Source organism: Mercenaria mercenaria, chromosome 13, assembly GCF_021730395.1.
Source record: "Mercenaria mercenaria strain notata chromosome 13, MADL_Memer_1, whole genome shotgun sequence".
Taxonomy (NCBI): domain Eukaryota; kingdom Metazoa; phylum Mollusca; class Bivalvia; order Venerida; family Veneridae; genus Mercenaria; species Mercenaria mercenaria.
The window spans coordinates 70,287,055-70,431,233 of record NC_069373.1 but is presented as its reverse complement, the minus strand read 5'-3'; the positions used below and the strand labels follow the sequence as shown (position 1 = coordinate 70,431,233).

The 144,179-nt window shown below is 36.6% G+C and overlaps 4 protein-coding genes across 5 annotated transcripts in view; all 4 read right to left on the bottom strand.

Annotated features, from left to right (window-relative positions):
- The window catches only part of LOC123528725 (integumentary mucin A.1-like), a 21,558-nt gene extending 15,793 nt beyond the window's left edge, over positions 1-5,765 (bottom strand). Inside the window, exon 1 of the mRNA XM_045308675.2 lies at positions 5,609-5,765. Within this exon, the coding sequence (XP_045164610.2) occupies positions 5,609-5,723 (115 nt within the window). The 5' untranslated portion in view covers positions 5,724-5,765. The remainder of the gene's footprint in view (positions 1-5,608) is intronic.
- A 12,572-nt stretch (positions 5,766-18,337) lies between these two features.
- On the bottom strand, positions 18,338-50,795 carry LOC123528548 (uncharacterized). 2 transcript variants are annotated; one of them, XM_045308340.2, is made up of 8 exons: positions 50,439-50,795; positions 47,644-47,814; positions 41,116-41,883; positions 40,693-40,809; positions 31,453-31,596; positions 29,517-29,648; positions 27,657-27,732; positions 18,338-24,435 (listed from the first exon to the last, which is right to left on the bottom strand). In XM_045308340.2, exons 2-8 carry the CDS (start codon positions 47,752-47,754, stop codon positions 21,893-21,895), a joined length of 3,891 nt encoding a protein of 1,296 aa, XP_045164275.2. In that variant the 5' UTR covers positions 47,755-47,814; positions 50,439-50,795; the 3' UTR covers positions 18,338-21,892. The 2 variants fall into 2 exon arrangements, with proteins under 2 accessions (XP_045164275.2, XP_045164276.2); XM_045308341.2 differs by having other exon boundaries at positions 47,653-47,814; positions 50,439-50,794.
- Positions 50,796-55,829: 5,034 nt separating this feature from the next.
- Positions 55,830-56,135, bottom strand: LOC128547784 (uncharacterized). The gene has a single exon (XM_053520968.1). It carries the CDS (start codon positions 56,133-56,135, stop codon positions 55,830-55,832), a length of 306 nt encoding a protein of 101 aa, XP_053376943.1.
- A 5,817-nt stretch (positions 56,136-61,952) lies between these two features.
- On the bottom strand, positions 61,953-130,105 carry LOC123529236 (scm-like with four MBT domains protein 1). Its single transcript, XM_053522203.1, is given in 20 exon segments — positions 61,953-70,994; positions 75,436-75,597; positions 78,497-78,651; positions 80,728-80,937; positions 82,798-82,973; positions 84,377-84,486; positions 87,238-87,362; positions 94,431-94,803; positions 98,363-98,445; positions 98,802-99,048; positions 99,890-99,987; positions 106,986-107,229; positions 111,156-111,244; positions 111,364-111,604; positions 113,374-113,459; positions 113,926-114,532; positions 121,509-121,582; positions 122,473-123,984; positions 125,923-126,118; positions 130,010-130,105. Coding segments are annotated over 19 exon segments (4,869 nt in total). The 5' UTR covers positions 126,062-126,118; positions 130,010-130,105; the 3' UTR covers positions 61,953-70,856.
- Positions 130,106-144,179: the final 14,074 nt, after the last annotated feature.

Genomic DNA, 144,179 nt, shown 5'->3' with positions numbered 1-144,179 from the left:
CTTGATGCAAACGCCGTCTTGTGTTTATCTTCATTCGCCATCTCCACTTGCCAGTATCCAGAAGCTAGATCTAGGCACGAAAACCACGAGGATCCAGCAAGCTGATCAAGGGACTCATCAATTCAGGGAGTGGATACGCATCCTTGATCGTGGCTTCATTTAAACGACGATAATCAATACAAAAACCTTCTAGATCCGTCCTTCTTCTTTACAAGAACTATCCCACTGGCCCATGGACTAGTTGAAGGTTGTATCACATCATCTTTTAGCATTTGGTCAATTTGTTTTTCAACCTCATCCTGCAAATGTACTGGTATCCTCCGATTGGTTGTTTGATGGGCTGGGCATTGGCTGTTGGATGTGATGCTTTATAATTCCTGTCCTACCTAAATCACTGTCAGATTTCGAAAAGATATGTGAATACCTTGTTAAAAGTTCCTTGACCTTTTGTTTATTTTCGGTGGCCATCCCAGAAGTTGAACGTTCATATAGATTTTGAAGGTGCTCAGGAAGAATGTTGTTTTTATTTTGTGTGTCCCTTCTCCTCTACCCTATCAATTTTGCATATAGTTGCGACATTAGTCCCAGGATAGAAGGTTTGTGGCTGCTTCGAAAATTAGCAATTCTTACAGGAACAATTTTATCTGCTCGAACTAGAGTTCTTGCGACCATCCCCTGTCCTAGCTCCATGAATGTATCACTGGCTTCAATAAGACCCCATCCTATCCTTTTAATACCTAATTCAGTCACCATCCCTTTGGTTATCATCTCAGTTTCAGCAGGTATCACAACTTGTTCTGATAAGACTATCCTAAAACATCCTATCTTGCCAGAACAGAATATGTTAAATGTTTGATCATGAAGTTTCATGGTATTGCTAACAACGTCTATGCTTACATCGTGATTCTGCATGAAATCGAGGCCAAGTACTACATCTATATCGATTTCTGCAATGATAACATCAACTTTGCAATATTTATCACCAAACAAAATGGAAATCTCCGTTTTTCCTTTGATATTCAAGTAGTTTCCACTGGCGGATACAATCCGGGAGTCAAATGGTTGAACTGGACATTGTTGATCAATGACACTCCACAACTTCTCAGAAATGATTGTCAACGTGGCCCCTGTATCGATCAGACAATCAACTGACATCCCATTAATACTAGCTGTTACGTATAAACCAGAAGCTCGCACGCTCGTCCTCTTACAACTGTGTTCGGTATTCTTATCCTTCTTTTTATCTGTCTCAGATCTTGTTTCTGAGATGCCTGACTTAGATTGATTATATAGGTCATGTCTCATATCCTTTGGAGGAGGGTTTCTAACTGTTGGATTCGAAGGATAGTATCTTCTTGATCTATCATCATATCTGTATGGCCGAGGAGGTGGATGTCGGTATTGTCCTCTTGAGCATTTCGTCGATCATAACCTAAGGTCTATGCATAGGCCTATTTTCAGGCTTATTATATTGTCCTGGCGTTTCAGACTATCTACACTATCTTTCAGATTTGAAACTACCTGTTTGAGATTTTCAGTATCTTTTGACTGTCCCTCATTTACTGCAGTCTAAGATTCCTGTTGCTTCTTTTCTGCACGATAGAAGGCTTCCAGCTCCACTGCATGTCTGACGGCATCGTTTAGATCCGTAGGCCTGGCCTGTTTAATCTTGAGACGCATTTCTGAACTCACAAGAGCGTCGATGAATTGTTCCTTAGCCAGGGTCTCACGAACGTCGGTTGGGGCATTAGGATATGCCAAGTTAGCTAGACGTCGGATATCCTGTCCCAGTTCGGCCATAGACTCTGTAGCTTTCTGTTGTCTGTCTCTCAACTGAACCCTATACAACTCAGTTTGATTTCTCGGTGAAAACCTATCTTCTAAAGCTCTTTTTAATTCATGATAATCGGTAGTCTTTGAATTAAGGTTGCCAAAAACTCCCTGGGCTTGTCCGCGTAGCGATACGGATAGATATAAGCCTTTCTTGTTATCATCCCAGCCATTTAAAGTAGCACATGCATCAAAGTGTGCCTTATAATCCGTTCATGCATTGTTCCGTCATATATGGCTGGTTTCACCAAAGTCGTTTTACTGGAGCTTATCTTCTATTTTTGGTGGATGGGCAACCTTTTTTATGCGCTCCGTCACAAATCGATCTGATTTTAATGACTCTTCTTTACCTTCTGATGTAGGTGTTTCTGGTAACAGACGTCTAGGTTTTTAAGGGTCCTTTATGTATTGTAGATAACCCTTCATCAGTCTACCTGGTGGTATCATTTCAAGACATACTTTTTATCACTCTGTATTGGGGTTGAGGTACCAATATCACTCAAGGTCTTATCTATTTCTTGTTGTAACTTTGAAATCTCTCGTTCAAGTATCAAATCCTATTTTGTCTTCTCAACCTCTCAACCTCTTCAACCATGGTTTCGTCGTGATGAGGTAACCCAAAAGTGTGCTCAGCCATCTTTAGCGTGGATAAGATAGCCTATATGAAGCTATGAATATGCCCCACGTTGGGCGCCAAATTTGTAGCGGCACGGTCTAGCTCAGTATATTAAATATAATATAATTTTCCTATGGGCTTCCTTGCCGAATGATTGGAAAACAAATGATTCTTAAAATGATTGGTGAAATATAAAATAATTAATGCTAATCATCTATCTCAATTTAACGATGACGAGCACTCAAAATTAGTGGATGGGATCTCTTGTAGTATGGCGATTCACAACAAACTATGCCTGAGGTGAATACCATACATTAAGATTTTACCTAAATACCACCAGATGTCGAGTTCTATCGTCGTGGAACTTAAACGAACGCAATGTTTGAGTAAGAACTCGACTATGATAGGAGGTCAAGAACCCAATAGTATTTAGTAATATTTTATAATATTTATTTTTCGACGAAGTTATTCTCTCGGTAGCTTGGCAGAACCTGATCACTTCGTGATGCTGCCCTGGTATTTATAACCTTTTCTCAACTGTAATTAATGACGCTCAATGATAATGACAAAATCAAGCTCCTTAGTACAATGATCATCTAAGTGCGTAATTTGACTAATCTTTGTATTCCATTATTAACGCCTTAATATATTGGTTTTATCGTAGTAGTAGATAGAACTTTCTCTCTTCTATGTATTCATGAAAGATTAATGTTTACTTAATTAAGTCTACTGAATTATGACGGCTCATCGGTGGGTCGAAAACGTGGTGCGAATATTTTAGGTACGAATCTTAAGGTATGTGACTACTAAATCAAATCAACATAGGTATCTCGCCACAGAAGGTATCCCAATCTATAAATGTTTGATTTTTTGCTTTAAGTTTTTTCGGCGACGCCGTCTAAATTCGTTTTCGTTACTTATGCCACGTGACTTCAGTTTGCAAATCAAAGTACTTGATAACGCATTATAGATAATTTATCAAAATGGAAGATTTATGCAACACGCTGCCTGATTGGATGAGAGTGTCAATTTCTTTCACTCTGTTGATTGTGCTACGCTGAGTGAAATGTAGACAAAGCGTTTATCCTAAACGACGCTGTTCACAGTTTTAAAGCTAACTTTGGCTTAGTATATTTAGCAAGAATATTGATATATCTCAAAATGATAAGTAAGTTTAATAAATATGATAAAAACCTGTTCAAATACCAACATATATCAAATTTAAGAAAGAGCTGAATACGGTCTGCGTATCACATGCATAAGGGTGTGATAAGAGTCTTTTATGTAGAGAAGTGCTATTTAAAAGATTTTCCTTGTTACAATTGTCGTCTGTATATGAAAAGCTTTCTTGCTTTTGTGACTTATTCAAATTGCATATTAAAATGAGTATTTGTTTGCTTTGATATATTTGTTATAAATTATCTAACTGATTTATTATATATGAATATTTTTCTTTAGTTTGGTATGCAAATATTGAACTCAGTTGAAATCTGTTTTATTATATATATGCTATATAATGACTGAATCTCATTACTCTGAAATGTGAATCTCATAACTCTGAAATGAAGGTACGCTGCATAAGTTTATCCATGTGATATGACTACGGTCAAACTTTGCTTATGAAACAGAAATATTGAAATAATTACAATTGTATGTTTTGCTTGACCTTCACTTTTTTATAGGTGTGACGTCATTGTCCAAAGATTCATGAATAGCGAATATGCATTTGTTAAAGCGGGATCAGTTGACCTATTTTAGAAATAAATAAAAATAATAAATAAAAAAATCCTTTGATTTTTTCTCATGTATTCTAATCAAACTTAATTTGTAGCATCTTTATTAGGCCCGCAGCCAACTTTGTTCAACTGGGACATTTGACCCCTTTTAGGGGCTGCTAGAGCTAAAACTAGAAATGCCTTTATACAGCGTCTCATGAACAGCTTGGTGGATCTTTGTCATACTTGGTCTGGAGCATCATTATAAGGTCCTCTTCCAAATTTATTTATACAGGAACTTGGGTCCTATTAGGGACCACTATAGCTAAAAGTAGATATGCCTTTCTTCGCATTAACCACTAAAATGTAATGGATTTTTATCAAACTCGATGTGTAACAATATCGTAAGGTCTCCTGCTATTTTGTTACAAATGGGGATAGGGACCGCTTCATGAATCTTCATCAAACTACTGCTGTTATTATTCGTCTAAGGATAAACGAAACAAAATTGCAATCCTACGAAACCTTTGCGAAAAATTAAAAGAGAACCATTTAAATTGTTAAAGTGCGGTATTTAGTTTTGCAATTTGAAAAATGTTAGATGAAAGATGAATGTTAGATGAAAAATTCATAAACTTCTTTCCTTGTTACAATTCGCCGACCATCATTTTTAATGATATTTCTTGTTTAAACTGAGATTAGAGTTATGGGGTTCACTAGTGTTTTAAAAGCTAGGGTTTTATTTGCATGTCAACTGCTTTAGCCTTTTCCAGTCCAACTAATTGTACGCTGGTCGACAAATTGTGCTAGTGGGTTACTTATGGGGGATTCTGACCCAACACGATCAGCCCAGGACGTCAAATTATTTTGACCTTCTATCACTGAAAGGATACCTCTTGATCATTTAAATTTGCCACTTAGTTGGAATATTTGTAAATGAATAATGTGTTCGTATATGCATATCCAAATATTTTCTGTCTGTACATCCTGTTTTATTCTGAATTTTTCATGCGCCAAACATTATTACCTCTACGCCGTTTGTCTTTTTAAAGACATTTCTTGTTCACTTTCCGCGTAGTATTTTCACTAACAAAGAAACTGCTTAATCCTGGAGGATAAAAGATCATATCTGCCCATGCAGTCTATCCGACAGTATTCAAAGAGGCCGGGCACTTTTTGGTACACATGCATAAATTAATTTATGTATTTAATTTTCCTCTTTACGATTTTATCAGACAGCATTCAAACTAAATTCGTTTATATATACCACGAAATTTTCCGATGCATTTTACAAGTACGTAATTATGTATCTTAAAATCAGGACAAGAAAATCACTCAAAAAGCATTGTCACGATCTGACTCTGTTTAACTTTTTTTATAAATACGACGTTTATATATTGATAACAATGCATTGGCATTCAGTAGTGTTTTAAATAAATCAACTTACTTGAAAATGATATTGTGATCATTAGAATAAGAGTAAATTTGAATTTAATCCATAACATATCCATGATGGAAAAACTGGAATATTTCAAATATAAAACGCAATAAGAACTGATCATATAATGTACCCGGAAGAAATCAAGTTTCGAATTACTTCAGATTTTATAAGTATAATATACTGACGCATTCAAAACAGGAAGTTTTGTAAACTGTTTATTCAACCACAACTTGCCTTTTTTTCGGTCCTCTTCAAAGAAACTTCAAGTCGAATTGAAATGTACGAATAAAAAAATGCAATTTATAAGAGCTGGTAATGAATTAACTACCCGGACTGTACATATCTGTTCATTGTGTGTATCCGACTTGGTAGATTTAGATAGATTTATTTCAACATAAAATGTACAATTTACATGGCGACTTATAATTAAAACATACAATCAAACAATAAACAAACATGTATGAATTAATATAGCCATGTCAATCAACATTATGTGTTAAGGATAACACAAAAAAAAGAGTTAAAATAAAACTCTTATTTCCATTGTGGTCCTTAAGATATAATATTGTATGACATAGTATGACATTGGTGTTTTCCCTACTCCTGAATATGTCCGTCTCTCTACACGTTGAAACGGGATAGTTTAGGTTATTCACTTAGAAAATTGATTGAAACAGTAGAAAAAAAAACGTGAATTTTCCATGACCCATTTTACAAAAAAACGCAATTACCACGAAAGACTTCGGTATGCCTGATGTATCCTAAGAACCGTCAACTATCCAAAACATCAAAGCAACAGCCTTTTATACGACATGTTTCCGCAATGTGCACTGCAGTTTATATCACTATAAATGATTAATACCCCTGCAGTCCGGCTTTGTTTTAGGAAATGAGACAAAAGTAAGTGTATGCATTTTGTTTGATTCCAAAGGCGCGTAATTCAGGATTGCCTCAACTGTTCCTACTCGTATGTCCAACACATCTATACTTCATGGTGATAACATGTATGATTTGATTTTTTTGTAATCCTTCTAAAATAGTGGAAGTAGCAGTTTACATTTTAAGAATGCAATTCCTCAATTGACCTAGAAATATGCCACCTTCATCTCGATGCGGGAATAGTTCGCGCCAACAATAGTGCAGTGAGCGAATAAATTTGTCCAAGTATTGGAGATAAATGTTCTGACATTAAGATTGGACCAAAAAAAAAAACGTGGCCTCTTGAGTGTAAACAAGCATTTTCTTTGATTTAACCTAGTGACCTAGTTTTTTACCCTACATGAATACGTGGATACATTCGGTTCTGTGACCTCAGATGACGTCTACTGAACTTAGGGGATGCTGGTGACCTCTGACCCAGATTAAAATCTGTCCAAAATGTGATGAAAACAACCATTCTGACAAAATTTCGGGAAGATTGGAGCAAAAAGGTTGCCTCTAGAGTGTGTGCAAGCTTTTCCTTTAATTTGGCCTAGTGACCTAGTTTTTGATCCCACATGACCCAGATTTGAATCGTTCAAGACTTCATGATAACAAACACTCTGACCAAGTTTTATGAAGAGAGAATAAAAAATGTGCCCCCTAGGGTGTAAACAAGCTTATTCTTTGATTTGACCTGGTGACCTAGGTTTTGATTCCACATGACCCAGATAAAAATTCATGCGACATTTCATGCAGAAAAACATTCTGACCAAGTTTCATGCACATCAAATGAACAAGTGTTCACAAGCTTTTCCTTTGATTTGACCGGGTGACCTAGTTTTTGACCCCATATGACCCAGTTTCGAACTTAGTCCAGGAATCATCAAGATAAACATTCTGACCAAGTTTCATGAAAGTAGGGTCATAAATGTGGCCTCAAGAGTGTTTAACAAGCTTTTCCTTTGATTTGACCGGGTGACCTAGTTTTTGACCCCATATGACCCAGTTTCGAACTTAGGCCAGGAATTATCAAGATAAACATTCTGACCAAGTTTCATGAAAGTAGGGTCATAAATGTGGCCTCAAGAGTGTTAAAAAAGCTTTTCCTTTGATTTGACCGGGTGACCTAGTTTTTGACCCCATATGACCCAGTTTCGAACTTGGCCTAGAAATTATCAAGATAAACATTCTGACCAAGTTTCATGAAGATAGGATCATAAATGTAGCCTATAGGTTGTTAACAAGCTTTTCCTTTGATTTGACCTGATGACCTAGTTTTTGACCCAACATGACCTAGTTTCAATCCAGGCCTAGAGATCATCAACATAATCATTCTGTGCAAGTTTGTTTCAAATCAAATCATAAATGAAGCCTCTGTATGGCTGAAAGGGCCAAAATAGAAAATTTTCTAGTAACTTTAGAACCCATGAAGGCATCTTGCCGGTTTTCGAAAGGAACCGAGATCTTATTGTGACTTGTGTGTAAGTGTGGTTAAAATCAAATATAAAATGTCACTACTATCGTGTTCACAAGGTAAAAATTAACCAATTTTGACTCTTTCAGGGGTCAATCAGGGGCCGTAACTCCACAACCTATGATTGGATCTGGCAGATTCATGATGGAATCCAAGATTTATTGTTGTTGAAGATATTTTGCAAGTTTCTATCAAATCAAACTATAAATGAAGTCTCTATATGGCTGCAAATGCCAAACTAGAACTGTCACAGGAGTGACTTATAAAAAATGTCTTACCGACATATGTTACCACAGAATAATGTAGTTACTTTTTACATAGGACTAATAATAAACAAGAGCTGTCCGTAAGACAGCCAAGCTCGACTATTCGAAATATTGTCACAGAAGCAGGAAATTATTACCCAAAATGTTAAATATCAAAAGAGTTTTAAGTTCGAAAGGGGACATAATTTGACCAAAATACATATCAGAGTTATGGGACTTGATGTTATCAACTAGTTTTATAACCCCGAAGAAACATGTTAAGTTTCAATTCAATATCTGCATTAGTTTTGGGGATAGTAATTTGCATGTTAAACTTTAACCAGAATTTTTTAAGTCCAAAAGGGGGCATTATTTGCTCAAAATACATGTTAAGAGTTATGGAACTTGACCCAGTGAGGTTGGTAATTGACCTTGAAAAAGAATAAATAAGTTTCAAAGTTATATGCCTTTTGGTAATAGCTGTATGTAGTTGCACGCAAAACTTTAACCAGGATTTTCTAAGTCCAAAAGGGGGCATAATTTGCCCAAAATACATGTCAGAGTTATGGGGCTTGACCCAGTGAGGTAGGTAATTGATCTAGAAAAAGAAAAAATAAGTTTCAAATCTATATGCCTTTTAGTAATAGCTGTATGTACTTGCACGCAAAACTTTAACCAGAATTTTCTAAGTCCAAAAGGGGGCATAATTTGGCCAAAATGAAGGTCAGAGTTATGGGACTTGGTGCTATCAACTAGTTTTATAATCCCGAAGACACATGTGAAGTTTCAATTCAATATCTGCATTAGTTTTGGAGATAGTAACTTGCATGTAAAACTTTAACCAAAATTTTCTTAGTCCAAAAGGGGGCATAATTTGCTCAAAATACATGTCAGAGTTATGGGACTTGACCCAGAGAGGCTGGTAATTGACCTAGAAAAAGAATAAATAAGTTTCAAAGCTATATGCCTTTAAATGATAGCTGTATGTACTTGCATGCAAAAACTTAACCAAGGTGTGACGCCGACGCCGACGCCGACGCCAGGGTGAGTAGAATAGCTAGACTATTCTTCGAATAGTCGAGCTAAAAAGTTAGAGAAATACCTAAAATATTGAAAATCTTAAAACAGAATTTCTAAAAATAGACTAATTCTTGGAACTTAAGGGGAAGTAACTCAGTACAAAAGTAAAAAAGAAAAAGAAAGGTTACTTCCCTTTGGCTCTAAGCCAATCAGAGTGATATATAGTAAAAAAGCATGAATATTAACCTTAAATTCTAAGTAAAAGGGGGCATAATTCATGAAAATATGATGTCAGAGTCATGCACATTGTGTCACATGATGTGGGTGATAAGGTGGAATATCTATTTTAAGTTTGAATCAAATCCATTTAGTTATAACTGAGATATAGCGAAAATGCATCAAAATTAACCATAAATTCGAAGTAAAAGGGGGCATAATTCATAAAAAATTGGTGTCAGAGTTATGCACCTTGTGTCACATGATGCGGGTGATAAGATGGAACATCTATTTTAAGTTTGAAACAAATCCATTTAGTTATAACTGAGATAATAGATTTCGGGACGCGACGCGACGGGACTCAACGAGACAAAACTGACTCCTATGTAGCCCCCCACAAACATGTTTGGTGGGAGTAAAACTAGCAAATGTTATGCCAATACAAGTTGTGTGCAAGTTTGATTAAAGTTGATTGCAAAATGTGGCCTCTATCATGTTCACAAGCCAAAAATAGCAAATTTGGCCCTTTAAGGGGTCATAACTCTGGAACCCATGGGATCTGGCCAGTTTTTGAAAGGTACCGAGCTATTATGCCAATACAAGTTGTGTGCAAGTTCTGTTAAAGTTGATTGCAAAATGTGGTTTCTATCGTGTTCGCAAGCCAAAAATAGCAAATTTTGGCCCTTTAAGGGGCTATAACTCTGGAACCCATGATGAGATCTGGCCAGTTTTCGAAAGGAACCGAGATATTATGCCAATACAAGTTGGATTAAAATTGATTGCAAAATGTGGTCTCTATCGTGTTCACAAGAAATTGTGGACGGACGGACGATCACAAAAGCTCACCCTGTCACTAGACTACAGGTGAGCTAATAATGCTACCCTATGCATCTGTATGACACCAATTAAAAGGAAAAATGAACTAGCTGTATGGTTAAAAAATTTCATTTAATTGACAAGTTTCAGGGTAAATATTGAAGAGTTTTTATCTTGTTTTCATATATGATTGTGATATGGTACAAATAACATTATACCTCAATTTCAGCTTTAATAGTGGATCTGAAATTACTTTTTTTAAGACTTAAAACATGTTCTTGTATCATACAATAAGCAAATATTTGATAACTTTTTCAGTCAGATAAGTTCTTCCCGCAATTATCCATAATTGTAATTGTGGGTCAATGACTTTATAGGTAGTGTTAAGGACTATCTGAAAGAGGGGCTACATGGGAATAAAATAAAATAACGTAAACAACACTTAAACAGGATCAGTTTAATACTTTAGTATTATACTTGATCTTAAGTATTCTATTTAAGCGCTCAATTGTTTTTCATAATTTAACATTTGAGGTATTCAGTAATGCTCGTGTACACGTTTCGTCTCAGTACTAGGACCGACCCTAGTAACTGCGATGCTTGGACCAAACAAGAGGGCCATGAAGGCCCTGTATCGCTCACCTGACCTACTGACCTAAAGATCATCAAGATTAACATTCTGACCAAGTTTCATTAAGATATGGTCATAAATGTGGCCTCTAAAGTGTTAACTAGCTTTTCCTTTGATTTGACCTAGTGACCTAGTTTTTGACCCCACCTGATCCAGATTTGAGCTTGACCTATATATCATCAAGATTAACATTCTGACAAGTTTCATTAAGATAAGGTCATAAATGTGGCCTCTACAATGTTAACTAGCTTTTCCTTTGATTTGACCTGGTGACCTAGTTTTTGATCCTACATGACCCAAATTCAAACTGGACCTTGAGATCATTACGATTTACATTCTGACTAAGTTTCATGAAAATAAAGTCATAAATGTGACCTCTAGAGTGTTAACAAGCTTTTCCTTTGATTTGACCTGGTGACCTAGTTTTTGACCCCAGATGACCCAGCATCAACCTCGTCCAAGATTTTATTGAGGGTAACATTCTGACCAAGTTTCATTAAGATTGGGCGAAAATTGTGACCTCTAGAGTGTTAACAAGTTTTTCCTTTGATTTAACCTGGTGACCTAGTTTTTGACCCCAGATGACCCAATATCGAACTCATCCAAGATTTTACTGAGGGTAACATTCTGACATAGTTTCATTAAGATTGGGCCAAAATTTTGACCTCTGGAGTGTTAACAAGCTTCTCCTTTGACTTGACTTGGTGACCTAGTTTTTGACCCCAGATGACCCAATATCGAACTCATCCTAGATTTTATTGAGGGTAACATGCTGACCAAGTTTCATTAAGATTATGCCAAAATTGTGACCTCTTAGAGTGTTAACAGTCAAATTGTTGACGACGGACACAGGGCGATCACAAAAGGTCACCTTGAGCACCTGGAGTCTCGTTCAACCCTTGGGGGGTAATTCGCTCATTTTGGCAACAGATCAACAACACGTATAACGACAGCTATATTATACGCCTCTACCAAACTTCGTTTGCGGGTTAGAAAATAAAACAGCGGTAAATGGGGTCGTTTTTCATGATGGGTGAAGGTCAAGTTAACGATGAACGTAGCAATATCATGTAGCTACTTAAGGGTGGGTTGGCCTAAAAGATGGATCAACAGCATGATTTAGCTACATCTATCCTGATTGTTGACATGAGCACACATTCCTTCCATCTTTCCTGAATGTTTGAAAGATTGACAGCACCGCAAGTATAGGAATATAATTTTTTCAGTGTACGCGGATCAAGATGCTGCTGGCAACTTTCTCATGGTTTTGTGACAGGATGGGGACATATGCTTGTTATTCACACTGGATTAAATGTTACAAAACTCAAGAAAGACAAAAAAAGACACACAGAATGATAGAACATTTTAATGCAACATTCTTCTATTCAAAATTAAACAGGTGCTCATTTTGGCAAAAATGATTGATTTGTTATATGACTCATTGGCATATATCACTTCTAAGGTTACAGTATAAACAAAACTCACATTTCAAACAAAGTTAGTACATGTACATTTTACATACAGCATGCCAGCCAAGTGATATAAGATGATAATAATTATATTTAATGTACTCCCCAGAATCTAATAATATATTTATTGTCTGCTAATCTATCTATACATAAACAAATAACGCTGCAATACTTCTTGTCTAAATGTCAAACAATTTTGTGAGTTTTTACATCCTACTTTTCAATCCTTTTTTCAGATAATTGCAAATTTGATATGAAAGTCATGGATTTACAAATTGAAATATAATTAGCATAAAACCCTATCAAAAAGTGAATTGTGAATGAAATTTTAACTGTATCTGTTAGTTACTTAGATCTTTCACAAAACCAAGAAGGCCATGATGACCATAGATCACTCACCTGAGCTACACCACAATTGATTTGGTAGATGGTTATGCAAGAAAATGTCTGTAAATTACTTTAAACTTGTGCCAGTGTTTTCTGACTACAATATTGCAATAGTTTCTAGTATATAAATACGGCCAGGTAATGTGTGTTTGCAGGGTGGGGGTGTTAAAGGTTCAGGGGGAATGATGACATAGGATGCTGAGAGACAATATTTAACAAGAACTTTTTTTAAGTTTCCACTAAGTACATATAGGGAAAAGTGACCATGCCCTCTGGCGGCCATGTCTTTTTGACAAATCTAAATAATTTGAAAAAAAAAAAATTTGGTCGAGTGCACAAGGACCATTTGTATGAAATTATTTTAAAATCAGCAGTTTCATATGAGAAGATTTTTTAAGTTTCCCCTCTGTAAATATAGGGAAAAGTGACCATGTCCCCCTGGCAGCCATGTTTTTTGAAAAATTAGAATAAACCAGGCCAAGTTTCATCAAGGTCCGCCACATTTTCTTCAGAGATGTAATTTGAAGAAAAATGTGGATGGACGGACAAAGAATGATCACAATAACTTCACGCAGAGCACTTTGTGCTTAGGTGAGCTAAAAACTCAGTTCAAATTCCTAAATGTAGACTTTAAAAAGGACACATTTTCTGTTTGCTCTATCACTGTCAAGTTATCACTCATTATAATGAAACTTTGTTTGCATGATCATTCTACTGCTAAAAATAGCTCAGCAAAAATATTCATCTGCTGTTAAGAAATTACATTAAAATGAATATTTAGTGTTCTCTGGTCTAAGACCAAAATTTAATATTAGATTTTCAGTCATGGTATTCAATTAAAACTGAGAAGCCTAAAAATCTATTTTTAAAAGCCTGAAATGTCTTTCTGCAATAGAGTTATGTAAGTAAATTCTGGCAATCAAAAGCCTGAAATCAAAAACCATGTCCTGAAAAGGCCCTGGCCTGGAATTTAAACATTGATAAAAAAAATTAACATGCTTTAAATTTTTTGTCATTTCCACCCATGAAAGCAATGTCAATTTTATCTACTGTGGCTGGGTAAGTTGTACTGAAATCATTTCAACTGTGTTCCATGCTGTTTTCTCCCATACAATTCAAGTATTTATATATATTATACACAACTATTCTGGAACCTTTCTCAAAACAATACAATACTTGACTTATAACTGAAACTAATCAGTAGATTTAATCACAAAATGTACATTTTGAATCTCAAAATTACGAAAAACAACTTCTCTATCAAAAATTATTTAAAACTAACAGTAACACTTGTCAAAAACACTATAAATTTCGGCCGATTTTCCTTTAAAAAGGCCAATTTTGCTATAAAATTACCTCAACACAATCACTGCCAATACATCTCTGACACTAACATGCTATTATTCTATATAAATTAATTTTAAGTCCAAGACCCTGCATATACTACCAGGACATGACACAAATACAGTGCATAATGTAAACTGACACAATTATCAACTGCAAGCCTCCAAGAATATAGGACTGCTTATGACCCAAAAACATGTTATTTCATTCAGGGGAAATATTAAGCTATTTTACTTGACTCCTTTTATAAACTGCCAGTCAACAGTTTATGCTATTAATTGGTCTATAGTTCAACTAAGGTTTGCTAAACTTCAAGAAATGAAATCTGTAAAGATGAATTTATGATATCATGTAAAAGAACACTTGTTGAATGACTTGCTGGTCAATGTTCAAAACTATCTGCCCCAGGTCCTAAGAACTGAGGTAAAATAGTTTCCTAAAATAGTTTAGACCGGCAAGCCCTTCAGTAAGTGTATGCTATAGTATATTAACAAGTTTATTAAAAAAAAAAAAAAAAAAAGTGTTGAAAATATTTTTAAATCTATTCAACCGAACTCTTTCACATTTCCTGCAACAAGCCAGTGTGAAAGTCTACGTAATGACCAACTGAAAGATTTGCCAAACCTCTCCTTATAAACCAGAATTTCATACCTCAACCAGAGCTCCCCTCACATCACAATTTGAACAAATTCCATGAATTTTGTCATCTTCATTAATTTTTTGTCTCTTTAATCCAGGCTAAAACTGAATGGAGTATGTATGTCCTCAAGGTTACAAGGGAAGTCTATTTAGTTCAACAAATAATTGAAGATTTAAATCCTGACCTTGAAATTTTGACCTTAAACGTCATGAAACACATCATTACATGAACAATTTCGAGTTGTTTGAAAAAACATTCATCCCAAAATATGATAGAAATGACCCTGGCAAGAAAGGAAGTCAAGCAGAACCATTTGCACAAGCTCAAGAGATTGCTTTTCACAAAGTTTGACAAAGATTCATCAAGGTGTTCATGAGAACAAGTTGCTGACAGTATCTAGGAGTCAAGCCCGACCATATGACTTAACTTGAGAGAGGTCCACATGAGCATGCTAGAGACTAAGGTTAGTGAATATCTATCATGTGGTTCACGAGAAGAAACTGTTTAAAAGCTTTTCTTTTTCAGCTCTGGCCACCCATAAAAAGAAGTCATGTGGAATCATAATAACAAACTTGAGAAGGGTCCATATCTGGATGCTACAGATAAAAGTTTGGTGTTAAACTGACAGTAAGTACCAGAGGTTAAACTGTTGAAGTAAACATGTTGATGTAGGATGATGGAGGACGGTCTCTGGACCATCCACCCAAACTAAAAGCTCACCATGAACAGCTAAAAAGAATGTATTCAAGACTTCAAAATTGGCTAGAACATCTAACTTTATCTCAGTTTCAATCAATACAATACTTACTGTCCGTAAAAACTGCAACCATGAAGTACACTTAAAACAATATACCTTTAATCAACAGTTTCTTGTTCAGTTAAACATGTACTCTTTTTTTGAAAAAATAAAATGAAACAATAATCTCATATGATTAACAATTTTTATACATGAAAAAAAGAGTCGTGCCATGGGAAAACCAACATAGTGGCTTTGCGACCAGCATGGATCCAGACCAGCCTGCGCATCCGCATAGTCTGGTCAGGATCCATGCTGTTCGCTTTCAAAGCCTATTACAATTAGAGAAATGGTTAGTGAACAGCATGGATCCTGACCAGACTGCACGGATGCGCAGGCTGGTCTGGATCCATGCTGGTCACAAAGCCACTATGTTGGTTTTCTCATGGCGTGGCTCAAATCATAGGAACATATTACACTTTTTGTTCAGAAAAAAACTTTAACAAAAATAAAATGAACTGCAATATCACTAAGTCCGTTTTTATTGTTCACAACTGAGAATAATGACAGAAAATGTTATATGGGTAACTTTCTTTCTGCCCCACCTCGGTTGCATTTTCTGCCATTATTTTTGGCTATGAAAATAAATTTAGCAAAAGGTAATCAATTATAGTATTCGAAACAACAGAGTCAAACGACATGAAATACAGTACAAAAATTTTGATTTTAAATCCCGTTTTGATAGCAAATAGAAAACACAGTAACTTATCAAGCTGGACAGGACTGATTTTGCCTTTGTGTCAAAAGATTTTTAAGAAGCAAGTGGCATTTATTAAATAACGTAAGTGCGTAGATAGGTATTTCAACAAAGAAGTTTCATTCTATATTACTGCTACTGCAAAATCAGACACAATCACAAGGCTCATGGTTATTTCATTTAAAACTGAAACTGATTCAGGTTGTAGAATATTCGTGATATATCATTAACTTGTATGACATATAGAGCCATTTACATGATAACGTTTTCCCCTAGTTTCAATTTGTGAATACAGACTCTGAAAAGAGCTAAAACTGATCCTTCATGGTACTTTCTTAGAACACTTCTTTTATTTTCATATAATCTGACCTGTCACCATCATACAGTTACCAGGCTAAGCGTTTCATTTATATATAAAATTTCACTGGATTTGAGCACTGTTTATTGATGTACCCTTATTGTATATACCCTATAGAGTTTGGGTTTGTATTCATAAATGTTCTAGATATCAAAATTTCTAACTTTGACTTAAAAGTGCTTATTTTTGTATTTCCTATAACATTATTCAGTAACATGTATCAGATCTGTAGCTACAAAAAAAAACTGTTTTTTGAAGCACAGTGCCTACATTCATTGAGAGTTACATTTAAATATTCGGTAAAAGAACACAAAACAAATTAAATAGTAGATACAGAACATTGATGAATACACACCCCGAGCTACACTGTCAATACTGCAGAGTAGTACCAAGAAATACACGGCATGACTGTTGCTATAGTTAAGCATAAAAATATTCTAGTGAACTACATGTTTTTAAAGTTCAAAGAATCATGTATACCGAACAATAAAATAACATCCTAATTATAACATAACTAACATACCGAACAATCAGAAAATTACATACATCTGCACAGTAGGTCCATTAACAGATTATCTTGACACAGTTTACTTGTAGTGGGGCTGAACCATTAAGTTTTTGAGTACTTTTGAGGTTTATTTTCACAAAAACACAGTATCACATTTTATAAAAAAAATTCTACATGAAACAAATACTTACACACCTTATTTTGTACCTAATTAAAGAATGCACAATCAGCATTTTATTTCATTTCTTTTTGGAGAAAATAGTTTACAATACTGCTTATTTTTTATCACCAGGTCATGCAAAGTTCTAGAATGTCTTTCCCGACTTTTTCCATTATAAAATTCAAAGATTACCGGTATGTTTTCCATGATCTTTCCAGGTCTGTTCCGACACTTTGCAGACTAAATGGTCTAATAAAACAGAGTGGAGAACAGTTTGGAGCTTTCAGATCTGTTTATATTTTACAAAACCAAGACTAATTATTAACATAAATATAACTGGTCTGAAGCAAAAGAAATCAAAGAATGAGAGAATAAACTGAATCAATACAAAAGCAACTGAAATTATATGTGTAACATTTACCTCAAGCTAGCATTTTTCTTCAAATTTTGTTGCTTATACAGTCACACAGAAAACTTTTTAAGGTCACCACAGCAACTTTACAGCAATGATGGCTGCAGACAAAGGTGCCCCTTTGGCCATTATTTCAGGAACTTGTGGGCACCTGGACTGAGCAACTGACCTTCAACAATCCAGCTGGATGCCTTCCTGACAAGGAGACTCACTGCAGGGCTCAAATGCTGAGGTGATTGTGCAAAAGATTATAAGCCAGAGGCATTCTTGGTGATCACGTGTATGATGTTTCATTGGAATTGCTTAAAAACTGTGAAGAAGTTTTAAACACAAACTTTAATACGCAAAGAAGTATACAAATTTTTCTTCTGTCGCCAAAAACGAAACTCTGACAACACAAGTGCCATGATGGTCCTGCATCACTCATCTGACTGAATTGACCTAGCTTTCCAAAATGCAAAAATTCTGAAAAACTTTTGACCTCTGGATTAGTAAGTATGGTTTATCTGACAAAACAACCTTTTTTTTTTACATCAGATAATCCAGTTTTGAACTTGACTCAGACTTCATAAAAGCAAACATTCTGACAAAGTTTCATCAACAGGGCCTCTAGTGTTAATAGTCTTTCTTTGGAAAACCAGTGTACCACAATAGTCCATCTTGAACACTTAGTGCTCAGGTGAGCTAAAATGACTCACTACCTTTACCTTACCTGTTAAGTGCTGTACCAGTATTGTTTCATAAAGAAGACCTGTAGTACAACAGTTCTGCATTTAACTGAAGACAACAAATAATGACTGTTAGAAATCTAATAAGGTCAAGAATAGTAGGAAAGAGGTTTTAACAGGAAAGGGGCCAACACATTCTTGTAGCTTCATCCTGTGTCCTTAACCTATGCTTGTACATAACAAATATTTGGAAATAAATATTGTTTAAACCAAAGAGTAGCACTTCAACAGAGATTCTTGAAAAGAAAATAACAGAAAAAAATATGAAACTAAACTAGATACTTCATGATTGGTTTTCATAACACATATATTTGAATATTTAACTTTATACACTAAATGTTTTTCAAATGTTACAATAAAACACATTCGAGTTTAAAATTTTGATGTATCAAGTAAGGAAGTACACACATACTATGTTAGAAGAAATAAAGAAAAATCAATTCCAAAGAAAAAAGTTTTTTATTCTTTTTTTATTTCAGAAATCATGAAAAATGAATTATTTTGAAAACTTAAAAAAAGTCTGTATTAATATTTGACCCGAGAATGCTTCCTAACATGGGTTCTGAACAATCCCAAATTGAAAATGAATAACAAAATTTGCTCACTTTTACAAAATTGTCCCCAAATCTAGACTTTCATATCAATTTAATCTGGACTCTTCAAACTATTCTTACTATTAAGCATCAGTCAATGCATCCATAACAATAGAAGCATCATTTACTTCAGTTAAACACTTCTTATCAATCAATTATTTTCTCGCTATTCTAGGTATTTTCTTCTCATACGCATTTACAAGACAATCAGAAAACCATCAGTAAATCAATACATTGTTACAACTTACTACTACAGTCACCCTAGGCTGTATTATATATCATCTTAAAACTTCATATTAATACAAAAGGAATCACAGATATTTTCATATGTACAACGAGCTACAACCTAACTTATACTTATACCAATCTTGCACAGATCTGTTTGTGTATTTACATTAAATTCAGGTTTAAAGGGGCATACCTCCAAAGGCATCTCGACAAAATATCAGAATTCCTAAATTCTAACACTATGTTTTGTTTTCGGTTTAAAAAAAATAAGAATGCTTACAGAGTGACACTATAAAATCATTGTTTGTATGTCACAGTAAAATCCTCAAAGTACCAAACATGGCAGTGGTGCTCTAAAAAAGTATAGATTGCAAACTGGCAAATCTCTGGTACATGTCATGCTAGAATTTACATACGGTATTTGAAACTATGTCAAATAAAATCACAGTATGGGATATATCATTTCTTTAACCATATCATAATCAAGTTAAAATATTGCAAGTACATACAGAACAGTTAAATTCATTATATTTTAAAACAAATTTTGATCAAGTGAATTACAGATATCTAAATGTTTTACAAACTTTCCAGTATTTTTGATGGGAAATACAATCTAGAACTTGCAATGAATCACTTTAATATTTCTTACTTGCTTTTATTAACTAATGAAAGTACCTTCTAAAATCTTGACATAAATGTGGTTGAATGCCCCTTTAAAAGCAAAAGCAAAGGAAATATATCGGTGTAACAGTAACCAGTAGCTTGTTTAAGGCCATCATTTCTAATTTAAACACAGATAATAACGAAGGGCCTAATTGATTTATCATACCACACATGCAACAGATAGAAAGTACATTTGAGCCGCACCATGAGAACCAACATAGTGCATTTGCGACCAGCATGAATCCAGACCAGCCTGCGCAGTCTGGTCAGGTTCCTTACTATTCGCTTTCAAACACCTATTGCAATTAGAGAAACCGTTAGCGAACAGCATGAATCCTGACCAGACTGTGCGGATGCGCAGGCTGGTCTGGATCCATGCTGGTCGCAAATGTACTATGTTGGTTTTCTCATGGTGCAGCTCATTTCATAACAGCAGAAGGTAGAAAAATGGGCAATTATTAAACTGTGTATTTTATTACTTATGAATAAATTATAACTTAGGATGGCTTAATCAACATCTTCTATAACAGATGAGCCATACAAGAGGTTTTTAACATACTAACTATATGCAAATGACTTAATCATAACATGATGAGCATTTTCCATAATACTGTGAAATCATTTTATTTAATGGTTTTTGCTCAAAATGGCAATTTCGTGAAAATACAAATTCTAGAACATGAAATGAATAGAGGTTTACTTGTTTGTTTCAATTATATTTTGTGGAGCGACTCATCCACAAAACTTTTTTGCCCATGAATATGAATGATTTCACAATAAAAACTGTATTTTGGGTAATATTCACAAGTGTCTAACTCACACCAACATGCAAATTTTAAAAACTCCAGTAAAAAATTTCTAATATTATAATTAATGCATGGCATGAATTCTAACTAACACCAATATGTCTGCTGCCCATTTAACCCTTATCATGCTGGACACAACTGATTCTGCCTTTGCGACCAGTGTACATCATGATCAGCCTGCACGTCCATGCAGTCTGATCAAGATCTGCACTGTTCACCATTCAGTCAGTATCTTTTGGTAAGCACCCCTTTTAACAGTTAATGGAACTATCAAATTGAAAGATGAAGTTCATTACAGAAATTTAGCAGGGTAAGGGTTAACTGCAAAATATAAGCAAGACAAAAATCGCCCAATCTATAGGAAATTAATCAAAAACAAAATTTATGGCACTAATGCTGGAAAAGGGACTTTCAGGTATGCTATCTTAAAATCTTGAATCTTCTCCTTGGATAAACAAAATAATAGAGTTAAACAGTAGCTCCTAAATCTATTACTGTCATAACATAATAAATTCCATTCAAATACTTTCAGATCTACAAACAAGAAAGGTAAATGTCATCTTCTGCTTGTGTTTCTGTGCGAAAACCAACATTAGGACTTAGCAAACAGCACGGATCCAGATCTGCTTCGACATCCGTTAAGTCTGATCTGGATCCATACTGTTTGCTTGTCAATTGCATACGAGTGCTAAACTGATAAACTGCATGGATGTGCACTAATCTGGAACCTTGCTGGTTGCAAAGCCCAATCATTGGTTTTCACAAAGCGGCGCTCAAATTTCAATAATCGTTGTTTAAAATTATCAACAGAGTTTGTGAACTGCCATCGTCTATAGCAGCATGAAATCCCTGCTATAAATTTACAAAAGTAAACAAAAACATCTGATATAAGGTTTAATTAACATTCAGTTTCAGAGAAAAGTTTCCACCTAATACTTGCAAGTAGATAGCATACATAATTTACCATAGGATACAATATTAACTTGTATCTTTCAAACCAATAAAAACAGACAAAATATCTTAATATTGAATATAAGTACTATTTTTCTAGAAGTCTTTGCTAACCACTTTCAAACCTGTACAATTTTCCTTGAACAAAAGAAAAGATAACCTCATGCATAAAGCACAATTATTTTTACTTTTTTTTTTTGTTTTGCCTAAAAATCTGCTGGAAACCTTTATCGTGTGTTCACTGCCATATCAGAATATACCTTGCGCAGTTTAGTGGGCTGGACACTTTCAAGAAGAAAAGAAGACCTGCGTTTGGACCGTCTTAACGAACCGTCGCTTACTTGAGACTCAATACCTTCACAGTTTTTACTTCCTGAGTTTTGTCTGTTGGCTGCCGTAGCATGAAATTGTGGAGAAGAACTTGAACACTTGGGTTTCAGAGTAGAATCATACTTTCCTAATTTACTCACAGAGCCTCCTGACCGAAGTTTGAATTTTATATCTGCATTTGAATTCTGAAATGAAGTTGGGCTTTCCAGATTCTTTGAGACCGGTTTAATATCCAAAGGCAACTTAATCTGTTTTGTCACTTTGGATGGGGATGTTGGAGCAGAACTGCCATAACGAGTCAACCGTTTTACTGGACTGTCACTTGGAGTTCCAGAACACGATCGCGTTTGAATTCCTTCCGTTTGAATTCGTCGCATGGAATTTTTCATCAACGAATCTGAGACACTCGCTAGGTTGATTTTGTCATGCGACTTGGAGCTTGTCAATGAAAATACAGGACGTTCATTACCTTCAGTTTCTACACTGACTGGAGAGGAAAGTCCTAAAGATCGAGTAGACCTCGTTTCTCTCCTCATCACAGGCGAATTATCTACAGAATCACCAGCTTTCATATGCAGCTGGCTTGGATGATCCAATGAACTAGAACTAGACTTGCTAGGTGTTGGTGGAAAGGGCGACTCACTTGATATTGACATTGGTGATGGAATACCATACTCATCAATTTTTGATGTACTGAGATCTACATCCACGTGTAACGGCTGAATAAATGGAGTTGAATTGTTTGAATCTTGAATACTACTGTTTAGATCTGCACTACCGGAAGTTTGTTGACCAAGATGGTGTTTCTTGTCGCAACATCCCTGACAACAGCTAGAATGAAACGATTCTCCTTCTGAAGATCCCGACATAATTGAAATACTATCATCATTTGGTGACCTCCTCTCTGTTTTAACACCATGAATGTCTTTGGACAATGGGGTTGTTTTTACCGGACCACTCTTTACTAAAAATTTAACATTGTCAGGGGTTCTAGGAGCTGTTAATAGTGCTTTCAAAGTCTGATATTCATCTTTTCTCTCTCTTTCTTCAGCTTCAGCCATTAACCTCTCTTCCCTACTCCTACGAAGCATATCTCTAAAGACACTTCTTGGTTTCACATCTTTTTCTTCAGTTTTCTCCAAATTACAAATCGCAACTTTTCTGCTTCCACTCTGGCTCTTGTCCTGATTGTCTCCCTTGACAGATTTCACCTGTCCCCCAATATCCTCCATTACAACTTCCGGTTTTAAAACAGACATCTCGTACAATAAACTCCTATACAAGGTCAGCTTCTGCTTCGATACTTCAGCCTCCATCTCTTCCGAGATGAAGTTACTTAGAGACAGAGAGTTCTTCATTGACATTTTTGAGTTCTCTTGACTTGATCGTTTCTTCAGTCCAAGCAGTTTGTCTATGTTCTTTGCCAACAAAGTAGGTCCTGATGGAAATTCACATACAGTGTCATCAAACTCACTGTATGGATTATACTTCAGTCCCTTGAAGGCACCTCTCAGCTGTTTATCTAAGGTACGCCTAGGAATCCAGTTGAGCAACCTTCTTCTGGATAATCTTGGTACTCGAATACTGAACCTTTTCATAGTCTTTAACTTTTCTATACTAGACAGATTCAATCCAGTATTCATCCTACTCATAAATTCTTTCACTTCAGCATTTCTGAATCTGTATATATGGTTCTGTTTATGCATGTTTGCAATACGTCTTGGTCGATACAGAATCGGATATATCAACGGCTTCTTTCTCAGTTTCTCGAGGAAAGTGTTTTTCACAGGAGTTCGACAAAAGGAACTGGTATCTTCAACAATACTCAATGGCGTGTCAACATGTACATAATTCTTGATCCTTTGTCCTAACAAAGAGCTAACAGGGATATCCAGTAAATTCATTTCATGAACTTGTTTGTGATCCTGTCCAGTTTCAGTTTCACTATCAGAATCTGATTCTGTTTCTACAGTAACTGCATCTTTGTGACTTTCCATAGACAAGGAGTAAGAAAGCCTTTTCCTAGATGCATGACTGGAATCATCTCGACTCAACTGTGAGATTAAAGACTTGGGTGTCTTTGGTGTAACTGGAGAGACAGGTTCAATGTCGTCTATTATTTCACAGTTGACTTCTTCCAAACTCAGTCTCTGTTCCCGTAGCTTAACAGCCGTAAGTTTGGGAACTAGTCCAACATATCCTGTGAACTTGTCAAGTGATAATTTTGACCAGTTTTTATCGACAGATTTTTTTTCGCTCACTTTCTCGCTTTGGACAGAAGATACAGAATGAAGAGAAGAGTCACTGGAGTACATTTTCTGTAGATCAGGTGGGCGCTCTTTACAATCTTTCTGGTGTGTGCGCATCTTCTCCTTGCTCAAGAACTCTTTCTCACAGAAAAAACAGATGTAGATTTCAGCAGAAAATGGCAGGAATAGATCTGAAATGTAACAGACACATGATCTCATGATACAAGCTAAAATATTATGAAAGTTTCATAGGGTCTCACGAACAAATGCTATCAAAACTACAAAGTTTTCATAAAAATAGGACAGAAATTTGCAACAAACAAGCTGTCACAGCAAATCACTTCCAATTTTTAAAATTACTCTGCTTACTGACTGCCTAGTTGTCAATTTTCTGAATTTCGACTAATTCAAGGGCCATCACTCCTGAGCAACAAAGACTTCCCAGGTGGTTACTGAACATGGCCAAGGTGTTATGCCCATAAACATTTTGAATAAGTTTGGTGAAAATTGGGTAAGAACTACTTAAGTTACACAGCTGACACATTATTTCAAGGGTGATAACTGTAGAATGACTTCAGACGATTTAGCTGGTTTTTACACTTGGCAAAGATATTATGCCCAAAAACATTGTGACAAAGCTTGATGAACACCGGATAAAACTACTGAGCTAAAACCAGAACTAGGTTTTTAAAAAAAATTGCAAATGCAAAAAATATTTCAGTTTGCAAAATTTCAATTTTACTCGCACCTTTTATCAATAGTAACTGTTTGTCTTGAAAGATACTAATGTCCATGAAAACCTATAGGAAACTAATCATGAAAACTGCCATACATTTCCAGCAGCAGGTTTGTACTGCTTCTAAAGGGAAAGACTGCACTGACCTACAATACATCTGAAATGTTTGTTTATGCTAACCAAATATATTGTTTCTTACAGTTGCTTTTTATAAAAAAAATTCCATCATCAAGCTGTCTATAGGCTTTATATGATGATATGTACTGCTTACAAAGAAGTATTTTTCTACCTCTAACTGTGCCCAATACCATCTTGTTCTCATTCTGTTATGTTAAATTTATAACGGCTGTTTCAAACATGTATTAATGCATATCATCGTTTATTGATATCTCTTATTGAAGGTAAAAAACATAGATCCATCTCATTTTCAGCACTTGCAAGAATTTGAAGCAACTGGAACAAGAGCTGTCCGTAAGACAGCCAAGCTCGACTATTCGAAATATTGTCCCAGAGGCAGGAAAATATTACCTAAAAAGGTTAAATATCAAAAGAGTTTTAAGTTCAAACGGGGGAATAATTTGACCAAAATGCATATCAGTTATGGGACTTGCTGCTATCAACTAGTTTTATAACCCCTAAGGCACATGTGAAGTTTCAAATCAATATCTGCATTAGTTTTGGAGATAATAACTTGCATGTAAAACTTGAACCAAAATTGTTATGTCTAAAAGGGGGCATAATTTGCTCAAAATACATGTCAGAGTTATAGGCCTTGACCAAGTGAGGTTGGTAATTGATCTAGAAAAAGAAAAAAAAAGTTTCAAATCTATATGCCTTTTAGAAATAGCTGTATGTACTTGCACGTAAAACTTTAACCAGAATTTTCTAAGTCCAAAAGGGGGCATAATTTGGCCAAAATGAAGGTCAGAGTTATGGGACTTGCTGCTATCAACTAGTTTTATAACCCCGAAGACACATGTGAAGTTTCAAATCAATATCTGCATTAGTTTTGGAGATAGTAACTTGCATGTAAAACTTTAACCAAAATTTTCTAAGTCCAAAAGGGGGCATAATTTGCTCAAAATACATGTCAGAGTTATGGGACTTGACCTAGAGAGGTTGGTAATTGACCTAGAAAAAGAAAAAATAAGTTTCAAAGCTATATGCCTTTAATTGATGGCTGTATGTACTTGCATGCAAAAACTTAACCAAGGTGTGACGCCGACGCCGACGCCAGGGTGAGTAGAATAGCTAGACTATTCTTCGAATAGTCGAGCTAAAAACTACTTGCATTTTTCATTTCCAATAACCTTTGAAGTTTTGAAGGGCTGAATTCAAGCCATGGGACACCATCACTTTTTGTAAATTCGAGTAATTCCATGGCCAAAACTCTACAGCCAGTCTGGCAATCCAGCTGGTTATCAAACTTTGCCAAGACAATATGCCCATAAATATTGTGAACAAGTTTGGTGAACACTGGATAATATCTGCTATTAAAGGTAAATGAATGGAAAACTTCAGTGGACTCCCACCTGGGTGAATGAGCATTCAAAAAACATTATCAAAATAAGCTTTTTTTTTATATAAATTCAGAAGATCATTTAAAACCAATTAAAAACTTCCAAATATCAACTTTACAGTTCTTAAGAATGATGCATAAAATCAATGGTTTTTCATTAATACTTAAATCGGAATTGATAAAAATCTTTGTAACAGAGCGGAACAGGTGATTCAAACAGCACCTTTAATTTCAAACTACCCTGCCCAAACTGACCATGTATTATTTATACTAGATTAACGTGCCATTGAAATATAAATTACCACATTATTAAAACTAAGCAGTTTTTTTCAAATTCAGATGTGTGTGTGTGGCGGTGTGCATGTAGCATCTTTTCTCAACAATTTTTCAGTCATATTAACGTTAACACAATGCCCAACTTTATTGTGCTGTAGATACACCCCATGCTACCCACCCAGTCACATTATACCAATTAGGGCTGTCACTGATTGGGTCTTTGTCATATCGACGATACCGATATATCGGAAGACAGATATCGACAATACATCGATATATCGATTTTTAAGTTAGAGTAACAACCTATTTGTTCATGAACATGCTATATACCTTTTTGTTAATGTTATTTTTAGTTGAACTGCCTGCTTTTCATGTGTTTTATTCGTATTTATGTATTTCCCCATACAGGTAGTGCCGACTAGTTGGAAAAGACTGCTACGGTACAAGTTTACACATGACCTTTATTGACAATTTCCGTTACTAAGGGCTTGCAGGCAGAAAAGTTGTTTTAGAGGGTCTGATTATTTATCTGGATAGCTTTTTTTCTCTGTGTAAAATATCGATTTTTAAAAATGGGAATTGATAATCGATCGACCAAAAAATATCGTTGATATATCAATATCGTTTCTATCGATGACAGCCGTAATACCAATACTGTGCTACCAAAGTCCTAGTACTATCCTCTTTAAAGTTTAACTAAGCAAAGAAGCTACTAGTACCATTTTTCAGGTCTTTAGAATGCTGCTGCCGAGGAACGAACCAAAAACCGCCCTCACTCAAAGCAGGCACTCTACCATTAGGCTACAGAGTTGTTGTCACATTCCGGGGATAAAAACCTTCCAATTATAGGTCAACAAACATTTCAGTTATAAAGATCTTACCTTGTGGAAACATTCTAATCTTAACTGGTGATGATGGATAGGATCCTGTCTTCACTGAATCTTCACAGTGCATATCCTGAAACATGTTTACTTTGGTAAGTTGACGCCATTTTAACTTAAAAGCTTGTGTTTCATTCAAATAACTACAATCTGGGAAACCATTATCAATAAGGGAAACAATTTCTTGTAGATATACTTTTTGTGCCGAATGACAAAAAAAATCCCAACAAATAAGTAAAATTCCTGTTTATATCCAAGGTGGTATCCAAAACAAAAATTCACTAATGATGTAGCTTTCTGGCAACAAAATTCTTTACTATGAAAATTGAAACAATTTCGGTGTCTAATCTGGAGTCATTTAAGATGCCCTCATGACATTTTTAATGACTTAACATTCATCTGACCTCAATTCCACTACTGTAGAATTATTAACATTCAATGGGAAGTAATTTTCATGGATTTTGTTGTTCAACTGACCAACAAAGTTAAATCCCAACAAAAAAATTGAATTTCCTTTCATTTCATCTTCAAAACTTGAAATCCACAAATTCCTATCCAAATGAAAAAGTATTTGGCTGAAACTACAAAACTTTATGCTCACAAATGGAATTATGCTTAAGGTATAGGTCCATGCTTTGGAGAATAAAAGTTCTAACATCATCAAATCATGAAAGAAAGCATTGTTTTACATGAAAATATAACAGCTTATAAAACATTTATATTATTGTACAAAACCATTGTCAATTTATTCATATATGTATTGAATTCCGGAAAGGGACTACTTGAAGGGGCCACACTTCTGGACAGTCCAGCGCCTTTAAAAACTCACCATTTTTAAAAAGCTGTTACATGTCTTCGTTTTGATGCATTTGCAACATCGTGCGATTGTTTAAACTTTACATTACTAGGTAAAGCATCGTTTTGACAACTGTTTACATTTATTTCTATACAAATGGCATTCTAATTTAAAGGGGGACAACTCATTTAGAATATTTTAAGTATCCAACTCCATGGGACAGAACAGTAAAACATGTATTGGACAGATAAGTTGTGTGTCAAGATAATGTTCATTCGCTAAAAAAAATCTTTTGTTTTGTGATATACTGCTAAACCTTAAAATTTTACTCTTGTCTGAATCAAAACAATCTATTTTCTGGATATTTTTCAAACTTTGTTTTAGTTGTTCTTAGTTTATACATAATTTATTTTAGGTCGATTGTGAAGGAAGTTCTACAACTTATATTAATCACTCTCATTCCTGATGGAATCCATTGCCACGAGGGTATGAGAGAAGGGGCCAGTTTCCCTTTAAATGCTGAACGCCAAGCAAGGGAGCTAACTGGTACCATTTTCACTGCTTTGGTATGACGCAGCCGGGGATCGAACCCACGACCTCCCTCTACCACTAGGCTATCGAGGCGGTAGTTGTACTTGTTGTTTTTTAGAGTCACATAGACAATTTAGGTCAACTTTTGCAGCGAACACCTCAAGCTTCAGGTATGAATGGGCACCTTGGTAGAACAATCAACCTTGCATATAGCAGCAGGATAACTTCTTCACATAAACAATTCTGAACCCAAGCATTGTTTTGAAGCAACCTCTCTGAGGGGGGAAAGTGATTCAAAGTAAGCGACTTTCTAAATTTTGAACAAAACTAATTTCAGCAAGTGAGCAGAAAAGCAAGTGAGCAGAAAAATAGCAAACTTGGCCACTGTACAGTAGTTTTAAAATAACAGACTTCACCACTGCAAGGTTAACTGCAGCATCTTGAGCTTAAAATATTTATCTCGATATGTGACAAGGCATCTGTTAAGATATAACCATATATTACACAACTTTATATAATTACTAAATATTTACCTCTGAACCCAAAGATTCTGAAGATCTGGAGTCAATATGAGAGTCAGCCACAAAGCTTTGCAGAAGATCCTCTTTGCCCACATGCTTATAACAATTCTTAACAACAGACTTCAAATTGTCAGTCCAGTACTTCTGCAAGATATGGTTCACATACATCTGTTATATTTATTAACTATGGAAAGTACTTCAAATCAAATGGAAACTAGAGCTGCTTATGAGAAAAGCGAATGTCTCCCACAACTGCCTAATCATCTAAATAGCAAGTCAGTCTTTATATACAGTTTACTCAATACAATTCAAAGGCCAGAACTACAATATGTCTAGACCGATTTGGCTCATTATCGAACTTGTCCAAGGTCTTATGGTCAAACACATTCTGTTCAAATTTGGTGAAGATCGGATGAGAAATGTTCGACTTAGAATGCGGACAAGAGCAAAAAGGCAGATTTTTCGGTAATTCAAGGGCCTTAACTCCAAAATGCCTGAACCGATTTGGCTAGTTATTGAACTTGGCCAAGGTCTTATGGTCAAACACATTTTGTTCAAGTTTGGTGAAGATTGGATGAGAAATTATCGGCTTAAGAGTGCAGACAAGAGTAAAAAGGCAGATTTTTCGTTAATTCAAGGGTCGTAACTCCAAAATGCCTGGACTGATTTGGCTAGTTATCAAACTTGGCTGAGGTCTCATGGTCAAACACATTTTGTTCAAGATCGGATGAGAAATGTTTCACTTAGTGTGCGGACAAGAGTAAAAAGGCCGATTTTTGGTAATTCAAGAGCCGTAACTCCAATATGCCTGGACCGATTTGGCTAGTTATTGAATTTGGCCGAGGTCTTATGATCAAACACATTTTGTTCAAGTTTGGTAAAGATCGGATGAGAAATGTTCGACTAAAAGAGTGCGGACAAGCTTTGTGACAGACAGACACACACACAGACTGGAGTAAATCAATATGTCTCCCACACCACTAAGTTACAAAGAACTAAAGACTAAAACAAGTTATAATTGTTTCGGGTTATGCACCTTTTTCAACAGTATTTCAATTGTGCACATTAAGGGATTCAACTGAAACCAGATAGATTTGATCCAAAGGTACATGAAGTTTCTCAAATCAATGAATTCTTTACCAGTACTAACCTGCTATTCATAAGTAACTGCCAACTTCTCCTAAATCAATGCTTTTAGACACAAGTCCTTCTATCAAATTGCAACAAGAAAAAATACCTTGCAATCGGATCAAACTCGCAACCCACTATTTGCCAATCTGCACTCCTTCTATTGAGGTAAGTGGGCAGGCTTAGCAACTAATGAATACTGATTATGTTTCACAATAAACAGCTCTACAACCCTTTTAGATTCTTTGGAAATACTATAAAAGCAGAAATTTTCACGAGGGTTTAATTTTCTATGTATTCGCGAGGTCACTTATCTTGAGAAAAATTTAATCCTCATGTAAATATTTACCATTAATTAGTAAATGACAGTCAAGAAAATCTCGTTACGTTATTAAACAAAATTTTCTCAACATATCACATGGAAACAGTCATGATTACAAATATCGTTAAGGACAGTATAATTTGAAGATAAATAGAACAAAACGCATATATATATTTGATTAAAAACCCATTTAATACTTGTCTATAATAGGTAAAGCATTACAAATTTATTGTATAAATTTTACAGACACCAACACTTATTGGAAAGATGAAACAAGCTGGATAACCTTTTTTCACAGTCTCGCAAATGCAAAACCTTGCAAAAAGACTCAATATTTCAATTTTGCTAAATTCTGACCCAGCGAAAATATCTGCTTTTACAGTACAGATTTTTACTGCAAGTTATCACTTGTTAAACTTAACTGACCACAATAACATAAGTGAAACACTGCTGACAAAGTGGCATAAAAAACACATCAAGCAAACTAGACTTTCTTACCTCAGAAAACCAGGCAGATCGGCTTGCAGCCCAGGCAACATCATCAGGCCACCACTCTGGCTTGGCTGACCTACGACTGTAGAACACCTCTTCTTTACCCGTTACCAGTTTGAGCAACTTCGGGATAAACTCCTTTAGTTCAGTCTAGAAAAAACATATATAATCACTGAAAACACTTAACTTCCTTTTCTTCCTTTTATCAAAAGATAAAACAATTCAAAACATATTTACAGTGTGTATAGGTATTGTCCATACTTCCTAGTTATGAAATGTTCAAACACGTGTTGTTTACTGCATCAACTGCTGTGAAATCTAATATCTAAATCTGAGTAAAAAGGTTTGATAGGTATCTTTTCACCTGCCATTCCTACTTACTAGTCTTTACTGGTGATCTTGACCTATGTTTCAGGAAATCAATAAAAAGAGGGACAGGAAATCAATACAAGACGGACATGTTATCCCTACAAAAGGGACATGATATCCCTAAGTTGCTCAACTGACCTCGACCCTTTCACACTGCTTCTTAACAAATTTCGAGAACATCGATCAAATGATCTGTGAGACTTTAAAATATTTTTCTTTTTTTACTTCTGGTGGGCCCCAAAGTGCAGTCTGGCTGAATCATTTCAACAAATTTGAAAAAGGTCAAAACAAGGATGCTTAGATAAATTTGATAAACATTTTTAGCTCAGGTGCTCCCTTTGTGACATCATTTAAGCAAACATTTTGTACAAACCTCAGCTATCCATACAAGGATGTAAACTAAAATTCTGATCATAAGAACTTGCTTTTCAGTTCAGATTGTTAAAACATTCCTATGTCTATCAAATTCAAATGTAAAACTAGAAATTATTATGAAATTAAAAGAAGACTGTACTCAGTTTTTAAACAACTGTCATATTAACAAGAGCTGTCTATAAGACAGCACACTCAGCTTTTCTCAGAGCTTGACTCTGAATTAGAGCTTTGCCAATAAAAACTTTATAAAACTTTAACCAAAAAATTCTAAGTTAAAAAGGGGCATAACTCTATCAAAATTCCAACCAGAGTTATGGGGATTGTTTCTCCTGGTGTAGACTTTGATAGTAAATAACTATTTTAAGTTTCAAGTCAAAAGCTTTGATAGTAACAGAGATATTTGACTTATCAAAAACCCCCCCCCAAAAAAAAAAAAAAAAAATTCAAAGTTATGCAGCTTGTTTCTCCTGCTGTAGACTTTGGTAGTAAATAACTATTTTAAGTTTCAAGTTAAAAGCTTTGATAGTAACAGAGATATTTGACTTTATCAAAAACTTTAACCAAAAAATTTAACAAGAGGGCCATGAAGGCCCTGTATCGCTCACCTGACCTATTGACCTAAAGATCATCAAGATTAACATTCTGACCAAGTTTCATTAAGATATGGTCATAAATGTGGCCTCTAAAGTGTCAACTAGCTATTCCTTTGATTTGACCCCGTGACCTAGTTTTTGACCTGACATGACCCAGATTTGAACTTGAGCTATAGATCATCAATATTTACATTTTGACCAAGCTTCATTAAAATAAGGTCATAAATGTGGCCTCTACAGTGTAAACTAGCTTTTCCTTTGATTTGACCGGGTGACCTAGTTTTTGATCCTACATGACCCAGATTCAAACTGGACCTTAAGATCATCAATATTAACATTTTGACCAAGTTTCATTAAGATATGGTCATAAATGCAGCCTCTACAGTGTTAACAAGCTTTTCCTTTGATTTGACCTGGTGACCTAGTTTTTGACCCAAGATGACCCAATATTGAACTTGTCCAAGTCTTTATTGAGGATAACACTCTGATCATGTTTCATTAAGATTGGGCCAAAATTGTGACCTCTAGAGTGTTAACAAGCTTTTCCTTTGATTTGACCTGGTGACCTAGTTTTTGACCCAGATGACCCAATTCAAACTTGTCCAGATATTATTAAGGGTAACATTCTGACCAAGTTTCATTAAGATTGGGCCAAAAATGTGACCTCTAGAGTGTTAACAAGCTTTTCCTTTGATTTGACCTGGTGACCTAATTTTTGACCCCAGATGACCCAATTACAAACTTGCCCAAAATTTTATTAAGGGTAACATTCCGACCAAGTTTCATTAAGATTGGGCCAAAATTGTGACCTCTAGAGTGTTAACAAGCTTTTCCTTTGATTTGACCTGGTGACCTAGTTTTTGACCCCAGATGACCCAATATCAAACTTGTCCAAGATTTTATTAAGGGTAACATTCTGACCAAGTTTCATTAAGATTGGGCCAAAAATGTGACTTCTAGAGTGTTAACAAGCTTTTCCTTTGATTTGACCTGGTGACCTAGTTTTTGACCCCAGATGACCCAATTACAAACTTGCCCAAAATTTTATTAAGGGTAACATTCTGACCAAGTTTCATTAAGATTGGGCCAAAATTGAGACCTCTAGAGTGTTAACAAGCTTTTCCTTTGATTTGACCTGGTGACCTAGTTTTTGACCCAGATGACCCAATATCGAACTCGTCCAAGATTTTATTGAGGGTAACATTCTGACCAAGTTTCATTAAGATTAGGCCAAAAATGTGACCTCTAGAGTGTTAACAGTCAAATTGTTGACGACGGACACAGGGCGATCACTAAAGCTCACCTTTGAGCACTTTGTGCTCAGGTGAGCTAAAAAGGGGCATAACTTATTCAAAATTCAAATCAGAGTTATGTGGATTGTTTCTCCTGGTGCAGACTTTGAGGGTAAAGAAGAGCTCGTAGAACACGAAATGCCCCCCTTGATGCATTCAGCAACTGCAAAAAGGACAGAAATTATTTTGTCACTGTAAACAAAAGTTCTATTGTTCTGGGTCAATGTGACCTTGACCTTTAACCTACTGACCTCAAAATCATTAGGGGTCATCTGCTAGTCATGATCAACCTCCCTATTAAGTTTCGTGATCCTATGCCCAAGCATTCTTGAGTTATCACCCGGAAACCATTTAACTGTTCTTGGTCACTGTGACCTTAACCTTTGACCTACCAATCTCAAAATAGATAGGGGTCATCTGCTGATCATGATCAACCTCCCTATTAAGTTTCGTGATCCTAAGAAAGGGTTTAACTGTTCTGGGTCACTGTGATCTTGACCTTTGGCCTACTGACCTCAATATCAATAGGGGTCATCTGCTGGCCATGACCAACCTCCCTATGATCCTAGGCCCAAGCGTTCTTGAGTTATCACCCGGAAACCATTTAACTGTTCTTGGTCACTGTGACCTTGACCTTTGACCTACCAATCTCAAAATAGATAGGGGTCATCTGCTGATCATGGTCAACCTCTCTATTAAGTTTTGTGATCCTAGGTCCGAACATTCTCAAGTTATCATCTGGAAACGGGGTTCCTGGTCACTATGACCTTGACCTTTGAACTACTAACCTCAAAATCAATAGGGGTCACCTGCTGGCCATGAACAACCTCCCTATCACCTTTCCTGATCCTAGGCCAAAGCATTCTTGAGCTATCGCCTGGAAACGGTTTAACTCTTCCTGGTCACTGTGACTTTGACCTTTGACCTACTAATCTCAAAATCAATAGGGTCATCTGCTGGTCATGACCAACAAGCTTATCAACTTTCATGATCCTTGGCCAAAGCATTCTTGAGTTATCATCTGGAAACCGTTTAAATGTTCTGGGTCACTGTGACCCTGACCTTTGCCCTACTGATCTCAAAATCAATAGGGGTCATCTGCTGGTCATGATCAACCTCCCTATCAACTTTTATTACCATAGGCCCAAGCGATCTTTAGCTGTCATCCAGAAACCGTTTTACTGTTCTGGATCACTGTGACCTTGACCTACTGACCTCAAAATCAATAGGGGTCATCTGCTTGTCATGATCAACCTGCCTATCAACTTTCATGATCCTAGGCCCAAGCGTTCTTGAGTCATCATCCGGAAACGGATTGGTCTACATACCAACCGACCGAACAACCGACTGACATCTGCAGAACAATATACGCCTACTTCTTTGAAGAGGGGCATAACAACTATTTTAAGTTTCAAGTCAAAAGCTTTGATAGTAACAGACAAAGTTTGGTATATATCCATAGTACTTAATGCAAACAGGTAAATTATTGTTAGAAAAAAAATATCACTCTACCATTTAAAAATGACATCGCGGTAAATTCTAAGATGCAGTGTTCCCCAGTATAAACAACTTATTTGAAGTAAAAACAACCTCTGTACACAGATTTTGATAATTTTATCCTTTTTTTGTAATTCCAAGAACATGCCATTCAACAAACTTGTTTTTATAATGTTCTACACCCTAGAAATTTTTTGAAAGTTCATCTGCGAACACTAATCTCCCAACCTAGCCGCCACATGATTATCATTCAGTAAAAGTATGGAATCCCACTGAACCTTACCTAAACAACAAAGAGGGCAGAACTACATATAAAGGTGAGGTTTTTTCCTAAATATTGTGTTTATAAGAAAATGCTGGAGAAAAACACCTGGCTATAAACCTGCTACACACTTTTTGGAACATACCAGTCTTTGTGGCTATGCAAAAGCTTTTGTTTTCCTGGAATGCTGGTGATGGGATTTGAATCGAGGAAAAAGGTATCAGAAATTATAGGATAAGGTTCAGTACCTTTTCCTTAAAAAGTATGTTTCTTGAAATATTCATGACTATATTCACTTTAACCATAAACTATAGGTTTCTTTTTTTATATGATTATACTCCCAAAGCTATCTGTCTGATGCTAATGAACTTGTAAATGTCGTCAGAACTCAATTTTAATTTTCATGGTAAGATTCAGCGCCTAAAATCAATGGGTAAGGTTCAGTGCTATACAAACATATCATTGTAGGAATGCAGAATTTCTTGTTTCGTGAGATAACTGGTTGAATAATTAATAAAGTATATCACAGCAGAAAGACAACAGGTATTCAATTTTCTTTTATTCTGATACCAGTTCAAGTGTAACCAATGGCATAGTTATCTCCTGAAACAAGAAATTCTGCATTCCTACAATGATATGTTTATTTAGCACAGAATCTTACCCATTGATTTTAGGCACTGAACCTTACCATGAAAATTAAAATTTATTTCTGTTGAAATTCAAAAGTTCATTAGACTCAGACAGATAGCTATAGTATTTACATATAAACAAGAGGGCCAAGATGGCCCTAGGTAGCTCACCTGAGAAACACACCATAACAGTGTAAACATGTTTGACCTAGTGATTTCGTGGAAACAAATATTCTGGCCAATTTTCATTAGGATTGGACCTAAAATGTGGTATCTTGAGTTAAAACAAGTATTTTCTTTGATTTGACCTAGTGACCTAGTTTTTGACCCCATATGACCCATATTCCAACTTGACCTAAATTTCATCATGGCAATCATTCTGACCAAAATTCATGAGGATCAATTGAAAAATACAGCCTCTATCGCATACACAAGGTTTTTCTTAGATTTGACCTATGACCTAGTTTTTGACCCGAGATGACCCATTTTTGAACTTGGCCTAGATACATGTATCATCAAGGTAAACATTCTGACAAAATTTCATGAAGATCAGTTGAAAAATACAGCCCCTATCGCATACACAAGCTTTTTCTTTGATTTGACCTAGTGACCTAGTTTTTGACCCCACATGACCCATTTTCGAACTTGGCCCATATTTTATCAAGGTAATCATTCTGACCAAAATTTATGAAGATCAAGTGAAAAATACTGCCTCTATCGCATACACAAGGTTTTTCTTTGATCTGACCTAGTGACCTAGTTTTTGACCCCAGATGACCCATTTTCAAACTTGGCCTAAATTTCATCAAGGTTATCATTCTGACCAAATTTCATAAGATCAGTTGAACAAGAGGGCCAAGATGGCCCTAGGTCGCTCACCTAAGAAACACTCCATAACAGTGTAAAACATGTTTGACCTAGTGATTTCAAGGAAACAAATATTCTGAACAATTTTCATTAAGATTGGACCAAAAAATTGGTCTCTTGCGATAAAACAAGCATTTTCTTAGATATGACCTAGTTTTTGACCCTAGATGACCCATGTTCAAACTCGACCTAGATTTTATCAAGGCAATCATTCTGACCAAAATTCATGAAGATCAACTGAAAAATACAGCCTCTATCACATACAGAAGTTTTTTCTTTGATTTGACCAAGTGATCTAGTTTTTGACCTCAGATGACCCATATTCAAATTCGACCTAGATTTCATTAAGGCAATCAACCTGACCAAATTTCATAAAAATCAATTGAAAAAAACAGTCTCTATCGCATACACAAGATTTTTCTTTAATTTGACCTAGTGACCTAGTTTTTGACCTCAGATAACCCATATTCAAAATCTACCTAGATTTTATCAAGACAATCATTCTGACCAAATTTCATACAGATCAATTGAAAAATACATCCTCTATTGCATACACAATGTTTTTCTTCGATTTGACCTAGTGACCTAGTTTTTGACCCGAGATGACCCATTTTCGAACACGGCCTAGATTTTATCAAGGTAATCATTCTGGCTAAATTTCATGAAGATCAGTTGAAAAATACAGCCTCTACTGCATACACAAGGTTTTTCTTTGATTTAACCTAGTGACCTAGTTTTTGACCCCAGATGACCTATTTTCGAACTTGGTCTAAATTTCATCAAGGTAATCATTCTGACCAAAATTCATGAAGATCAGTTGAAAAATACAGCCTCTATCGCATACACAAGGTTTTTACGTGATATGACCTAGTGACCTAGTTTTTGACCCCAGATGACCCATTTTCGAACTCGGCCTAGATTTCATCAAGGTAATCATTCTGACCAAAATTCATGAAGATCAATTGAAAAATACCGCCTCTATCGCATACACAAGGTTTTTCTTTGATTTGACCTAGTGACCCAGTTTTTGACCCTAGATGACCCATTTTCGAACTCGGCCTAGATTTCATCAAGGCAATCATTCTGACCAAAATTCATGAAGATCAATTGAAAAATACAGCCTCTATCGCATACACAAGGTTTTTCTTTGATTTGACCTAGTGACCTAGTTTTTGACCCGAGATGACCCATTTTCGAACTCGGCCTAGATTTCATCAAGGTTATCATTCTGACCAATATTCATGAAGAAGAATTGAAAAATACAGCCTCTATCGCATACACAAGGTTTTTCTCTGATTTGACCTAGTGACCTAGTTTTTGACCCGAGATGACCCATTTTCGAACTCGGCTTAGATTTCATCAAGGTTATCATTCTGACCAATATTCATGAAGATTAATTGAAAAATACCGCCTCTATCTCATACACAAGGTTTTTCTTTGATTTGACCTAGTGACCTAGTTTTTGACCCGAGATGACCCATTTTCGAACTCGGCCTAGATTTCATCAAAGTTATCATTCTGACCAACATTCATGAAGATTAATTGAAAAATACAGCCTCTATCGCATACACAAGGTTTTTCTTTGATTTGACCTAGTGACCTAGTTTTTGACCCGAGATGACCCATTTTCGAACTCGGCCTAGATTTCATCAAGGTTATCATTCTGACCAATATTCATGAAGATTAATTGAAAAATACAGCCTCTATCGCATACACAAGCTAAATGTTGACAGACGACGGACGACAGACGACGGACATCGAGCGATCAGAAAAACTCACCTGAGCATTGCTCAGGTGAGCTAAAAATACAGCCTCTATCGCATACACAAGCTGAATGTTGACTGACGCCGACGACAGACATCGAGCGATCACAACTCACCTGAGCATTGCTCAGGTGAGCTAAAAAGAAACCTATATGATGAAAGTGTATATATAGTCATGACTATTTCAAGAAAAATACTATTTAAGTAAAATGCACTGTACCTTATCCTACGATTTCATCTAAATTTTTCCTCGATTCAAATCCCATGACCAGCATTCCTGGAAAACTACAAAGCTTTTGCAGAAAGACTTGTATGTTCCAAAAAGTGTGAAGCAAGTTTATAGCCAGGTGTTTTCTCCAACATTTTCTTAAAATCAATATTTAGGAAAAACTCACCTTTTCATGTAGTGCCGCCATCTCTGTTGTTTAGGTAAGGTTCAGTGTGATTCCCCCCGTTGAAAAAATTAAGAAGTCCATACCAGACAAAATATTTATCAGAACATACATGAATTGTTACAGATGATTACATAGTTTGTGGTCAGTACCATCCAAAGGACAAGAAATATCTCCCATATCAAACTATAATAAATTGGAGATGATGTGCCGAAAGTGATAGGGAGTCTACCTATTCTTACTCATACTTGTGCCCTACATCTATGTGCAAGAATGATTTTTGGCAATTTGTGGGGGGAAAAAACATCTCTTGTAAATAAGTAACTGTTTTAACTAGAGTTTAAACATTTGTGAAGTTCTAGTTTTTAAAATGATGACACGTATCTTTCTATGTATGATCTACACTGTGACCGCTGATTGCCCCATTTGAACATGCGCAGCAAGTATCTGTCATTTTGTTTCAATGTTAACATGTACAGCTAGGTCAAGTACCTATTTGTGATACATGTGGATGATTTAAGGTTGAAATTTTGCTTTGTTTTGCCAGAAATGGGAATTTTAAATACTGTTTGATATGGTTGGAATTACAACCGAAACAGGATCTGGACATTTGCCCTCAATGACATTTGACCCCAGTTGAAATGGAAGTTAAAGCACTAAGGTCTTAAATGACAGTGTCATCTTACATGGAGTGAGACCATTCCTTTCCAGTTGACCTTTTATGTTTATTTTACTCACTCTTGTTTGCAATTTTCTTGACATTGGGAGGCAGTGCTCAGGACAAAATGTGCACAACAGCTCATGTATGATAGTGTTCTGCATCTTCACTCTCTACATATCAAGTGCTGAGTTGATTGCGAAACCAATGGTGTTATCAAACTTTGACAAAAATGGATAGTAATCATCTAAATTCCCATAATTTGATAAAACTGTGCTACTCCTGAACCATTTTTGTAATACTGTCAGTAAAAGAAATGCTCCAAATGGTTTGTCAGTATATTTTGGCCAGTGTACTGGGCTTTTTAGATCAAAGAAAAATCTCCCTGGTAGAAAAAAAGACTGATACTCATGTACCTGTGTATAAAACGTATTCTTGCAGTCCACCCAAGAGTCAAATCATGGTCCAACATGAAATGACCTCTGGGGCTTATGTAGTAGGGAAGTTAAACGGTATTTTGACTAAGACACAATTACCAAACTAGCATACCTTTGTCATAGAATCTAATTTTACAGTTGGTAGCTCAATGTTTTTCTGTGATGAAATGGTTGTGGCATTCTCCGATGAAGAACTTCCGCTTTCCTTTGTCACCTGAGTTAGCACTTCCTAAAATTTTTATGTAGATATAAGTTTAAGTTAATTTAAATTTTTAAATATGACTGATAAAATTAATGTAGTACACAAAGCAAAACCTTTATTAATACAGGCTTCATATGCAAAGCGGCTTCGAACAAAAAAGTGCAAGACACACTGAATTTATTTATTGCGCATTTACATGACACCGAAAAATATAGTTTAAAGAACTTTTTAATGTCATAAACTGCTAATTTGTAACCTACTATATGAACATCTGCTGCATAAATCTATCTATCTACAGAAATAAAATTACTATAAGGTACAAAACTTTCTGACCTTTGCCTGTTTAGTTGTCTTTACATCTTCAGCACTTTTCTGTTTTGCCACTGTCTCCTGTTGCCCTACGACTTTAATCTCTTGAGGTTTAGGATAAAAGTGTTTGGTAGGTAAGTTTGTAACTGTTGTTTTTGTCTCAAGAATATTATCACCCTTTTCTTCTGTTTGCTGTTGGTTGACTTTTGGTATATTTTGGACAACTGCCGGCTTTATTCTAGGGCTGCTTCTAATTGCCTTGTTTTCTGTTTTGTTACTAGAAATTTCCTGTGGTGTCTTCATATTTTCCGCTCTAATTTTTTCACTTGGTGGAGCTCTGTTTTCAGATTTTACCTTTGGACTAGTCTGTGCCTGGATACTACTTTGAGCTTTAGTCCTAGGACTTTGCTGAGGTGTTTTGGGATAATCAGAAGCTTTCTTAGGACTTTTCTCAATTAGCACAGCTCTATTGGCTCCTACACTTGTTGCCGCTGATTTCACCTTTTGACTAACCATGGGTGTTTTAGCATCATCTGGTTTGACCTTCTTCATCGCCTGAACAGGTTTTGAAGTTTCCAGTGTAGTCTTTGCACCATCTTTTTTGGGTGTTTCTAGCTTCCCTTTTGCTGAAGCAGCTGACTGTTCTTGTGCAGTTTTTGGCCCTTGTATATAAACGGTCTGCATGTTTTTGCAGACACGCTTCATACATTTGGCCTTCCTCTGTCCAGTGCCACCAAACTGAACCATATCTTTGCAACTTACACATTTTCCACAATTTTCTGTCTTACAGCCCTGAAAAATAGCCATCAAATAATTAATTTTTTTATTCCCATAATGTGACAAGAGAAGTGTTGGAGAAATTTATATAAGTGCTATCTAAATGCATTACAATGACATGACTAAGGGGCATAAAACTACAAACATGCTGAATGTAAGATGTAGCATATGCCTTTCTCAGTACCAAAAACATGACCAACTTTCTAAACAAGAATTCAGTTAATAGTAAAACCCACTCACAACCTAGATTACAAAACATATAAAATATTGTGTACTACAACATAAACAAGAGCCGGCGACAGCGCGCTCTACTATTTCAATGGTGGACAGTGAAATAGGGCATATCTGAGAAAGCTAATGCAAACATTGGATTGTTTTATGACTCCAACATGGATGACAATCTTAGATAATAGTTTTAGTCTGAGTCAAATGTATTTTAAGTAATATGAGAGATAGAACGAATGTGTATCAAAACGTTAATTAAGTATAAAAAGGACAAATACACAAAATATTTCTGCAAGAGTATTGCGTGATGCGTAATGGTGATGAGGAAAAACTATTTTAACTTTGAATTAAATCCATTAAAGCGGCATGCCTCCAGACCGTTAGACAACATTTTTTTTTTTTAGATACCTTGAAATAAATGCTGTATTTCTTCAGAAGGCTTTAAAACTTAAATACTGACAAACTTTATGTTACGGAAACACATGAGAATTTGCTGTTTTTACTACTTTTTACGATGAAAATTGAAAAGGGTTTGTCATGTTTTACTCAAGGTAAACTGTCTCGATTATAAATATCTATATTTTGAAGTCATTATTCACTACTTCAGCTATAGCACTACTGGTTATGATGACGGGAAAATGTCTTTATTGCTGCGGCGGTCCGGGGTTCGATTCCCGACGCGGTCATCTTTTTTTCTTGATTTGGAATTTTAAAAATATTTTAGAAACAAAAATTCATATTCTAATATTCATAGACCAAACTTCAATTTGAAAGAAAGATTATTTTTTAGCCAAATCTGGAGGTCAGTGCCTTTGAGCAATAAGAGATACAAGAGATCACAGAGTGATCTTGGCGCCCACCACTGAGCCATTTTTGAATGTTCCAAATTTCAAGACAGATCAAGGTCAAAATCAAGGTCAAAGTTCATTTCGGTACACAAAACTGTGCATGTGGTCCATGCATGTGGTCCAAATTTTAAGCTGTATCTTGAGGAATGTGAAAGTAGGTCCCTAGATCAATTTCAAGGTCGAAGTTCATTTCTGTACACAAAACTATGCATGTGCTTCAAACTTGAAGGCTGTAGCTTGAGAAATGTGAAAGTAGTTACTAGGTAAAATCAAGGTCAAATTTCAGTTCAGAACACAAAACTATGCATGTGTTCCAAATTTGAAGCCTGTAGCTTGAGAAATGTGAAAGTAGGTCACTAGGTCAAAATCAATTTGTTTATTTATTTATTTGGGTTTTACGGCGCACCAACACAGTATAGGTTATATGGCGCCAAACAGGACTACAAATTTTGGTTTCACATCTCATTTACATCGAAATAAAAACATGAGGTATGGAATCAAAATTTGCATACCTGCTGGAATCACAGAGTTACAGCAAAACCAAGTGTTAAGACCCTATTAGTCGCCTCTTAAGATCATGCATAGGTAAGGCAGTGGTTCCAATTCTTTTCATACACAGATCGTCCCAACACCACATGGGGCTAGGTCAAAATCATGGTCAAGGTCAAATTTCATTTCGGAAAACAAAACTACGCATGTGGTCCAAATTAAATGTGAAAGTAGGTCACTAGGTCAATGTCAAGGTCAAAGTTTATTTCGGTACAAAAACCTATGTATGTGGTCCAATTTGAAGGCTGTAGCTACAGAAATGTGAAAGTACGTCACTAGGTCAAGATCATGGTCAACACATGACACAGTTCATCTAGCCACTCAAAACTATACATAAGGTCCAAATCTGAATGTTGTAGGTTATGACAAGAAGATTTTCAAAGTTTTTCCCTATATAAGTCTATATAAACCATGTGACCCCCGGGACAGGGCCATATTTGACCCTAGGGAAATAATTTGGACAATCTTGGTAGAGGACCACTAGATGATGCTACATACCAAATATTAAAGTCCTAGGCTCTGTGGTTTTGGGCAAGAAGATTTTCAAAGTTTTTCCCTATATAAATCTATGTAAATTATAAAAATAAACAAAGGGCCATAACTCACTCAAAAATTGTTGAACCAGTCTGATTTTCAGAGGGACACAACTAAGGTACCAATACATCATTCTGACAAAGTTTGGTCAAAATCCCCCCAGTAGTTTCTGAGGAGATGCGATAACAAGAAATTGTTAACGAAAGGACGGACAGAAGGATGGAGGACCATAGACACAGCGTGATTTGAATAGCCCACCATCTGATGATGGTGGGCTATTAAAGTGAAAGGACATCAAAACTTTAACAAAGGTATGGATGCGCAAGCGGACTCTAGGGTGAGTAGGAAAACTCTCCATATACTTTGTAAAATCGAGCACAAAAGCACAATACTAAAAATTATTTCTTTAAAGCTGGTCTAACTTTTAAAACTATGCTTAGGGTTTGGTAGAAATCATGCTGGCTGTTCTGACTCTTGTTCATTTCGATAAGAAACCTCACTGTCTAATCATGATCACAAAATTAATGTCAATTAAAAACATTATTGTTAAAACAGATAACCAAACGTTACCCTTTCTGTGCACTTGCCATTTGTTTGTTGTTGTTTTTTTGTTTGGATTTAACGTCGCACCGACACATGATAGGTCATATGGCGACTTTCCAACTTTAATGGTGGAGGAAGACCCCAGGTACCCCTCCGTGCATTATTTCCTCACGAGCTGGCACCTGGGTAGAACCACCGACCTTCCGTAAGCCAGCTGGATGGCTTCCTCACATGAAGAATTCAACGCCCCGAGTAAGGCTCGAACACATCGATGAGGGACAAGTGATTTGAAGTCAGCGACCTTAACCACTCGGCCACGGAGGCCCCACTTGCCGTTTGACGTACTGACCTCAAATCAATAATTATGGGTCATTTACCAGTCGTAAGTGACCTCCGTATCAAATGTGATCTTAGACTAGAGCTGCAACGATTCACTTAAAGCTCGATTCGATTTCGATATCAAATATGTCGATTCGATTCATTTTTTACTTATTGCTGCTATTTGCTATTTAAAGGATGTTTAATCAATGCAATATATATGAAAAACTAGGACAGTAATTCATCAAGAACAAATTTTAATTTAAACTTCCTGCTGACATATTTTAAATAACAACAAGAGCTGTCTCCATAGGATGACATATGCCCCCGATGGCACTTTGAATGAGTAGTTATGGCCGATGTTAAGAATTTAGGACCTTTGACCTACGGAGCTGGGTCTTGCGCGCGACACGTCGTCTTACTGTGCCACACATTCATGCGTAGTTATTTTAAAATCCATGCATGAATGACAAAGATATGGACCGGACACGCCCATCAATGCACTATCATGAAAAATGACCTTTAACGTCTAAGTGTGACCTTGACCTTTGAGCTACGGACCTGGGTCTTGCGCGTGACACGTCGTCTTACTGTGGTACACATTCATGCCAAGTTATTTGAAAATCCATCCATGGTTGACAAAGATATGGACCGGACACGCCCATCAATGCACTATCCTTTAATGTCTAAGTGTGACCTTGACCTTTGAGCTAAGGACCTGGGTCTTGCGCGCGACACGTCGTCTTACTGTGGTACACATTCATGCCAAGTTATTTGAAAATCCATCCATCGATGACAAAGATATGGACCGGACACGCCCATCAATGCACTATCCTTTAATGTCTAAGTGTGACCTTGACCTTTGAGCTACGGACCTGGGTCTTGCGCGCGACACGTCGTCTTACTGTGGTACACATTCATGCCAAGTTATTTGAAAATCCATCCATCGATGACAAAGATATGGACCGGACACGAAAATTGCGGACAGACTGACAGACCGACAGACGGTTCAAAAACTATATGCCTCCCTTCGGGGGCATAAAAAAACAAGAGCTGTCTCCATAGGATGACATATGCCCCCGATGGCACTTTGAATGAGTAGTTATGGCCGATGTTAGAGTTTAGGACCTTTGACCTACGGAGCTGGGTCTTGTGCGCGACACGTCGTCTTACTGTGTCACACATTCATGCGTAGTTATTTTAAAATCCATGCATGAATGACAAAGATATGGACCAGACACGCCCATCAATGCACTATCATGACAAATGACCTTTAACGTCTAAGTGTGACCTTGACCTTTGAGCTACGGACCTGGGTCTTGCGCGCGACACGTCGTCTTACTGTGGTACACATTCACGCCAACTTATTTGAAAATCCATCCATGGTTGACAAAGATATGGACCGGACACGCCCATCAATGCACTATCCTTTAAAGTCTAAGTGTGACCTTGACCTTTGAGCTATGGACCTGGGTCTTGCGCGCGACACGTCGTCTTACTGTGGTTCACATTCATGCCAAGTTATTTGAAAATCCATTCATCGATGACAAAGATATGGACCGGACACACCCATCAATGCACTATCCTTTAATGTCTAAGTGTGACCTTGACCTTTGAGCTACGGACCTGGGTCTTGCGCGCGACACGTCGTCTTACTGTGGTACACATTCATGCCAAGTGATTTGAAAATCCATACATCGATGACAAAGATATGGACCAGACACGAAAATTGCGGACAGACTGACAGACCGACAGAAGGTTCAAAAACTATATGCCTTCCTTCGGGGGCATAAAAAAAACATCACAAATTCATATATACTACAGAAACTTGTCTTGCCGACTTAAAATAAAATTTATCTTACTATCTGTTGATAAAATTTATCATAACGATTTGTAGGATATCGATGGAGTGTTTCCTTTTATATGCTGCATAAGATTGGTCGTACTGCCGGTCATGGTGTAACTTACATACATGTGGCTTTTAGTTCTGATCCCCCGCGGAAACCAAAATGTTCCCACACCCTTGATTTGATTTTCTTCGGAGCGTCTTTCAGTATGGGAGACGCCATGTTACTTGTATAGTCTAGTAAGAATGCAATTCTATTATTGATTGGATGCCAGATTTACTACTGACCAATCGTACGCCACGTAACAAAAGTCGACATGTGTAGAATGCGGATACAACGGGGCATTTGCGGCATGCATATTTAAAATGCGGATCGAATCAAACTTCGAGGTGTCTGTATCGAATCGAATCGGCGAGTTTAAAACTGGATTTTCGATGCATCGGAGCGAATCGTTGCACCTCTATCTTAGACCAAAGCATAAAACGTGTTGCTTACAGGTTTTCATTCAAGATGATCAGCTTTGAAAAAATCTAATGCAAGCCAACATGTTTGGAACTATGAGTGCAAGTTATCTAAATTATATTCAAAATTACATTCAAATGACACTACAGTATACAGCTATAAAATAAATAGGAAAGATTGAATTTCTCAGATGCAGTGTGAATATAGTATGAAAAATGACGCTGGTAAGCACGTTTGGAGGAATGCCCTTTCAATGCCAAAGTGCAGGCTTAAAGTGCCCTTTTTCAGAAGCACCATGCCCCTTTTATAGCCTGCAGAAAACACTAGAAAGGATATGGGACACATTTTTTTGGTTCTAACAAGGCCTAATCATCTTCAGGTCTCCAATTATCTGTAATATTAATTGTTAAAAACTAAAATAAATAACAACAAACATGCACCAAACTCACTGTGCTGACCTTGCACACACGACAACTCTGCTGCCTCGTACACAAAGGAAAGTTCTTTGCTGGACTTGACTGTGGTCTTTTTGCACTTCCTGGAGACTGAGATTTGCCCATGTTGCCAATCTTGTTGGTGCCTTAAAAAATACCCATTTCTAGTTCTATATCTTGAGAAACCTGTGAATATGAAGATTAAAAATAAGTTTTAATTATCATTATATTTATAGCTAGTCAAATACTTACATTTGTGCCATCAAAAGAACATAATCTGACATTAAACAGTCAGGGGTGTAACTATTTTAAGTTATGTAACCTATTTCAGTTACTTTTTCAAGCATTTTATAACCTGTATAAGTTATAAAATTCAAGTTAACTCAGGTAAGTTATTCAAAAAAAAAGTCTTTTTGCTGTTCTCACAAAGTGACCTATACAGTGAAATAAGTAGCAATCTGTGGTTAATCAAATTCTCTTTTAGTCTGATCATGACCTGATAAGCATAATGGGATGCTAAGAGTTTTATAGTTTTAAACCTTTTGCCTAAAACTTTATCACCCTTGCGTAAAAACATTTACTGCATAGCTGGAAAGATAAGTGTTCAAGGATTCGGTAAATAATAGCATTAGTCACATTCAAAATGAGGAATTGGCACAGGAGGGCTTTGTAATATTTTATGATAACTGAAACAAGTTATGAAAATATAAGCAATAACTCGAATTTATGGGTTATAAACTGCGATAACTTGGAACAGTTACACCCCTGACTGTTAAATGATTCAAAATAACATGTATTTTCAAAACCGTTTGAATGTGGTCATCTATAAATATTCCGTCTTGATTTAGTCACAGTTTTGGGCTCTATTCACAAACTGGGTATAGAAAGGTGGAAGTCCCAGCAGCTCACCTGATAGAGCATCAGAATGATGTTCATGAGCCCAAAGGTTCTGAGTCCGTGTTCTGATGCACATTTTCCGTACATTGTGGCTTGAGACATTTATAGTCCATCTTGAGGCCATGATAACATTACTTGGTTAATGTTACAACATCTGAACTGATAGTATTCACAGAAATATAAAGAAAAATTTCAATAGTGTTTGGAAACGCGTCACCATTACAGACTTGATTCAAATTTTGGGCATAAAATGTGTAAGTAGACTAGAGGGTTGAGCATCGTATTGATATTTTGAGACCCAGCCCTCCACCAGTCCCACTCCATTTTACCCCGTCAACACCAACTTAAATAAAATAATCAGTTGAAAAATAATTATTTTTTCAGTTAATATAATATTCAATCAAGTTGTAAAATTTATGACTTATTTGCTTTTTAGTGACATAGATATGTTGAGAAAAGCCTGCATATGCTTGAATCCCTGCCTACGCTTGAAAGTATGCCAACATACATGCAATTAGTTGTAGCAAAGTGCGTTTTTAACCTGATTTTACTACTCTTGTCTGTATATCTAACACTTTTAACTGTTTTCAGTCTCACTTTCTCACTGTCAATACTTTTGTAAAAATCTTTCCCTTGCAGTGACTGCACTGCAGCACATCTGCTAAAAATACCAGAAAGGGGAGTTAAGCAGTAAACCAAGATAGAATAAGATAGACAGACAAAGCGCAGCTTTTAAGGATGATATCAGCTTTCTAGAGTTGATAAATCCTCTAATAAATTTAGGTAATAATTGGTTTTTTATAGATCTGCTCTAAAAGCTATTACTCAGGGTTTAAAAGTGAAAAAACATTTTCATATCCAAACAGATCATGCAGACGTTGGTAGATTCATTTCTCATAATTTGTCCAGGCATCATGATCTTAAGTTAACTGGTGTATAAAACATCAAGCTGAGGTGATGTCAAAGATGACACATACCCTAATCATCATCTTTCGTGATCCCCTCACTGTAAAAACATAGTATATACTTGTGAACAGTTACCTTTTTGTTATAGGTACATGTATTTTCACACATGTCAACACATTAATGTTTTATATTATACCCAATGAGCAAAATCAATAAATAATATTATCATCAATCATGCGATTGTCTTTATCAACAGACTGAGAAGGGACATGTATGTTTAATTCAGCCTAGATCAAAATATCATCAATCATGCGATTGTCTTTATCAACAGATTGAGAAGGGACATGTATGTTTAATTCAGCCTAGATCGAAAAAATGAAATCCTGAAGACAAACTCTCTTACAAATGCTAACAATATTTTTTTTAAAATCTGACCCACTTTCAGCAACAATTGTGACAGATAAAAGTTTCTGACAAGCACCAAGCACTGAATCTAGTTAATAAACAGTCTAATAAAAACAGAAACTGTTGCTGATTTAAAAACAATTATTCATAATTCATTATCTATGCTAAAGCCTCTTTACACAGGAATATGTATTTACCATTCTACGAGAATCCTCATTGCTATTTCAAGTAAAGTTTCCAATAAGCTGTAGTCTAAATATAACCCTTTACACCAGAAACTTTTCAGATAAAACAACAGGAGAGTACAATACTCGGACTCATGCACGAATAGTTTTAAAGTTTACATTAAAATTATTTAATCGCTTTGTAAATTATTTCGGAATCATTTAATACACAGAAAGATGTTTAATCATTTCCACGAGACACCTCAACACGTGAAATTAAGAACATCGATCATATAAATCGGATATTGGCAATAATCGGGACACCGAAGTAGCGACGGCCTTTGTTGACAGCGGGCCGCCGAGTTTACACAACAGGCTTAAATCACTAAAATCATAAAATAATTGATTGAAAGTTATGAAGTAATCTATTCTTGATACCTGCTAACTACGTACACCTTTCTGTCTTATATACGGAATCTTTTAAACCCAAATTGCTTGTTTATTGACCAAAATAAAGCAACTCTGATTGCGCAAAATGGCGGATTTTCCAGAGAAGCTAACATCCGGGCGTTTAAGGTCAATTATTACCTCCCTTGGCAGCGCGCCCAAGACTGTTTGACGTCGCAAGACCGGTGATTGTGAGCCCGATAGCACCACTCATTTGGGTCAAAATATTGTAATAATATCACAATACCACGGAATCGTGACAATTATATTATTATTTCATTTTCAAAACACTTTAAATGACATAATGTTATAAAAATCAGAGCGCTCTCATGTCCTTTGACACGTCTTGGGCCATATCATATGATATGAGTCATATATACAAGTATGTCACACCATTTACAATTATTAACTTTATATTGTGCAATACATTGGCCTGTCCGTGTATTGTTTTACCGGCATTGTTTTGTATTCATTATCGTTTTTTTCCTGTATATTGCTTTGAACCAATATATCTACTACAATAATATTTTAACACACCTAACATTGAATCCAAGGTCAAGGATGCGGCATCGGCCCGGGGCCAATACGACACACTGAGGGTCTATCACATGACAGTTGTGCACAGCGTTTGTATAAAAATATATAATAAAGATCAAAATAAGTAATGAAAGGTCTTATTATATACCTCATTATAAATAATAACAAAAGTGCATTTGGTCAGAATCCTGTTACCCAGGCCAATTAACTGAAGCAGGCACAATAACCGGTTATTGGACCGCCATAGACGTTTGACGTCATGTAAGACGTCATACTCTGTGTCGTCGCATTTAAATCTTCGTTCATGTCGATATTTGATATGATAAACGAATAAGTGATCGAATACTCGTTTAATATTGAGTTTTGGTATAGCAAAACCTAGTTGGAACACTGTTTATACACGATGGGCGGTTATACGTCGGGCGTAATAATTTCACGAGGGCGCAGCAGATATATTTTATTATCTTGCCTCCTAAAGTTTCTTGCATTTCTATTGGTCAATAGACGTCACGTGGAGACAGGATATATTCCATATCCTGCTAGTACATTTCAGATATGAATTTTGATTTTAAAAAAATGCTGCCGCTTTGTTACTTTACAAAATATTAGATTATAGCATGTAAATAAAGGGTAGTCGGCAAGATAAATCGTTACACAGCTTGTTGGTGACAGGATACGGGATATACGCCGTCGAGGAAATCCATATCAGGCTCGAGCTTCGCTCTCCCCTGATATGGATTTCCTCGACAGCTTATATCCCGTATCCTGTCACCAACAAGCAGTGTAACTAATAATATGTCTTTTATTGTAAAATTTAGATATTAAGATATGATAGAACTGTTTACTGGCGCATGTATAGCACCAAATGGTAGGTCATCACGCTCCTTTAATTGTTTATACACGCTAGGACCGGAAATGGTAATACGTCTTGCGGAGTGGTTCCATTAGGCACAAATGATGGCGAATTATCGTGCACAGCTGAAAACCAATTCCGTGTGTGTGTAATTAAATTAAGACAGTTTTGCTATGTGACCTTTTCAACATGTTTTTAAGTAAAATATTTGATCAAATTTGAAAGCGCTCGATGCGTACATACATAGTACGACGGGAACCAGACTAACATGGCGCTAAATATCACGTCGACGTAGCGTCAGTATGATATTGTTGTGATGATTAAAGCATTATTAGAATAAATGTTAATGACGTGCATTACGTGGTTATTAGCACTCCTAAGACATTCAGACAATGCCCTCGTGCAAATACAGGTTTAGTCGTGCTAATAAAAGCTTCACGACCGTCATTGCCGTTTAATAAGTGTATAGTGCTGGGCCTGGCATTACGAGAAAAAAACATTACATCTCCAATAAAACAATGTGCTTGCTGGTGAGGTAATATAATGCATATAAATATTGTTTGTATGGCCGTAATCAAGAGTAATAGTATGACAACACGACATGTTGAAAGTCTTCTCATTAATGGAAAATCTTATGATGTTATTTTAGGTGTATGACAGGTCAGTAATTATATATGGGACCTTTAATCTTTTTTTATATATATAAAACGACTAGATAAAAATGATTCACCAATATTGTATCACTTAGTATTCAACATGAGCTTTGGTGTCTAAACTATCTTAAAAATGCTAAATCAAGAGAGAAAAAACATGCCCGAGTGGGGAATCCAACCCGAATCGCCACGACAATAAAAATTTTCCGGCGGTCTTGACCAAATTCGTACATATAATAAAGCTTTGTAGTTAAGGCAGTTTACCTCAGGTACAAACGCTTTTCAATTTTGAATGGAAAAAATAGTAAAAGCAACTAATTCTTATGTGTTTCCGTAACATATAATCTGTCAGTAACTAAGGTTAAAAGGCTTCTTAAGAAATATAGCAATAATTTTCTGATATATATAAAATCAAAGCCTTGAGATGTCTGGTGGTTGCGGGTTTTGCTAGAATTATTTTCATTTTAAATGCCAATCTCTAAATATACATGTATAAGAAACAAATACTAATGTGCCTCATATCTAAGATAAACTCTGCCTGACCTTACATGAACAGCTGGAAGTCAGTGATGTAACCATGGGCTGGAATACCTGATCTTTGACAGTCTTATATAATCTAAATGGCCAGTGTGAATGGACAGAGGATGAATAAGAACTGCTTGATCATTGATAATTCATCCGCATTGTTCATGAATGGGACTACTTTGTGTAGCAAATGAACATATCCTTTGGATGTGATTTGGAATCAAATAAAAATGCTACATGATTGTCAGAAATACACTTAACTTTGGTAGCGGGATAAACCCGCAACCAAAAATCTTTCTTTTTTGTTGTCGTCGTTCGATCTGGAGGTCAGAGCCCTTAACAATATTAACATAGTTTATAGATTGAATCAATGATAAAGAAATTACACAATACTAATAAAAAGAAATTCTGACCCAACTCATGCAGCTAGTAATTTTTAGGTTTGACAAAAGTTATCATATTTTATATGTAGAAGTTAATCTCCACTTAAATGGTTTTTAAGTGGTATACTACTTTTATAAGCACACCATTAAAATATCAGAATACATTTCGTCGTCATTTACTCTTGGTAACAACTAAATTGCTTTATCTTCAGGACTTGCACTACGGTAATATATTGTTTTTGGTTGGGTTTAACGTCACACCGACACAATTACGGGTCATAAGGCGACTTTCAAGCTTTTCTTGGTTGATGAAGATCCCAGGTATTCCTCCAGGAATTACTTCATCCTTGGCGAGTTCCTGTAACGGCCTTCAGTGAGCCAGCTGTATGACTTCCCACATGAAATGATTTCACAATCAAAGCAAAGTTACGAACCCACAGCGATGAAGGGCAAGTGCAAGTGACATTAACAATATTATTTATAATTTCTTTAACGTTACCGACTGTGCATGCGTGAGGATTTCGTCAGAGCAGGTGCGTAGCGGCCATTTTTGATTCTATTTTTAGAATGACACCATTGTTCTTTATTTAAGAGTTATATCAAAGGTTTATTTTTAGAAACAGTCGTAATGATTTATTTATAGAATATTATAATAATCTATTTTTAGAATGACGTACTTTGTTAGATATTTTTGCGTAAAACTTCTAGCTATGAAGTTTAAGCAGTAAACATGTATAAAAGAAAGAGATTTAACTTTCCTTTAAGGTATACTTCAGTTAATTTAAAATGGTAAAAAAATAAGCAAATAATAATTTATTGATTTTAAATGTAGTTATTATTTTAAATCATAAACAGAAAATAAAAGTGTTACTATTGACGATGTTCTTACCTCAACCTACTGTGATTCAATGACGCAACTTTAAGTATATTAATCCAAAATGCGCATGCTCGAATCTATTTTTAGCAATCAATGAAGGTATGAAGGTATTAAATACCTCCGCTACTATTTTCTATATAAAATTAATAATTTATAACATATTTTTATCAAGATATCTAGCCTTTCACTTCCTGCGAGACTACCCTTGTCTTGAAGGTCTGTCTTTAGGCAATCAAAATATACCCAAAAAATATGGGGTTGACCATAATGCAGTGAAACCATGGTCACGTGACTGAGACACGTGATGAAAACGCTAATATTGCGTAGGTAGACATCAGGAAATACCTACTTTCACTTTCATTTTACAAGGCAGCTTCCAATCAACTTTTGAAGCATCATCTGCGGAAATTCCTTTTTAAAATCAAGCATCAATAAAGCCTATATCTGGCATGAAAATGGCCTTAACTAGGCGGAAAATTGCACTATATATTGATATGGACTACATTCGAGTGGACCACGGAGGCATATCCGGCTAATTGCCCCCTTCATGCCTATAAATGGACATATTGACTTAAGACCGGACGTTCAACACTAGCGTGTAAACGTGTCAAAATTAATCCATTTAAAAGTTTCCAAATGGTCTAGTTAGTGTTGATTTTAGAAAGAATGGACAAACAACAAATGAATAGATCTATATTAATTTTTGCAAACAAAAGGTATTGTGCATAGAGTAAATTAAAAAGATGAGTTTCAGTGTGGGCAAAATTTGATATTTTGGTCATTGGGTAGTTTTAGAAAGGGATTTTTCAAATGGTGTACATTATCACAGTCAGTAGGGCGATCTGAGCTGAAGACATCCAAATTTCTAAGTCCTTCTAGAGCTTTAGGGGCAATACCATTGGAAAGATTTCTTTAAGTTGAGAAAATGTATACTTTTCAACAGTTTATCTCTTGTTGGTTGTTGAGACATTGGAGTTAAAAATATTCCAACGGAAATCACTTGTGCGTCAAATACTGCCATACCCCCTCATTATAGGACTAAACATAGGCATGTAGCGTATAAAAAGGTCTCGAGGAACGATAACGAGTGCTGCAGCCAAAAATGGACGTAAAATCAATCATGCGTGAAATACAAATTTCTCCCGTATGGCTCAACTGATCGTACTCGTGTTTGGTATCAAACGTAAGTAGTTGATAAGTACTATTGACTTGTTTGGTCATTTATGCGCAAAATGCGTTAAAATAAGCTTACCCGATCCTTACACTTTGCCAGCCCGACTATTGTACTTGTAAGCGACATCCTAATTGGTCACCCATACTCTCATACGTCTAAAGTAACTTTTAAACGATTGGCTTACACTTTCTATTAGTTATAAATCTTAATAATAACATCACCACCAACTCTTTCTCCAACACCACTCCTACTACCACCAGAACCACCTCCACCACCACCAAACTCCTCAAATAACACAACCTCAACCACCAGAACCTCCACGACCACTACATCAACCACAACCTCTACCACCATCACCACCTCCAACACAACTTACACTATCACAACCATTCCTCATCACTACCAACACTTCCACCTCCATCACCACCACCACCACCACAACTACCACTACCACCTTCACCTCCAGCACTGACACTACAACCACCATCAACCACCAGTACAACCTCCACCACCTGAAACACACCATCTCCCTCACCGCCACCATCATCACAAAAACTTACACTTTCACCATCATTCCCATCACCACTAACACTTCCCCCAACACCACATTCACCACCAGCACTGTCATTGACTTCACCATCGCCTTCAACCACCACGATCACCATCAGCTCCACCACCACCACCATCAACAACAACAACGACTAATGCAACCACAATATCCACCATCACCACCATCATCGCCACCACCAGCATCTCCGCCACCGCCTCCACCTCCATCACCACCATCACACTTGCTCCTAACACCACCACGTCTGCCACAATCACCAACATCACTTCCAACAGCATTATATGTCTTGAAAGAGTAAGCATGGCTAGCAAAACTTGTAAGAACACATAGCAGTGCGTTTTGTATAAAATTTTATTCATGTCACACAAATGAATCAGTGTCCTATTTGCCATCAGTAATTCTCTAGGCGCGACGCAATGCTGAGACATCAACGTTATGTGCACGGGAGCGACGAAGTCACTGGGAGTTATTCACCATCATTACAGATATCGTGCACTTCAAGAGACATAACGTTTCAACATCTACTTTCTATTGTCGTTTCTTGATCCAGCGTTATTGGAAAAACTGAATGGACTAGAAAACTACTTTTAGGCTTAAAAAAAAATGTTCGTTTCCGGTATCCCGACCTACCCTAAATTTTTGGCCCGACCCTAAATGTTTTTATTGCCTTGGAGAAAAAAAAATTCAACTTTTTGACAAAGAGTTGCAAAACTGCACTTTTTCTGCTTTAAACATTGTCAGTGATGTTAGAAATCAACTTACTGATGCTCTAAAGGTATAACCCCCTTATTTGTATTAATTTTTTGACACAAAAATAATTTCCGAAAAGTCTCTTAATAAAAATAATTCCAAAAAAAAAAATCCGACCTACCTACTCTAATTTTTTTAGCATGTCACCGGAAACAAGGAATTTTTTTAGGCCTTATCAAATCTTGTTAGTCCTCTGCTTCAGCATATCATATGGTGTTATGGACAATGGAAATCTCTTAATGATGATATATCAAAATATCAAAATTTGGATCAAATTTGTATATGGTATTCCGGACTACTTAAACGATTCCTAATATACAAACGTCATTAAAAGGTACCTGCCGGTCTTTGACGACTTGATGACCGAAGGTAAATGCAACCAAAGAATTGCCGATCTCCTTACTAAGGGCAGTCATCACAGGAACATATCTCTCACCCAGAATTTGTTTCCTCCCTATTGACAGACAGCAAGTAGCCACACTGGCAAGGAGAATTTACCCCTCGCCCAGTAGCATCTTTATGAAATGTTCAGAACAAGCGACGTCAAGTTTATATGGCTATTTGGCTGAAATCGAGCACACCAGAACAGCATCGTTTACGTGATAACATTTCGAGGTGAACAGTCCGAAAAAGAGAAACGTAACAGATGATGAATTTAAACCAGAAAACTACTTTAGCGGCGTAGGAAACCTGTCTGACAAAAATGACAATAATAAAAAAAAGATGATGATGATGAAAATGTTGATGACGATGATTCAATAGAAATTCTGAATAAAGTAATGACAGTCCCTCTATAAAAAAACGAGAGCTCACAGAAGAGCGATCAAGTCATGAAATTTGGGATAAGCATTTTCAGGAACCTCTCAGACAATCTATTATGGCACATTTTAAAACTAAAGTATACAACTATACAGATGAAAGGCACTCTTTTGAAAAATCTTATCGTCGTACTGAAAGAAAGTGAGATAGAATTACGCCCGATTTCTATTTGACTTTTCTGAGTTGCAAGAAAATCCTACTCTGCAGCAGATTCTCCTGTCGGCTAAGAAACGCAGACGCCAACACGACATGACTGTCAAAGAAAATACTTGAAAAGCCGTGACACTTTGAAAAGACCTATTTGATGCGTTTCAGTCCGATCATAAAGCCCCCCACTCCCCCACCCCACCACAATAAAAAAAATTGACCAGTTAGCACAGCAAAATGATCGAACCATATCAAAATGATAATGTACCACATCATAATGTAAAGTGACAACATCAGAATGACAAGTTAATACTGTCGAACGACAAGTTAGCACTGCCAGATGACAAGTTAGCACTGCCGAATGCAAACCTACCACAGCCGAATGACAGTCAATGTCTTTGTTTGGCGTTCCGTACGTACTTAAGGTAGGAAAGAATTTTAAAACGCTGAATAGTCAAACATCAGCTAAGGTGATAATGTGAAACAAAACAAAGATAATCGCGGGTTATTATGTTAGTAGTCAAAATGTGAAGAGAAAGGAAAGGTTTAAAAGATAAAAACATCGCTTTGTGGCCTAATCCTGGATGGTTGCCACAACCATAATGAAAACATCAAGGCCAGCAGGAGAATTTATGGTAATCAGAGGTGACTTATACTTGGATGAAGTATAGTGGACGCATTTGCCTGATTAAACTTACTGGGAAATTGATAGCATCTAACTGATGCTAGATTCTGTAAAACAGTATCAGACTTAAACCTTAGCGTCTCGTTCAAGGGAGTGCCATCCTAGTCTTTCTTGTGAGAAGATACTGGCGTTTAGTACCATTTTTACTTTTTGCAATTTGCAGTACCTAACATTTTAAGGGATTAACGGGATTAAACTCTCATTTTCCCAAATTTAAAATTTACTGATATCAGGATTTTGCTGTTTTCAGAAGAGATTATTGTAAGTTAGACAGACTACCGCATCATCGGCAAATAGTCGGTCTTGTGGGTTAATTTATATAAATAAGAAACTAGAGATGACAAAGGACAGAGCCTTTTGGAACTCCAGCTGTTCAGGACCTCATGGGAATGGTCACCCTCTTAAACTACAAACTGACTTCTATTGAGTAAAAATGTCTCTGACCATTTGAGAACCTGTTGGTAAATACCATAATCTTGAAGTTTAAAATGGATTCGGTCTGTGGTGATTTACCTTGTCAAAAGTTGTAAAGAAGTCTATCAGAATTAAATCAGTTTTTGGTTAGAAATGTTGTTGTTGATCAGTTCATGTTAATTCAGTCAGACGGGCTTTAAGATCTTTTGTCAGTACGGCATTGCTGAATGTTATAAAGAATGTTCCATTTCTTAAGTTGAAAGGAAACACTGGAAGCAACTATGTATTCCAGGGTTTTGCATAATGTACAGGTTATATAGGGATATACGCCGATAATTTGCAGGGTACTAGTGTTATCTTTTTTTAAAGAGTCTACTGGAACGGCACCCGAGGAGATAAAAATATTTGAATAAGTACTACATGTACCAGGATGTCAACAATTTCACCCATGACTTCCTTGAGGACAATTAATCGAATACGGTCTGGCCCTGCTGCTTAATCCGGTTTCCAGCAGTTTAAGAACACCAATTCGGTTATTGACATTTCGGGGTACTCGCATACCAGTACATAAAAGGGCAAAAGAGATTTTTAAGTTTTTGGAGACAGCTTACTTTGAGAGTACGTGGTGAATATTTGGTGAATATCGATTGTAATACGTCTGCTTTATCTGTATTATTTGGTTTAAAAATCCCTTGTAATGTGATCATTAAAACTTCTTTGTGGTAGCACTATCGTCGGGATCTTTATTGAGAATGTTTTCTGCATAAGATACGTGTTGTTTTAAAATTTAATGAGTGCTTTAGTGTTTTAAATTTTTGATGGCAAGAGTTCGATTGTTTTCCTTCCAGTTTTTTGTATAGTATTCCCTTTCTTTGGTTATTCATGGTACAGCTCTTTTACATTCAACCTTCTAAATAGGAATTAACTTTGAAATGTCACTTTTAAACTATGTTAACTTGGTCCAGACATCATCAACTGAACGAGAATCTGCATCCTGCAAAGTACCATGTTTGGATTGGGTCATAACGTTTTGAATTCTGGCCAGCTGAATGTTCTGTAGAGGAGAATATTTCTGGACTGTTTGTTCTTACGTCTACAAAGTTGATATTATGTCAGGGTCACCAATTCCATGAAGGATAGGTATCAGGTTGATAAATATGTGTTTACTTGTAAGAAATAGATCTAGATGTTGTTCTTTCTAGTGTTTTTATAAACCATTTGAGTCATGATTTGATTATTTATTATATCCAGAGGTTTGTCGTAAACTGTAGCCTGTTTTGATAGGTAGTGAAAGATCAGTATCCCAGTTAAATTTGGGAGATATATTTTTTGTTTGTTTGTTTTGGGTTTAACGCCGTTTTTCAACAGTATTTCAGTCATGTAACGGCGGGCAGTTAACCTAACCAGTGTTCCTGGGTTCTGTACCAGTACAAACCTGTTCTCCGCAAGTAACTGCCAACTTCCCCACATGAATTATCAGAGGTGGAGGACTAATGATTTCAGACACAATGTCGTTTATCAAATAGTCACGGAGAACATACGCCCCGCCCGAGGATCGAACTCGCGACCCCGCGATCCGTAGACCAACACTCTTACCTACTGAGCTAAGCGGGCGGGCTTGGGAGATATAAGTCAACTCAAAGTAAACAACTTCATTGCCTATGGGGGTTTACATGCCCAGTATTTTTAAACACTATAACGGCTCATTTGAAAAGTAACAAACACAACTGGGCATTTTCAAATTTTCTGAATCATTCACAAAACTCTATTTGTGCATTAAGTTCGAAACAGTTGGTTGTTCGGAGTGCTCTTTATCTGATGATATGGGATTTTTTTGACTTTTCAGCGAAATTTTACATAGAAATCATTCATTTCTGGTGTTAGCAGTAGAATTGTGGGTAAGATTTCCTTTTGCGATGAAAGATTGACAGGAGCTTTCTATCCGCTGGTATTTACATGGATACTTTGTTTTGATCAGGTATGTCTTAGAATTTCATCCTGCAGTAGGATGTTAAATTTAAAGGGGATTTTTGGGCTAAATACAGACAGAAATTAATGCTTTTAAAGTTTCTTTAGAGTGGAGTTTGGTTTTTGGTATTTAAAAGGTGTAGAGTGGTGCTGAATCTGCTTGTAATGATCGAGCAACGAGTCTTACTCTTCTGTTTTGGGGAGGCAAAAGACTGGTACGTTAAAAGTATCTTCAAGGTATTTTTGACATGCCTTTTTATTTTCTTTCGGACTATATGTTAGTCCAAAGATTTGAGTTCTATATTACACACCTTCTGATTAACTCTCAGACTTTTTACCAGTGAAGGTGTTTCTAATGGAGACTTTTGCAATTTACTTCTGTTGTTTTTTTTTAAACTTGAAACGAAATTTACCTATCTCCATCCTCCAACATACTTGTAAAAGGCGGGTTTAAATAATACCCATTTTTTTCGCATCTGGAATTTTCGAGGTTTTTGGTAACGAATTTTGGCGGAAGTGTATACTTTGACCTCAACAATGTTATGGTCACTGATGCCAGGTAAGATGTTAACTTCATGATAGGTAAAGCGGCTTTCATTCACGATCAGTTTTGGTGTACATGCTCAGTATTTTTAAATCACTATAACTTGGCTCATTTGAACAAGTACCAAACACAAACTGGGGGCATTTTCAGAATTTTCGCTGCAATCATCTCACAAAAATTCTATTTATGTGCAGAGAAGTTTGAAACCAGTTGGTTGTCAGGGTTGACGTTCTTTATTCTTATTACTAGTATTTTTTATTTTTTTTGCAAATATGGAGCACTTAATAGCAAGTTTGGATCTTCAATGCTGTATACCAATCTAACTTTAATGTCACACCCTCCTACCACCATCCCACGTTTACAACACTTTATAATTTCAAACAAATACAATTTAAGTATGCTTCCCATCTAATGTGCTTGAAAATGACCTTCACAGTAAAGTTGTTACAACAGACCCTGTTCCAAGGTATTAAAACTGAGTTTAGATTTGAAACTGATCTCCAATCTGCCAGCCCCCATACGTTTATGCAAATGTTCAGCACAAAGTGCTTAGTGATTCAGATGCACTGAACATTGTCACAAGGGCAAAGGATAAAGTGACTCTTAAATAAATTGCACCAATTTTATTGGACGTCTTCCAGCAATATTATGTTAACAACATCACCATAATTTATATGGACCATCTTTGATAATACCAAAATAAGATTTAATGTGTGACCACCTCTTCTTTCAGCATCATAAGTAATCTCTTTCACAGAGTTGTCATTGCTTTTCTCAATTTCACCTATGTCAACGTCTGCAAAATAGTATATACACTTCGAAACGTGTTCGGCGGTTCTGAAAATCTTGTAAAGTACACTGAAAGAAAGCAAAATTACAGGAAGCGCCTATCCTTTAACTCATAAGTTGAAGGACAAAGTCCAAGGGGACCATGATGGCACTAGATAACTCACCTGAGATACACTGCTTGCTTTAACAGTTTTGGTACATGGTTATGCAAGCAAATGTCTGTGAAATTATTTTGTAATAGTATCAGTGTTTTCTGACAAGAATATTTTAAAAGTTTTCTTCTGAATAAGTATGTGCAGGTCTAAAAAGGCCCCTTGATAAGAAAAATGTACACGAAGTTTTAGTTTTGTTGGCAAAAATAATTGTTGAAACTTTAAAGAGGCCCAAATAGGCCCAAGTTGCTCACCTGAAGACAACCTTAACCATCTGACTTTTCTTCTACCTAGGTTTGGGGAAAATATTTTAAGCTGTTCATTAAAACAGAAGTTATTTAAAGTTTTTTTCCATATTTTGCTGTCACACACCAGAAACACATAACCCTCAGAAGAAATCATTTAAAGGTATTTCTATTCTAACTCTAGTGGCCCCTAAAAGGGCCCAAATGCCCCCATTTGAACAATTTGGCATTACACCTTATAATGATGTTACAGACCAAGTTTGATGAAGATCCATCAAGCGGTTCATGAGAAGAAGTACTTTAAACGTATTTCTATTTTAAGATCTAGTGACCCCTAAAAGGGACCAAGTGCCCCTAATTGAACAAAAATGGTAAAGGGCCTTATAATGATTACAAGGTCTGATGAAGACCCATCCAGGAGTTAATAAAAAGAAGTTAGTTAAAGGTATTTCTATTTTTAACTTTTAACTCTAGTGACCCTTAAAAGGGGCCAACTGCGCACCCCCCCTCACCCACATTGAACAAATTTTTGAGAGGACCTTATAATAATGCTACTGACCCAAGTTCGATAAAGATCCAACTAGCGTTTCATGAGAAGAAATCATTAAACAAGAGCTGTCGGAGGACAGCAACGCTCGACTATTCAATAGCCTTGTCGATTGAATGAATACGAGTCGAAAAAGGGGCATAATTTAGTAAAAAAGCAAAATAGGGTTATGGAACCTGCATAGTGCTTATCAGCTCATGACAGTTGACAAGTGTGTGAAGTTTCAATCCATTCCCATTAGTGGGTACTGAAATACCAGCTTACATATAAGAATTTAACCCCAAACTCGTAAGTTAAACAAGAGGACCATGATGGTCCTGAATCGCTCACCTCTTCCCACATGACCAAGTTTTGATTATGACGTCGTTTTTCCTATTATTTGACATAGTGACCTAGTTTTTGAGCTCATGTGACCCAGTTTTGAACTTGACCTAGATATTATCAAGATAAAAACTCTGATTCATTGAAAAATATGGTCTCTAGAGAGGTCACAAGGTTTTTCTATTATTTGACCTATTGACCTAGTTTTCGAAGGAACGTGACCCTGTTTTGAATTTTACCTAGATATCATCAGGGTGAACATTCTCACTAATTTTCATGAAGATCTCATGAAAAATATGGCCTCTAGAGAGGTCACAAGGTTTTTCTATTTTTATACCTACTGGCCTAGTTTTTGACCGCATGTGACCCAGTTTCGAAACAGACCTAGATATCATCAAGGTGAACATTCAGATCAATTTTCATGAAGATCCATTGAAAAATATGGCCTCTAGAGAGGTCAAAAGATTTTAATAATTTTAGACCTACTGACCTAGTTTTTGACCGCAGTTGACCCAGTTTCAAACTTGACCTAGATATCATCAAGATGAACACTCAGACTCTTTCATACAGATCCCATGAAAAGTATGGCCTCTAGAGAGGTCACAAGGTTTTTTTATTATTTGACCTACTGACCTAGTTGTTTAAGGTATGTGACCCAGTTTCCAACTTGACCTAGATATTATCAAGGTGAACATTCTGACCAACTTTTATGGAGATCCATTCACAAGTATGGCCTCTAGAGAGGTCACAAGGTTTTTCTATTTTTAGACCTACTGACCTAGTTTTTGACCGCACTTGACCCAGTTTCGAACTTGACCTAGATATCATCAAGATGAACATTCAGACCAACTTTCATACAGATCCCATGAAAAATATGGCCTTTAGAGAGGTCACAAGGTTTTTCTATTATTTGAACTACTGACCTAGTTTTTGAAGGCACGTGACCCACTTTCGAAATTGACCTAGATATCATCAAGATGAACATTCAGACCAACTTTCATACAGATCCCATGAAAAATATGGCCTCTAGAGAGGTCACAAGGTTTTTCTATTATTTGACCTACTGACCTAGTTTTTGATCGCACGTGACCCACTTTCGAACTTGACCTAGATATCATCAAGGTGAACATTCTGACCAATTTTCATGAAGATCTCATGAAATATATGGCCTCTAGAGAGGTCACTATGTTTTTCTATTTTTAGACCTTCTGACCTAGTTTTTGAACGAACGTGACCCAGTTTCGAACTTGACCTAGATATCATCAAGATGAACATTCAGACCAACTTTCATACAGATCCCATGAAAAATGTGGCCTTTAGAGAGGTCACAAGGTTTTTCTATTATTTGACCTACTGACCTAGTTTTTTGAAGGCACATGACCCAGTTTCGAACTTGACCTAGATATCATCAAGATGAACGTTCTGACCAATTTTCATGAAGATCTTGTGAAATATATGGCCTCTAGAGAGGTCACAAGGTTTTTCTAGTTTTAGACCTACTAACCTAGCTTTTGACGGCACGTGACCCAGTTTCAAACTTGACCTAGATATCATCAAGGTGAACATTCTGACCAATTTTCATGAAGATCTTGTGAAATATATGGCCTCTAGAGAGATCACAAGGGTTTTCTATTTTTAGACCGACTGACCTAGTTTTTGAAGGCACGTGACCCAGTTTCGAACTTGACCTAGATATCATCAAGATGAACATTCTGACCAACTTTCATAAAGATCCCATGAAAAATGTGACCTCTAGAGTGGTCACAAGCAAAAGTTTACGGACGGACGGTCGGACACACGGACGGACTATGGACGACGGACACCGCGCGATCACAAAAGCACACCTTGTCACTGTGTGACAGATGAGCTTAAAAGGGGCATAATTTTATAAAATGCAAAATTGAGTTATTGACCCTTTGCACAGCATGTCATATCATGACAGTGAACAAGTGTGTGAAGTTTCAATCCTTTCCCATTAGTGGATACTGAGATACCAGCTTACATACAAAAACTTAACCAAAAATTCTATGTTGAAAAAGGGGCATAATTTTGTAAAAAAGCAAAATAAGGTTATGGGACCTGCTTTGTGCATGTCAGATTATGACAGTGAACAAACGTGTGAAGTTTCAATCCATTCCAATTAGTCAGTACTGAGATACCAGCTTATATACAGAACCTTAACCAAAAATTTCTAAGTCAAAAAAAGGGGCATAATTTTGTAAAAAAGCAAAATAGAGTTATGTAACCTGTGCAATGTAAGTCAGTTTATCACAGTGAATAAGTGTGTGAAGTTTCAATCCATTCCCACAAGTAGTTGCTGAGATACCAGCTTACATACAATAACTTAACCAAATCGGGACGCGGACGCGGACGCATGGGCGAGTCCAAAAGCTCTACTATTCTATGAATAGTCGAGCTTAAAATATATTTCTAATGTCAGCTCCTGTGGTCTTGAAAAGGGGCAAGTGCCTCCATTTGAACAAAATTCGGTGAGGACCTTACAATGATTCTACAGACCAAGTTTGCTAGAGACCAATCAAGCATTTCATGAGAAGAAGTCTTTTAAAGGTATTTCTATTTTTCGCTCTAATGGCCCCAAAAAGGGGCCAAGTGCCCCCATTTGAACAAACATGGGAGGGAACCTTATAATAATGCTACATACCAAGTTTGATGAAGATTCATCAAGTGGTTCATAAGAAGTCATTTCAAGGTTTTTCTAATTTTAGCTCTAGAAGCCCCTAAAAAGGGCCGAGTGCCCCAATTTGTATAAAATTGGGAGAAGACCTCTAAATGATGCTACAGACCAAGGCTGATGAAGACCATTCAATAGGTTCTTGAGAATTCTTTAAAGGTTTTTCTATTTTTAGCTGGAGGGGGTGGGGGCTAAAAGAGCCAAGGTGAACCATTTGAACAAACTTCATAGACGTCCATGCCAAGATGCTACTGACCAAGTTTGGTGTAATTCTGACCAGCAGATCCAGAGGTGATGTTTAAGTAAAAAATGCAGGACGATGGACTGCTGACTATCCACATATACTAATAGCTCACCCTGAACAAAGTTCAGGTGAGCTAAAAATGGCATATTTACTAGATGGCGTCTTAAAGATGTTTACATTTGTTTGAGTATAGAAGTGGAGCAGAACAACAACAACTCTGCACCTGAGATTACATAAAAACACAAAGCAAAATGATGGACAAGGGGTTACTGGGAATGTGTAGAATAAATTTTCAAGCACCAAATTTAAATTTGGAGAAAAAATGACAGCAAATTTTTCTGACATGTATCACAGTAGAACTATAGTCTTAAGTCTTCTATTAAATTAAATATTTTTCTTATAGCCAATTGTGCAAAACACATTAAAAAGAAACCCAAATGAAAAGACCATGTACTTGCCTGCCTATAAATCATTGACAGGACTCCAGACACTTTGATTTGCAATGAATTACATAAAAATCATACTAATTAAATTAAATAGGTGCCACTCCTTTTATTTCATTGTCATAACATTTCAAGGCTTCGGCAAAAATGACTATTTTATAAGGACAAGAATATGTGTAAGATTTCCCTTTGAATAAAAAAGTTTCTTACTGACCAGGATTAAGTTTCATGGATTGATGAAAACATGAAAACTAATCCCCCACAAATATTCATGACTTCATGGTAAATACTTAAAATGATGCTTTTTTTCTGAAATCGCAAACAAGTAGTAAGGTGAACAAGTGACTGAGTATTGTAGTCGCAATACAGAAATCCCCTACTGGTACAGAACTTTGTTAGTGTTCGTTGGACTTGTAGTTGTTGGCAATAGTGATAAGACTAAAATTGCTTCAAGGCATTTAGGAGCTAACAAACAAAAACTACTTTTATTTAAATTTCAGTAGTAACCTTGACCTAAATGCAGATCATATACGCAACACACTGTCTCATCATCAAAAGTTATGGAGCAGAAATAATTTAACTTGACCTTCAATAGTGAACTTGACCTTTGACCAACAAACATGGGTCATGTGATCTACACATAGTCTAATCATGGGGATCATTCATATGAAGTAATAAAAAAATCCTTCTATGCAATTAAAGTTCATGGGGCATAAAAAAATTTTCACTTGACCTAAAACAGTGACCTTGACCTTTAACCAACAAGCATACATCATGTGTTGACACAGTGTCACATCATGGGGAACGTTTGTGTGTACCACTAAGATAATCCATCAATGAACATAAAAGTTGTGGAGCTGAAACAATTTTTACTTGACCTTCAATAGTGACCTTGACCTTTGATCTACAAGCATAAGTCATGTATGTACATAATCTACATACTGCCCTCTATTCACGTACCAAGTTTTATGAACCTAGCTTTATTTTTTTTGAGTAATTGCAGGATCCGGATTTGTAGATGGACAGACGGATAGACGGAGGGCATTCCTATAGTCCCCTCCAGTGTTCCACCAGTAGGGGACTAAAAATCACTGCTTAGCTCCATTTAATATGACAAGAGAGCCAAGATGGCCCTAGGTCGCTCACCTAAGAAACACACCATAACAGTGTAAAACATGTTTGACCTAGTGATTTCATGGAAACAAATATTCTGACCAATTTTCATTAAGATTGGACAAAAAAATTGGTCTCTTGCAATAAAACAAGCATTTTCTTAGATATGACCTAGTTTTTGACCCTAGATGACCCATGTTCAAACTCAACCTATATTTTATCAAGGCAATCATTCTGACCAAAATTCATGAAGATCAATTGAAAAATACAGCCTCTATCACATACACAAGTTTTTTCTTTGATCTGACCAAGTGACCTTGTTTTTGACCTCAGATGACCCATATTCAAATTTGATCTAGATTTCATTAAGGCAATCATCCTGACCAAATTTCATAAAAATCAATTGAAAAAAAAAACAGTCTCTATCGCATACACAAGATTTTTCTTTAATATGACCTTGTGACCTAGGTTTTGACCTCAGATAACCCATATTCACCCTCGACCTAGATTTCATCAAGGCAATCATTCTGACCAAATTTCATGAAGATCAATTGAAAAATACATCCTCTATTGCATACAAAATGTTTTTCTTCGATTTGACCTAGTGAGCTAGTTTTTGACCCCAGATGACCCATTTTCGAACTCGGCCTAGATTTTATCAAGGTAATCATTCTGGCTAAATTTCATGAAGATCAGTTGAAAAATACAGCCTGTATTGCATACACAAGGTTTTTCTTTGATTTGACCTAGTTTTTGACCCCAGATGACCCATTTTCGAACTTGGTCTAAAATTCATCAAGATAATCATTCTGACCAAAATTCATGAAGATCAATTGAAAAATACTGCCTCTATCGCATACACAAGGTTTTTCTTTGATTTGACCTAGTGACCTAGTTTTACTGCCTCTATCGCATACACAAGGTTTTTCTTTGATTTGACCTAGTGACCTAGTTTTTGACCTGAGATGACCAATTTTCCAACTCGGCCTAGATTTCATCAAGGTTAACTTTCTGACCAAAATTCATGAAGATTAATTGAAAAATACAGCCTCTATCGCATACACAAGGTTTTTCTTTGATTTGACCTAGTGACCTAGTTTTTGACCCAAGATGACCCATTTTCGAACTCGGCCTAGATTTCATCAAGGTTATCATTCTGACCAATATTCATGAAGTATAATTGAAAAATACAGCCTCTATCACATACACAAACTAAATGTTGACAGACGACAGACGCCGGACATCGAGCGATCAGAAAAACTCACCTGAGCATTGCTCAGGTGAGCTAAAAAGACAACTGAATGGTAGTGTGAGTGAATAAACAAAAATAAAGAAACAATGAAAAACAAACTGTTCAAATGTGCAACCTAAATTTCATCCAATACATGATAATCCACACTGAAACCATAAACTAAAATTTCATTTCTTTTATGGCACATACATTCCTTATGTTTAATCACAAAAACTGAATTTTGGTAGAAAAGAAAAGGAAAGCAACATGAAAGTATCGCTAAAAAAACTCTTGTACCAAAAACATATACAAAGATTCATTCTATAACTGTCATAACAAATGACATAACATTCTAATGCCATGTTCTTGAATTTTTTTCCTAAAACACTCATAACATCATAATGACACAAGTATGATGGTTGTCCCACTAAATCGTAGATATTGGGTATAACATGAAAAAGAACTGACATCAAATTGAAAGGTTTCACAGTAATTCAACATGGCATTTAGGAATACCCTCAATATATAACAATGAAATGTTTCAGAATTTTGATTCTACAAGAAATTAAATTACAGCACATAGCGGCAACCGGCTCATGTAGGTGATGTAAATCCTTTCTCAAAATACTCCTGTTTGCTAAATACACTTTCTATGAGGAACCCATCACAAAAGAACACGCATATTTATGAATGGCTGGTTCATTTAAAATAGTTGCTGAACAGCTGTATTACAGTTTTTGTTTTTTGGTTTAACGCCGTTTTTCAACAGTATTTCAGTCATGTAACAGCGGGCAGTTAACCTAAGCAGTGTTCCTGGATTCTGTACCAGTACAAACCTGTTCTCCGCAAGTAACTGCCAACTTCCTCACATGAATCAGAGGTGGAGGACTAATGATTTCAGACACATGTCGTTTATCAAATAGTCACGGAGAACATACGCCTTGCCCGAGGATTGAACTCACGACCCCGCGATCCGTAGACCAACGCTCTACCTACTGAGCTAAGCGGGCGGGTGTGTATTACAGTTTTTGCATCTTTTATTCTATATTGTTGTGCCTTACATGTGTATCAGACCTAAATAAAAACTCAAAAATATTTTCTGCAAAATCATTTTTTGATAAAAATCAATTACAGTTTATTGGAAATAGACAACTTATATATGTGTGTAAAATAATTGCAATCAGACGTCAATAAAAATGATTTATTCCAAGAGTCTATAATTTATTGGGACAACACTTGTAATTTTATTTAACCTTATATCTATATGCCATTTATTTCATGAACTAACATTCATACTAAAAGGATTTCTTTATATCTATAATCTCGGATGGACTTATTGTATCAAACATTTAAGGTAGTGCATCCATACTGACACTCGTTAATTTCCGTGTACGGTCAAACTTTGTCTGCTCAACTAAGCATGAGTTAAGTTACCAGCATACTTTATAAAGGGATCTTGCCAGGACCTAATGGTGAGTTCAAGTGAACGGTAGTAATCCAATTACCTGAGTTCGAGCTAACAAAGTTTGACTGTAATTTCAAATTCTTTGTATGCTACATTGAAATTTTTCAGAGGTTACAACCACATAGATTTCCAAACTTTCTGAAAAATCCCTAAATCCCATACAGAGAAATCGTAATCAAACTGAAATTGCCAATTATTAGCCACTACCTTAAAAAGATTTAAACATATTAATAACAGATCACAATATACAGTACATATGACAAGCAAGACTTAGGCATAGTTTTCATAGAAAGCAAGTTTGAGTCTCTCTATTTGGTGGCAAAGCTTCACAGCTGGTCCCAGTTTGAGCTCCAGGTGTTCCTGTATGGCCGACAGATTCATCAGCAGAAATGCCTGCCCATCCACATCCTTAAAATATAAAGTGGCAATGTAAAGGTTAAATAGTGAGACTGCTTTCAGTAACATAAAGTTTTGTGCTACGTCTGACTGCACTAAAACCACCAGTTGTTGATAATTTTTATAAACACAGAAAAGACAGATAGAAATAACAAAGTCTAACATACAGAATTACAGAAGCCTGTAACCCTGTAACCATGCCATCAAATCTCAATAAATTGCTTGTCTCAAGTGTTAACTGGCATTCCTTAATGTCAATCTATACACCTGACTTCCAGCAATAACACGTGCCAGCTGATCAAGACCATGAGATATGGAGGAAATATTCAAACAAGGTAAATTTTGCTCACTGTCTGTCACGGTCTGGAATTACTATCTGGGCCGAGTTGTTCAAAACTTAACTTGTGATTAAGTTAACGATCGATTAACTTTTAGGGTTTTATTTCAACATTTTGAAATACTTAACAAGAGGGCCAAGATGGCCCTAGGTCGTTCACCTGAGAAACACACCATAACAGTGTAAACATGTTTGACCTTGTGATTTCATGGAAACAAATATTCTGACCAATCTTCATTAGGATTGGACCAAAAATGTGGTCTCTTAAGTTTAAACAAGTATTTTTTTATATGACCTAGTGACCTAGATTTTGACCCCAGATGAAACATTTTCGAACTCCACCTAGATTTCATCAAGGCAGTCATTCTGACCAAATTTCATGAAGATCAATTGAAAAATACAGCCTCTATTGCATACACAAGGTTTTTCTTTGATTTGACCTAGTGACCTAGTTTTTGACCCAAGATGACCCATATTCGAAATCGACCTAGATTTCATCAAGGCAATCATTCTGACCGAATTTCATGAAGTTCAACTGAAAAATACAGCCTCTTATCGCATACACATTGTTTTTCTTTGATTTGAAATGTGACCCAGTTTTAGATCCCAGATGATCCACATTCAAACACGACCTAGATTTTATCAAGGCAATCGTTCCAACCAAATTTCATGAAGATCAATTGAAAAATACAGCCTCTATCCCATACATAAGGCTTTTCTTTGATTTGACCTAGTGACCTAGTTTTTGAACCCAGATGATCCATATTAGAACCTGACCTAGATTTCATCATGGCAATCATTCTGACCATAACTCATGAAGATCAGATGAACAAGAGCTGTCCGTAAGACAGCCAAGCTTGACTATTCGAAATATTGTCCCAGAAGCAGGAAAATATTACCCAAAAAGGTGAAATATCAAGAGTTTTAATTTCAAAAGGGGACACAATTTGACCAAAATGAAGGTCAGAGTTATGGGACTTGCTGCTATCAACTAGTTTTATAACCCCAAAGGCACATGTGATTTGTTTGTTTGTTTTGGGTTTAACGCCGTTTTTCAACAGTATTTCAGTCATGTAACGGCGGGCAGTTAACCTAACCAGTGTTCCTGGGTTCTGTACCAGTACAAACCTGTTCTCCGCAAGTAACTGCCAACTTCCTCACATGAATTATCAGAGGTGGAGGACTAATGATTTCAGACACAATGTCGTTTATCAAATAGTCACGGAGAACATACGCCCCGCCCGAGGATCGAACTCGCGACCCCGCGATCCATAGACCAACGGCACATGAAGTTTCAATTCAATATCTGCATTAGTTTTGGATATAGTCCAAAAGGGGGCATAATTTGCTCAAAATACATGTCAGAGTTATAGGACTTGACCCAGTGAGGTTGATAATTGATCTAGAAAAAGAAAAAATAAGTTTCAAATCTATATGCCTTTTAGTAATAGCTGTATGTACTTGCTCGCAAAACTTTAACCAGGATTTTCTAAGTCCAAAAGGGGGCATAATTTGCTCAAAATACATGTCAGTTACGGGACTTGACCCAGTGAGGTTGGTAATTGATCTAGAAAAAGAACAAATAAGTTTCAAATCTATATGCCTTTTAGTATTAGCTGTATGTACTTGCACGCAAAACTTTAACCAGAATTTTCTAAGTCCAAAAGGGGGCATAATTTGGCCAAAATGAAGGTCAGAGTTATGGGACTTGCTGCTATCAACTAGTTTTATAATCCCGAAGACACACGTGAAGTTTCAATTCAATATCTGCATTAGTTTTGGAGATAGTAACTTGCATGTAAAACTTTAACCAGAATTTTCTAAGTCCAAAAGGGGGCATAATTTGCTCAAAATACATGTCAGAGTTATGGGACTTGACCCAGTGAGGTTGATAATTGACCTAGAAAAAGAAAAAAGTTTCAAAGCTATATGCCTTTAAATGATAGCTGTATGTACTTGTATGCAAAAACTTAACCAAGGTGTGACTTCGATGCAGACATCGATGCCAACACCGACGCCAGGGTGGGTAGAATAGCTAGACTATTCTTTGAATAGTCGAGCTAAAAATACAGCCTCTATCGCATACATAGGGTTTTTCTTTGATTTGACCTAGTGACCTAGTTTTTGACCCCAGATGACCCATTTTCGAAATCGGCCTAGATTTCATCAAGGTAATCATTCTGACCAAAATTCATGAAGATCAATTGAAAAATACAGCCTCTATCGCATACACAAGGTTTTTCCTTGATTTGACCTAGTGACCTAGTTTTTGACCCCAGATTACCCATTTTTGAACTTGTCCTAGACTTCATCAAGGTAATCATTCTGACAAAAATTCATGAAGATCAATTGAAGAATACAGCCTCTATCGCATACACAAGGTTTTTCTTTGATTTGACCTAGTGACCTAGTTTTTGACCCCAGATGACCCATATTCGAAATTGGCCTAGATTTTATCAAGGTAATCATTCTGACCAAAATTCATGAAGATCAATTGAAAAATACAGCCTCTATCGCATACACAAGATTTTTCCTTGATTTGACCTAGTGACCTAGTTTTTGACCCCAGATTACCCATTTTTGAACTTGTCCTAGACTTCATCAAGGTAATCATTCTGACAAAAATTCATGAAGATCAACTGAAGAATACAGCCTCTATCGCATACACAAGGTTTTTCTTTGATTTGACCTAGTGACCTAGTTTTGACCCAGATGACCCATATTCGAAATTGGCCTAGATTTTATCAAGGTAATCATTCTGACCAAAATTCATGAAGATCAATTGAAAAATACAGCCTCTATCGCATACACAAGATTTTTCCTTGATTTGACCTAGTGACCTAGTTTTTGACCCCAGATGACCCATTTTTGAACTTGTCCTAGACTTCATCAAGGTAATCATTCTGACCAAAATTCATGAAGATCAATTGAAAAATACAGCCTCTATCGCATACACAAGGTTTTTCCTTGATTTGACCTAGTGACCTAGTTTTTGACCCCAGATTACCCATTTTTGAACTTGTCCTAGACTTCATCAAGGTAATCATTCTGACAAAAATTCATGAAGATCAATTGAAGAATACAGCCTCTATCGCATACACAAGGTTTTTCTTTGATTTGACCTAGTGACCTAGTTTTTGACCCCAGATGACCCATATTCGAAATTGGCCTAGATTTTATCAAGGTAATCATTCTGACCAAAATTCATGAAGATCAATTGAAAAATACAGCCTCTATCGCATACACAAGATTTTTCCTTGATTTGACCTAGTGACTAGTTTTTGACCCCAGATTACCCATTTTTGAACTTGTCCTAGACTTCATCAAGGTAATCATTCTGACAAAAATTCATGAAGATCAACTGAAGAATACAGCCTCTATCGCATACACAAGGTTTTTCTTTGATTTGACCTAGTGACCTAGTTTTTGACCCCAGATGACCCATATTCGAAATTGGCCTAGATTTTATCAAGGTAATCATTCTGACCAAAATTCATGAAGATCAATTGAAAAATACAGCCTCTATCGCATACACAAGATTTTTCCTTGATTTGACCTAGTGACCTAGTTTTTGACCCCAGATGACCCATTTTTGAACTTGTCCTAGACTTCATCAAGGTAATCATTCTGACAAAAATTCATGAAGATCAATTGAAGAATACAGCCTCTATCGCATACACAAGGTTTTTCTTTGATTTGACCTAGTGACCTAGTTCATGACCCAAGATGACCCATATTCGAACTCGACCTAGATTTCATCAAGGTAATCATTCTGACCAAAATTCATGAAGATCAATTGAAAAATACAGCCTCTATCGCATACACAAGCTAAATGTTGACGGACGACAGAAAGACGCGAGACATTGAGCGATCAGAAAAACGCACCTGAGCATTGCTTAGGTGAGCTAATAAAACAGATGTATGACTTAAGGATTATGAACACTAGAATGTCTTTAAAGTAAAATCTAAACATCCAACAATGTTTTCCACCAAGACTAATATTTTGGATCACAATTTAACCAGCAGTTAATTTAACAGCCGGTAAAAGTTTAGAACAACTGGAACAAGAACTACTATTTTGAATGGGTAGTTTTAAACTAATATTAATTATCTCACCTGTTCCTTTATGATTCTAGCTAGGTGTGAGCAATCTGTAGTCTTTAAGAACTGTACCACTTCATTCACTGTCCAGTGTAGTGGATTACTGTCCAGTTTCATAGAACCCTCTCTAGGCACCAGCGCTCGCTCTTGCTTTACCTCTACAGGCCAGTTTTTCGGCTGAAATAAAAACCAGAATTTAACTCAATTTACTCACATGTCATAATATATATCACTGTTTCTTGCAAAACAAACATGTTTCTGGTTAGCAGGCCAGTGTTTTATTGTGATTTCTTAAAACATGAGGACCATGATGGTCCTGAATCGCTCACCTCTTCCCACATGATCCAGTTTTGAGTATGACGTCGTTTTTTCTATTATTGACATAGTGACCTAGTTTTTTGAGCTCATGTGACCCAGTTTTGAACTTGACCTAGATATTATCAAGATAAAAATTCTGACCAACTTTCATGAAGTTCCATTGAAAAATATGGTCTCTAGAGAGGTCACAAGGTTTTTCTATTATTTGACCTATTGACCTAGTTTTTTAAGGCACGTGACCCAGTTTCAAACTTGACCTAGATATCATCAAGGTGAACATTCTGGCCAATTTTCATGAAGATCCATTCAAGGGTATGGCCTCTAGAGAGGTCACAAGGTTTTTCTATTTCAAGACCTACTGACCTAGTTTTTGATCGCAGTTGACCCAGTTTCAAACCTGACCTAGATATCATCAAGATAAACATTCAGACCAATTTTTATGGAGATCCATTCACAAGTATGGCCTCTAGAGAGGTCACAAGGTTTTTCTATTTTTAGACCTACTGACCTAGTTTTTGACCGCACATGACCCCGTTTCGAACTTGACCTAGATATCATCAAGATGAACATTCAGACCAACTTTCATGAAGATCCATTGAAAAATATGGCCTTTAGAGAGGTCACAAGGTTTTTCTATTATTTGACCTACTGACCTAGTTTTTGACAGCACATGACCCACTTTCGAACTTGACTTGGATATCATCAAGGTGAACATTCTGACCAATTTTCATGAAGATTTCATGAAATATATGGCCTCTAGTGAGGTCACAAGGTTTTTCTATTTTTAGACCTCCTGACCTAGTTTTTGACCGCACGTGACCAAGTTTTGAACTTGACCTAGATATCATCAAGATGAACATTTAGACCAACTTTCATACAGATCCCATGAAAAATAAGGCCTTTAGAGAGGTCACAAGGCTTTACTATTATTTGACCTACTGACCTAGTTTTTCAAGGCACGTGACCCAGTTTCGAACTTGACCTAGATATCATCAAGGTGAACGTTCTGACCAATTTTCATGAAGATCTTGTGAAATATATGGCCTCTAGAAAGGTCACAAGGTTTTCCTATTTTAAGACCTACTGACCTAGTTTTTGATCGCACGTGACCCAGTTTCGAACTTGACCTAGATATCATCAAGGTGAATGTTCTGACCAATTTTCATGAAGATCTTGTGAAATATATGGCCTCTTAGAGAGGTCACAAGGTTTTTCTATTTTTAGACCTCCTGACCTAGTTTTTGACGGCACATGACCCAGTTTCGACCTTGACCTAGACATCATCAAGGTGAACATTCTGACCAATTTTCATGAAGATTTTGTGAAATATATGGCCTCTAGAGAGGTCACAAGGTTTTTCTATTTTTAGACCTACTGGCCTAGTTTTTGACCGCACATGACCCAGTTTCGAACTTGACCTAGATATCATCAAGGTGAACATTCTGACCAATTTTCATGAAGAACCATTGAAAATTATGGCCTCTAGAGAGGTCACAAGGTTTTCTATTTTTAGACCTACTGACCTAGTTTTTGATGGCATGTGACCCAGTTTCGAACTTGACCTAGAATTACCAAGATGAACATTCTGACCCATTTTCATAAAGATCCCATGAAAAATGTGACCTCTAGAGATGTCACAAGAAAAAGTTTACACACGGATGGACGGACGCACGCAGGGACTAAGGACGATGGACACCGCGCGATCACAAAAGCTCACCTTGTCACTTTGTGACAGGTGAGCTAAAAATATTGCATTCAAGTTGTACATTAGAGCCAACACCATTGTTTTGATGAGGTGCATATATAAGCTGTACAATTAAAGATATCCAATGCTGACCTTTCACAAAAATATTTCATCAATTAATTGATTTCCCAGGTAAATGTCATGCAGTAACAGCCTGTTGTGAAAAAACAAAACATTTCAGTTTTTTAGTGGTAGTACAGTACAAATTTATACTGCGTTTAGTTGTACATAAACTTTATGCATAGTACTGTTAATTCACAATAAACATGTAAATTTTATGTTTACATAAAATACATGTAAAATTTGTTACATTTTCAAACATGAAATTTAGGTCTAGTAATACCCTTAACTAACAAGAGCTGTCGAAGGACAGCAATGCTCCACTATTCTTGCCAATTGAAAAAATAGAGTAGTCGAAAAAAAGGGGCATTATTCTGTAAAAATGCAAATCAGAGTTATAGATCCTGTACAATGCATGTAAGGTCATCTCAGTTTACAAGTGTGTGAAGTTTCAATCTATTTCCGTTAGTAGGTACTGAGATACCAACTAACCACCAAAAATAGCTAAGTCAAAAAAGGTACATAATTTTGTAAAAATGCGAAGTAGACTTATGGAACCTGTGCACTGTATGTCAGATTATCACAGTGAATAAGTGTGTGAAGTTTCAATGCATTCACATTAGTGGAGATACTGAGATACCAGCTTACATACAAAACCATAACCAAATCTGGACAAGGATGCTGACGCACGGGAGAGTCCAATATTTCTACTTATAACACAAGACTTAAATACTGCTATATCTCATGGCAACCAAACAAGGTATCATTTTACAGATGTGGATGCTATCTCCATTCCTTAATAGGTGTTACGTCTACAAAACTTACTATATTGTGACTGAAAAAAACCCAGGCCATTTATGATTCCAGTGTCTACTATTTCTTTCGTCCCATGTTTTGATGCTGCTTACATAAATACAGAACTTGGCATTCAGATTTTAATTCAAAATCACTAACCATAAGTCTCTTTAACCCTTGTTTATGTTTATCTGCATGTACTGTAGTCTGTGACATAAGTATTTTCCTGTGAGATTTTTTCTCAAAGCTGTATTTAGGCAGTTTGGCACCTCTTGTCTGTATGTCATACCTTCTCCTCTCTGAGGACATCATTCCTGCAGGAGAAACATTCAATGCAAGATATTACGGCCAAAAACAACAACAATGGAGTGTTTATCAAATGTTTTAGGCATATAAAAGATGGCCTGCTCAATGTGGTAAGTAGACGCAAAACAAAAATGGATTTTAAATATTTTCTGTTTCCATTTTAACTCGTGCAAATGAGGCATTGGCAATTTCAAGTTGGAAGAGCAAGTACTAAATTACAAACTTTTAACACTACCAAGTAGTTAAAGGTTATTAGCTTTACACAGAGAAATATGCACAAGTTTGGTAGCAGGAATACTGTGCAACTTCAGGAGCACACCATTATTCAGCTAAAAAATGTGTGTATATTTTGGGATGCTGAGCTAATAATCTGTGTATTATATAGTATTTATGCAAGTTAATATTGTATAATCTTTTAAAATTTGTTCAATAGTGAGGATAAAATTGACAGTTCTAACTTAAATAAAACTAGATGGATGTCCATAGGACACTGGTGCCCCCTACCCCACTTCTGTCACTGTACATGGTTTCATGACTGGTGAATTATTTTTTTAAGATGTTTGCAACACAAACTTAAAACCACTTTATGTGTATTTTTCACTGAGTGAAGGACCATAATTCTGGCCTAGCTGAGTGAAATCCTAAAGAGAATAACAATCCTATAATGTGTAATGACTCGAGGTGAAATATTTTAAAGATATATGCAACACAAACCTTTAGAACTTTATGTGTATTTTTCACTAAGTCAAGGGTTGAGTGAAATCCCAAACAGAAAACTAGAAATGTGTCCATGGGACACAGATGCCCCCACTACATGACAAAGGACACAAATTTTTTCCTAGGTCAGGGGCATAACTCCTACAATACTGAATGAATCCGGACGCGAAACCCAAGGTGCACAACCGCAAATGCTGACCAACATTCCTTTAAACTTTGGTGACTCTACGTCAAATACTTTTGGAGCTACGCGCGACACAACATTAAAATGATCAATTTTTAACTAAGTCAGGGGCCTTAACTCCTACATGACTGAGTGAATCTGGACACGAAACCCCAGGTGCACAACTGCACATGCTGACCAACATTCCTGTAAACTTTGGTGACTCTAGGTCAAATACTTTTTGAGCTACGCGCGACACAACATTAAAATGATCAATTTTTACTAAGTCAGGGGCCATAACTCCTACAAAACTGAATGAATCCAGACGCAAAACCCCAGGTGCACAACTACACATGCTGACCAACATTCCTGTAAAGTTTTGTGACTCTACGTCAAATACTTTTGGAGCTAGGCGCGACACAACATTAAAATGACCAATTTTTACAAAGTCAGGGGGCCATAACTCCTACAAGACTGAATGAATCCGGACGCAAAACCCCAGGTGCACAACTACACATGCTGACCAACATTCCTGTAAAGTTTTGTGACTTTACGTCAAATACTTTTGGAGCTACGCGCGACACAACATTCTCGGAAGGACGGACGAAGGACGGACAGACAAGGGCAAATCTATATGCCCTCCCCCAAAAGTGAGGGCATAACCAGGTGGGCAACTTCACAAGCTATATAATAATCCTGTAATGTTTTATGTCTCTAAATCAAATACTTTTCGAGATACATACCACACAAACTTGTAAGCCCTTTATGCATATTTTTGACAATAAAGGGCCATAACTCTGGTATAAATGAAGAAACCGAAAACAAAATCCTATATGCACAATTTCACATACTGAATAATATTCCTATGATGTTTCAAGACCTTTCTTTTTGAGATATGTGCTACACAAATTTTTAGGCCCTTTTTATGGACAATTTTTACTAAGTCAAGGGCCATAACTCTGGTCTAGCTGTGTAAGATCCCAATTAAAACACCTGGTGCACAATTTACCTTGCTGAATAACAATCCTGTGAGGTCTGATGATTCTAGGTCAAGTAGTTTTTGAGATACGTGCAACACAAATTCGGATGGATTGTGGGGTGGGGGGGTCACAAGCAGTCCAAGAAAATGCAAATGGACTCAACAATATCTCAGTAAGCTACAAGCTTACTTGACAATGCATCTTTCACAAAACTAAACATTTACCATCTTCATCATCATCATCTATAAAGCCTTCATCCTTCAGTAGATCCCCATTAGCATCATACTGTCTTTGACCTTGACCTTTTTTCTGTATATACAGCAAACGTTTCTTTTTGCGACCTCGCTTTTTAGGTTCTCTGCTTCCATCGTCAGGCAAACTTGGTTTCACACTGATAAAATTACTCAGTTTTCTTTTCTTCCCATAGTTTGGATCTAGAACAAAAAATTAAATGATTAGTGTACATTAATTAATAGTATAAAAATATTAGGATAACACGAAAACAATTGTGAATCAGAAAAAGTTGTGCTAAACTGCTTCTATTACTAAAACAATGTTCATAAGGTATTGTATTTCTGTTTCCTTAATCACTCAAATATAACTGTTTCAAGTGCACTGCAACTTTCTACAGCCTCATTAAGTGAAATGCTTTCCAAATTAAACCCTGTTGTGTGTACTGGATTCTCTTTCATAAGTACAATACCATGAAATCATGTAATTTGTCGGTAACAAAGTTTTGTGGTTTGGGTAAAAAAGACTAGTTCATGGGGACATGAGTTTGTGGATTTTAAATATTAAGATAAAACAAGAGGATCATGATGACCCTGGATTGCTCACCTGAGTAATATGAGCCACGTTTCAAATGGAAAACTGATGGTAAAATATTTAGAAAGTAGGTCAGTAGGTCAATTCATGGTCACTGAAAATCAGTTTTAAGATCGGTGTGCAAATCTGTACATGTCATCCAAATTTTAAAGCTGTATCTTAAAAAAAAAAAAAAGTAGGTCAGTAGGTCAAGGTCAAAGTCAGGTGACCCCTAATCGCTTTGGGTCATCAGGTAATTATAATTAAACGGTCTAGGAAATATGATCTGATAATTTTTGAAGTGATTTTTCCTATATACAGTAACTCATAACAAGTGACACCCAGGGCGGGGCCTCTTTTCACCCGAGGGGCATAATTTGAACAATCTTGTTAGAGATCAACTAGGAAATGCTACACACCAAATATCAAAGGCCTAGGCCTTTAGCTTTCAGACATGATTTTTTCCCCTTTAAAAGTCTATGTTAAACTTGGGACCCCCAGGGCAGGGCCTCTTTTCACCCAAGGGCCATAACCTGAACAGTTTTGGTAGAGGAGCACTGGGCAAGGCAACATACTAAGTATTAAAAGCCTATGCCTTGCAGTTTCAGGCAAGAAGATTTTTAAAGTTTTTTTCCTATATAAGTCTATGTAAAACTTGAGACCCCCCGGGGCAGGGCCTCTCTTCACCCCAGGGTAATAATTTGAATAATTTTGGTAGAGGACCACAAAGCAATGCTACATACTAAATATCAAAGGCCTAGGTCTGGTGGTGTCAGACAAGAAGATTTTTCCTATGTAAGTCTATGTAAAACTTGGGATCCTGGGGCAGGGCCTCTTTTCACTCCAGGGGCACAATTTGAACAATCTTCATAGAGGACCATTAGATGATGTCACAAGCCAAATATCAAGGCTATAAACCTTGTGGTTTTGGACAAGAGGCTTTTTAAAGTTTTTTCTTTCTGTTGCTGTGGCAACCAGAGTTCTGCATGGAATTCAATGTTTGAACAATTTTGAAGGGGGACCACCCAAGGATCATTCCTTTGAAGTTTGGTGTAATTCTGCCCAGTGGTTTTCAAGAAGAAGATTTTTTAGAAAATGTTGATGGGCAGATGGGATACACATGACAGACGACGCACACAGAGCGGTCACAAAAGCTCACCTTAAGCCTTTGGCTTAGGTGAGCTAAAAATGAAATTTTATTTGTTCACTGGAACTAAAGTTAGACGTAACCATGAAATAGAGAAAATCTTGTCCACCACAAATATCGCTGATTTCATAGTATGGTAAAACTTCTGTTAAAACTCAAACTAAAAGGGCAGTTTCTTCAGAGCAAGAGCCCTCTGCAAAACAAATCAATTCTATTCTTCCTGGCAGCTTTGCTTTTCACAGATGCACTGCATAATACTTACTTTACAAACTTTTTTAAATAATGAAAAACATGCACAAAAATACAGTAAAATATTTTTTCAACTTTTCATTACGAAACTTACTTGATTTAGTTTTAGTGAGCTGTTGGCAGTTCTCTGGGCAGCTGTTTCTGACCTGTAGAGGGCTAAAAATATATGGACAACACTCCAGCTTGATGCATGTGTTTCTACAAAATTCCTCCAACTGTGACTCATTCTGACATACTTCAACTACAGCCTTGTACTTCTTTCCTTTATACCTAGGGGAGGTAAGAGACGTAAATATATGCAAGTCTTTGAAACTACTACACAAATTTCCAAAATTGTACTTCAGTTATTGTGAGGGAAGCTGGTTTCCATAGAGCGTAACACTTTAAAGCTATAACAATTCACTGCCTTTGGGAAACTTTTTTTGTTAGCTGAATTCCTACAATGCTCACCTTAAGATTTCTCCCCCCCCCCTTTTCCTTGTTAATGACAGACTGGCACACAACTATAGGTTATATAGCAACTTTTCAGTTTTTAATGGTCTAGGAAGACTCAAGGTGCCCTTCCAGGCATTAGGTATTACTTCATGTATGGGTTGATTACTGGGTAGACCCACCAACTTTCAGTTAGCTAGCTGATGGCTTCTATGCATTAAAGAAAGAATTTCACTGAGGCCCCTCACAATCAGATTTAAACAGGATGCAAGAAACAGAATAATACTTGTTAACATCAACTAGCCAAAGCCTCCCCACAAAGGCAGAGATTATATTGCCAACTACCAAGGTTCCTAAGAAAATTAACCTGTTTCAATATTACAATCTGTGCTCTAAAACTTGTAGCTTCCCAGAAGCAGCTGTTCAACACAGGTTTCACTGTACATAAAACAGCACAGCAAAACTATCACAACATTGATACAATATATATGATACAATATATATTATCCATGTACATCTTTTTTAAAGCTGTATATCCCCCTGAGCAGCTCCATACTTGAATGAATATGCATACTTGGAGGAATTAATTCAAAAAGCAGCTGTCACACGTTAAAAATTAGTTCATAATTTAGATATGCAAAACACTTGCCTATCAAATGAGAATCTGAAAATGTAGATTCAAGTGTAGTGAGCATATCCAATTAAATTTAACGTACAGCTCTTAGTTAATACTAAACACTGTTATATGAGTATAAATACTTAATTCACATCTATTATAAAGCTGCTGGTCTAAACATGTACAAGTAATATACTTTCAAGTCCTGCTGAATTTACTTTATTCTTGTCTTACTTAAAAGTATTTTCTTTCTTTCTCTCTTTTCATTCTGTCTCTTAAACAATAGTGACATGTCTTTGCTACTGCCCGAGACTACAGGTGTATATTATAAATACAATTTTTTATGATTGAAGAGTTGGTTACTAGTATCATACCCAGTGCCTTTACGAGATCAGCATTTCGCCTTGAAGCATCAACACCTATACTGACTGAGCAACCTCTAGTAAATAAAGGCATGGGGCTGTAATGTTAGGGTTTTAACGACAAATAAATATGCCTCGTTTGTTCAATTATTTTTCTGCTCTGTGGCAGTGGCCCACGTGGTACAGACATTGTTACCCATGCTAGGTTGAGAAATCATGATGCCAAAGTACTGCAATAGTTCTATATCATATGAATTTCTTACTTTGCTTTCAGAATATGAGCTTTCATGCTTGGGTTAAATGGTCCCTCTTGTTGTATTTCCTTCAATGCTCTACAAGGCACATATGCTATACTTATCAACAAACTTAAAACCTGAAAAATAAAACCATATTTTATATTGTTTTCAAACATTCATCCATTGCATCCATGTTTCAAGAAGCATTTAAGCATATAAAATATTCTCGAACTCAGAGCAAGTTTTAACTTTATTCAATACGTGACCCAGTTTTCATTTATTTAGCCTTTCTTTATATATGCAATGCCTTACATGTTAAACGTTGTGTACCCGAAGATACAGGTCATGGAATAGCAGCTTCAATCATTTCCTCTCAAAACTTTATTATCTTCAAAATTTTCTAAAACAAGAGGGTCATAATGACCCTGGATTGCTCACCTGAGTAATATGAGCTACATGTTTCAAATGTCAAACTGATGATAAAATATTAAGAAAGTCAGTGGGTCACATTCATGGTCAATGAAATTCAGTTTTACAATTTGTGTGCAAAACTGTGTATGTCATCAAAATTTCAATGCTGTATCTTAAACAAGAGATTTCACAGGAGACAGCGCGCTCGACTATTTCGATGCTGGATAGTGAAACTGGGCACATCTGATGAAACTAGAGCTGTCACTGGAGTGTTTAATGACTCAGATTGTGGATGAAGATACTGTACAATAAAAATGGGGGAATAATTCATGAAAAAATGGTGCCAGAGTTTGCCACAATTTTGGTTGAGGACCATAAGACATTGCTACATACCAAATATCAAAGGTCTAAGTGTTGTGGTTTTGTACAAGAAGATTTTCAAAGTTTTCCCTATATAAGTCTATACAAGAGGGCCATGATGGCCCTATATCGCTCACCTGTTATCATTGCACTTGAGGACAAGAAGGTCCTCAGAAAAATTATCTAAGTCCAAAGGACAGTAACAACAAAGGGAAGAAATTTAACCAAAAAGAAAAAAAAAATTCTTACAAGGTACAGATATGTCAAAATACACCTACAAATTGGGGGTACCATCCATGTTGTACCACAGAAAAGTGGTCTCGGTTTTTCCCAACGGCCAATAATAAAAAAGTTACTAAATATAAGCTATTTATAGTAACGTAAAAGGGAAGTAATTAAGAAAAAAAAATTATTGTAAGTGAAGAAAAGAAGGATCTGCCAAATAAATCTGTTGACATAAATGAAATTTCAGATCAGTATCTTCATTAGTTACGGAGATATACCCATTTTAATTTGAAATAAAGGGAGGTAATTTGACATAAAATCAGTTCATAGTTATCTACCCTGATTGTCTCAGTCCAACTAATAACAATAATAAAATTTCAAATAAGTCCTATAAGTACTTACAGATATAAATCCATTTTGATTACAACCAGGGGAGGTAATCAGATATAAAATAACTCTGAACCTATGCTTGGATCTGATTTGTCATGGAATCCAAGAATTATTGTTGTTGAAGTTATTTTGGAAGTTTGTATCAAATAAAACCATAAATGAAGTCTCTATATGGCTGCAAAAGCAAAAATAGCCAATTTTGGACCTTTAAGGGGCCATAACTCTGGAACCCATGAAGAAATCTGGCCAGTTCATAAAAAGGAACCAAGATCTTGTGGTGATACAAGTTGTGTGCAAGTTTGGTTAAAATCGAATCATAAATGAAGTTGCTATTGTGCAGACAAGGTCAAAATAGCTAATTTTGGCCCTTTCAGGGGCCATAACTCTGGAACCCATAATGGAATCTCGCCAGTTCAAGAAAGGAACCAAGATCTTATGGTGATACAAGTTGTATGCCAGTTTGGTTAAAATCAAATCATAAATGAAGCTGCTATTGTGCAGACAAGGTCAAAGTAGCTAATTTTGGCCCCTTTCAGGGGCCATAACTCTGGAACCCATAACGGAATCTCGCCAGTTCAAGAAAGGAACCAAGATCTTATGGTGATACAAGTTGTGTGCCAGTTTGGTAAAAATCAAATCATAAATAAAGCTGCTACTGTGCAGACAAGGTCAAAATAGCTAATTTTGGCCCTTTCAGGGGCCATAACTCTCAAACCCATAATGGAGTCTGGCCAGTTCAAGAAAGGAACCGAGATCTTATGGTGATACAAGTTGTATGCAAGTTTGGTAAAAATCAAATCATAAATAAAGTTGCTATTGTGCAGACAAGGTCAAAATAGCTAATTTTGGCCCTTTCAGGGGCCATAACTCTGGAACCCATAATGGGATCTGGCCAGTTCAAGAAAGGAACCGAGATCTTATGGTGATACAAGTTGTGTGCAAGTTTGGTTAAAATAAAATCATAAATGAAACCTCTATCGTGCAGACAAGAAATTGTGGACGGACGACGGACGGACGACGGACGAAGGGCGATCACAAAAGCTCACCCTGTCACTATGTGACAGGTGAGCTAATAAACCATGTGACCCCCGGGGCAGGGCCATATTTGACCCTAGGGGGATAATTTGAACAATTTTGGTAGAGGCCCACTAGATGATGCTACACACCAGATATCAAAGCCCTAGGCCCTGTGGTTTTGGACAAGAAGATTATTAAAGTTTTTCCTTTTGGTTGCCATGGCAACCAGAGTTCTGCATGGAATTCAATTCTTTGAACAATTTTGAAAGGGGGCCACCCAAGGATCATTCCTGTGAAGTTTGGTGTAATTCTGCGCAGTGGTTTTCAAGAAGAAGTTTTTTTTAGAAAATGTTGACGGACGACGGACTACGCACGACGGACATCAAGCGGTCACAATAGCTCACTTTGTCACTTCGTGACAGGTGAGCTATAAACAATATTTCATATGCTTCTTTAAATTGATATACAACGATAAATACTTTTACCTCTCTTAAGACTAGATCCATTGGTCCTGGACCAACATGCTTTGGTAAATCTGATATACGACCTTTGCTTAAATATGGACCAGAAAAACATCTGTGGTTAAAGTAGATAATCGGGCACCAGGCACCTACAAATATTTATAAACAGAGTATTTCAATTCACTGCAGTAAAATGTATATCATGTTGACTGTTTGGTTGTTTTACTGGTTTAATACCATTTTTCAACGTACTTCAGATAAACACGGCAGTTACTTAATCTGTAATTGCTTTTGTTTTTTATATCCTTACTAACAAACAAGAGGGTCATTGACACTAAAGCGCTCACCTGAGTAAAAGGGTTCAAGTGTAAGGACCATTTGTGTAAAATTATTCTAAAATCCGGCCAGCAGTTTCACACAAGATTTTTGAAGTTTCCACTATATACATATTGGGAAAAGTGACCACGCCCTCTGGCGGCCATTTTTTTTGACGAATCAAAATAATTTGAACAATCTTGGTAGAGGGTGACACAAGGACCATTTGTGTAAATTTCAAAAAACGGGCCAGCTTTTTTCCCACGCAAGAAAAATTTTTAAAGTTTCCACTATTCCCTTTTTGGGAAAATTGACCAGCCCTCTGGGGGGCCCCTTTTTTTTTTGAAAAATCAAAAAAAACTGAACATCTTGGTAAGGGTCCAAAGGACCATTTGGGGAAAATTTTTTCAAAAACGGGAAAGCAGTTTCACACGAAAGTTTTTTAAAGTTTCCACTATATCCATTGGGGAAAAGGGTGACCACCCCCTTTCTAGGGGGCCCATGTTTTTTGACGAATCAAAAAAATTTGAAAAAAATTTTGGTAGAGGGTGCCAAAAGGGACCTTTTTGTGTAAAATTATTCAAAAAATCGCCAGCATTTCACACAAAAAATTTTTTAAAGTTTCCCCCTATATACTTTTGGGGAAAAAGGACCATCCCCTCTGGACGCCTTTTTTTTGACAAGCCCAAAATAATTTGAAAAAACCCCTTGGTAAAGGGGGCCCCCACACAAACCATTTGGGGTAAAGTTATTCAAAAAAAGGGGGCCCCAAGCATTTTAAACACAAGAAATTTTTTAAATTTTCCCAAAAATTTAACTTTGGGGGAAAAGGAAAAACGCCCTCTGGGGGCCCAAGTTTTTTGACAAATTTAAATAAAATTTTAAAACAACCCTTGGGTAGGGGGTAAACATAAGGAAAATTTTTTGTGTGAAATTTTTTAAAAAATCAGACCACCCTTTTTGGAGGAGATTTCTTTTTGAAGATTTTTTTTTTTTTTTACTTTTGGGGGGCCCCCAATGTGCAACCAAGGGAAACGTTTGAAAAACCTTAATTAGAGGACCCCCCAAAGGAAAAACCACGCCAATTTCATAAAAATCCATTCGGGTTCTGGGGGAGATCCCCTTTAAACATAATTGTTTGACGACGGACTTCCGCGACCCCGGGGACGAGGGACACAGTGTGTTTCACAATACCTCACAATGAGCTCTTTTTGCTCCGGGAGCTAAAACTACACATGGATCTAAAAACTACCTCTAAAATAAACATGAAAAGCTGGGAGAAATTAAAACCTACATTAAATTGGTTTTCTGGCAAAGAAAAATGTAAATTTTACAGTATAAAACCAGACAAACCCAATCAAACATATACCTGTAAAATAAATGTCCAAAGGGGTTTTCTTTATTTAAAATTTTGTAAATATCCTAAAATGTTTATACTGTTTTTCCTTTTTTTTTACTAGATTAAATAGCATAAACTTTTCTGTCCTTTCTTTTGAAAAACATTCACACTTACAATTTCCCGGGCCCCCATTGTATAGGGTAAAGTGAAAATTTTTAAAAATTTTTATAACGACAACACCCCGGAAGTTAGCCTTTTTCCCTAGGACCCGGGGGCTCGCTAGGGGGCCCCTTTTTTTGGGGGGAAGTCACTTCTCCCTCAAACTGAAAAAGGGAGAAGTTGGGGGGACTTTAAGGGAAAAAAATTTGGAAAAACCACCTCAATTTTTTTATTTCTCCTCCAAAGCTGTGAGTGGGTTCCAAAAAGGCGGGAAAAATTTTTTCCCTTTTTTCAAAAAACAAGACTGTCTGAAGACAGCGCGCTCGACTATTTAAAGAATTTATTGAGAACGGGGTCAAAAAATTTTTCCCCGAATTTCGACAAAAGAAATAATAGATTTGATAAAAAAAGTTCCTGTTTACTTTGATTTCGTAAGTCTTTCCCAAATGGCAAAAAATAGCCAATTTCAAAAATCCAAAAAGGGCCCTAAATCAGTCAAAATATTTTTGTTTCTCTTGCCTAAAAGATGTAAAACATAATTTATAAACCCAAGGTTTTAAATTTTTTTAACCATATGCAAAAATTTTTTACAAAAAATGGACCCTTTTTGAAAACAGAACCAATTTTAAAGTCCAAAAGGGCCCTAATTCAGCCAAAAAAATGACAGATTAAATTTTTTTTTCCCCCCTTTTCCCACAGAAAGAACATTATACTAAACAAATGGAAAAAAATTTCAAAATCATATGTCAAAAACTTTTAAAAAAAAATATGAACTGGGAAGAAAAAATTAACCAATTTTCTAAGTCCAAAAAGGGCCCTAATTTTAGCCACCAAAAATTTATGAGCATTACTCTTGCCTATAACTGGACAGGTGATGGTAAACAGGTGTTTTAAAAATTTCAAAAATTTTCTCAAAAAAACTTTGTCAAAATATAACCTTGGGACGAAAAAAATTAAACCCCAATTTTTTAAAAACAAAAAAAGGGCCTAATTCGCCCAAAAACCTTTTATGATTATGTCCTTTCCCATAACCCGGACAAGGTTGGTAAACAATTTTTTTAAAGTTTCAAAAAACTTTTCTCAAAAAACTTTGTCAAAATATGAAATGGTACGAAAAATTTAAACCCCGATTTCTAAGTCAAAAAAAGGGGCCCTAATTCACCAAAATCCTTGGGTAGAGTTAGTGCCTTTCCAAAAACTGGACATGGTGATTAAAAAAAAATGTTGAAAGTTTCCCCAAAACTTTTCTCAAAAAACTTTGTCTAAATTTTTAACTGGAAAGAAAAAATTAACCAAGATTTCTAATTTGAAAGGGGCCAAATTCAGCCAAAAACCCTGATGGGGTTTTTACTCTTCCAATAACTGGCCATGTGGGGATGGAAAAAAAGTTTTGAAAATTTCCCAAAACTTTATCTTAAAAAAAACTTTGTCAAAATATGGGAAAGGAAAAATAACTTAACCATGATTTTAAGTCAAAAAGGGGGCCCCAATTCAGCCAAAAACCTTTGGAGTTAGTGCCTTCCATAACCGGCCAGAGGGTAAAAACAAATGTTAAAAATTTCAAAGTTTATCTCAAAAGATTTTGTCAAAATGGGACTGGTACAAAAACTTAACCAAAGGGGTGACGCCGACGCCAGGTGAGTAGGATGCTCTACTTATTCTTGGGAAAAAACGGCTAAAAAACAAAAAAAATGACCCTTCATTTTCTTTGTTACATCATTTCCCATACATTGAAAATTTTTTTTCAATTTCCAAAAAACCCGTAAAAAAAATTGTTTTCTTAAAACAAGCCAAAGCGAAAATTCTAACCCCCCCGATTTTTTTTGCTTCATCTTGAAAAAAATGAATGCAGGGGTGGTAAGGGTTTTTATTAAAAACCCATCCCCAATCTAATAATAAATTTTAAAAAAACCAAAAAAAACTGTGATAAATAAAAATTCAAATCAAATTTATCATGAAATTTATTTTACGAAGTTAAATTTTTTCATGTCTTTTTTTTAAACCCTGGAAAAACAAAAAAAATTTTTTCCAAAATTCCAGGGATTGGGTTTAAACAACCCAAATTTTTTTAAAACTTGTTTTTTAAACACGCACATGTTGACAATTAAACGCAAGTGTCAAAACCTAAACCCCGGCGCTAAAATGGCGCTTCATTCGCCTCTGGGGTAAACGGAAATTGGTTTCCTTTTTTCTTCTCCCGAAAATCTCACAAAACCTTAAATAGGGGAGCTTTAAAATTTTGTATCGGCGTCTGTATATGAGTATTCAAAACCCCATTTTTACAACCCTATAAAATTTTTCAAAAGTCCAAGTAGTGGTAATTAGCAAGTGTGAAACAAAAAAATTGGCGGCTTTTAAATTTTTTTTGAATTAAATTTGAGGGGAAATTTTTTAAAACTTCAAAGTACCATTTTTTTCCCCAAATTGCTCCCTTGCAAGACCCCTGGGGTCCTTCCACACCCTTTGCATTTAAAATCTTTTTAGATGGGAAAACAAGACCAATAGACTAAAAGCACATAAAAAGCACAAAGACTAATTTGCTTTTCTATGCCAAAGGTTTTTTAATTTCCCCCTGCTAAGGTAAGGTTAAATTTCCCCTTTCCAATTAAAAAAAAGGTAAAATCCCCTATGCCAAATAATTTAAAAATCTAAACCAAGATATAGATAACTTTAAAATACCTAATTAACTCCCAACTTTTTTCCCGGGAAATTACTTTTTTTAAACCCTGGAAAAGGGCCAAATTTCCCATTTCCCAAAAAAAAAACAAGAGGGCCCCTGATTGGGCCCGAATCCCCTCACCATTTCCCCCCCTACCCGTTTTGAAAGGAAATTCCCTTTTTTTTTATTATTTTAAAATATTGGGCCTAGTTTTTGAGCTTAAAGTGCCCATTTTGAACTTTACCTAGGGTTTTCAAATAAAAAATTTTGAACCCCTTTTTATGAAAAACAAAGAAAAAAAATGGCTCTAGAAGTCAAAGGGTTTTTTTTATTATTTGACCTTTGACCTAGTTTTTTGAAAGGACGGGGACCCCGTTTTGGGAAATTACCTAGATATCAAAAAAAAGGGGAACATTTTTCCCCTAAATTTTTATGAAATCTCAAGAAAAAAATGGCCCTAGAGAGGTCCCCAAGGTTTTTTTTATTTTTTATAAACCCACTGAAACCCAGTTTTTTTTGACCCAACGTGACCCAGTTTTCGAAAATGGAAAACATCTAGGTGAAAATTTAGATCCAAAATTTTTTTGAAGATCCTTTAAGGGGATGGCCCTGAGAGGGCACAAGGGTTTTTTTATTTTAAAAACCTACTGACCTAGTTTTTAATCGCAGTTGACCCAGTTTCAAACCTGACCTAGATATCATCAAGATGAACATTCAGACCAACTTTCATACAGATGCCATGAAAAGTGTGGCCTCTAGAGAGGTCACAAGGTTTTTTTTTATTATTTGACCTACTGACCTAGTTTTTGATGGCACGTGACCCAGTTTCAAACCTGACCTAGATATCATCAAGGTGAACATTCTGACCAATTTTTATGAAGATCCATTCAAGGATATGGCCTCTAGAGAGGTCACAAGGTTTTTCTATTTTAAGACCTACTGACCTAGTTTTTGATCCCTGTTGACCCAGTTTCAAACTTGACCTATATATCATCAAGATAAACATTCAGACCAACTTTCATACAGATCCCATGAAAAATATGGCCTCTAGAGAGGTCACAACGTTTTTTCATTATTTGACCTACTGACCTACTTTTTGAAGGCACGTGACCCACTTTCGAACTTGACCTAGATATCATCAAGATGAACATTCTGACCAATTTTTATGGAGATCCATTCACAAGTGTGGCCTCTAGAGAGGTCACAAGGTTTTTCTATTTTTAGACCTACTGACCTAGTTTTTGACCGCACATGACCCTGTTTTGAACTTGACCTAGATATCATCAAGATGAACATTCAGACCAACTTTCATACAGATCTCATGAAAAATATGGCCTTAGAGAGGTCACAAAGTTTTTCTATTATTTGACCTACTGACCTAGTTTTTGACGGCACGTGACCCAGTTTCAAACTTGGCCTAGATATCATCAAGATGAACATTCTGACCAATTTTCATGAAGATCTCATGAAATATAAGACCTCTAGAGAGGTCACAAGGTTTTTCTATTTTTAGACCTACTGACCTAGTGTTTTTGACCGCACGTGACCCAGTTTCGAACCTGACCTAGATATCATCAAGGTGAACATTGACCAATTTTCATGAAGATCTCATGAAATATAAGACCTCTACCTCATTGACCAATTTTTATGGAGATCCATTCACAAGTGTGGCCTCTAGAGAGGTCACAAGGTTTTTCTATTTTTTGACCTACTGACCTAGTTTTTGACAGCACATGACCCACTTTCGAACTTGACCTAGATACCATCAAGATGAACATTCAGACCAACTTTCATACAGATCCCATGAAAAATATGGCCTCCTGAGAGGTCACAAGGTTTTTCTATTATTTGACCTACTGACCTAGTTTTTGACGGCACGTGACCCAGTTTCAAACTTGGCCTAGATATCATCAAGATGAAAATTCTGACCAATTTTCATGAAGATCTCATGAAATATAAGACCTCTAGAGAGGTCACAAGGTTTTTCTATTTTTAGACCTACTGACCTAGTGTTTTTGACCGCACGTGACCCAGTTTCGAACCTGACCTAGATATCATCAAGGTGAACATTTTGACTAATTTTATGAAAATCCATTTATAAGTTGGCCTCTAGAGAGTCACAAGGTTTTCTATTTTTAGATATACGGGCCTAGTTTTGACCGCATGTGACCCAGTTTCGAACTTGACCTAGATATCATCAAGGAGAACATTCAGACCAACTTTCATACAGATCCCATGAAAAATATTGCCTCTAGAGAGGTCACAAGGTTTTTCTATTATTTGACCTACTGACCTAGTTTTTGAGGCCACGTGACCCAGTTTCGAACTTGATCTAGATATCATCAAGGTGAACATTCTGACCAATTTTCATAAAGATCTTGTGAAATATATGGCCTCTAGAGACGTCACAAGGTTTTTCTATTTTTAGACCTACTGACCTAGTTTTTGACCGCACGTAACCCAGTTTTGAACTTGACCTAGATATCATCAAGGGGAACATTCTGACCAATTTTCATAAAGATCCCATGAAAAATGTGACCTCTACAGTGGTCACAAGCAAAAGTTTACGTACGCACGACGGATGGACTGACGGACGGACGACGGACGCTGCACGATCACAAAAGCTCACCTTGTCACTTTGTGACAGGTGAGGTAATTACATCCTATGCCAACATATGATGACTTTCTATGCCAAAGTAAGATTACTTTCTAAGTCAAGATATGTTAACTTCCTCTATAACATACTGGGCTAGTTATCTTCCATATGAACCTTAATTTTGATAAAATGCCAAATAATATCAGACTCTTTGGTACAGGAATCAATGACCAGTTACAAAATGAACCAAAGGACAACTTACTCTGATATGTGTTTTTGTCTTTGTTTTGCCTTTATTGGCGGCTTCAGTTGGTAATTGTTACTCTCGCACCAACCAACTGGAAACAGATTATGCGAGTCTATGTCTTCTATATGACTAGGAATGTCTCTCATATGATCCAAGTGTATCCATAGCAACGGACCAACAATCTTGGTAATAGTTGCTGCACAAATCTGATTTTCATTGTTCGGGTTCACTGCTTCCAACTTCATACCACGTTCAAAGTCGTGGTCATCTGTTCCCTATATAAACACAAACCAGTATCATGAACTCTGAAAAGTGGACACTCTGAAACCAGAATCTGAAACTCAGGCATTTTCAAAGTCGATGAATTCAATTAACAAGAGCTGTCCGTAAGACAGCGTGGTAGACTTTTCTCAGTGCTTGACTCTGAATTAGGGCTTTGCCAGTAAAAACTTTAAACCAAAAAATTCTAATTTAAAAAGGGGCATAACTCTGTCAAAATTCAAATAGAGTTATGGGGATTGTTTCTCCTAGTGTAGACTTTGATAGTAAATAATGATTTTAAGTTTCAAGTCAATAGCTTTAATAGCAACAGATATACTTGACTTAGTCAAATATCTAAATTAAAAAAGGGGCATAACTATGTCAAAATTCAATCAGAGTTATGGGGATTGTTTCTCCTGGTGTAGACTTTAATAGTAAATAACTATTTTAAGTTTCCAGACAATAGCTTTGATAGTAACAGAGATATTTGATGTTATCAAAAACTTTAACAAACAAGAGCTGTCACTAATGGTGACAAATGCCCCCGCAGTGCCTTGACCTTTGACCTGTGACCCCAAGGTCAATAGGGGTCGTGTACTCAATAAGTACTATTAGCATGTGAAGTTTGAAGGTCCTGGGTGCAGTGGTTCGCGAGTAAAGTGCCTTCATGCAAAAAGTTAACATTCGCCCCTGTGACCTTGACCTTTGACCTGGTGACCCCAAAGACAGTAAGGGTCGTGTACTCAATAAGTACTATCAGCATGTGAAGTGTGAAGGTCCTGGGTGCAGTGGTTCGCGAGTAAAGTGCCTTCATGCAAAAAGTTAACGTTGTGATGAACGAACTAACAAACTAACAAACGAACGGACGGACAGTTGAAAACTAATATGCCTCCCTTTCAGGGCATAAAAAAAATCCAAGTTACAAAGGGGCATAACTATGTCATAATTCAAATCAGAGTTATGGGGACTGTTTCTCTTGGTGTAGACTTTGACAGAGATATCTGACTTTATCAAAAACTTTAACCAAAAATTCTAAGTCAAAGAGGGGCATAACTCCATCAAAATTCAAACAGAGTTATGAGGATTGTTTCTCCTGGTGTAGACTTTGATAGTAAATAACTATTTTAAGTTTCATGTCAATAGCTTTGACAGTAACAGAGATATTTGACTTTAACCAATGGTGACGCCGACGCTGACGCTGGGGCGAGTGCAATAGCTAAAAAGCACTCTGAATACTGGTATCTCCATGTTCTGCAAAGCAGACAACTGTCTAAGCTGGCGTGAAAAAATTACTGGCTTTTTACCTTATATGCTGGAAATTAAGTGAAAAACGTTAATCTAGAACATACAACAAGACTGTGTTGGTAATTTATCATGATCTGATCTGTTGTTGTTGTTGTTCAGGTGTTTTTGGTAAAGAATCTTTCTGTAGACATAATATTATACAAAATCACAATCTCCACATGATGCATGTTCTATGATTTATAGGTGCTAGTCTCTTTTAATTCTATGCTAATTTAGGAGAAAAAATTCCTTTTGTCTCAATGGTTGATTTTAAGTGGTTTGAAAATTCAAATAAAATTATTATTGCCAAATGATTTATGTTATTTTAAATGTAATGTTACAAAAGTTATATAATATATGACACAAAGAAGCCAAGCAGATTTTTAAACAACAAGTAAGACATTAAACCTAATAAATTGTAATTAAATGTTGTTTGCACAAAAAAAACACACGATTTCGTGTCCTTGACCTTGACCAAAGAGACCCGGGTCATAAGCATGACAAACCACCTCAATATGGTTAACATTTGTGTCCAGTAAATTTAAAATCCCTTCATCAATGGCAAAAGTTATGGACCGGACACGAAACAGACCCTGTTAATCTTTGACTTCTAAGTGTAACCTTGACCTTCGAGCTACGGGTCTGGGTTTTGCGCATGACATGTATTCTCATTATGGTGAACATATATGCCAGGTTATTTCAAAATCCCTTTATGGATAGCAGAGTTACAGCCCAGACAAGAATTTACACGGACAGATGCACACAAAGATGGACAGACTGTGCGATTTTAATATGCTCACCTTTGGGGGCATTAAAACTGGAATCCTCTGAAAATTGGATTTTGGACATCTGGATCTAAAGTGTTTTTACTGTACTTGGACCTACCTAACAACAAACATCAGCAAAGCAATATATACCTCTTTTTACAAATAACAAATACTTGCAGCAGGTAAGCTGTAACATGAACAAGTGCTGTCCGTAAGACAGCCAAGCTCGACTATTCGAAATATTGTCCCAGAAGCAGGAAAATATTACCCAAAAAGGTTAAATATCAAAAGAGTTTTAAGTACAAAAGGGGGAATAATTTGACCAAAATGCATATCAGTTATGGGACTTGCTGCTATCAACTAGTTTTATAACCCCGAAGGCACATGTGAAGTTTCAATTCAATATCTGCATTAGTTTTGGAGATAGAAACTTGCATGTAAAACTTTAACCAGAATTTTCTAAGTCCAAAAGGGGGCATAATTTGCCCAAAATACATGCCAGAGTTATGGGACTTGACCCAGTGAGGTTGGTAATTGATCTAGAAAAAGAAAAAATAAGTTTCAAATCTATATGCCTTTTAGTAATAGCTGTATGTACTTGCACGCAAAACTTTAACCAGAATTTGCTAAGTCCAAAAGGGGACATAACTTGACCAAAATGAAGGTCAGAGTTATGGGACTTGCTGCTATCAACTAGTTTTATAACCCCGAAGACACATGTGAAGTTTCAAATCAATATCTGCATTAGTTTCGGAGATAATAACTTGCATGTAAAACTTTAACCAAAATTTTCTAAATCTAAAAGGGGGCATAATTTGCTCAAAAAACATGTCAGAGTTATGGGACTTGACCAAGTGAGGTTGGTAATTGATCTAGAAAAAGAAAAAAGAAGTTTCAAATCTATATGCCTTTTAAAAATAGTCTAAAAGGGGGCATAATTTGCTCAAAAAACATGTCAGAGTTATGGGACTTGACCCAGTGAGGTTGGTAATTGATCTAGAAAAAGAAAAAAGAAGTTTCAAATCTATATGCCTTTCAAAAATAGCTGTATGTACTTGCACGCAAAACTTTAACCAGAATTTTCTAAGTCCAAAAGGAGGCATAATTTGGCCAAAATGAAGGTCAGAGTTATGGGACTTGCTGCTATCAACTAGATTTATAACCCCGAAGACACATGTGAAGTTTCAAATCAATATCTGCATTAGTTTTGGAGATAGTAACTTGCATGTAAAACACTAACCAAAATTTTCTTAGTCCAAAAGGGGGCATAATTTGCTCAAAATACATGTCAGAGTTATGGGACTTGACCCAGAGAGGTTGGTAATTGACCTAGAAAAAGAAAAAATAAGTTTCAAAACTATATGCCTTTAATTGATGGCTGTATGTACTTGTATGCAAAAACTTAACCAAGGTGTGACGCCGACGCCGACGCAGACGCCAGGGTGAGTAGAATAGCTAGACTATTCTTCGAATAGTCGAGCTAAAAATGTAAGACTGATAAACCGAGGAAAGTATAACTTACAGAGTGAAATAGCCTCTCTGGAGCAGCTTTAGCATTACACATAGACAGATATTCTCCCCACACAAAGTCTCCTCCACTCCAACCTGTAACACATATTTCTAAATAAAGCATCATTGTAACCATCCCTGGTAACAACATTTACATATTAAATTATTAAGATGCAACAAAGAGTCCACAGAAAGTCTGTGGGGATCCGATAAAAGGTACAAGGTTTCAATAAAATCCAAATAAACTGAATAAGTAGAGCAAAATCACTGTATCCCACCTGAAAGCTTTTTTTCCAATTTTGAAAATATCTTACATATATATCAACAAGTGAAACATCAAGCCTGAAAGCATCTTTTAACACTTCGAAAGCATCTTGTTCACAATTTTGTGACCACCCCCCCCCCCTCCCACACACACACAAAAAAACTATTTTCAAAGAACAGGAACTTACCAAAAGGTGGACTGAGACGAATTCCTTTACACTGACACCAGGAAATAGCAAATATTCCAAGATATTCTGAGTTACAACAGATCTGTATACTCTGATGCTCCTTCCTCAAATCATCCATTTCAACAATAAAGTAGTAGTTGTTTATAACCTTTGTAACTGTTGCTGGACCAATCGTGTTTGTTCCGGGGTTTAACGCTTCAAGTTTCATTCCGAGGGCAAACTGATGTGGCTTCAGTTCTTGTTGATCCTGAAAAATTCAAATTGTTTGCTCAAATCCAAGATTTAAAGGAAAAGACTGAGACCAGTCTAAGGAATCTAGTATCTGATTAGTTGAATTTGAGCTCACTCCTGAAACAGACAAACAGCAAGGCTGCATTTGGTGATTGACCTTCAAACCAAGTTTCGTAACTTGAAACTAGCTCTATATAATGCTACTGCAGCAATCTCAACTCGAGTGATAATAAGAACTACAGTGCTTTTCAAATTGTGCAAGTTCAGGTCTATGATCTTTTTTAACATTTTTTTCAGTCATATATACTACTTGTAGCAGATAGTACAATGCCCAACTTTACAACACTGCCTCACATGAATATCACTCCATATATACGATATGTTAACCCACTCAGACACATTATACCGACACCCTGCTCACCAGTCCTAGATCTATCCTCTTAATGCAAAATACAAAGCCAGGAAGTTAGTAGTACCATTTTTCACATCTTTGGTATGAAGTGGCCAAGAGCATTCTGGCAAAAGTTTTTGAAGATCAAGCAGAGTTTGGTGTCTAGGATGTTAAGATGGTTTACCTATTAACTGACTTACTGGCCTAGTTTTTGATCCTAGGTGACCGAGTAAAGAAATTTTCCAAGATTTTATTGAGGGTAACATTTTGACTAAGTTTTAATGAGACTGGGCCAAAACTGTGACCTCTAGAGTGTTAACAGTCAAACTGTTGATGATGGACATATGACGATCTCAAGAACTTTTGTGTGCAGGTGAACTTAAAACAGAACTGGCAAATCATTCAAAACATAGACAGACACTTCATCATATAAACTAAAAGGCTATAAGCTACAACACAGGCTAACCTTAAAAACATCTTCAGGTACACATTCATCTTCACATTCCTTGAGAGCTGCCTGCAGTATCTCTGCCCAGCTGTCGTCTGTCTGCTCATCATAAATATCTGAAATTAGTTCAAGCATGATCAGTTGGCTAAGCAAAACAAAACCAAAAATGAACAAGAGGGCCATGATGGCCCTATATCGCTCACCTGTTATCATTGCACTTGAGGACAAGAAGGTCCTCAGAAAAAATATCTAAGTCCAAAGGACAGTAACAACAAAGGGAAGAAATTTAACCAAAAAGAAAAAAAAATTCTTACAAGGTACAGATATGTCAAAATACACCTACAAATTGGAGGTACCATCCATGTTGTACCACAGAAAAGTGGTCTCGGTTTTTCCCTACGGCCAATAATAACAAGAGCTGTCCGTAAGACAGCCAAGCTCGACTATTCGAAATATTGTCACAGAAGCAGGAAATTATTACCCAAAATGTTAAATATCAAAAGAGTTTTAAGTTCGAAACGGGACATAATTTGACCAAAATGCATATCAGAGTTATGGGACTTGATGCTATTAACTAGTTTAATAAACCCGAAGAAACATGTTAAGTTTCAATTCCATATCTGCATTAGTTTTGGAGATAGTAACTTGCATGTAAAACTTTAACCAGAATTTTCTAAGTCCAAAAGGGGGCATAATTTGCTCAAAATACATGTCAGAGTTATGGGACTTGACCCAGTGAGGTAGGTAATTGATCTAGAAAAAGAAAAAATAAGTTTCAAATCAATATGCCTTTTAGTAATAGCTGTATGTACTTGCATGCAAAACTTTAACCAGAATTTTCTAAGTCCAAAAGGGGGCATAATTTGGCCAAAATACATGTCAGAGTTATGGGACTTGACCCAGTGAGGTAGGTAATTGATCTAGAAAAAGAAAAAATAAGTTTCAAATCTATATGCCTTTTAGTAATAGCTGTATGCACTTGCACGCAAAACTTTAACCAAAATTTTCTAAGTACAAAAGGGGGCATAATTTGGCCAAAATGAAGGTCAGAGTTTTGGGACTTGGTGCTATCAACTAGTTTTATAACCCCAAAGACACATGTGAAGTTTCAATTCAATATCTGCATTAGTTTTGGAGATAGTAACTTGCATGTAAAACTTTAACCAGAATTTTCTAAGTCCAAAAGGGGGCATAATTTGCTCAAAATACATGTTAGAGTTATGGAACTTGACCCAGTGAGGTTGGTAATTGACCTAGAAAAAGAATAAATAAGTTTCAAAGCTATATGCCTTTAAATGTTAGCTGTATGTACTTGCATGCAAAAACTTAACCAAGGTGTGACGCCGACGCCGACGCCAGGGTGAGTAGAATAGCTAGACTATTCTTTGAATAGTCGAGCTAAAAATTTTAAAAAGCTATTTATAGTAACGTAAAAGGGAAGTAATTAAAAATTTTTTTATTGTAAGTGAAGAAAAGAAGGATCTGCCAAATAAATCTGTTGACATAAATGAAATTTCAGATCAGTATCTTCATTAGTTACGGAGATATACCCATTTTAATTTGAAATAAAGGGAGGTAATTTGACATAAAATCAGTCCGTAGTTATCTACCCTTATTGGCTCAGTCCAACTAATGACAATAATGAAATTTCAAATAAGTACTATAAGTACTTACTGATATAAATCCATTTTGATCACAATCAGGGGAGGTAATCAGATATAAAATAACTCTGAACCTACGCTTGGATCTGATTTGTCATGGAATCCAAGAGTTATTGTTGTTGAAGTTATTTTGGATGTTTGTATCAAATAAAACCATAAATGAAGTCTCTATATGGCTGCAAAAGCCAAAATAGCCAATTTTGGACCTTTAAGGGGCCATAACTCTGGAACCCATGAAGAAATCTGGCCAGTTCAAGAAAGAAACCAAGACCTTGTGGTGATACAAGTTGTGTGCCAGTTTGGTTAAAATCGAATCATAAATGAAGCTGCTATTGTGCAGACAAGGTCAAAATAGCTAATTTTGGCCCTTTCAGGGGCCATAACTCTAAAACCCATAACGGGATCTGGCCAGTTCAAGAAAGGAACCGAGATCTTATGGTGATACAAGTTGTGTGCCAGTTTGGTAAAAATCAAATCATAAATAAAGCTGCTACTGTGCAGACAAGGTCAAAATAGCTAATTTTGGCCCTTTCAGGGGCCATAACTCTGGAACCCATAATGGAATCTCGCCAGTTTAAGAAAGGAACCAAGATCTTATGGTGATACAAGTTGTATGCCAGTTTGGTTAAAATCAAATCATAAATGAAGCTGCTATTGTGCAGACAAGGTTAAAATAGCTAATTTTGGCCCTTTCAGGGGCCATAACTCTGGAACCCATAATGGAATCTGGCCAGTTCAAGAAAGGAACCGAGATCTTATGGTGATACAAGTTGTGTGCCAGTTTGGTAAAAATCAAATCATAAATAAAGCTGCTACTGTGCAGACAAGGTCAAAATAGCTAATTTTGGCCCTTTCAGGGGCCATAACTATGGAACCCTTAAAGGAATCTGGCCAGTTCAAGAAAGGAACCAAGATCTTATGGTGATATAAGTTGTGTGCAAGTTTGGTAAAAATCAAATCATAAATAAAGTTGCTATTGTGCAGACAAGGTCAAAATAGCTAATTTTGGCCCTTTCAGGGGCCATAACTCTGGAACCCATAATTGGATCTGGCCAGTTCAAGAAAGGAACCGAGATCTTATGGTGATACAAGTTGTGTGCAAGTTTGGTTAAAATCAAATCATAAATGAAACCTTTATCGTGCAGACAAGAAATTGTGGACGGACGACGGACGAAGGGCGATCACAAAAGCTCACCCTGTCACTATGTGACAGGTGAGCTAAAAAGAATATATGGAGGTATCTATGTTTGTAATTTAACTGCCTGTCAATAAACCACATCCCTCTGCATTAGAAATATTATGTGTTCTTATTCATTCAGTTTAAGTCAAACAACTAATTAACACAGCACAACTCCCTGAAATGTTTTTAAACAACATTACTACAATAATTCAGGGAACTTTAAACTTTAGGTCTGACTTAATGTTGGAATTAAAAAAATTTTTTTTTAATTGATTCACTCTTACACAACAAAAAATCAGTACTGTGAACACTGAGATCTACAAATATTATCCAAAAAACCTTTGAGTATCACAACTGCTGCCCCACCCACATCTGCTAGTAGCACTGCATCAGTTTCCTTTACTTTAACCCCATATTGTTTGCTTCCCCCCCTCCCCACCCCCCCTCCCCCAATTTTCTGGAACAGGTACCATCCCCAAAATCCCTGGCTCAAACAGCTAAAACAAGAAACAACTGCGCCATATTTATAAGGAAGTGGTAACTGATTTGTAATCTCTTGTTAAATGTTTGGTCAAATTTTTTGTAACCTTTATGGTATGGACTGGACAAGGAAAAAACCCTACTGATTTTTGACCTCATATAGTGTGACCTTGATCTTTGCGCTAGTGGTCTGGGTGTTGCGCATGACAAGTTGCCTCAGTCTGGGAAACAGAAAAAAATCCTACTGAACTATGATCTCCAAGAGTAACCTTGACATGGGTTCAGAATCTGGGTGCTGTGAATGACACATTGTCTCATTTATATGTGGAAAATCTGTGTCCAGTAATATTAATATCCTTTAACGGATGACAGAGTTATGGACCAGACAGGGAAAAAAATACTACTAATATTTGAAGTCCAAATGAGATCTTGACCTTTGTCATAGGGGACTGGGTGTAGCACATATCGTTGTGTCTCATTATGTGATACATTGTGCCAAGAAGTATTAAAATCACTTCAATAATGATAGAGTTATAGACTGGACAGGAAAACTCTATTTTCTTTAACCTCAGAGTGTGAACTTTACATTTGAGCTACTAGGGATCTGGGTGTCATGTATGACACATTGTCTCATTATGGGATACATTTGTGGCAAGTAATATTAAAATCCCTTCAAGGACGACAGTGTTATGGACCAGCGAGAAAAAAACACTACTGACCTTTGACTTCCAAGTGTGACCTTAACCATTGAGCTAGGGTTTTGAATTTGCACATGACACATCGTCTGATTATGGGGAACAATTGTGCCATGCAAAATTGAAATTCTTTGATCTATGGTAGAGTCAGAGCTCCGGATAAGCTGCGTATTTGCGTATTTACGCAATTAAAATTGCAGAAAACCCAATTGAATTCATACAGTACGCGTACTGAAAGGCAATTAAAATTCCTAATACCCAATTCATAAAAAATCGCTTGCGTAGCGCATTTTCCTTATTACTAGAACGGGTACGAGACTTTATCGCTAGACAACTGACTGGTTATGCGTTACCGCAGTACAGGTTGCAATTTATCGGAAAAATCACAGAACCATTCAGTTGGCTGATCGGTGTTTTCTGGATGCTTTGTAAACAATTCTACCCCGAAAAAATGTAAAGAGGTCGCAAAAAAACATTGTTGCAGCACAAACAAACAAATAAGTGGGATATTTTGCTGTTAAACAATGATAGTTATCTGTTTGTGACGATGTAGTGTCACCGATACTGGATGACATCTTATGGGAGAACGCATATTGCGGTGAACACATCGTTCAGTATTGTGGATGAATTGATCTCCGACTGCATTTAGACAGTACTGTTAATTAATCACATTTCATTACAATTCTAAATACATTTTTGTATCAATCATTGAAGGGTGCCATTAAAGTACTTTTAAGTAGTTAGTAAATCCTGGTTAATGATATATACCATGTATACTGTAAGCAAATGATACTCCATTATTTGTGCGAGATTGGTGAAATATCAAACTGATTTTAGCAAATACCCAATTACTTCTGAAAAGGCTGGGTAATGATATTATTTTACCCAATTCAGATTTCCAATACCCAATTCAGATAAAAAGTGATGGGTAAATACCCAATTGCACCAAAAGCTTATCTGGAGCTCTGGTAGAGTTACAGACCTGACAGGACAAAAGCCCCGTTGACCCTTGACCTGAGTGTGACTTCGAACTTTGAGCTAGGGGTCCAGGTCTTTCGCATGACATATCGTCTCATTATGGGAACATTTGTGCACAGTAATATTAAAATCCCTTGATGGATGACCGAGTTACAGACCGAACAAGGATACTACTATATACTGCCACAAAACTGGGGGGAGGGGGCATAAAAACAAGAGGACCATGATGGTCCTGAATCGCTCACCTCTTCCCACATGACCCAGTTTTGAGTATGAAGTCGTTTTTTCTATTATTTGATATAGTGACCTAGTTTTTGAGCTCATGTGACCCAGTTTTGAACTTGACCTAGATATTATCAAGATAAAAATTTTGACCAATTTTCATGAAGATCCATTGAAAAATATGGTCTCTAGGTTTTTCTATTATTTGACCTATTGACCTAGTTTTCGAAGGTACGTGACCCTGTTTTGAACTTTATCTAGATATCATCAAGGTGAATATTCTCACTAATTTTCATGAAGATCTCATGAAAAATATGGCCTCTAGAGAGGTCACAAGGTTTTTCTATTTTTATACCTACTGGCCTAGTTTTTGACCGCACATGACCCAGTTTCGAAACTGACCTAGATATCATCAAGGCGAACATTCAGATCAATTTTCATGAAGATCCATTGAAAAATATGGCCTCTAGAGAGGTCAAAAGATTTTAATAATTTTAGACCTACTGACCTAGTCTTTGACCACATTGACTCAGTTTCAAACTTGACCTAGATATCATCAAGATGAACATTCAGACCAACTTTCATACAGATCCCATGAAAAGTATGGCCTCTAGAGAGGTCACAAGGCATTTTATTATTTGACCTTCTGACCTAGTTTTTTATGGCACGTGACCCAGTTTCAAACTTGACCTAGATATCATCAAGGTGAACATTCTGACCAATTTTTATGGAGATCCATTCTCAAGTATGGCCTCTAGAGAGGTCACAAGGTTTTTCTATTTTTAGACCTACTGACCTAGTTTTTGACCACACATGACCCTGTTTCGAACTTGACCTAGATATCATCAAGATGAACACTCAGACCAATTTTCATTCAGATCCAATGAAAAATATGGCCTTTAGAGAGGTCACAAGGTTTTTCTATTATTTGACCTACTGACCTAGTTTTTCATGGCACGTGACCCACTTTCAAACTTGACCTAGATATCATCAAGGTGAACGTTCTGACCAATTTATGAAGATGTCATGAAATATATGGCCTCTAGAGAGGTCACAAGGTTTTTCTATTTTTAGACCTACTGACCTAGTTTTTGATAGCACGTGACCCAGTTTCGAACTTGACCTAGATATCATCTAGATGAACATTCAGACCAATTTTCATACAGATCCAATGAAAAATATGGCCTTTAGAGAGGTCACAAAGTTATTCTAATATTTGACCTACTGACCTAGTTTTTGGTGGCACGTGACGGAGTTTCGAACTTGACCTAGATATCATCAAGGTGAACGTTCTGACCACCTTTCATGAAGATCTTGTGAAATATATGGCCTCTAGAGAGGTCACAAGGTTTTTCTATTTTTAGACCTACTGACCTAGTTTTTGACCGCATGTGACCCAGTTTCAAACTTGACCTAGATATCATCAAGATGAACATTCTGACCAACTTTCATAAAGATCCCATGAAAAATGTGACCTCTAGAGTGGTCACAAGGTTTTTCTATTTTTAGACCTACTGACCTAGTTTTTGACCGCACGTGACCCAGTTTCGAACTTGACCTAGATATAATCAGGATGAACATTCTGATTAACTTTCATGAAGATCCCATGAAAAATGTGACCTCTAGAGTGGTCACAAGGTTTTTCTATTTTTAGACCTACTGACCTAGTTTTTGACCGCACGTGACCCAGTTTCGAACTTGACCTAGATATCATCAAGATGAACATTCTGACCAATTTTCATAAAGATCCCATGAAAAATGTGACCTCTAGAGTGGTCACAAGCAAAAGTTTACGGACGCACGGACGGACGACGGACACCGCGCGATCACAAAAGCTCACCTTGTCACTTTGTGACAGGTGAGCTAAAAACCAACAAATTCTGGGCTATACTAAATACCTTGAGGTGGTCTGTAGACACAACCATCATGCTCAGTGGCCCAGCCAATGGGATGAAGTCTTGGATTTAGATAAAACATCCAGAAATGTTTCGAGGCAGACTGTGTCCCTTCTAGCCTAAGGTACAACCGTCCCCCAACATTTTCAAGGATCTGGACCAGCCAGACATGCAGGGGGTTCAGTACATCCTGAAGCTCTAGCTTCATACCACACTTCAATTGGTCAACTGGACTGCATCCAGCACCCTGAAAATATTTGCATTTTTTACATTTTAAAAGAAAAACAAGAGCTCGTCGAACACGAAATGCCCCCCTTGATGCATTTAGTTATTGCACAAGGAACAGAAATTATATGCTCACTGTAAACAAAAGTACTACCATTCTGGTTTAATCTGACCTTGACCTTTAACCTATTAACCTAACAAGAGATTACAGATTGATCTTGGCGCCAGCCACTGAGCCATTTTTGAATGTTCCAAATTTCAAGACTAGCTCAAGGTCAAAATCAAGGTCAAATTTCATTTAGGTACAAAACAATGTGTATGTGGTCCAAATTTGAAAGCGGTGGCTTGAGAAATGTGAAAGCAGGTCACTAGATCAATTTCAAGGTAAAGTTCATTTTGGTAAACAGAACTATGCATATGCTTCAAATTTGGAGGCTGTAGCTTGAGAAATGTGAAAGTAGGTAATAGATAAAAATCAATGTAAAATTTCAATTCAGAACACAAAAATATGCATGCAGTCCAAATTTGAAGCCTGTATCTTCAAAAATGTGAAAGTAGGTCACTAGGTCAATCTTAAGATCAAAGTTCATTTCGGTACACAAAACTATGCATGTGGTTCAAATTTGAAGGCTGTAGCTTGAGAAATGTGAAAGTAGGTCACTAGGTCAAAATCAAGGTCAAATTTTATTTCGGAACACAAAACTATGCAAGTGGTCCAAATTTGAAGCCTGTACCTTCAGAAATGTGAAAGTAGGTCACTAGGTCAATCTCAAGATCAAAGTTCATTTCAGTACACAAAAGTACGCTTGTGGTTTAAATTTGAAGGCTGTAGCTTGAGAAATGTGAAACTAGGTCCTGTACCTTCAAAAATGTGAAAGTAGGTCACTAGGTCAATAACAAGGTCAAAGTTTTTTTCAGTATACAAACCTATGCAAGTGGTCCAAATTTGAAGGCTGTAGGTACAAAAATGTGAAAGTAGGTCACTAGGTCAAGATCAAGGTCAACTCATGTCAAGGTTCATCTTGCCACTCAAAACTATACATGTGGTCCATGTGGTCCAAATTTGAATGATGTAAGTTATGGACATGAAGATTCTAAGTTTTTCCCTATATAAGTCTATATTGTTCCGCCGGCACTCCTGCCTAGGACCGGGAACAGTTCTTGAGTTGGGTTCGGACAAAGAGTGATGACATTGTACCTATATCTCTAGCAAAGAGGCAAAATCAGTGTTCAGTCACACATCTTTTATTCAGATATAAAGTTCCAGCAGTTCCAAGTATAAAATATTCAGTAGTTTACAAAGTATTCATAAATTCCACATATCTCCAGAAGTTACTGTTCTATGACTCTTATACAGTATGCTTATGTCAGGATAAATTGATATTTGTGGAGCCGATTTTTATGCATTTAACATAGGGGTTACTGTCTTCAGGGTGGAGGAAAGATTGACAAATGAGGAGCCGAAAAACGGGCCTTTTATAGTTTTAGCACAGCTCCGCATACGACAACGGTACGTGACGTACGTGGAGATAGCTACTGTCCAATCGGAAACGACGTTACATTAAACGTACGGTGACACCGGAAGTAAACAATGTCGCGGAGCGAAAGACCGATATAAGCGAAGTATTTCTCGCATATCTTTCTAAATAACAGTATTCCAAGCGGATCACCGATATAGATTGATCAAGAACAGGTAGGGCTATCGTTTAATACCGTGTTTAGGTCTGACATAAAATACGCGCGTCGAAATCGTTGATGTAACTTTTGGTTCTATGCGATCAAAAATATACATGTACAAGTCTAATGTTACTAATCGTGTTTAGATCAGTTGGACGGCCTAACAATATGAACCATATGACCTCTGAGGCAGGGCCATATTTGACCCGAGAGGGATAACTTGAACAAACTTGGTAGAGAACCACTAAATGATGCTACATTACAAAATACCAAAGCCATAGACTTAGCGGTTTGGACAAGAAGATTTTCCCTATATAAGTATATGTAAACCATGTGACCCCCAGGGCAGAGCCATATTTGACCCTAGGGGAATAATTTGAATAATCTTAGTAGAGGATCACTAGATGATGTCATATACAAAATATCAAAGCCCTAGGCCCTGTGGTTTTAGACAAGAGGTTTTTCAAAGTTTTTTCCTATATAAGTCTATATAAACCATGTGACCCTAGGGGTGGGGCCATATTTGACCCCAGGGAAATAATCTGAACAATCTTGGTGGAGGACCACTAGATTTTGCTACATACCAAATATCAAAGCCCTAGGCCCTATGCTTTTGGACAAGAAGATCAGAAAGCATTTAAATGTTCCTGGCCAATGTGACCTTGACCTTTGACCTAATGACCTCAAAATCAATAGGGGTCACCTGCTGGTCACGGCAAACCTAACTGTCAATTTTCCTGACACTAGGCCCAAGCGTTCTTGAGTTATTGCCTGGAAACCATTTTACTGTCCTGGTCACTGTGACCTTGACCTTTGACATACTGACCTCAAAATCAATAGGGGTCACCTGCTGGTCATGACCAACCTCCCTATCAACTTTCATGACCCTAGGCCTAAGCGTTCTTTAGTTATCATCCGGAAACTGTTTTACTGTTCAGGGTCACTGTGACCTTGACCTTTAACATACTGACCTCAAAATCAATAGGGTTCATCTGCTGGTCATTACCAACCTCCCTATCAACTTTCATGATCCTAGGCCCAAGTGTTCTTGAGTTATCATCCGGAAACTGTTTTACTGTTCAGGGTCACTGTGACCTTGACCTTTAAAATACTGACCTCAAAATCAATAGGGTTCATCTGCTGGTCATTATCAACCTCCCTATCAACTTTCATGATCCTAGGCCCAAGTGTTCTTGAGTTATCATCCGGAAACCGTTTTACTGTTCAGGGTCACTGTGACCTTGACCTTTAACATACTGACCTCAAAATCAATAGGGGTCATCTGCTGGTCATTACCAACCTCTCTACCAACTTTCATGATCCTAGGCCCAAGTGTTCTTGAGTTATCATCCGGAAACCGTTTTACTATTCAGGGTCACTGTGACCTTGACCTTTGACATACAGACCTCAAAATCAATAGGGGTCATCTACTGGTGATGACCAACCTCCCAATCAACTTTCATGATCCTAGGCCCAAGCGTTCTTGAGTTATCATCCGGAAACGGATAGGTCTACATTCCGACCGACCGACCGACGACCGACATCTGCAAAACAATATACCACTCCTTTTTCAAAGGGGGGCATAATTATTGTGTTTACATTCTGTAAATTACTCTTAATTTGCAGATATTAAACAGCTTTTTTGACTTCCTGTGACAAAAAAAAAAAAATGATTGTGCACAAAATGGTTTTCAAATGTAGTGAACTTACAATTTATGGTTATCAGAAGATACAGGCCGATTACACTTTAACTCTGTTGGAAATTAAGAAATAATATATCACAAACACTGATCTGTTACTGAATAAAATCATTGTTTTAAATATAGATGCAAGGAAACCACATTAGTCTATATCACGAGGGCTGCAAAACCGTATTATCTGATTATTATCCACATCATTGTTACTGGATGCAGTTCGTCAGTTGCAAGCAAAATTTCATCCAAATTTTCTAGGTCGAAAAACTGCCATAATTTACATTAAATTTAACTGCAAGTTATATAACATGATTATTTCAGTAGACTTATGACTTGCAAGCCTTGTGTGTATCAATCCAATACAAGCAATGGTTACTGAAATATGAACCTGCATACTAAACTTTCAAGGTGTGACAAGAGGGGTGGCACTGTCGCCCGGCTGAGTAGAATAGCTCTCACTATTCTTTGAATAGTTGAGACAAAAATGTAAAACTAACTATCTTTCATACAAGCTGTCAACTGTATCTACAAAGACAACTATCTTTCTCCGTCATTTACAACTAATTATATTTGTTACCTTTTCAAAGAAATATGAAGGTGCAGTTCTTGCTCCTGTTAAAGACTCCAGTAGAAACGACCTCCAGTCACTCACTCTATCTCTGATTTCTGTAAATATAAAACATAAAATATCTACTTTGATATCTCTTTCTCACTAATTTTTTTTCAGTATGTTGAATACTTGACTTACAGCTGAATATCATACATGAAGAAATTATACAACTAACCATCAGGTGGCTGAAGGTTTTTCCCGTTCTGAGCTGACCAACCAATTGGATGTATCTCTGTAGTGCCCAAGTCACACCAAAAATCTCCAGAGCTTTCTTCACCATACCCATCATACCTCAATCGCAACAAAGGTCCACACGTCATTAGAACCGAGGCCACCCAGTACGTGGAGGGATCACATTTGTTAGGGACTTCTAATTTCATTCCTTTTATAAAACCACTTTGTAAACTGTATTCAACCTGCCAAAACATTAAAAGTTAAAACAATGATACAGAAATATAAAATATAACTCTGACACTATATCTAATACATGAAACTAAACAAGAGGGTCATTGACCCTAAAGCACTCACCTGTACAAGGCTTCAAGTGCATTTGTATAATGTAATGGTACGAGTACAGAGTTAAGTTTCTTCTATGTTAGCCAATATTATATACACATCACACGATTTTTAAAGTTTCCATTATATACATATTGGGAAAAGTAACCACGCCCTCTGGTGGTCAAGTTTTTTGACAAATCAAAATAATCAGAGGGTCACAGAAGGACCATTTGTGTAAAATAATTTTAAGATCAGAGCAGCAGTTTCACAAAAGAAGATTTTTTAAATTTCCACCATATACATATAGGGAAAAAAGACCACGCCTCCTGGCGGCCATGTCTTTTGACGGATCGGAATAATTTGAACAATCTTGGTAGAGGGTCAAACAAGGACCATTTGTGTTAAATTATTTAAAATCGGGCCAGTAGTTTCACACAAATCAAAATAATCAAAGGGTCACAGAAGGACCATTTGTGTAAAATAATTTTAAGATCAGAGCAGCAGTTTCACAAAAGATTTTTTAAATTTCCACTATATACATATAGGGAAAAGTGACCACGCCCCCTAGTCGCCATGTTTTTTGACGAATCGGTAAAATTTGAACAATCTTGGTAGAGGGTCACGCAAGGACCATTTGTGTTAAATTATTTTAAAATCGGGCCAGTAGTTTCATACAAATCAAAATAATCAGAGTGTCACAGAAGGACCATTTGTGTAAAATAATTTTAAGATCAGGGCAGCAGTTTCACAAAAGATTTTTTAGATTTCCACTATATACATATAGGGAAAAGTGACCACGCCCCCTGGCGGCCATGTTTTTTGACGAATCAGTAAAATTTGAAAAATCTTGGTAGAGGGTGACATAAGGACCATTTGTGTGAAATTACCATCAAAATCGGACCAGTGGTTTAGGAGATGTCGTTTGAAGATTTTTCTTTTTTTAGCTCTGGTGGCTCCTACGTGCAACCAAGCGGAACCACTGAACAACTTTGGTAGAGGACCACACAAGGAATATCCAGGCAAAGTTTTATCAAAATCCATTCAGTGATTTTGAAGAAGATGTCGTTTAAACACAATTGTTGACGACGGACGAACGACTTGACGAACTGACGCCTGACACAGCATGATCACAATAGCTCACCTTGAGCACTTTGTGCTCAGGTGAGCTAAAAATAAATTGTAATTATATATTTAAGTACAGCTGAATCTCCAACTCCAAGGGATCGAACCTTTTACAGCCAGACAACCAAAATTTGAGTTAAAATGATATTTTGTGCATATGTTTTCCGGATGGGACTTAAAAATGTCTTCAAGATAGCCGGAACAAAATGAGTTCAAAATATTGAGTTTCAACTGTATATTAACCCAGCTAAGACCTGATCAACACAAGTACATCTGCCTTGTCAAGCGATCAAACTCAAGATAAGTAGATCAAAAATGGTTTGCCTTTCCTATCCATGTGCTGACCAGTTCAGACACCTGAACATTAAATTCCAGATAATTTTTTTTCATACTATACCCAACTTTTTGATGATTATTCTATGTCATAATGTGTATAATCCACATTGAGGTAATTTCAACATGAATTAAAGATCAATGTTATGATCATTTTACTTAATTTTATATCAGCTGATCTGGTCAAGTGTTTCTACTTAGAAGATATAGTAATTTAAAACTGTATGAATACATGTTTAAAGGCGGTCGGCGGCACTGCAGCTGATCCAGTCTGTTGTAAGAAATCTTCCCAAACAAACTCTGGCTCCTCATCTTCACCTAGATAAAATAATCAACAAAGTGTTATGAACTAGAGTCTCAAAAACTGGACTGTGCAAACATCTGATGCTGAAATTGGCTTTTTTATTGTTGGGTTTTTAAACCACGCTGCCACAATTAAGGTCATACAGTATTACTGACTTTTCAACTTTAATGGTGAAGAAAAATCCAAAACAAAACAGGTGGGCACTGGGTAGAACTACTGTCAGTACTAACCTTAAGCAAGTCAGAAAACTACAGCCACCTCCTCACAAGCTTTCATGGCAGGGCTCCAACCCACAAAGGTGGGTAGTGATAATGCATTAGTTGAAATAAAGTAACAGCTGAGAAATATTTAAAACGAAAAAAATAAAGAACTAAAAAAAATGCCAATATGGCCTTAGTGTAGGAAACAAAAAACAAATTCATTTTATGACTATTTATCCTAATTTAACCATATACACAGACCTCTGATTTATACATATACCTTCAAAACTTTGTTCATGAGGCTCATCATCTCTCATCCCAGTCGTTTCATTTTCAGCACCAACCACATTTGAGCTAGGTTCACTATTTGCAATATCACAGCTAGAAAAGTTATTTTCATGAGAAGTTTCCTTAAGTGCAGTATAAGGGACCTCAGTTTTGTCCCTGTTCTTATTTGATCTCAATTTTAACACGGTATGATGGAAGTTTTCCCATGTCATACTATTACTATCATCAGTATATACATCATAAATGTCTGATGCCATAGCCACATCTTGACTATCTTCAGAGCTACTAGGCTGACTATGCATATCTGCCATGATAGAAACACTGGTCTTTATTTCTGTACTGGAATGTATACTATCCAAATCTTTCACTTCAGAAACCTCCTCTTCAGTTTTAGCAGAAGTTTGTGACAAAGCATCATCTGCAATTTCAAAAGTCTGCTCTGCTGTTTCTGAAACATTTTCTGATACTGTAATATTGTCTGAGTCATCTTTTAAACAAACTTCATCTGTTTCTATTGGTCCTTCAATAGAATCTTCTGATTCTGGGGTAGGTTCAGTCTGCATGTAGGATTCAACCTCATCTGAATTTTCATTCTCAACCTAGAAATAATACATATAGAATACAATAATAATACCGGTACATATGATATTAGAAACTTTTTTTAGTATTACGAATTTACCAAGTTCATATAAAAATTATGGAAATATGAGAAGATTTAATCATGATTTTCATTTCCCTGAGTGTGTTAATATGAAATAAAAATATGCATAACAAGCATAACAGACCATGTTAAAATTTCACTTCTAAGTGTGACCTTGACCTTAGAGCTAGGGGTCTGGGTCTTGCGCATGACATGTCATCTCATCATAGGGAACATTTATGCCAAGTAACTTTAAAATCCCTTGATGAATGGCAGAGTTATGAACCAGACACAAAACAGACCATGTTAACCTTTGACTTCTAAGAGTGACCTTGACCTTGGAGCTAGGTGTCTGGGTCTTGTGCATGAAACGTTAAACGTTTCATTATGGTAAACATTTATGCCAAGTTATTTCAAAATCCCTTCATGGATGAAGATGAAATGCCCTGGACAAATTCATTCTTGTATCTGACCTTTGGCCTAGGTGCTAAGTGTGACCTTGACCTTAAACCTAGGGATCTGATTCTTGTGCATGACACTCCATCTCATGGTGGTGAACATTAATTTTGTGCCAAGTTACATCAAAATCCCTCCATGTATGAACAAGGAGCTGCGTTCAATAAACGTTTGATGCCCCCGGTGGCATCCTTGTCGATACAAAGCAACCTAAGTCCAAAACAAGGGCAAGGTCAAACTGAGGTCAGGAGATGTTTGAAGATGAGGAATGGCCACAGGTTACATCTGTATTAGTATCAATTCATTCTTGTAAGCGGTACTGATGCTAGACGAAACGGTTCCATTTGGTTAACCAAGAGATGGCCCGTATAAAGCAACCTAAGTCCAAAATAAGGTCAAGGTCAAAGTCAAATTGAGGTCAGGTGATGTTTAAAGATGAGGGATGGTCACAGGTTACATCTGTATTAGTATCAATTCATTCTTGTAAGCGGTATTGATGCTAGACGAAACGGCCCCATTTGGTTAACCAAGAGATGGCCCATATAAAGCAACCTAAGTCCAAAATGAGCTCAAGGTCAAGGTCAAACTGAGGTCAGGTGATGTCTGAAGATGAGGAATGGTCACAGGTTACATTTGCATTAGTATCAAGTCATTCTAGTGAGAGGTTTGATGCTAGATGAAACGGTCCCATTTGGTTAACCTCGTACAGACGAACGAACAGACAGACAGGACAATCGCTATATGCCTCCCGCATCAGTAGATGCCGGGGGCATAAAAAGAAATGCTCCGGACAAACTATCAACCTTTGACCTCTTAAGTGTGACCTTGACCTGAGACCTAGGGACCTGATTCTTGTGCTTGACACTCTGTCTCATGATGGTGAACAATTGTGCCAAGTTAAATCAAAAGCCCTCCATGCATGAAGAAGAAATGCTCCAGACAATGTCATTCTTGAATTTGACCTTTGACCTCTAAGTATGACCTTGACCTTAGACCTAGGGACCTGATTCTTCCGCATGACACTCCACCTCATGATGGTGAACATTTGAACAAAATTACATCAAAACCCTTCCATGCATGAAGAAGATATGCTCCGGACAAAGTCTGTGGACACCGCCTGCCCTCCCGTCCCAATAATACGTCTAGTCTTTCAGAAAACAAGATGGCCAAGATGGCCCTAGGTCGCTCACCTGAGAAACACACCATAACAGTGTAAACATGTTTGACCTATGATTTCAAGGAAACAAATATTCTGACCAATTGGACCAAATATGTGGTCTCTGAAGTGTAAACAAGTATTTTCTTTGATTTGATCTAGTGACCTAGTTTTTGACCCCAGATTACCCATATTCAAACCTGACATAGCAATCACTCTACATTCGTGAATATCCAGAGTAAAATGCAGCCCCTATTGCGTACACAAGGTTTTTCTTTAATTTGACCAGTGACCTAGTTTTTGACCCTAGATGACCCATATTCAAACTTGACCTAGATTTCATCCAGACAAACATTCTGATCAAATTTCATGGAGATCCGGTGTAAAATGCAGCCTCTACTGCATACACAAGGTTTTTCTTTGATTTGACCTAGTGACCTAGTTTTTGTCCCCAGATGATCCATATTCAAACTTGACCTAGATTTCATCAAGACAATCATTCTGACCAAAATTCATGTAGATCAATTGAAAAATACAGTATCACATACACAAGCTTTTTCTTTGATTTGACCTAGTGACCTAGTTTTTGAACCAAGATGACCCATTTTCAAACTTGTCCTAAATGTCATTAAGGTAATCATTCTGACAAAATTTCATGAAGATCAGTTGAAAAATACAGCCTCTATTGCATACACAAGGTTTTTCTTTGATTTGACCTAGTGACTTAGTTTTTGACCCCAGATGACCCATTTTCGATCTTGGCCTAGATTTCACCAAGGTAATCATTCTGACTAAAATGCATGAAGATCAATTGAAAAATACAGCCTCTATCACATACACAAGGTTTTTCTTTGATTTGACCTAGTGACCTAGTTTTTGATCCCAGATGTCCCATTTTCGAACTTGGCCTAGATTTTATCAAGGTTATCATTCAATAAACGCTTGATGCCCCCGGTGGCATCCTTGTCAATACAAAGCAACCGAAGTCCAAAACGAGGTCAAGGTCAAGGTCAAACTGAGGTCAGGTGATGTCTGAAGATGAGGAATGGTCACAGGTTATATCTGCATTAGAATCAAGTCATTCTAGTAAGGGGTATTGATGCTAGAGGAAACGGTCCCATTTGGTTAACCAAGAGATGGCCCATACAAAGTCCAAAACGAGGTCAAGGTCAAACTGAGGTCAGGTGATGTTTGAAGATGAGGAATGGTCACAGGTTACATCTGCATTAGTATCAAGTCATTCTAGTAAGGGGTACTGATGCTAGACGAAACTGTCCCATTTGGTTAACCTCGTACGGACGGACGAACGGACAGGACAATCACTTTATGCCTCCCACATCAGCAGATGCCGGGGGCATAAAAAGGGTTGAGTTATGGCTATTGCTCTTGACAAATCAACATATCATGCTGATTACTGATGACAAGTTATTGGGAAATCCATTCATGAATGACAAAGCTACAGACGAGATGGGAACACCCCTTTGCTAAACAAGTGGTACTGCCCAAATTGAACCAGTCCGTTTTAGAAATTGAGAACGGTAAAGGATAAGGTTCTTGCATGTGACACATCGTCATGTCATGCTGATCATTAGTGCAAAGTTTTCAAAATATATCTAACAAGAAACGCGGCAATGCCACGAAACCAGGTTTTCAACACTTTTCATAAGAATAAACAAGAGTGCCAGAATGTCACAATATACGCCCGTCACAGCAAATTTCTTTACTCTAGCACCTGTATTTGCAGATGTAATTTCAATTTTGTGGTTGTCATTGTAATTCTTTTGTTTTTCTAAGTCCACAAAAAAAACTCCTTACCAGGTAGAGATACCTTAAAATACACCTAAAATTAGAAAGTAACAACTATGTTGTACCACAGAAAAGTGGTCTTGGTTTTTCCCTACGGTCAATTATAAAAAAGTTACAATATAAGTTATTTATAGTAACAACTAAGGGAAGTTAATCTTAAAAAAAAAAAAAAAAAAAAAAAACATTGTAAGTCCACACAGAAATCCTTACCAGGTAGAGATTGGTCAAAATACATCTCAAAATTGGATGTAACATGCATGTTGTACTACAGACAAGAGGACCATGATGGTCCTGAATCGCTCACCTCTTCTCACATGACCCAGTTTTGAGTATGACGTCGTTTTTTCTATTATTTGACATAGTGACCTAGTTTTTGAGCTCATGTGACCCAGTTTTGAACTTGACCTAGATATTATCAAGATAAAAATTCTGACCAATTTTCATGAAGATCCATTGAAAAATATGGTCTCTAGAGAGGTCACAAGGTTTTTCTATTATTTGACCTATTGACCTAGTTTTCAAAGGTAAGTGACCCTGTTTTGAACTTTACCTAGATATCAAGGTGAACATTCTCACTAATTTTCATGAAGATCTCATGAAAAAGATGGCCTCTAGAGAGGTCACAAGGTTTTTCTATTTTTATACCTACTGGCCTAGTTTTTGACCGCACGTGACCCAGTTTCGAAACTGACCTAGATATCATCAAGGTGAACATTCAGATCAATTTTCATGAATATCCATTGAAAAATATGGCCTCTAGAGAGGTCAAAAGATTTTTCTAATTTTAGACCTACTGACCTAGTTTTTGATCGCAGATGACCCAGTTTCAAACCTGACCTAGATATCATCAAGATGAACATTCAGACCAACTTTCATACAGATCCCATGAAAAGTATGGCCTCTAGAGAGGTCACAAGGTTTTCTTATTATTTGACCTACTGACCTAGTTTTATAAGGCACGTGACCCAGTTTCAAACTCGACCTAGATATCATCAAGGTGAACATTCTGACCATTTTTCATGAAGATCCATTCAAGGGTATGGCCTCTAGAGAGGTCACAAGGTTTTTCTATTTCAAGACCTACTGACCTAGTTTTTGATCGCAGTTGACCCAGTTTCAAACTTGACCTATATATCATCAAGATAAACATTCAGACCAACTTTCATACAGATCCATTGAAAATTATGGCCTCTAGAGAGGTCACAATGTTTTTTCATTATTTGACCTACTGACCTACTGTTTGATGGCACGTGACCCACTTTCGAACTTGACTTAGATATCATCAAGATGAACATTCTGACCAATTTTTATGGAGATCCATTCACAAGTATGGCCTCTAGAGAGGTCACAAGGTTTTTCTATTTTTAGACCTACTGACCTAGTTTTTGACCGCACATGACCCTGTTTCGAACCTGACCTAGATATCATCAAGATGAACATTCAGACCAACTTTCATATAGATCCCATGAAAAATATGGCCTTTAGAGAGGTCACAAGGTTTATCTATTATTTGACCTACTGACCTAGTTTTTGAAGGCACGTGACCCACTTTCGAACTTGACCTAGATATCATCAAGATGAACATTCAGACCAACTTTCATACAGATCCCATGAAAAATATGGCCTCTAGAGAGGTCACAAGGTTTTTCTATTATTTGACCTACTGACCTAGTTTTTGACGGCACGTGACCCACTTTTGAAATTGACCTAGATACCATAAAGGTGAACATTCTGACCAATTTTCATGAAGATCTCATGAAATATATGGCCTCTAGAGAGGTCACAAGGTTTTTCTATTTTTAGAACTACTGACCTAGTTTTTGACCGCACGTAACCCAGTTTCGAATTTGACCTAGACATCATCAAGATGAACATTCAGACCAACTTTCATACAGATCCCATGAAAAATATGGCCTTTAGAGAGGTCACAAGGTTTTTCTATTATTTCACCTACTGACCTAGTTTTTGACGGCACGTGACCCACTTTCGAACTTGACCTAGATATCATCAAGATGAACATTCAGACCAACTTTCATACAGATCCCATGAAAAATATGGCCTCTAGAGAGGTCACAAGGTTTTTCTATTATTTGACCTATTGACCTAGTTTTTGATGGCAAGTGACCCACTTTCGAACTTGATCTAGATATCATCAAGGTGAACATTCTGACCAATTTTCATGAAGATCTCATGAAATATATGGCCTCTAGAGAGGTCACAAGGTTTTTCTATTTTTAGACCTACTGACCTAGTTTTTGACCACACGTGACCCAGTTTCGAACTTGACCTAGATATCATCAAGATGAACATTCAGACCAACTTTCATACAGATCCCATGAAAAATATGGCCTTTAGAGAGGTCACAAGGTTTTTCTATTATTTGACCTACTGACCTAGTTTTTGAAGACACGTGACCCAGTTTCGAACTTGACCTAGATATCATCAAGGTGAACGTTCTGACCAATTTTCATGAAGATCTTGTGAAATATATGGCCTCTAGAGAGGTCACAAGGTTTTTCTATTTTTAGACCTACTGACCTAGTTTTTGACGGCAAGTGACCCAGTTTCGAACTTGACCTAGATATCATCAAGGTGAACATTCTGACCAACTTTCATAAAGATCCCATCAAAAATGTGACCTCTAGAGTGGTCACAAGCAAAAGTTTACGGACTGACGCACGCACGCACGCACGGACGGACAACGGACGACGGACACCGCGTGATCACAAAAGTGGTCTCGATTTTTCCCTACGTCTAGTAATGAAAAAGTTACAATATAAGCTATTTATAGTAACAACAAAGGGAAGTAATTCTAAAGAAGGGAACTGCACAAGACACTTCGTCTCATGATGGTGTATAATTGTGCCAAGTTACATCAAAATCCCTCTATGCATGAAGAAGATATGCTCCGGACAAAGTTTTCATTCTTGTATCCTTTGACCTCTAAGTGTGACCTTGACCTTAGACCTTGGGACCTGGTTCTTGCGCATGACACTCCGTCTCATGATGGTGAACAATTGTGCCAACTTTCATCAAAATCCCTCCATGCATGTAGAAGATATGCTAACCCTAACCCTAACCTAACCCTATTTTTAGTAACAATGACCTTGACCTTGATCCCAGAAACCCCAAAATCAATCCCAAGCTACAACTTTATATAAGTTTTCTATACACCAAGTTTCATCATGATAGCTCATTCCTAAGTTAAGTTATTGACCAGAAACCCTTTTTCCAATTTAAGTAACAGTGACCTTGACCTTGACCCCAGAAACCCCAAAATCAATCCCAGCCTTTGTCTTGATATAAGCTACATACATACCAAGTTTTATTCAAATATCTTTACCGAAACAAAAGTTATTGACCGGAAACACCAGTTTGACGCCGCCCGCCCGCCCGCCCGACCAACGACATACCCCAATCTAATAACTCAGGTTTTCGGTTTTCGTTGAAAACCTGGTTAACAATAAAAGGTAAAACCAACATACAACTTAATAATTACAAAACTTCTTTTCCATACCTGAACGGAGTTGTAAGGCAACTGTAGTATGCTTTCTTGTTGTGATATATGGTCCTCCATTTTGGTCAATTCTTCTGAAATGTATGAAATGAAATCTATAGATTCTATACCAAACTAAAAATATGACCATGTATTTGCAGAAATATTCAATATTGTATACAGGGGTTTAAGAGCTGCTGCTTTCCCACTGCTATAGTGGTCTGTAGCCCCAGATACTTTTCCTGCAGCAAATAAAAGTTCTAAATGGGAGAACCCTGGACTCCCTCTACTATACATCTTTCAATGTCTTCTTCAATGATTAATGAAATCCCAGGTAATACCATTCAAAACTGTGACATTTACTTACAAACGTGTATAGTATCACTACAGGATGCTATAATCCTGAAACAATAGCTGTTAAATGATAGCATAACTGACAATTTTGAAATCCTACCACATAATACATTAACTTTTCTTTTTTTCATAAGTTGCAGAAGGGACAAATTTTGAAAATTTTTAGTCCAGATCATGAACTGAACTCGAAGTGGTGGCTTTATGATACCGAACAAATAAGAAGACTTTGAAAGCATTCTGTGAACTGTTCCCGAGTTCTAAACCTGTTGAATAATTTCAAGATGTGCAGATAAAAAATGCATCACAATATATAATAAAGAATCACCAGCACTCATGCTTACACTTACATCTGGTTACCAGGTATACTAACCTTCCATACAGGAATGGTTATTGTTATGCAACCTTCAAATTCTGGATCTGGCCTTCACATGATGCTGTAAATTCTTTTGAAAAAAGAAGCCATCCAGATGGCTATGGGAAGGTAACTGCCCACCAATGCCGAAATAATGCTAAGATGACTACCTCATTTTTCTCAGCAAGACTGCCATATGACCTAAACTGTGTCACTGTGTCTTATAGTCCAACCCAAAATAAAACAGATCAATATCAATGATCAATTCAATATCCTTACCTGAATTCTTGGAGTCCACTGGGGAGTCCACAAAATCCATGGACGCATGAGAACTTTGTGTAGTTTCAGTGTCAAATGATGGAGGAAATAAAAAAATCTCTTCAATGTCACTAGTTGTTACTAGATTTGACATAGACGATGATTCTTGTGAATCTGACGTAATATTATCTGCCACAACAGGGGAGTTCTGTTCACTGGACATCACCAGGGGTTCTTCCAGAACATTTTTGTTTTCGTACGACCTCATTCCAAACTGAGCATCTGAAATTAGACTGTCATCAAGCGTCATTTCTGTGTAAGTATCACTTTCAGTTTTGGATTGCTCAACAGTATCTATACTATTTTGCATCTCAGATAATTGCACTTTTTCATTATCTTCTGGAACACTTTTAGCTTTAAACACAATTTCTGATTGTTCACCTGAGTTTTCGGGCTTATCATTTTCCGCTACAGACAAAACATTTTCTGCCTCATTCTGCTGTCCACTGGCTGTGGATGAACTTTGGTTTTCCGTCTCTAGATTCAATGCCACATCATTTTTTATTTCAGGACTAACTGTTGGTAACAGCTGTCTTGGCACAATATTCTGAGCTTGATTCATTTGCACAATCCTTGGAACAATGCTTTGCTGAAGGACAGGCTGGCTGGACATTTGATTAATGACTCGTTGATGCTGTGATGCAATGAATGAAGGATTAATTCTAATTTGATTGGAAATCGGTGTATTTTGTGACTGGAAAGGATCTGCGGCATTTGTTGCAGCTGGGCTAAACACAGGTGACTGGCTGTATGGCTGTCTTGGTTGAACCTGCGCATTCAACTGAGTTGGGTAAGCAAGCTGCCCACTCTGTTGGAAACCAACATTCTGGAATGCAGGAGCTGCCGAGACAATCATCGGGACTCTGTTTTGTACTACAGCACCAGTGTTTTGTACCACTGAGACTCTATTTTGTACCAGAGGCATCCGAGTGCCAAGTTGAACAGACTGTGGGTAAACAACTTGTGCACTCATCCGCGGCTGTGAAGCAGGCAAGTTCTGAGGCAAAGTGCCAACCTGTGGGTATAGGGCTTGTGCCCTGATCGTTGGCTGGGATCCAGGTGCAGTTTGAGAAACAGCCACACTTGACTGTAACACTGCATGTGTACCCATTCTCGAATGCCCAGCAGCTAAATTTTGTGACACAACTCTGCTTTGTGGATACACTGTAGTCATGCTTTGTTGAGATAAATTCTGGGATATCACCCCGCTTTGTGGATACAATGTTTGGGCAGTAATTCTAGGCTGTGCTGTGTGAGATATGGGCAAAGTCTGGGATATTACCCCAGTTTGTGGGTACAGAGCCTGGGCGGTCATTCTAGGTTGTGTTGCCTGAGATACGGGTAAGTTCTGAGATATCACCCCAGTCTGTGGAAAGAGAGCCTGGGCGGTCATTCTGGTCTGTGATGCAGATATTGTGGCACCTTGGTAAACCTGCGGTATGACAGTTCCTCCAGACATATACTGACCTTGACCTGCAATTCAAAACAATATAGTCACAAATAGTTTTTAATTCATATGTTTTTTCAAAATTTGGTACTTTGCATGCCATATCAGTTTCATCAACTTATTTCAATCTTTAAGACTACCTTGCAACAGAAGTCAAAAACAGATTATAATGCCCATTCCAACTTTGCTCAAGTAAAAAAAAATGCTAAATGTAGGTATAATAATATTCATAAAATTCTAATAAATATACTGTATACATGTATGAAATATGCATGACTGAATAATATTTATCAAATCAAAACAAATATGGCCACAGCTATGTAAAAGGTAGGTAGTGGGAAGGAGAGAAATGGGGGTAGGGATTAGAATAAGCGTATGAACGATACTAGTACTAAGACTAGTAAGAAACACACACACTACAGAAATATATGAGAAATTGAGAAGTGTGCCACAAAACTTTAACAACTGCTATTACAATATTTGACCCTAGAGACATTGACCTAAAAGGATACTACCTAAACATCATGGCCAAACATTCCAAGGATGCAAAAGTTTGGGCCACCTTACATACATACACCTTAACCAAAAAGCCGATGACCAAAAAGATTTTTTTTTGGGGCAGCATCTAGCTTTAATACCCACCAAGTTCATACAAACATATAAAACGGATACAGTGTATTAATTTCACAACATTAAAATGATTCCATATTATCATGGCAAGTATGACATCAATACATACAACAAACAATAAACAATGTATGAATTAATATAGCCATGTCAAGAATCATGATGACCTCTATCAAAATTTCCGAGGGGAAAACCCTGGAGATAGTGAAATGTGAAGTTTGCCATAAAACCTCAACCTGAATGTAGCAGTGGAGCTGGTCGTAGCCACAGCAAGAACACTAATTATAGCTCTCCTTATTCTTCAAACAGCCAAGTTTACAAGAGCTGTCCGGAAGACAGCCAATGCTCGACTATTCGAATTGTCCCAGAAGCAGGAATATTACTCTAAATGTTAAAATATCTGTAGAGTTTCAATCCAGTATCTACATTAGTTTTGGAGATAAGGACTTGCTTGCAAAAGTTTAACCATTAGTTTTAAGTCCAAAAGGGGGCATAATTTGGCCAAAATGCAAGTAAAGAGTTATGGGACTTCAGGGCACTCGTTTGGCCGTTTTTGGGGCCGTCTTTGGGGCCGAATATGGGCCCCATTCCCCTCATAAAGTAATATGTTTTTTCCCCCTTTCTCAGAAGAAAATTCCCCGGATAATAGGTTGTTTGACATAACTAGATACGAAAGTTCTCTCTTTCAAATTATATTATAGTGCCTCTAAGGAAGGTTACTGCTGCATCATAGTTACATTATTTAGAAATGATTGAAAACAGTGTTAATAAGTGTGAAAAGTAGTAACATATATATGGCTAAAAACTTCCCCTTCTTGTCTTAAAACGACAAAAATTCCCCTTCCTGAGGGTATGGGTACCTGTCCCCAAAAGTTGTCTAGTGCCCTGGACTTGATGCTATCACCTAGATTTATAACCCCGAGACACATGTGAAGTTTAAATACAATATTCTGCGTGAGTTTTGGAAATAGTAACTTGCACACAAAACTTTAACCAGGATTTCTAGCTCCAAAAGGGGGCATATTTTTGCCCAAAATACATGTTGTACTTATGGGACTTGACCCAGTGAGGTTGGTAATTGATCTATAAAAAGGAAAAATAAGTTTCAATGCTATATGCCTTTAAATGTAGCTATATGTAATCTCATGCAAAACTTTAACAAAGGTGTGACACCGACACCAGGGTGAGTAGAATAGCTCTGACTATTCTTTGAACAGCCAAATGAAAAACAGGTGGTAACTGTTTACACAGTTACAGTAAGCAACCAAGGAAGGATCAGGCTTCCCTGTATAAAACACTTCTAATTAATGCCTTACAATAAGTATTATAACACAAACCTTGGGAATTCATCACTGGAACGACCATCTGTGGCACTACATCTCCCAATGGAGTTTTTATCGGACTCACAGACACGACTTTTGGACGCAATGTGCGTGGAACATTTGCAGGGACCTTTGACCTGTTGTTTGGATTCATTTTGCTGTGCTGTAATCAGACACCTTTTACTGCCCTGGTGAAATAGTGAAACATGCACTGAAAAGAAACAGAGGCAATAAAACTATCATAGACTGTAAGCATGTATTTTGAACATCAAGGGCATGAAACTTCGTTGTTTTGGTGAGAACAGCTATTTTACGGGGATACAAATTTGTGTATTTCAATATTTACACATTAAGTAAAGGGAATTTTATTTACCAGTAATCCCCATGGAGTTAATTTCATAGATCAATGCCAAGGTTTTTTCTTGCTGTTTTGGGAACATAGCCTATACCCTAAGCATTGAGTATTTTGACGCGTAAATGTTCCAAATTGGGAAATATTAAGACTCATAAGATATAGTAAGGATGTATTTAGGCACTTTCTCATACACATTTTTCACATTGTACAATCTCTTTAACAAACTGCCATTACAAAATTGTCCATAATATTTGTGCAATTTTGCTGATTTTATTTCTCAGAATGTAGATTGGGAATTTCTGCACTCATTTTGGGAAAAATACATACTTTTTGGCATTGGGAATATAGCCCAATAACGGCTATAAAAACAGCCGAAAAAAAACCTTGAATGCAAACATAAAAATTTATCCCAAATGAAAATTTATAACAGATTTCACAGTACTGGCCAATGTATCTATTTTATGTTCAAATACAGCCTAGATAACCCTTACACCATGTGAATATCAGTCAGATGTATTATAATAGTAAATACTAAAATATTGAGCCCTTTTTATGACAAAAATATTCAACGGCACTTTACATACAAAAGCAGCCTCACAAGCCTCTTCCTCTGCCAGTATAGACACAGCGCCATCTGACTAGTGCAGTGGGACAGAGAAAGACAGCCACCAGAACAGAGAGAGAAATCTTTGAGATGTAGGCAAGTCAGGGTTTCTTTATATAGCTCACTGACAATAGATGTTCTGCAGGGCACTAGACAACTTTTGGGGACGGGTACCCATACCCTCAGGAAGGGGAATTTTTCGACATTTTAAGACGAAAAGGGGAAGTTTAAGCCATGTATATGTATTTTTTAAACTACTTTTCACAATTATTAATACTGTTTTCAATCATTCCTAACTGATGTGACTATATTGCAACAGTAATCTTCCTTAGAGGCACTATATAATATTCAAAGAAAGGGTTCATATCTATTTGTGTCAAACAACCTATCATCAGGAAAATTTTCTTCTGAGAAAGGGGAAAAACGTATTATTTTAGGAGGGGAATGGTACCCATATTCGGCCCCAAAAATGGCCAAACGAGTGCCCTGTTCTGGTTCCTCAACATGCCTGGTTTGTAGCACTGACATAGGCATAGCCATCTTTTCTGGGCGAATCAGTACTGGTCTCTTAATTGGAGTGGGAGACATTTTGGAACGCCATAGTTCCAAAGTGTCAAAGACTACCTAGCTGAATATCAAACAGGCCAAGATAGTATAGGCCTTTTTTCATCATTTTTGGAATGCCACCATCACCAGTGGAATTGGTAAAATGCTCTCCTGTGGAATTGGGAAAATGCTCTCGGAAAATTGTCATAATTCAAATTAAATTGGGAAAATTTGCAAATTATCAAATTTTAATTTTTAATAGAGAAATTTTTTGTCAATGTGTAAAATATTAATGGATTGCATTTCAGTACTTGTTGGAGGTGCAGCCAGTATATGTATTTTTCAGACTTCTGACCAGTTTAGCCTTTAGGCCCATTTCTTTTTCGGTTTTCTATTATTATTTTTCCAGGATACAATGACGTGCATTTGCCTTCGCAAAACGAATGGTTTTCTTGGCAATCTAAAACTCCGGCGTGGTTTTTTTACAACAAAAATTGTTACAGACAATTTTCCAACTTCAAAACAGGTCTGTTTTCGCCATTTTGGTAAGGGAAGCTACTCTCTGCGCTTATTGTCTACGCTAAAATCTAAGATTGCTGTTAGGTTCCGTAAAAGATATAGAGTGGTTTATATTTTTTCAAATACAATTAATTTCGTATAAATTTAATAGTATTTTCATGACAGAAGTATAAAAAAATCACAAATATTATGCTACTAATTAGTCATCGAGTATTATCTTTAACCGAGATCAAACTGTGAACAACAAAATTGACACGAGGTGACATGCTAACTGGCCATTTGATCATAACAAAAAGGGGATTACACCTTTGGTTATCAGTTTTAATTGAGAAGTTCATGTCATGGTGAAGTCATGCGAAACTTGGCAATCACGTGCTTCTCAAAAATCAGGTATCTTCGGCGATTATCGCCTAAAAATAATTGGTTTAATAAAGTGATAAAATAGAAGAAAATCTGTCGGAGGCGTCATAAAATGACCGCTGAACGGAGGTGACCACAGATCTGAGGTGACTGTTAGTACAGGTTAGACTGTATACATACAAATTAGCAAAACTATTTTAAAACAGCCAAAAACCCTAAATGGTAACACTCATTTGGGAATTTTAATCAGAATTGGGAAAAAAACAAAACTTTTTTGCTTTGGGATTACCTCCTTTTACGGCAGGTAGATTTATAGGGATAAAAGCCCTGTAGCATGCCCTTAAAAATTTTAAGTTTGGCAAACACCGGATTTATAAAAGAACTGCTTTACACACATTTTCAATCTTACGAAATTCCAGGACCGCAACTCAACACTGACTAGGTCTATCTTGCAGGTTAAAATTTATACTGCAATGGCAGCTTCAACTGCACAAGGTGCAGAATGTTCATTTTAGTCATTGCTTAATATAGCTGGATGATTCTCGATCTGTCATTAATCTCATTATGCTTTGTCAGGCTCAGGCTCAGCACAGTAAATTGTTCGGCATGATGTCAGATTATTGAAAAGGAAGTGTCTAGGGGTACGGATCCGTACCTCTAGAATCAGATTCTAGAGGTATGGATCCATACCTCAAGACAAACCTGTTAGCGGTTGTCTAGGGGTACGGACATCCTTTTGCCAGATATTGTGGGTTGTTTACATCTTTAATTTGGTAGAAAATCAAATATCAAAATAAGACTTAATGAATATAAAACTGCAACTTTAAACAAAATGGTTTATAGACACCTCCGTTCTCACAATTATTTACTTTTTGATTCGTCATTATTTATTTGGTGTTCCTCGGTTATTAAGGTTCAAATGGAAATATTAACAATCGGGCAAATGCTGGTATCTATGAACAATTTAGATTCAAGCTTTAATTGAATATTGGTTAAATCTTATTTGATTTTTCATTTGCAACAAAATAACACACAGCATCTTGAAAAAAGAGGTCCATACGCCTAGATAACCCCCAACAGGAGTGTCTAGGGATACGGATCCAAACCTCTAGAATCAGATTCTAGGGTACAGATGGGTACGGATCCGTACCACTAGAATCAGGTTCTAGAGATACGGATCCGTACCACTAGACAATTCCTACTGAAAAACAGAAATGTAATATGTATGAGAATGACTAGGTTTTAAAAGTAAAGGTCATGCCTGCATTTAAAATTTTTAATGGAATTGTTTTCTTGGCCATATAAGTAAAGTACCAGCCTATGTGAAGCAAACATCCAAGGTTGTCTTATGGAGTAGTCATAGTATTGATAATTTTGGCTTCAGGACACTTTTTTTTAAAATTTAAGTAATTTTAAGGATTATAAAGATCAAATGTAGTACTCTTTTCTTTTGATTTTCACAAAATATAGACTCAGTTATTCTCAGAAATAACATATCCTTCATTTATCCAATGACACAACGTAATAAGCTTTTATAAGGAAATTAATAATCTGGTTGGACGATTGGTTCGAAAATTACTGTGACGAAACATATCCGGGGAAGGGAGACAATTTGTCAAAAAATAAGATATATCTACAATTACATGACAAAAAAAAAATAATAAACGCGATCAAAACTGAGAAAAACTGTTAATTAATTTTTTTCCTTGAATCAATACCTTAATTCATTTCTTTTCGCCTGTTTTAAGCTTGAAAAATAAATAAACAAAGTTGAACTTGCAATTTGCGCAAATCGACGGTTCATCGAAACAGATATGTCGTGAAATTTACTCTCTTGACTTAGTGGTGTTCAACCTGCCACCTAGGCACTGGATACTGCTCCCGAGCAGAACCGCTCATCTGTTGTGAGAAAAAGTAACGGCTATAGGTCGGTATATATTGATTCTGGTGTCCCCCAGGGTTCCGTTTTAGGGCCTCTTCTATTTCTTCTCTACATAAACGACCTCCCTGCCAGTGTTCGTTCGGATGTGAGACTGTTTGCTGATGACTGTATCATCTATAGAGTAATACGCTCAGCTGTGGACTCACATACCCTTCAAGCAGATCTGGACAGACTGGCAGGGTGGGAGAGGAAGTGGAGGATGGCCTTCAACGTAGACAAATGCCACATCATGCACATTACCCCACCTAGATCTAAACCAGTCATGACTGACTACTTTCTTCACAGCCAACCCTTGTCTGAGGTCAAACAAGCTACCTATCTCGGTGTGGAACTTTCATCTAATCTCTCTTGGTCTCCACACATTAGCAAAATAACAAATAAGGCCAGTCAAAATCTTGGGTTCTTAAAACGAAATCTACATTCTGCCAAACCTGAAACTAAAGCAGCAGCCTACAAATCAATAGTCAGACCTTCCTTGGAATACTGTGCTTCTGTTTGGGACCCTTATCAATTAAATGACAAGCAGAAATTAGAAAATGTACAAAAGAGGGCCGCTAGGTTTGTTACCAACAACTATTCAAAGTCGCCGGGTACTGTAACACAATTACTACAGCAATTACAATGGGAGTCCTTAGAGCGCAGAAGACAGAACATCCGTCTTAGCCTCTTCCATAAAATACATTATGGGCTTGTTGACATAATACCTTTACAATATATGGATCCACTATTAAGAACAACCAGACATCACCATCAACTAGCATATCATATACCACACTCATCAGTTGACTACATAAAGTACTCATTTTCCTAGGACAATAGTTGAATGGAACTCACTGCCGGTGCACTTAGTCAGTGCTGACTCAAACGCTGTGTTTAAGTCGGGACTGACTGTGTTACCACACATCCCCTAGACAGTACATATATGCTTTTATCTTTTAACAGTACTAACTCTCTTGTTTCTTCACCATGTACATAGTAGATTATGCAATGTATAGGCTTTAAGGGCTTGAGTAGGTTTTTGCACTATTTTTTATCACATTGTCAATGTCCTCCTGGGTGGATTGAGTAGCTTGGGAGGCTTGATAATCTTTCACTTTACTAACCCCCACGCATGGCCATTATAGTCCAACAGGACTGCTTGCCATTATCAAAGATGATGATGATGATGATGATATACAAACCTAAAATAGAAAAAAAAGCATTACCCGCTGCGACTAAAGGTAAAAAATGTAATGGTAAAGGTATTTTTTATATTATTTACCGTCGCTTTGTGAAACACTTTACTAGAATTCTTTCTTTGATCTGTCATGCTTCTTCTACCTATCCTATTATTTTTCTCTTTTTTTCTGACCATGTAACCACCCATCGCGTAATAGTCAAGAGTGACTGAGACGATGTACCGCATAGATAGATAGATAGATAGATAGATAGATAGATGAACATAAGCTCTGTACATAGAGCTTTTGAGCGACCCGTTTTTAAGTACAGTTGAAACAAATTATACCTTATCCCCAGCAATTTGCTGGTACCCATTTACATCTGGGTCGACTGAGGCAATCGTGATAAAGTGCCTTGCACAAGGACACACCACAGTGGGAGTATAGCCAGGAATCGAACCCGGGCCTTCACCTCTGTAGGAAAGCGTCTTAGCCCTCTCGGCCAATGCATCGGAATCAAAGGGGTAGCAGATTCCAGAGTCGTATGATGGAAGGGGATGATTCTCGCTCGGTTATTATCCTGGCTGGTATCCGTGCGTTCTTGTAGAGCTCTGCATGTGCATGTTGAGGTTCGTAGAAGCAGGCAGTAGGTGGAATATGATCTGTGGGTATGAAAAAAAGCCAAATCTGACCATTACTGGTGCAGACAAGTGACATGCTTTATGTAGCTCTACTGAGGAAAAGTACCGGATGGCGGTGAGTTTGTGGATTTTGACCTGTACGAAAATAGTTTAAATGTCTGTAAATTTAAGACCTGACTTTGAATATTACAAGTACTAGAAATATAGCTGAAATTTACAGGTGTCAACATCCAAGTACAAAAAACACAGCTGTAAAAATTATACATGTAGAAGAAAGTTACAGTGGTAAAGCGATCATGTCTCACAAATACATTTGTAAAAAAAAAAATGGATGGAGAACTATCTTAACTTGAAATTATCAGTCGTCTTTTTTTGCGAGATTTGGCACCTTCCTGACATTTAGAGAGACATCGTATTTTATAAAATATTTTAATTTCATCTGTATATATAGAGAAAGTGTTAACACGTATCAAAAGGAATACTACAGTCGAAAAAAAAACGACAATGATTATTGTCTAATAACAAAATGTATCATAATGGTAGATTCTTACGTTTCTTGCAAATTGCAAATATCTTCGGCGTTGAACAATTTCCTTTTGCAAATGTGGCACAGTTACCTGTTCTGGTACGGGTAACTCGATCGGTCTGATTTACCCGTGCCAGATTAAGTACTGGGGAACATTTATGGGCCCCGAGTCACCCGTACCAAAATATAGGTAACTAGGTCACATTTATTATTTTGAGCTACCTGTACAAGAATAGGTAACTTCGCCCAATTTATCGGTTCGACTTACCCGCACTAGATTAATTAGCTTGGGCGTTTCAATCGGCCTGAGTTACTCTTACAAAAATAGGAAACTTGGGAATATGTATGATTACGAGTAACCAGTTCTAGAATAACTAAGTTCTGAGGTTAGCACGTGACCCTAAGTTCATATCAAACAGGTAACTTTACTTGAAAACATTTATTGATCCGAGTTACCCGTTCTAGAAAATGTAATTTAGCAACATTTATGGTTTCGACTTACACGCACCAGATTAGGTAATTTGACCATATCTATCGACACGAGTTGCCTTTACCAGGTAGGTTGGTCACGTTACTTAACTTCTCTTGAAAACAATCCGTCCAGAACATGTAACACTGTCACATTTATCGGTTCGATCGACTTGGTAACTTGGCCACATTTATCGGCTCCAAGTTACCCGTACCAAAATAGAAAACTTTGTCACATTTATCATTCCAAGTTATCGGTACCTGAATAGGTAACATGGCCACATCTATCGATCGACCTGAGTACCACGTTCCAAAATATATAAGTAACATTTTCATTTGGAAGCATTTTGCGGGTACATAGCTATTGTTCATCTGCATCTGTTGGTTACGAAGTAGAAACCAATACTGGCGTATAACTTCGTATGAATTGTTCATAATTTATATTTATTCATTACTTGCAACGCACGCGCCTTTATGTAGGAATAAACTTTTTCAGAAGTAAATAGTATATACGAATTTGACTGACGGGTCTTTAAAACCGAAGTTGAATATTACGAGAAGGAACTTGAGATAGCCGGAATTTCGAGATATCCGAGTTTGAGATACCGCGGTTCAAGTGTAATCGTATATGTTATAAAACACTTAAAATAGTGATGTTTTTACCTAATGATGCAAGATTACCTAGTATAGTCCAAGCAACTGTATGCACCAGTGAAATATGCACACTCCAGGCTTTGAGCATAACAATTTAAAGCACCCGAGAAATGTTTTGTACTGTTGCAAGGGTAAACTTCTACGTTCTTGTTTGTTTCGTACGATCTTTAGAAATGTTTGGACAAAAAAAAAAGAGTAGAAAATGACTTACTTATTTTTAAACAGGAGTTACGTTGTTTAAGATATGTTTACAATCTACAGTAATTTTTTAGTGCCTGGATTTTCCTGCTTACAAACCCGACTCGAGATTTTGTGTATGACGCATTTTATGAATAATTGCAATTGTTTTCATTCCCGAGGTCGTTATGACCTTGAACTTTGACGTACTCATCCCAGAAACAATATGGTCACGTACTGACCCCAAACAATCAACCTATGAAGACTGACGTTCTCCGGATATTCTAGCATAAAACTGCTGTTATTGACACTTTTCGGGGGTGTTTTAACAGGAGAGAAAACGTGTGTTAACAGAGAGATTCTCGCGCTCACGTGCTGTTATAACACCTTTTTATATATGCGCGTTCCGTGGCAAAGCGTACACGTATTACGGCCCCAAAACGGATAATTCAAAAGGAAATGACGTCAACGTGAATAAACAACGTAGATTTTACTGTCCATTTCATGGAAATTCAATGACATGAGGGACAATATATTCATTTACATGGTTTTCAAGCGTTTTATGCTAGAACAGCGTTAGCGCATGTTCTTTTCGTGTTATAACATCGGGCTCGGGTACCAACTAGTCCCTCGGGATTCTGCAGATGTTATAACACGAAAAAACATGCGTTATCCCTACATTGATGAGACAACGCCTTCAGTCTAAAGTTCAGTGTGACCTTGGCCTTTGTTCTACTGACCAAACAAGGAACAATATAATAGGGATTATATATCTAATAATCACATGTATACAAGCATACTATGAAGTTTGACGTCCAAATGCCAACGCATTTTCAAAGTTATTGATCAGAAACCGTTTTTTTTTAGTCTCGTGGCCATTGACCGTTGACCTACTAATCCGCAAAACTAAGTCAGTCATTTAATGACGACAGGTAGACTGGTCACCAAATCCCATCGTTCTCCTGGACCAGTTGCTTATCGGAAACCAAATGGCCTAATAATGGTCAGTCTGTGGACATAATTGAGCGAAAACAAAAATCTATCTCTTCTTTAGATGGATCATAAAATGTGGTTAATTACTATGGCAACGGTAAAAATATTTAGTAAAAAAGGTGAAAAAAAAACCCTGGTAGACAGATAATGGGCAATCTGGAGAATAAGCGGGTTATTCCATTCTGTTGCTACATTAATAATAAGGCAAACAACGTTTATTGATAGACACAAATCTTGTTTAACCATCTTACCTCAAATTTACTAGAGGTAACTTTAAATGAGTGTTTCGATAATTTGAATAAGAAAATTTAATGTTCAGCGGCACCATTGGAACAACTGTGCCCGTTTTCATACCTCGAAATACTAAAAGGAAATCAAAGATGTACCAGGAAATTGATTATTGAATACTTGAACGTTTCCCGCTTCTGCAAATCGTGCACAAGAGTTTACCTGAAAGGCTGAAAATTTTAAGTGGTATATACGTATGCAAGCTTAAACTCGACTCCTGAACAGAATTCCCTGTTCTTAAGCATACCTGGTGTAAAACGCCGATACACACGTCTCTTATCCGAAAGAGGTAATAGTTTTAGTCGTCAGAGGATCGGACTAACAACCCCAGGTGTTGTAGTTAAGCACTATACCACCCGACAACTTGGTTCTTAAAGGTATACCAGACCCAAATTTCATATTTGGAAACAAGAACAGTTACTACATACAGTTTATGAAAACATAAATTTAACAAGTTTATGTGTATTAACAGTAGTATGGATTACCTTTAAGTTAATACATGCTGCATACACGTATAGATAAACACAGTATGAATGTGCTTAAAAACTGGATTTTTTTTTTAGAATTGACTGTTACTGCCAGACATTCAGTTGTGAATGTAGCTCTACATACACAGTTAACTGATATATTTAGTAATGTTAAATATATTTGATATTTGAAGTTAATATCTAAAGATAATAATTATATTTTAGTGAAAGATAGCTATTGGATATCTTTAAAACTAGCTAAACACACTAGTCATATTTCTAGGGAGGAACAGTGACAGAAAAACAGACAAGTGAAAGCACAAAAGCCCATTTATTTCACTGAATATATACAACTCTTCAATAATTGTAGTTTGGATAAAATTCATTTATGTAACATTTATCAATAATCAAATAAAATGAAAAGAATGGCAATGTGTGAAAAAGTAACTTGATTTTCCATTTAGTGTGCATCAAAATAGATAAATAAATGAAAAAAATACTGCCTTTAACTCAAAGATTATGCCTCTCATTGAGTTTTTTAAAACTGGAGAACACGACCAGTATTCATTTAAACTTGCAGAATTACACTGGTACATGTATTAGTTTAGACATATTTTGATATGATAATAGTACTTTCTCAAGAAAACTATGATGTACATTCTCAAATATTTGTATGTCTTAAGTCAGTAAAGACAACTGAACTTGCTTCTGTGATAATTTTCACCCATGTTACTTATTCACATAACCCCAATCTTATATATAAACATACAAAACAAATGCTGAAACTCTAAAAGCTGAAATGTTTCTTTTAAGCACATTAATATTAAAAGTGATGTATTTGTATATAAATGACTTCTGTCAGACTATCAAACTATCATACTTTCAAAAATTGCACCAAAGTAATACGATTTAGCAGTATCATAGCCTTTTCCACAAACATATAATATAAAGTATTAACAATGTAAATACTTAAACATGGTTGAAATGTCAAACAAACCTACTTTTTAGAAATTTTCAATATGACAACAATAATATTCCTTAAGATAACCCCACATTAACATATTAAAAACTTTTGTAAACGAGAGGTAAATAAATTGCATTTTTTTTGCTTGATTGAACATCACACTGACACAACTATAGGTCATATGGTGACTTTCCAGCTTTTCATGGAGGAGGAAGACCCCACGTGCCATCAAGCTTTATTTCAGGGAAGAACCGGCACCAAGGTAGAACCATCGACCTACCATAAGCCAGCTGGATGGCTCCCTCACATGAAAGAATTCTACACTCAAGGAGCAGTGAGAGACAAGTGGTTAGAAGCCAGCGACCTCAATCATACACGGCCACAGAGGCCTTTAAAGGCATTTTAAATGATATATATACCTTTCAATAAATACTCCTCAAAATGTGGATATTTGAAAGCACTAAGCTGTTATATTGTAATAATTATATGCGACATTCAGACATTAATTTAATTTATACATTATACATGTTCCTTTGGAATGGTTACATGGATCAGCCTGGACCTGCATTTCATTATTTGCATGAAATGATAAAAACATAAAACATACATTCTAAAATTATAACTAGATGTGTATCCATAGGACAATTGTGCCCCCCTACTTCCTGTCAATGTATATGGTTTCATGACTCTAGGCGAAACATTTTTAAGATTTATGCAACAATTTTTTGTAAACACTTCATGTGTATTTTTTAACTAAATCAAGGACCATAAATCTGGTCTGGCTGCGTGAAATCCTAAATAGAATACCAGGTGCACAACTTCACATAACAATCATCTAATGTTTAATGACTAGGTCAAATTCTTTTTGACAGATATTTAGTAGAGCAACAACTAATGCAGGGATGTTGTACTTCTGCTAAGATATTGCACAGCTTAGACAACAACATTCACCTTGACAATATTAAACCATTATTTACAGGAACAACATAATTATACACCTATGGACTGAAAACATTCGTACAACTATATATCCTGAGAATTTACTAAATACTGTTGAAACTCGATATCTTGAAGTCTGTTATCTCAAATCTTGAAAACATTTACAAGTCCCATCCCGAAAACACATGCACAAAATATTATTTCAAGTCAAACTTCAGTTATCTTGTAAGTAAAACGATCGATCCATTGGGCTTCGAGATATCATGTTTCAACTGTATCTCTTTAAAAACCCTTATAACATTAATTAATCAAAGCCTTGAAATGTCTGATGGTTGCGGGGTTTTTGGTAGATTTATTTTCTGTTTAAATGCCATTCTATGAATATTCATGAATGAGAAACAAATACAAATTTAATGTGCCTCATATCTAAGATGAACTCTGCCTGACCCAGCTTGTGATGTAACCATGGACTGGAATACATTATCATTTACAGATCTTATATAATCTAAATGGTCAGTGCGAGTGGATACAGGTTGAATAAGAACTGCTTGTTCATTGATAATTTATCCGCATTGTTCATGAATGGGACTATTTTGTGTAGCACATGAACATCCTTTGGATGTGATTTGGAATCAAATAAAGATGCTATGATTGTCAGAAATACACTTTAACTTTGGTAGCGTGATAAACCCGCAACCAAAAACAAATACTAAAAAATAATTTCATTTTGTAGAGATAAATCTTGTGGTTTTGACTGAAACTATTGTTTCTTAAACACTACAAAAATCTAAACTCTCTGGATTCCTCCTATTGACTGTTATTTTCTACAATTAACCTCTCTACAATCATAATGGGCATTAGTTGGAAATGATTTATCAATTCTACAATATCTGCAATATATACAAAGCAAAAATGAAAGACCATCAATATCAACACAGCCATTAACTAAGTAAATGAACCAATCAGACAACATGACCCGTTTAAATTTTGGTAAATTTGTACATAAGCTTGATATTTGAACTGAATTGTAACTGCAAACAAAGTGGAACTATTTCTAGCAGTTTGCAACAAGAATGTACTTCATTTGAATTGAAAGAAAGACTACAGTTTGCACACTACAAATTAGAATACAGTGAACAACAAATTTAAAATGTTATGTTTGACAATATGTCTGTAAATCTTCCGAAGGGAAGTATAGTACAAATCTGTGTTGAAATTTTACTCTTTATTTCGAATTTTCGGACACTTGTCCTTTTTCAAGAATATGGAAATATTTTTCTGACTAAGTAATATCCATGTAACATTTATATCACAGGAAATGAATAATGTTGACGTCCTGTCACTAAGACAACGTCACGTCATATCCTGTGTAAGACGTGACGTCGTTTCCCGCAAAAAGGGCAAGGTGTCAACATCATACATAACCAGAGAGCAAAAACACAATACTATATGCAGCAAGATATACAAAAATAATAATAATAATAAATAAATAAATAATAATAATAAAAAAAAATATATAATATATATATATATAATAAATAAAAACAGCAAGATAACTGTCCAATTCATTTTAAACCCCTAAAAGTTAAATATACAGGATGTCTATACGCAGTCAGTTTGAAAACTCTAGAAATGCATGCATTGTCATTTAAATGAAAGGACCCTCCATAGTTTTTAGAATTACACAAGTTAAGTTAAAGAATCCAAGGGTCACTACTGATGACTATTAACGACTTTACTGAATGCATTTTAAATATTAAGTTTTACGTTACATCCCTGGGGTGTCTTCGTGCCTAGCCTCTTTATCCATTCCTCTTCTACCATCTGTCTGTAAATGCGTCCTTCGTTAAACACCTTTTGAAGTACTGCAACCTTTACATCTTCTGCTGTATGACCCTCGAAATGCCTCATAATTGGTTTATCTGCTTGTTGACGGACATCTCTAAGATGTTCTTCTGTGCGTTCTTTCAGGGATCTTTCTGTCTCTCCTACATAAACTGTCATGTCACACCGTGAGCAGACCAGAGCATATATTAGTTTCTGTCAGTACATTTTGGAACTGAGGCTGTATTGTAGCTGCTGTTTTTGTCAGTGGACCAGACTTCTCCCATGTGGAGAGACAAACATATTCTACATTTACATAGGTTAACTGACTGCTTTTAAAGCCATGTTTGTTTTCCCGTGCACTAGGATGTCAATATATTTTTGTCTCTTCTGTAGGCAATAATGGGTGGAGATTGGAACACTTCCATCATCTTCTCAGATCTATATAAAATGTTCATATGTTTCCTAACAATTGAGTGGATATTAGGGAGCTGCTTGGTATATGTTAATACTAGTGGTACACGTTTGTCTTTTCCTTTTTTAGTCTGCTTTTGTAATAGGTCTTCTCTGTCTAAAGTATCTACTTTTGTCAGTTGCCGTTCTACTTCTTTACCACTAATCCTCTTCTGCGAAGTTGTTGTTTAAGTTCAGTTCTGTGTTTCTGGTAATCTTGCTCTTTTTCACAGATTCTCTTAAGCCTAAGACCTAAGCCATACGCCAACCCTGATTTTGTATTTGGTGGGTGATTGAGCTTTTGTGCAAAATATAATTGTTTATCAGTGGGCTTCTTATACAGGCTGGTGTAAACTTTTCCATTCTCAAGTATTACCCATGTATCTAGAAATTCTATTTTAGCTGGGCTATATCTCAGTTCAACTTGAATATCTTTGTGTATACTATTTGCATGCCTCGCAAATTTCTCAGACTTTCCTCTCCGCCAGTCCATAAACCAAATCCATCGTCTATAAATCTCTTGTAGAAAAGGGGTTGCTGGTGAAAGTTCATAAGTTTCTCATCCCAGATTCTCATGTATGAACATGCAAAATTTTTTCCTAACTTGGATCCAATAGCAATACCTTTTTCTGTATATAGTGTTTACCACCAAGGTTGAAATTATTGTTGTGAGGACGACTTCTATCATTTTTACCACATCTTCAGTTGGGCAAGCATGTTTGATCTTTTGTTGAGACCTATCCTACATGCAATCAATACCTTCTTTCTTGGGAACAGATGGATATAATTTACAGACATCAAAGCAGAATAGCAATGTACCTTCAGGAAGTGGTGTCTGAATGTTTTCAGTTGTTTATAAAGTCAGTAGTGTCCGGATGTAACTTGGTGATGAGGTTACAAATTCATTCAGTTCATGTTCTGCAAGCTCTGCCAATCTTTCAGTGGTGTGTTCATTCCATTTACAATTGACCTCATTGGCACACTCTTTTTATGAAGTTTCGGATTACCTTTTAGAGAACCAGCCTTTGGATATTTGGCAATAAGTACTGTTTCATGTCTTTTGGGATTGATCCATTTCTACTCATACTATTTACTAATTTCTTTACTTCTTTCATAGATGTCTGCGTTAGATCATTCTCGGACTCTGCGTATGAATCAACTCTCCTCCATTTCTTTCTGTAGACTATTTAGATAACTTGTTTTGTCTAGAACAACAATACCAGATCCTTGTCAGCAGGCCTTATAACAATATCATTATTGTGTAACAGGGATTGGAAAAGCTTTCTGTTCTTCAGCAGTAACATTCATCTTCCCCACCTTTTTCAAACAGTTAACTATGTCATTTTTCACCATTTCAATGTACAGGTCAAGCCACATGTCTCGGCCCTTTCCAGGCGTGAAATTGCTCTTTTTATGTTCCTTGAATTTTTTTAGGGGAGATTCTTTTGAAAGTTCTGTGCTTCATTTTTCTTTATCATAAAAAAACTCTTTGAGCCGCATCCTTCGTTCCCACTCAGCAAGGTCAGCTAATAACTTAATCTTGTCTACTTTAGTATTGTCAGGTATAAACTTAAGTCCCTTTGACAAAAGTGAAATTTGTGCATCTGTCAGAGGATGTGCAGAAAGATTGGTTACAACAGCTTCTTTTTTTGATTGCCGTATTTTCATTGTTGTTTCCTTATCAATTTGTTTTCTGTTTAAAGACCTCAGCTTCTTATCACGTGTAAATGTAGTTCCCTGTATGGCTGTAGTATAACCACTTGTTTCTGTGAGGTTGTCATGATGATTCGGATCTCCTTTCGACTTGTTTGAGCACGTATCCTCTAGATCAAACCAATCATAATGTTCTGTTTGTTTTTCTGATCTTTCAGACGTCTGTTCAAATACGCCAATCTGCTTATCTTTCTGTACTTCCTGCAGTATGTTGAAATGACTATTCTTTAAAACCAAGTGAATAAATAAAGAGTAAAATTTCAACACAGATTTGTTATGTTTGAATTGAAAATTTGCAGTTGATGCAAGAATGCACCTCATTTGAATTAAATTCGCAAAAAGCAGGAAAAACTGTACCTCATTTGAACTGGGAGATTACAGTTAGCAGGGAGTATCTCATTTGAACTGAAAGTTTGCAGTAAGCAGTTAACAGTAGGAGAGTATGCCATTTATACTGAGAATTTAAAGTTAGTATCAAGCCTGTACCTCATACGCATTGTGAATTTTAAGTTATAATCAGCAAGAAAGTACCACACTTGAATAAGGTGTTTGCAGTTAGAAGCAGAACAGCCTCTCATTTGAATTGAGAGTTGCAGCTGGCAGCAGCAATGCACCTCATTTGAACTGTTTGTTGTTGAAGCAATAACTCATACAATTTAAACAAAGAGTTTGGAGTGAGCAGCAGTTTGCAAATAGTAGCAAAATGTAACTTACTTGAACAGAAAGTAAGCAGTTAGCAGCAAGAAGAGACCTCATTTGATTTGCGGCTTGTATGAATGTGAATATTTCATACAAGAGGGTCAAGACAGCCCTGTATCTCTCATCTGATTTACTTTGTCAAACTTGATCTAGCTCTCATAAAGACAACAACTGTGACAAAGTTTCACAAAGACAAGGGATAAAACTAGCCTTGCGGGTGTTAACTAACGAGGTTTATTTGACAAAATGACCCAGTTTTTACCTCAGATATCCTAGTTTTGCACCTGACCTAGATTTCACAAAGACAAACATTTGACAAAGTTTTATGAAGATAGAAATGTGGCCTCTAGAATGTTTAAAAGGTTTCTCTATGATTTAATCTAGTTACCTTGTTTTTTTTTAAGTCTGATAACCCAGTTCTGATCATAAATCAAACTAACAAGAGCTGTCAGTGGACAGCGCGCTCGACTATTCTCAGTGCTTGATAATATAATATAAGCAATGAGTAAAACTTAACATTACAATAAGTCGAAAAGGGGCCAAAATTCAGTCAAAATGCTTGATAGAGTTGCCTCCTCCTTTTTACAGACTAGGGTCATGATGGTAAACAAGTATGCAAAATATGAAAGCAATATCTCAATGAACTTTGAAAATATTTTGGGTGGAACACAAACTTTAACATTTGTGACGCTCACGCTCGTGCTCACGCCAATGCCGGGGCGAGTAGGACAGCTCCCCTATTCTTTGAATAGTCGAGCTAAAAAACAACAACAAATATTCTGATAAAGCTTCATTTCACAAAGACAAACATTCTGACTATGTCTCATACATATTAAGTGGAAATTTGCCCAGTAGAGAGTTGACATTTTTCTATGATTTGAGCCAGACGGTGCAGTTTCAAAACTGACCAAGGCTTCATAAAGACAAACATTCTGACCAGGTTTCATATAGATCTGGTACAAAATTGGCCTCCAGAGAGTGAACAAGGTTTTTCTACGACCAGATCAAGGTACTTTCTTTATGATCACAGAAGACCAGTTTCTCACACAGCCTGAATTTCATAAAGATAAACATTCTGATCAGGTTTCAAACAAATCAAGTTGAAAATATGGCCTCCAGAGTGTTAAAAAGTGTTTTCTTTTATTTGACCTTGCATCTTAGTCTTTGACTCTAGATGACCCAGTTTCTAACTTGATCTAGATTTCATAAAGAACAAGAGGACCATGATGGTCCTGAATCGCTCACCTCTTCCCCTATGACCCAGTTTTGAGTATGACGTCGTTTTTTCTATCATTTGACATAGTGACCTAGTTTTTGAGCTCATGTGACCCAGTTTTGAACTTGACCTAGATATTATCAAGATAAAAATGCTGACCAATTTTCATGAAGATCGATTGAAAAATATGGTCTCTAAAGAGGTCACAAGGTTTTTCTATTATTTAACCTATTGACCTAGTTTTCAAAGGTACGTGACCCTGTTTTGAACTTTACCTAGATATCATCAAGGTGAACATTCTCACTAATTTTCATGAAGATCTCATGAAAAATATGGCCTCTAGAGAGGTCACAAGGTTTTTTTATTATTTGACCTACTGACTTAGTTTTTTAAGGCACGTGACCCATTTCAAACTTGGCCTAGATATCATCAAGGTGAACAAGTTTGACCCAGTTTCAAACCTGACCTATATATCACCAAGTTCAACATTCAGACCGACTTTCATACAGATCCCATGAAAAATATGGCCTCTAGAGAGGTCACAACGTTTTTTCATTATTTGACCTACTGACCTACTTTTTGACGGCATGTGACCCACTTTCAAACTTGACCTAGATATCATCAAGATGAACATTATGACCAATTTTTATGGAGATCCATTCACAAGTATGGCCTCTAGAGAGGTCACAAGGTTTTTCTATTTTTAGACCTACTGACCTAGTTTTTGACCGCACATGACCCTGTTTCGAACTTGACCTAGATATCAT

Excerpts from the sequence above, each read along its gene's own strand:
- LOC123528548 (XM_045308340.2), bottom strand. The coding sequence starts at position 47,754 with ATGGGCAAATCTCAGTCTCCAGGAAGTGCAAAAAGACCACAGTCAAGT. Across the intron at positions 31,597-40,692 it reads AATTAGATTCTATGACAAAG|ACTGAACTAAAGGAGTTTAT; the intron begins GTATGCTAGTTT and ends TGTTTTTTCTAG. Across the intron at positions 29,649-31,452 it reads GATCTGCCTGGTTTTCTGAG|AAGTACTGGACTGACAATTT; the intron begins GTAAGAAAGTCT and ends CATATCTTGCAG.
- LOC128547784 (XM_053520968.1), bottom strand. The coding sequence starts at position 56,135 with ATGGTGGTGGTGGTGGAGCTGATGGTGATCGTGGTGGTTGAAGGCGAT.